Source organism: Patella vulgata, chromosome 3, assembly GCF_932274485.2.
Source record: "Patella vulgata chromosome 3, xgPatVulg1.2, whole genome shotgun sequence".
NCBI lineage: Eukaryota > Metazoa > Mollusca > Gastropoda > Patellidae > Patella > Patella vulgata.
The window spans coordinates 59,948,540-60,052,179 of NC_065881.2; the positions used below are offsets into that span (position 1 = coordinate 59,948,540).

The following is a 103,640-nucleotide window of genomic DNA, read 5'->3' on the forward strand; positions in this document are numbered from 1 at the left end:
CTTTGGGTTGCGTGCAAAGGTGGGGAGGGCCGGAGGGGTCGGAGAGAGAAATCCCGTGACCCGGTCTGACACGCAACTGGTGTGGTCGAAACCACAACATAATATTTTAATGACAGACCCAAGTGCACGCGTCAGAACAAATCACCATTCAGGTTAGGTCAGTTACCTTATTGTAGGGATAGAGTATCAAAATACTTAATGCAAGATGTCATTATTCTTAAAATGTTATGAATTAGAGTCAGATTAAGATCTTGTTCGCCCTTGGGATAGTAAGCGCCCGTGTTATAATCTAGGGCATCGTTCGCCGGACGCTCCTGGTATACGGTATCGTGTTTCTTTTGGTCGTATTACGTTTACTATACCAATATATCATATAGTATATTAAATGAACATCTTACAAGCAAGCCCCTTCGCTTCAGGCTCATAAGCAAATTTACTTAATCCGCATTGTGAACAGTAACAATGGCAATTCATTTTATTTGCGATCTTCTGGTACTTCTAGATAGCAGTTAAAGTAGATAAGTAGGGCAACTGTCTCTGTTTATAAAAACATGAGTTGATAGCTTTCATAAATGATTTCATTGTACATGACATTTCTATTACACACAGTAACAGTAATGTTACATAATATAAAACTTATGTCAGATGTAATAAGGGTTTTATTACGACATATTAGGTGTGTTTGTTTTATTATCTCTAAAAGAATACATTCGCATAGTAAATACATATATATTTTCTCAGGTGTTCTGGACAACAGCAGAAAAGGTTGTTGGTTTTCCTTTTTTTTTGTGGGACAACGTATACTTTAGTGGTTTGGGTGGGATAATAAACCGAGGTCCAATACACGTAACAGAACCCTTGGCAACAGCCCCCCCCCCCACCCTGTGAAAAAAAATAGTCGATTATAGATATACATTGTCCGTCAATTTTACAGCACCCCTGAGACCCCCCCCCCCTCGTTGCTCTGAGCTAGTTACGGCCCTGCTTGTATGGCGTGTGTTAGTCATCATTTGTCCAGTTGGGGCCGAACTGTAGGACGCTATCTCTACCTCTTTTCAGTTTCATTTCATTTCTGCACTTTTAGCTAAACAACCAAACATTCATTTTAATAATATATTTCTATGTACATGTATTGACTTAGAAAATTGGTAAAGCATGTTGTCAACTACTTTGTCATTGATAATCAAAAACATTCAATACGACAATAGAAGGATACGTGGAAAATAATTATTGTTAAATAAAATATCTACCTACATATAGCAACTTAAGTTTCTTTGGGGGAAAAAATGAATAGACGCAGAAATGGCGGTGTCGGTTGACAAGAATATGCACAAAATAATTTAATAAGCTATTATAGGAGAGTTAAAAGATAAATATCTTAAATGTGATATTTAATTGTTTTGCTTTATAAAAAAACAAAACAAACACCTGAGCTCTGCACACAAGTCATTGTATTTCTCGCAGTAGGGTAGGCCTACTCTGGTTTCATCCCACTTCTCAGAACTCAAACGCACAAGTGAATTTTTGAAAAAAAACATGTTTTAAAAATTAGTCGGTTTGTTCTGTTGTCCGTTGTCGCCGTTTCTTCAATACTTTCCGTTTATATGGCTCAAAAATAAGCTTTTTTTTATCATCGCAGTCGAACGGTAAATATAGATCTAAAATAATTAGCTTTAAATAAGCTCTATCATCTCAGACATCTGTTTTAAATCCCCTGTTTAAACATACACAGCTAGGCCTACTAGTTAATATAGATTTTTTTTTTTTTTTTGTTATAGAGATCATGGACATCTCGAACTGTGCCTGCTAGTTGTTTTGAAAACTATTTCAGCAACTATAAAATCTATTCACATGACTGAAAGCTTTGTCAAACGCATTAAAACTAATAAAACCAGCACAAGTAGCCAACGAAGTATATAATTTGCAGTAAAATAGGCACAGTTCGTCATGCCGTGTACTCACCTTTTGAGCGATCAAATGGTTCCTCTTGTTCATAATTGGTATCTAAATCTAGACTACCTTTCACCATTATTTGTGTAACTACGATAACAACCAGGGAAGAATATTTACCGGGAACACGTCAACAAGGAAAATAGTGAATACGTGTAGGTCCCTATCGCACAACAAATTACTAAGAATCGTAAGAAGAGAAGTAGCAGTGGCCTAATGACACTTATAATGTTGTGATAAACGTAATATTATAACGTCTAAAAAATATCCCATGTACTAATGTAACATGTAGGGTGAGATTCAGGAACACGCTATTGTTATTGTGAGATCAGATCCGTTATAAGCCAACCCGTTAGATAAACAGAACAAAACTCATTCAGTGGTACACACTATATGGGTCATGAATATTACATTCAGCGGAAATGATGAAATGGGACTGGGATTCGAGACTACATAGATTAGCTTTACATGCGTACATCAACATTGTACAGCTTGGCGCTCAATAGGTTGTTGTGGGCATAGATTTAATAATAATACTATGCTTTGTGTAATTGTGTACCATGTCCTAGCTTTAATTCTTCAACGATAACTGAACGGGTTATGTCCACTTCTTACAAAATCTTGTTAACACTAAAATTGCAATAAGATCATTGATAGGTGTGTTTGATAAAATGAAGGCCCATTATTATACTGTCTTTAGTTAACACTTCGGCTATTTCTTGGCACTATTGTGTTCGCTATTTTTATTAAATCATTGCAACATTTTGAAAGGATGTTCCGCTCAGTAAAAACCAGATACATGTAGCCGTAAGCTACAGATTTCAGTGGTTTCCGACAATAACTCACTTAATTATGTCCCTTGACACCAAACCTTAGGGACTACTACATAATAGATCTTTGTGAAATTTAATAAGATGGATAGATAAAAAAAAACAAAAAAAAAAAAACGTCCTATAAATTTTTGACATCTTCCAGAAATTCGCTAACTCCGGTTTGAATCTTTATAAAATGGTCTGGAATTTGATCAGCTATTAAGGAAAATTGTTAAACTTGTATTCAAAATGGTTAGAGAATTTGTTTGCCCGGACAGCAAAGCTGATGGTTGTTTCGTTGCCCCCTCCTCATCCCCAAACCTGTGGACAATTAAATATTTCAGGCAGACGGGTAAAAATAGTTAAAATGATAACCCATTTTGCCTTCTATAGTTCTATAGTTGAAACCGCATAACTTCCTGGTCCGGAACCACACCGCATTGTGCGAAAATTTGGGGCATCGATCATAATTAATGTTTTCCTTTAATTCTCAGGGGGTGGGGGTTGGGCACTTTTTACCTTTGTACACAACAGCAATAGTATAGTAGACAGATTGATTGTGGAGTTCCGATGGGCATTGACAAAGGCCGCGGAGCGATTTCCGAAGTGGGGGGGGGGGGGTCTTACAATAATATTGAGGGATGAAGTCCCGAAAACGAAGCGACGTGAGAGCGTACCGCTGGGGTTTGGGGTCCGCTTAAGGGCCCCCAAGAAAATTTTGAAACTTTGTTGTGATTTTTTGCATTTTATGTAATCCAAAACCCCCCTGCTATATCACGAAAGAAAAGCTGACCATGACTCACCACTCAATGCGAGTTATAATTTTTATAAATGTAGATTGGGACGTAGATTAGCGGGCGAAATAACGATTTTTTTAAAAAAAATTTGCAAAAAAAAGTGTGTGTGTGTTCCGCGGCCCCTGATTAAGTGAGATTGGATTGCAATAAGTCTGAGATATCTCCCTCGGTGGAAATGTATACGATAAAGGAGCTAAGTCTCTAACTCAATATTGATAAGTTTTAATCAATATTGATGCTGTTATCTTGCCATGAAACTATATCAGTAGGACGTTAAACCACATTTCATTTCATGAAACTATATGATTCATCCAATATTGAAGACACAATTAAAATTTTTAAAATCGGTACACGAGTCGTGTACCCTATGGTTTTGGGTGCCATTATGTAATGAACAAATAAAAACATATCTTACAACACAATGTGGAAGTAATTAGTAAAGGCTGATTTACAAAATAATAACTTAAAAACCGTGTAGAATTACTAATGTCATAAATAAGATTGTATTTGATGGATATTTTGTCAATGGTAAGGATTTTACCAAAATATCACTGTTTTATATATATATATGATTTACATGTAGTTATATAGAATAAAAACAGAACTCAATGACCATTGAATACCGCTCGGGTTATTCAATGGTTCAAGAGAGTGCATCCCTGCCGCATGCCAGGGTTATATATATATCACTCAAATTCATTTAAGTACGTGTGTTTTGACTCCATAGAAATTGTCAACCAAATAATTAGTTAAAGATACAATATGGTCGCAAGGACCATAGTATTACATTTTCGCAGAAATGTAATGACCGAAAAAAAGTCCCGTCGGGGTGCCAGAGTACGGGGAGTATAGGAGGGGGCTTTGGAATCGAAATCACACTCTGTGCCCACCCCCCAACTCCTGATTTTGAATGAGAGGTGGCAGAAATGGGCCTTAGATTAGTCTTCCCCATGAAGCGACCTTACCTTCCCCAAAATTTGGAATGAACTTCAAAGGACGAAACACGCGTTTTCCAACTTTTCCTGCTATATCACCCATTGACTATTGCTACTTGAGAGTAGTTCTTCATCTTTACTTAAATGGGCTAAATCGCTCATATTTGGGATCTAGAAATTAACACAAAACGGTCGCAACGCATATAATAATGTAATATGAATGTATATAAACTGATTTACATTCAATCGGTTCCGTTTATACTCTAATTTCAAATCGGTTATGTTCGACGAAATACGCCAGGCGTCTCAATTGAATGGCAATCTCTAGCGTTTGGTTATTCCAGTCTACCGATAGTATTTCTTGCGCATGCTCTCTAGATAAGAATATGTCGTCACCGTTTGTTATGGCTTGTGGAATATGCCTAACCTTGTTTTTTTGGGTCCCTTATTACAAATGGCGCTGAAACGCATTATTATGGTACACGATTCGAGTACCAATGGTATAATGTTTATTTTGTCTTAAATTTTGGATATCAGAAGCCCATCTTTTCTCGGTAGGATCACAACATCAATGTTGATTTAAATTGACAAATAATGCGTGTTTTCAATGTCGAAGATTTTGGATGATATTGAGTAAAAGACTTGGCTATTTTAAAGGGGGGTTGGATGGCCAAATGATTAGTGCGTGCGCGTTGAATCATAAGGTCTGTCATTGAGTCAACTGGCGTGGTTTCGATTCCTCGGTTGTACGTGACAAGGAGTAGAGTCGCATGTCCAGCATCGTGGGCTTCCTCCCACTGCTAAAGACCCCTGCGCAAGCGAATTATTGAAATGAAATTGAATCGTATGTTAGTCCCGAAATAACGTAGTTTGTGTCGAGTTGACGTTAACCCTACCCCAAGGTCAGTCTGACGTACAAAAATTAAGGGGGGTATAAAAGAGGGTGTTGGGCGAAATTCATCAGAGCTCACCCAGATATTCCGAGCAGCTAACATTGAAGCAAAGCAGTTTTATTAATAACGTTGTAGAAATGAACTAACCTGCAGTTTTATTTATGATCACGAAGGAAACACAACAAGGAAGCCCGGTATTACTACAAAAAGAAAAGAAATTAGAAAACCAAAATAATATACGTTGCTTTATATTCTTAAAATGTACCTCGAACACCTATAGCTATAACTAATCAACTGAATACTTTCGGTCAAATATAATTTTAACATAGAAGAGATCCTTGCAACGACTTATTCGTCGAGGGGAATGATGCAAATAAGGCAAAGAGTGGTAACAACTACACAGTATTTTTTTAAAACCCAATGATAATAGTATAGGCCTATGTCTTAATTTTAATTTGTACCTTTAAGTAGAATATTCAATCAAACTAGGTAATGCGCGGACTTATTCTATATACCGGTTTAATTGTCGACCATAAACTTTTGTTGTCATTACCCAGGCACCACTATAAGTCGGCCTTGGTGCGGTTTTCTGTGGACAAATTTCAACACTGAAATTTCGGTATTATTTTCAAGAACCCGACCCGGTAATTAAGAAAATATCTATCCACCTAGTAAATCTAGTCTACTCGGCATTCAAGGGAGGTAATTATAATCGAAAAAGAAGAAAATGGCGTAGTGTGTACAAAAATTGTTTACTTGATTTAGAAAAGCTGATCTACGAATCACCATGCAGTCATGAATAAAAGAAAACCACAGCCTCTTCAAGGGTAATGCCAACTGTGGATAAAAATAGAAACAATTATAACCGCATGGCCTAGCTATTTATACCTGGTCCGTTACTCCAGGCCTCCGTCAAAAATATCAATATTAATTATTCAATGACAATATTTATATTATATGGATATATATATATCTGGAGTATCTCATCTCCAACATCATGCTGCAACGTTAACTATAGATCGGTTTATTGGGTTCAACCTGTTCATTCAGTAAATGTGATCACCTTGATAGTAAATTACACAGATTCAATTTTCTCTATCATTAAGTCTGCAGGCCAGGACTGCACCAGCTGTACATGATAAAATTAAAATACTTCCTTATAAACTTATAGTTAATAGTATACTGTAATAAGCCTTTCCAACACTAATCTAGCAGAATTGGGGAGAAGTTATTTACCACTTGTGTGCGAATATTCTAGAACAATTCAAATAGTTATTTGCCACCAGTTCACTAGGATATTCGACACCTGAGTGTCAAATATATAACCATTTGATTTTTAGCAAAGCAAAAGGTAGAGAAACTGCCATTTTATGGAGTTCCTGCTATAACCCACACAGAAAAAGTTCTGTATTCTTGGGTTATAGTTGGGGTAGAAGCTATTGCAGTGTTAATGTTAGCAAATGACAAGAACAGGTGACAAATTACTCCTTGTCAGATGGATGGCAAATATTCTCAGGGCTCTGCCACAGAAACATAAAAAGATCAAAAGTTTTTATTCTCAAAAGTTTATTTGGAGTGGACCTATTTCATTTTGCATAGTTTGGCTTGTTTATGAACAGAGCTATTTTTGAAAAATGTGTATTCAAAACTTGTGTATTCAAAAGATTCATTTCATATTATTTTTTCCAATGAGTCAGAATGATAACCCTACCTACACTGACATTTCAGGGTCAGATATTTATAACTAATAGCAGGATTGTTGATCTGACAGTAAATACAATTATAGAAATGTTGGATATGCTTCCTTGGAATGGAAAGATAAATGATTATAAACTTCCTAGCAATACATAAATTAATTTATGCAAGGTACATTTCCTTTATCTAAATTCTTAAAAACTCCTAAGCAGGGCCTTTTATTACTTTCTGCCTATTTATCATTAAAACAGCCATTATCATAAAAATGCATTTCTAAAAAAAAAATTGATTCTAATTTCCCAATATTATTTGATTTCATTTTCAGGGTTCAGAACATAAGAAAGTTTTTAAAAGCAGTTAACCAAGAAGGTATTTTTTATAAATATGCTTTGTCAAATGTGCGTTTTAAGCATTGACTGGAGTTTGCTTCAAAATAAAATGAGTATCGGAAGAAATCAAGCCAAAATATTTATGAAAAAAAAAATCATGCAGACTAAGACCAAAATTGACAAAACATTCTTTGGGGTTTGGCAACCATACATTTGCAAAGTTATGTTACAAAGTGTGATAAAAGTAAAAGGCACATGATGCATGATACTATTTCAGCATAGGTAATAAAAGCAGTGCAGATCTGAAGTAGGGCTCCAGTTTGTTGAAATCAACACTAGGTCTACCTATGAGCATACCTCACAGTTTACTGTTGCACAACAGTAACTTGAGTAAGCAATTACTTTGGATTGTAGTGAATGGCACATTTGAAACCTGTCTATTTCGAAAGAATTCTGAGCAGCACGAGAAAGACATTTTGTAGGTCAAGTCTGGAAATAAGGCACCTGTCACAGACAATGTCAGGCAAAAATTTGCCAGGCACAATCTCTCTGGTGCCAGTCATTTTGTCCTGTATAGATTTGCCTTTTTATATGCCCACATTGATATGTGGTTGTCAATGTCAATTGTCGTTGCCCTTGTCTTTCTGTCCATTGGTCAGCTCAAGAGGCTAAATTTATTATTTGATTGTCTTTAGATATATACGCAGTGTCTATAGTCATGAGACTAAGAAGACTTGATTTCTACTGCCAGAGTTATGACCCTTCATTTTAATAAATCTTGTGGACCCTTCATTTTTATAAATCTTGTGGACGCTTAAGCGGTTAAATAAAGTTATTATTATTATCCGATTGACTTTGAATTTATACTGTACAGTGTTTATGGTCATGAGATGAGAAAGTCTAAAGAATTTCAGCGATTTCCACTTGTTACTGCAAGAGTTATGGCCCTTGATCACTTTGAAAAATCTTGTGGATCCTCTATAATCTAGAGACTAAAGTTAACATCCAAATTTCAATTGACTTGAAACTTATACAAAGTCAACACAATAGGTGTTCAGTTTCTTGAAAACGTAGCTTATCCTTATCAAATTTGGTCAACATCCAAACTTTTTCTTTCTATGGCTATATTTTTATACACCCACATTTTCAACTGATGTTATTTTAAAACCAAAGTCAAATCTAATGTGTCATTGAGTTGCTAAATGTTAACTTGGTCTAAAAATGATGATCATCATTAAGATAATTCTATGTGACATTGAATTGCTAAAGGTTAAGTTGGTCTAAAAATGATCATCATCATCATTCAGATAAATCTGATGTGTCATTGAATTGCTAAATGTTACCTTGGTCTAAAAATGATGATCATCATTAAGCTAGCTTAACTTTCAAGTTTTATTCCCACTTTGGCTTATCTTGGTTGGCTTAAAATTTCTGGGTTAAGTTATGTCAGGGCATTTTAAAATTTATTCCCAAATTTGGCGTATCTTGGTTGGCTTAAATTTTCTGGTTTCAGTTATCTCAGGGCATTTCAAACACTATAAACACCAGAATGCCTTGTTCGGCAAAAACAAGTTAAAATGTTTGCCACGATTTTGCCACGTTGTAACAGACAGCAATGGGCCGCAAATTAGGGGTAGGATGAATCCTGATTCAACCTCAGTTTTCCTGATGTACGTGACCGTATCTACCGACGTCGACATGAACCCGATCAAACACCTTTGGAATGAACTTGAACGACGGGTTCGAACTCAAGCAGTGCCACCACGAACTATTGCAGAGCTGGCACATTCACTCCAAAATCATTGGCAAACAATCCCACACCAAGTAGTGAGACATCTGTGCCAGTCCATGCCAAGGTGACTTCAGGCATGTGTAAGAGCTCAGGGTGGACATACCCGATATTGACTTCAGCTGACCCCTGCTTTGTTTCATGGTTCTCTGCATGCATTTGTAGTGAATTCTTTCATGAAATTATCCACATATGCTTGTTATCTCGATTTTGTCAATTGTTAAGTACATTTGTTAAAAGTTGTTGCAGTAAGTAAACTTTGAATTTGGCATTGCGTTTTTAATGGCTTTGAGTGTATATCAGCCATCGCGTTTTCCATAACTTCAGTGGCATATGCTAGTCAAAACTCAAAGTCGGTGTTTTATACATTTTATTATAAAATTGTAATAAATATATTTTACATGACTGAATACCAAAGACAAACAGTCTTAACCTGATGGGAAGCGATATAACCATTTATTATGACCAATATACATGTATGTAGAGTATTAAAGTACATAAATAATAAGATTACAGAAAGAATATAATCAAGTGTTAACTAACATCAGAACCAAAAAAGGGTCGATACTCGACTGCTTAGTTTATATTCATCTCTCTAAAATCTTGGGTGGGGATCCAATAAAATTGTAAGATCCGTAATGATAAAAATCTTATTTGGAGTTGATAGTTATTATTGTTAAATGTCAGGCCCAGCGGAGTGTGTGCGTGTCTTCAATTTGTCTGCAAGTTCTCTTTTTAGCGGGTTATTGCACACAAGTAATTATGCCGTTAGGTAAATGTTAGGGGACGGAACCTGAAATGCCTCAAAAAATGAATTTTTTCGGGTTACAGATACCATGTAGGACCCCCCCCCCCCCAAAGTTATTAGGAAAATTTGACGCCCGCAGATAGTGGAATATTAGATAAAGACGGTTGTATTAACATCTTCTATTTCTATGTAACACCTCACTGGTTTGCGCAAATATGTTTATGCCCCTATGTTTAAAAAGAAAATAGATATTAGAGTAACGCCCTTGTTGAATAAGTATGCCAATGATAATATATAATATAAAGAAGATGATGAGAGAAAATGTATACGTATGTATAAGATCAACGATAAATAAATTCATTATTTATACATTTGGAGCTTGACATGATTTTTTAATTTTTTTTAATATCCAGAAGCCTTTTATGAAGTGTGTTTCACGTTTCAGTGAGTGTCCTTTTATCAAGATAAAACTAGAAATATCAGATAAATCTATACATAAAATGGTCCAGTGATGCATAGGCATACAAGCTTGATGAATGTTTGAAAATTTATCTGCAGCAAATGCGTTTTCCTGCTAGACCAGCCCGTGAATACAGATACATGTACTTCAATGTGGTCCAATATAGCCTACCTTAGGTGACTTACCTAAATCCCAATTCCCAAACAACTAATCAATCGTCGCGGGGTATGGGGGCCTCACGCTCCCGGAGAAAAAGATGAAAATTTTACCACAAGAAATGCGTTTTTCTGCTATTCTAGCCCGTGATTAAGACAACTTCAGAGTTTTCAATTGGTTTTCATCCGAAATCCCACTCTATGCCCACCTGAATTCCAACCATCCAATCAGACAGTTGCAGCTGCATTCAGAAAAAATAATCGAATGTGAGGTCTTCTGCGTACCAAAGTTGAACTCGTCCAAGAACTTTTGATTCGGACTCAACCATAATTATAGTGTAACAGTGATATATTTGAACGGTTTAGAAAATAAGATAAAAATGGTGACCTCTAGAGGGTTCACAAGCTAAAAACGTGATATTTCGTAAATTAGGGGTCATGATCCAGAAAGCTACGATCCAATACGTGCCAATATTGAAACGAACCCAGGCCTTTAGGATATATCAAAATTTGATGAAAAACTCGAACTTCTGGCCCACAATCTGGGTATTACATGCTTTTAAGGGTAACAGCCATTTTGTCGGGCAGTTTCGGGCCGATTTTCACAAAAATTAAACTCAGCCGACATGGTGCAGCAGTGATATATTTGAACGGTATTTTTCTTATTCAAAGTTAGATTTAACTTCTTCCTATCAGGTTAAGACTGTTTGTCTTTGGTAATCATTCATGTAAAATATATTTATTACAATTTTATAATAAAATGTATAAAACACCGACTTTGAGTTTTGACTAACATATACCACTGAAGTTATTGAAAACGCGATGGCTGATATATGTATAGTTCATAAGCAGTATCACAATACAGACATGTGACGAGAAGCTAATATAAAAAGGGCCTATATATGTAACTTAATACCCTGTAATCAAATTGTTTACTGTCTTCATTACATGGATTCACATCACAAATCCACCCAAACTAGAAAACTACAAATCTGTCAAAGATCTTTCTTTATAAAAAAAAATCACTTTCCATTCAAGTCATCTATTTTTGGATTTGGGAAAATTAATTCTCTTTTTCTCATAAATACAGATTGCCGTATTATTTAATTATCGTTACAGTATAGTATAGCAAGCAATAACTATGAAGAAATTCATGTCCCAAATAAATAATCTAATTTTTAGATCTGCAATTTGTCACGTGATGGTCGGAACATTATTTGTGTGGCTCTATTCGCTGATAGCAAATACCACTAATAATTATCTTGAAAAAAAACACAAGGCAATTTAAAAAAACCTATTGTTTTGGAACTCCAGACAAACGAGGCATTTTTTTTACCTCGTTACAACGTGGCAAAATTGTGGCCGAACAAGGCATTCTGGGGTTTATAGTGAAAATAGGTGACTTTGCTGCTGATTCTGGTATGTAACTATTAGTGGCAATGGCAGGACTGTAAAAAAAACTGTATATGCTGGCTTTTCAATATCACATGATATTTTCTTTCGATCATCAGTTTATTAGCAGTTCAAACTAATAGTCAGATGTGGTTCATATTTTGTAAATCACACTTCATGGTTTTATAACACACATGTTCAAATATTAAAAAAACAATTAGATTTACAAGGAACAGTTGTTTGGATGTGAGGTCCCATATGTAATAGTAGAAGTATGTATTTTCGCAACTGTCCGGGCAAAATTTCCCTCATAGCATGCTGCATGACATATGCCCATTTCAATCACAGGAATATTAATTTTGTATTTTGATTACTTGTGTTCTTAGCTGATATGAATTTTTCAGGGAAAGTTATTCCATATAAAGTAAACGATAATCTACTGCTCCCTGAAACCTGTGGTAAGATTTAACATCTTGATGTCCATGTTCCCTCTGCCTGTTATAGTTATTAACCATCCACTGCTTTTTATGTTGTGTATACATGTATACAGTAGATTTTTATGTACAATTGCATGCATGCATTGTTATTGGATTAATATTTTTGAATTGAAAGAAGGAAAAGTAAGCATTCTTCTACGGTCACCACCAAACAATAAAATTTGTCCTGGATTTGACATGATTTTGTTGAACTGCTAAATGACATGTCCATATGTGGCATTGTTTGCTAATATTTTGGATATCAAAGTTAAACAAAAGTATTTGATACCAGTACTGGTAAGTATGTCTGTCTAACCAGTGCTTTTTGAAAATAATACTGTTGGCAATTTTTTCGATTGGATGATTTAAGAAAATAAATTCATTTGCAGTATATTATATCAATATTTCAAATTAACAGATATAAGATAATTACATGAATTATCCAAGGTGCTTCGTGATTAGACTCCAGGGTACTGAAATTTGGGAAATATGTTTTTCATATTTCACTTTACACACTGTAATTTGTTGATTATTATAGAAATAATAAGTCATTTTGTAGGTTTATTAGTTTGGTTAGTCCAGGTTAATTGATTACGTTAATTTCTTATATAGTGCATAAATTATTCATGAGTCTGAATGTGGGTCTCAAAAATAAGTGGAGTCACTGTAGTAGGTCTCAAAATTATGCATCAGCGACTAAATGAATTATAGATATGTTACCGCGTACAAACTGGGTGATTTTATGATGTATTTGGACTAAAAACATATTCAAACTAATTAATCAATCAAAATTTTGCTTCAAATTCTTCTCAAAACTATTTTCGCGAGGGAATACCCCTACTATATAAAAATCTATTAAAAGAAGTCATGTTTGTGTTGCGTGACTTACGTGACACACTACCTAGCAACGGGTGCAAAGCAAGAGGAGAATTCATTGCATACATAAGCAATGTTGTCTTTTATCGCTATCCATAAATCATAAATATCGCAGCATAATTATATTCTCGGATTATCCACCGCCCACATCTGTTTCCATGGTTGTTATCTCAGAAAGTGTTGTACATTTAACCCTTTATCAAGTTTATCAGCATGTACATCAAGTGCTCAATCTTCGCGCGCTACCTTTGACGTGACGCAAGCAGACATTCCTAATAGAAAGCTCGCATCTGTTAGGGGCCTGAGCATCCGTCAGTCTCATTTTTTGCTAAAAAAAACAAAGAAAATCGATATGTATGTTCCCGTCTGAACTTTGAACTCAGAATGCCCTTTCATCCATAGCTGTTGATGATGGTGGGAGATCGAAATATTTCATTGGTTTGTATTATAGGATAGTGTTCTTCTTTCCTCATAACATCATCATTAGTAAGTTCTTTAAAAACTTGTATAACTGTTAAAATTCCACTTTGCCTGTAAAAACAAAAACTAATTGAAACTAGATGCAGCTATGACAGGTTTCACCAGTTTCCTTAAAGTGATGCCACTTCTCGTGCCAACAAATTTCCAAAAAATTAGGCCACAGGTTTTTAAAAATGGATCCCAAATAACGATTAATGAAGACATTTTAACATGTGAAAATCGTAAAAAATGACTCTTGGGACATTGGATATTTCTCAGCAATGGATTATTTTGTGACGTCTGCTTGATCGTATCTGATACTATCTGAATAAAGTTGATAAATAATATTCTTAAAGGGTAACGAATAATACTTGCTTGAAAATAATGTTTTAAAGGTAAAAATTACAGTCATAACTGAGTAACTGCCGGTTATAATGATATGTTTTTATTGATTGAATATTATGACTGGGCATCAAATGGTGAAAAGTTGATTAAATCTGATAATAATTAGCTCTGTTACAGGCAAAAGAACTTGGACTCAAGTTAGAAACAATGTTTGCATTGATTTGTGCTATTTGTTGAATGAAGGCAGTGAAATAGTTTAAATTTAAACAAATAATAATTTGGAAAAAAAAGTTTGTCTGAAAGGTTAGAAATACAGTTTTGGCTGAAATGACATCACTTCAAGTTACCACGAATATTTTTAATTGGATGCCTATAAACGCAGCCAGTTGGTATCAAATGGTGCAAATTTGATAAAAAAAAAAACTAACAATATTGGCATGTATCAGACCGTAACTTCATGTATTTGGCCTATGCGATTGTACAGAAAATCACATTTTTAGCTTGTGGACACTCTAGAGGTCACAATTTTTATCTGATTTTGATGGAACATGAAATGTATGTTTATAACCCAAAGATCTTGGTTCCATTTGATTTTCACGCATATCGGACCTTAACTTCCTGGATTATGGCCCCTGATTGTAGGAAAAAGTGTGTTTTTAGCTTGTGGTCCCTCTAGAGGTCACAGTTTTTATCTGATTTAAAAAACTGTTTAATTATGTCGCCGTTACACCATAATGAGGGTTGAGTTCGAATTTCGTGAAAATCTGACCAAAATTGCAAGACAAAATGACTGCTCCTAGAACACAAATAGGGGAAAGGAAAAATATGTTATTTCAAGGTTGTGTACTGTCTAGAGGTCAGTTTTGATCCGATTTTGATGAAACTTTACATTTATGTTTATATTACAAAGATCTTGGTTCAATTCGCATATTGGAATGTAACTTCCAGGATTATGGCCCCTGATTGTTTGAAAAATCACGTTTTTAGCTTGTAGACCCTTTAAAGGTCAGAATTTTGAAACACGTTTAAATATGTCACGTTACACATCAATGAAGGTTGAATTTAAATTTCATAAAAATCTGACTGAAACTGCCGAAGAAAAATCCAACTGAAGCTGCCAAACAAAATGGCCGCTCCTTGTACGCAAATAGTCTATACCAAGGTTGTGGACCCTTTATTCGATTTTGATGAAACTTGAAATGTATGTTTATATCACAAAGATTGGTTCCTTTCATTAATCATGCATATTAGAACGTAACTTCCTGGATTATGGCTCCTGATTGTTCAAAAGATCACGTTTTTTGGGTTTTTTTTAGCTTATGGTCTCTCTAGAAGTCATAATTTGTATTTGAATTTAAAATCTGTTACAGCTCAGTGAAGGTTGAGTTCAAATTCCGTAAAAATCCGACCGAAACAGCCGGACAAAATAGGCGCTCCTTGTACTCAAGTAGTCTAAAAGTATGTACAGTAGAATCTGCATTAAGCAGCCACCCAAGGGAATTTTCACAACTGACCGCTTAACGGGAGTGGCCTCTTAATAAAATCTCATTGCTTTTTGTGCTGACATAAATATTAAATTAAATATTACGCTTGGAAGCGGTAAATTTGGCCGTCGCTGAATCTTGCGCCGAACGAAAATTCTTTACTCAAATCTCGGACATAACTTAACGGGAGTGGCCTTTTAATAAAATCTTGGTGCTTTTTGTTTTGACATAAATTAAATATTACGCTTGAATGCATTGGAAGCGGTAAATTTGACCGTCGCCGAATCTAGCGCCGAACGAAAATTCTTTACTCAAATCTCGGACATAACTTCTGTAAACTTGTCATTTTGTACCAACCTTTGATACTACTGTCTACCATTGTGATGCATTCCATAATATTTATCCATTTTTGTGAAGAAAATCGATGAATTCATTTTATTTTATCAAAAAAGCACATGGACAAAAAAAACATCGCTAATTTCATGACCTATTTACAGGGGGTGTAACTCTGTATGTAATATTATAGGAGGTGCTAAGAGAGATACTAGATGATCGTGACAAAACTCGGTACTTTTATTTTATACAATCAGTATCAAATAATGTGTCGTTACGCGTGAAAACAATGATCAGGTTAGTCGTTTAATAAAACAAAAGATTAATTAACAGATAATCCCGGGTTGATTGTTATTTTTACATTTCTTTTTACCTGATCAGTGGGGGTCCAGTTAATTAACTACTACTCACGGGATTAGCGGGGGTGTTACAAAGAACGACAAGATAAGATGATATCATTCAACAATGGCCGTTGAATGGGCTATGTTTTGTTGAATTTATTAGTAAAATAGTGACCGCTGGCCGCATTAGAGGAGTGACCGTTGAATAAAGAGATGAAACAACAGAATTTCTACGGGGGGAATTTATCGTGACCGCTTACAAGGAGATGTCGCTGAATAGGAGTGGCTGCTCATACAGATTCTACTGTAATACCAAGGTTGTGGATCCTCTAGAAGTCATAATTTTGATTTGATTTTGATGAAACTTGAAATGCATGTTTGTAACCCAAAGATTTCGGTTCCTTTCGATATTTGCCCATATCGTACTGTAAATTCCTGGATTATGTCTTCAAAATTGTACTAAAAATCACGTTATTTACCTTGTGGAACCTCTAGAGGTCATAATTTTTATCTGATCAAAAAATATTGTTTAAGTATATCCCCGTTACACACTAATGATGGTTGAGTTCAAATCTTGTGCAAATTGGACCGAAACTGCTTGACACAGTGGCTGCTACTTGTATGCAAATATGGTAAAAGTATGTAATACCAAGGTTGTGGACCCTCTAGAAGTCACAGCTTTTATCCAATCTTGATGAAACTTGAATTATATGTTTATATCCAAAAGATCTCGGTTCCTTTCAATATTCATGCATATCAGACCGTAACTTGATTATGGCTCCTGATTGTACAAAAAATCACGTTTTTGTTTAGCTTTTATCTGTCCATCTCTTGCAAAATGTGGGCGTGTCATGCCTGGCAACCGTTGGTTGAAATTCAGTATTTTGTGACATTCACAAATAGGTTGAAAAATAATTATAACACCAAAGAAAAAACTAAAACTTTCATTTAAATTACAATTTGATTTACACCATACTTAACATTGATTTATTAATACTTATTAAAGACATAATGTGATTAGTGTAAAATATTGTCGCCAAAATTGGGAAATTTGACATTTTTGGATTTGGGAAGAAGCTACCCAAAATATAACTTGGATACAACTATTTGTGGAAAGAGGGGGTGCAGGGAATATATTTGATCTCTTTTCTAGGTATTTATACTAAATAATCAAACAGTTAAGACTTTAGAGCCAAGATGAAGAGATTCGAACTGAAGGAATTTGCTTATCGGAATCAAATCCAAATCCCAGATAATCAGAGACATTCTAATTTTGTGAGTCAATATGGTAATCAACGCATGCCGAGATACAACCCACAACTAAATCCAAATTTTACTCCAATGCCTATGAACCATCAACAGAATGTTTGTTTTCAAAGGGGTTTCTATCCAAATTCACAACCATTTCCAAACAGAGAAATGGAACAAAGACCACAGTTGAATCAGAATTCAGTTTATGGAACGAGAGATAGAAGTGTCCATTTTAAGCCATACTCAGTACAAGATAGGAATCAACTACAAGCATTTCAAATTGAAAAAAGACACACCTTACAGGAACTGCAACGATTAGAGTCCCAAGTGGAAAAGCTACATGTTGTAGATCATCCTAGATCAGATTCGCAAGTGGAAAGATTACATGTTGTTGATCAACCTAGATTAGAATGGGAACATAGCTTAAGACACAGTTCACCAATACCTCACATTCCAACAAGGTTTTCTGCAAGACCATTTCTCCAAAAGTCCCCACCTAATCAACTATCACCACCACAAATTACACCACCACAAAGCCAACCAATATTTAGGCCCAGAACACAGTTTACCCCTCTAAGACGTTTTAAATGCACTAGTTATAAGTCATGGTCAACAAATACGTTTTCAGCAACAACAAGAACACACTTTAATAGCTCAAGTTCAACTCCAAAAGCAGTAGATAATAATAAATCTAATAACCTGCCTCTTTTGAATAAGAATCAAAGACCAGGTGTGGGTGAAAACCTTAAGCTTATTGCAGAACCACATAAAAGTCTGATTGAAAATTTGTGGAATAAAGACCATCCAAAATGTGTACTTGGTGATCAGTATCAGTTTGAGCCCAAGAATGCTCAGTTCAAACAATTATATGAAGACCAAGAAGAGAATAACAAAGTGTCAAATAAAAACCTAGAAGAGCATGACAAGCTATTGAAGAAAGATCAAGAAGAGCATGACAAAGAAAGAAAGAAAGACCAAGAAGAGATAGAGAAAGTATCAAAGAAAAATGAAGAAGAGCATAACACACAATCAAAGACAGATCAAGAAGAGCATGACAAACAATCAAAGATAGATCAGGAAATGAATGACAAAGAAAGAAAGAAAAACCAAAAACAGTGTGGCAGAAAATCAAAAGAAGATAATGAACATGTCAAAGAATCAAAAAATGCTACATTACATGACCATGAATCGAATGAATATCCTAAAATTTACGATGAAAAAGGAAAAGATAAAAATAAGGAAAAACATCACCCTTTGGCTTTACACACAGAAAAAGATAAGATTGAAGAGAATGGTAGTGGAAATATATTGAGCGGGATAACTTATCCAGACATGTCAGTAAATGAGCATTCAGTTATCATCAATAGCAGTTCTTTAGATACTAGTAGCAAAACAAGTGAAAGAAAGTCAACAAATACCAATCAAAACCATGCATCGATAAATGAACAGTCTAAAGTTTTGAACATATTCTCTGGAAATCCTTTACAGAACGTGAAACAAGCCCCAAGAGAAAATGTTTCTGATTCTGCCCAGCATTCTGTAATACATATTTCATCTGATGATGAAGAAGATGCAATTGTGGAAGCTTCAAAAAACACTGTAAAAACCTGTACCAATAGTTTACTCTCCCCAGAGAAGAAACTGCAGGCAAAATTACCCCAAAAAGCTCAAGCTGCAAATAAACATTCCAATCTAGTCAAACCTGTTTGCCAAAAAAATATAACCCAAAACAATACAAATCTCAATACTGTTGTCAGTACAGTCCCATTTGTTGTGCAGAAGAATAACTATAAATATGCAAATCCGTCTCATAAATATAAAGAAGCTCCCAAATCAACTATTGGACAATTGATTAATGATTTCGATGATATGGAAACACATGCAAGTTCAGATGAAGAATTTCTATTTCTCAAAGATAAGAATTCACCAACAATTGGCATGGTAATAGATTTGGAGGAAAATGATACTAGTTTAGACTCTAGTTCCCCCAAGAAGGAAGAAAAAAACAGTCCTTTCAATTCGCCCAAGCAGAATGAAAAAAAGAGTCCTTTCAAGAGTCCTTTAACACATACTACATCTCCGAAATTTAAGTTGATGGAGACTTCTAGTGGAAATACCTCCATGGACAGTACTTCGTCACCCAACAAACAGTCTATAAACATAAGCCATTGTCTTGGTCCCAACAAAATTTCCTTTCAAATAAAGGGTAGAAGTGAATCAAATAGCTCAAGAGAAAATGCTTTAGAACCAAAAATAATTCCTTCAGTTATGTCCCGACCAAATACTACAAAATCTGATAGAAGTCAGAGAAGAAATAACAGTAAGAATTGTAGTAGTTCCTCAGATGAAGAACTATGTAGAGAAACCCTCATTTCAAGGAAAGTATCAAAAAGTCATTCATCTGAAGATAAAAGATCCGAAGTGGTCTGTGATGATGCAGGTAGAAGGCTGTTTGAATCAAATGAAGATATTGATCTTTATATGAGGAAAAAATGTTCATTGGACAAGTATTATACTAGATCCAGAAAAAAACATTATTCATACTCAGGCAGGTCCTCATCATCTACAGCAAAACGATCTTATTATTCAAGTGATGAGTCTGATGCAAGAAGCCACACTTCAAGTGAAACTAGAAGTATCTCATCTGATACTGAAAAGGATATGAGTAGAAGTACATCACCAGATTATGGAAAGGATAGAATAATGAGAAGATCCTCACCTGATTATAAGGACGGAAAAATCACAAATTCCTCACTTGATCACGAAAAGGATAGAAGAAAGAGAAGTGCTCTACCTGTTTACAAATATGAAAGAAGAAAGAAAAATACTTCACCTGATCACAAGAGGGATAGAAGAAAGAGAAGAACATCATCTGATTACCAAAAGGTTAGATGCAAAAGTACCTCACATGGTTATGAAAAGGATAGGAGAAAGAGAAGTACCTCACGTAATTCTAAATATGATAGAAGTAAGAATACTACCCCACCTAATTGTGAAAAGGATAGAAGAAAGAGAAGTACTACACCTGATTGTGGAAAGGATCCAAGAAAGAGAAGTACCTCACCTCGTTATGAAAATAATAGAAATAGGGGACAAAACATATCTGATTATGAAAAGAATAAAAGTAGAAGTACCTCACATGATTATGAAAAGAATAAAAGAAGAAGTACCTCACATGATCATGAAAAGAATAAAAGAAGAAGTATCTCACATGATTATGAAAAGAATAAAAGAAGAAGTATCTCACATGATTATGAAAAGAATAAAAGAAGAAGTATCTCACATGATTATGAAAAGAATAAAAGAAGAAGTACCTCACATGATTATGAAAAGAATAAAAGAAGAAGTACCTCACATGATCACGAAAAGAATAAAAAAAGAAGTACCTCATGTGATTATGGAAGAGATAGAAGAAGGCAAAGTTCGTCACCAGATTATAAAAAGGATAGAAGACAACAAAGTAGGCCTAGCTCACCGAATTATGAAAAGGATAGAAAAGAGATAAGTAATTATAGACAAAAGTATAATTCTACAAATTATAATAAGGAAAGCAGTCCTGAAAAATCATCAAGATACAGATCTCATTTTTGTAGGGAAGATAAACATGACTACTATTGTCCTACCATTTCTTCAGGAAGAGGCCATGATTCTCAAAAAATGGACCATATAGATAAGCGTCATGTAGAGCTTGAAAAAGAAAAATCAAGGAGAAGTCCAATAGATTATCTTCTTGGCAAATGTGAGGGACAAAAGTCCCGAAAAAGTCCTATAGATTTCTTCATTGATAAAATCAATGAAAGCGAAGTTGAAAAACAGCTTTTTTGTCATATTGATCAAAGAAAAAGGAATGAAATAGATACCAAATTAAAACCAATCCCAATTAAATATAATGTTAAAAATGTCAAGGATGTAACATACAGCAGAAAACCAGCTACCAGTGATCCCAGTACCAGTGACCATAGCAACTTCGTAGCTAGTTCTTCAAAGAAAGATGATTATGGGAGAAGTCTTTCTGAAATAGACTATTATAGGAGTCCTTACAGAACTGTGAAAATTTCAAGTACTGCAACAGCTGCACCTAAGAAATATGTAAAAGTGAAGAGCATTGCAACTGCTGAAGATGACCAAAAACCTACAGAAATATCTAGGAACGTGTCTAATTTTTCTAGTAAAATAAAAGATGATAAGCAAAAATCTTGCCTAAAATCTATTATTTGTTCAAGTAAAGAAAAATTAAATGACAGGAAAAACTCAGATAATGTCAAATCTGATAGTTTAAAAAAGAATCCCGGTGGTAAAGCATTTAGATCTGTTATAATTTCCAAGATTGAAGAAAACAGAAAATCTGAAAAGAATCCTTCTCATGACATCTCATCTCATGACAATACACCAATTGTACATTCAACTTCATCTGAAAATGCTCCTGACAGTAAGAGGTTTGACGAATATAGGGATGGTGATAAAAGATCGGTCCCTAAAACCACTTTTAAAAAATTAAAAGTTCCTAAAAGAACTGTAACCGATGCCATCAGTATGAAAACCGTAACTGATGCCATCAGTATGAAATTATGTAAGGTTGCGCTTTCTGAGAATGAACTGACTCCATCTCCAATGAAGAGCATTGAAAAGAGCATTGATGTCAAAATCCTTTCAGTACCTTGTCAAAAGCCAATTCATAACTCTGGGCAAACTGAAACAAGTAATACAGGAATCAGTCCCTCTACTAAGTGTACTACTACAACCTTTCCAGCTGACCAGAAAGGGAAATTTATGAACTCATTACCAAAGAATGATAAAGGTGATACTGTAATTGAAAAAGAACAAATCGTTAATGCGCCAATCATCACTTCAACTTCATCTGAAAAGGCTCCTGAAAGTAAGGAGTTTGAAGAATATAGGGATGGTGATAAAAAATCAGTGCCTAAAACCACTTTTAAAAAATTCAAAGTTCCTAAAAGAACTGTAACCGATGCCATCAGTATGAAAACAGTAACTGATGCCATCAGTATGAAAACAGTAACTGATGCCATCAGTATGAAATTATGTAAGGTTGCGCTTTCTGAGAATGAACTGACTCCATCTCCAATGAAGAGCATTGAAAAGAGCATTGATGTCAAAATCCTTTCAGTACCTTGTCAAGAGCCAATTCATAACTCTGGACAAACTGAAACAAGTAATACAGGAATCAATCCCTCTACTAAGTGTACTACTACAACCTTTCCAGCTGACCAGAAAGAGAAATTTGTGAACTCATTACCAAAGAATGATAAAGGGGATTCTGTAATTGAAAAAAACCAAATCGTTAATGCACATATATCAGACATTGATTTGAAGAAGAGTTCAACGACAGTTCAGACCATTGTTTTGGAAGAAAGTATATTAGACAAGGAAGTCGAGTACGTCTCTGCCAATCCAATAAGCACTGATGATATTCTCAAAAAAGAAAATGAAATTTGTACTTCCAGGCGCGCATCTAGGGAAGGTATAAGAAAATATGCTACCCTATTTTGCCAAGATATGGAAACTTACAATAGCAAAAAACTTCTACCATCTACTACTCCAAATAAACTAGGTATAAATGTTGAATCCAGAGACTGTTCTTCTGAAGTTGAAAAGACAATAGCTGTTGATCCAGAATTGATTCTGCAAAGAAGTGCAAATTTTACTGTAAGAAAATATGCAGAAATTTTTTGCCAAGATATGGCAGAATATGATAGCAGAAGAGGTCTATCTAGTAATCCTTTTGCACAGATCAGTAAAGGGGATGATAATATTGATAACTCAGATACTTCAAGCAAATCATTACATAAAACAGGGTCTCCAGAAGAGGATGATTGCTCAAAAAGAAAATCATCTGAAATCACTACAGAAGAAATGATAAAACCGATACCTGAGGCAAAATGTGTGTCACCAGTTTTCAAAGTTCCTTTCATCATTCCTCTTCCATCAGAGAAAACATTTAAAGGATTTGAAAAGGATGATCAATCTATTGAAACAAATGATGATGCAGATAATGATACAAGTAATAATCTTCAAAAAGATTTCCAGAATTCAAATACTCTCTATGTACCAGATGTTCCATCAATTAAGGTATTTAACTACACTGACAGCCCCCAATCAGATGATGTATCAGGTGGACCTAATATCATTGCAGACTTAGTTTCAAAAAACATACTTGACATTGCTAAAATTTCGATTTTCAGCCATTCACCTGAAATGGAGGATTCCCAATGTGAAAGTGTTGATATAAAACATAAAAATGACAATATAACTGTTCAAAGAAGTCCTACGCATTCTTCTAATAAAGCAAACATAACTGTTCAAAGTGGTCCAATGCGTTCCCCAAATAAAGCATCAAGATGGAATCAGGTTTATAAAAGAAAGATAAGCAAAATGAATATCAAGAGTAACAGTAGCACAATTCAGAAAAATGATCTTAATATAGCGACAGATGTTAAGAAAGGTTGTCGATCAAGGAGATGGGATGAAGAAAGTAGAACAAGAAGATGTAAAGATGAAAGAGGTGGTAATAAATATGAAGATAACCGTAAGCCAGAAGCAGATAGAAATATTGGAAATGCAGCAAATATTTTCAAAGTCCATGAAAAATTGTCGGTTCATCAGGATGATATTGTGCAGAATCAATCAATGTATTCAACATGTACTGTTTCACAAGAAGATGAAAGTAGAAAACCTAGTCAGATTGCTGGAAAAAATTTAGTTTCTGTTGTTGCAAATGTGATAAAGGATTTGACATGGAAAAAAGGGGAGCAATCAGCCTTTTCAACAGTTGGACGGAGAAGGTTTAGAGAAGCAAACTCAGATTCAATAAAACAATCAAATAAATCCAGTGATCTAAACCCCCCTAAAACAGAAATATTTAACGATTCATTGGAAAAATTGCATGATTCTGCCACTAGTGAACTTTGTAACCCAGTCATTCCTGCACCAGATAATGGCAACACAATCGGTAGTGGCAAATTAGAATTAGAAGCAGATGGATCGAAGGAAACTGATCAGGCAAGGTATGATATAGTTAGTTTTATAATGAAGGATGTAAAGTCTCCATCAAGCAAGATGGTAGAATCTTCCGCTAGTGAAATATTTGAAGTCAGTGAAACAAACCTGCAAACTCAATATGAATCTGAAAAAAGCTTACATCCTATAAAAGAAGTATCTTTGTCTACAACTGGTGAGTACCTGCAGAACCACCATCATGACTCCATGGCTACATATTCTAAAATAAATGAAAATCCTATACTTTTCAAAGAACAATGTACTCCTACTGATACAGCAGCTTTAGATAAGAACCAAAAGGACAAGACAGAAACACCCAGTGCGATGGTCGAAATTGAGTCTACAGATAAAGAGAGGAAAAAATGTAAAAGGAAATTTAAGACTAAATGTAAGAGAGCTAACGCAGCATCTATTAATGATACATCTGAACATCCATCAAAAACAGATGGGAAAGAAGACAATGAATATAAAAGAACAGGATTGAAACTAAAACTTTCAACATCATTTAAGACAAAGTCCAAAAAGTTCACATTAAAAACACATAAAAACATACGGAAGATAACTTCCAAAAGTTTGACAAGTGTAACAAAGGGACTGTTGCATAGATCTCCATCGGTTTATTCATCAAACTGTACCAATGAAATGCCAGATGATAAAAGGACAGATGGTTTAGTATCACAACAAAAGACTGAAGGTTTGGTGGAAGGTGAGAGTTTGGGTACAATAACTGGAAGAGAGGACATGGATATTATACCAGATTTGACTAAAGGTGAACTTAGTGGTGAAGAACCATCTTATGATAATCCTAATGAGATGCCTGTTCTTACAAGAATAGATGATTATATCCCTTTGAAACCAAGAGGAACCAATACCACAGCACAGAATAAAAGCTTATCTTCCAGTAAGTATCAAATTAAAAAATAGTTGAAACATTAGTAAAGTATTTTGCCAGCACTTAATCATGTAAATAGTTATTACTAATTTTTTTAAAGCGACTTTTGACTCTTTGTGTTAATACTGTGTTTTCTCTTTTTAATTTCAAGTGCAATTTCTATAGAGCTTATATTTTCGGAAATCTGTAATATATAAATTGTTATATGCAAATAATGTTGGGAACAATCTTTTTGTGAGGTCCTAGAGCAATCTAGTTAAACTTCTGCTATAGAATATAATGTCATAAAAGGAATCTTATATATTTTGTTATGGTGTCATTATCGAGGAAAGGTTCACTTTCAAGATTTATTTCTTGTTAATAATGTGTAATGAATCTTTTTTGCAGACTTGTAACCCAGATATTGATTATTTTTGGTGTGTATTCGTTGAGAAAAATATGATTTTATGCACTGGGGTGATCATTTGAACTGTATTTTGAATACACTTGCACTTGAGCCTTTCAATATCTATTTCTGAGAGAATTGGAGTCAAATTTTATGATTTAATAAAGAGGATGCTATAAAATATGCAACTGTTCTTAAGTGTTCACTGACATTTGTGTTTATTTCCAACCTTGGTCAGACATAATGTTTTTTGCACACAATTCTTTGGTAATGCTAGTACCTGGGGTAATACCATAATGCATAAATATTGATCAATCAGATATGCAAGTTATTCTTTTGTGGTTTTTAAAATGTTTTGATTGCATAAAATCACCAATGCTGTTACCGGTAATTAAATTCTTTAGAAATGAATGAAATGAAATAAAATCGGGTTTAACATTCCAACTGTGCTAATTAAATTGGGCATAAATAATGCAGTGTGCTATGAAGGAAACTTAGCCTGGACACCAGTGTTTCTGCCTACCTGTTGGCGCACACATAAAAGAACCCTTGGAATGCTAAATAAGAGTAACCTGTAGTGCTGATGTAGCACACTGCAATGCATATACAGGATGGAACAGAAAAGTAGGACCTGAAACCCCATTTCATTTCATTTTCATTTCAGCTTGCAAAAATAGTATTTAGAATATTTCTTTACTTCAGTAGTTTGTAGAAGTACTACTGATATATGCATTACTAGTTCATAGGGCTGGATTTGGGAGTCCTTGAATATTATTTTTACTTATTGTAGTAGATAGAAGGATTTCTAGCTTGTATTAGTTTCTGTTGTTATACATATAGATATATATAATCTTTAGATATTGTACTAGCTGTCATATGCTTTTAATATAGCGCAAAGCATGTGTGAATAACTTTAAAATAATACTTGATTTCAAAATTTAAAACATGTTATAATTTTAGCCTTTAAACGATCATTATTACAGTTGAATCTGCATCAGTGACGTTCTCTCTCTTTTTTTTCTGCCCCCCTATTAAGGTTGAATCTACATTTGTGAAATTTCTGCATCTCTTTATTACCTTTATAACTGGTACATTTGTATCAGTGGTGTTTCTACACTTCTTTAACCCCTTATTTTCGTTGAATCCTCATCATTGATACACCTGCGCCTTTTTATCCCCTATTATAGTTATATCTACATCAGTGCAGTGTGGCGGAAGACTGTAGGTAAAATGTGTATTTATAAATTGTGCAAGTGCTTGTATAAATTGAAAAAGAATTATCATAGCAGCCAACACTCCAAATTTAATATATTTTTTATCCAAAATTCCATATATTATATCAACAATCATCTTTCTTAGTATTAATCTGCTATATTAAGATACACTCTAGTAGTTAGATCTATATTATAAAATATTATAATATAAGCATATCTTTTCATTCTTTCTCTTACTATTTATATCTTTTCAATCAATCTAAGAAGAGGGGTTTTACATAGACTAAGCCAGTTTCCCAATCCCATCAGATATACTGAATAAATGTCTAATGGTGCTCGCTCATGTTTATCAAAGTTTAGACTTGTTTGAAAATCTAGTTGATGATGGTCGGTTTGAGATACTTTCAACGTTATTATTACAATCCCATATATAACAACTGTTTTAGGTGGCATGCATTTAAATAATCAATGATGCACTGGACATAGTCATAGCTAAACCACTGATGTCAGTACCACCTACATATAAACAACATCTCTAAGAAAAAAATATATACTGCTTGAAAGAGCTATTATAAATAATTATAGTCATTAGACCAGATAAAAAAATGTTCTCGTTCTCAGAAAATCCTGCACCACTTAAACAGGACTGCATGACCTGTTTTTATCTTAGATAAAAAGTAGAAACAGTTTGATTAATTAATTACCACACGTAAATGTTTTCCCCAGGTTACAGGAAGTAACTCCATAAAAAAAAAATTGAATGCTCCGGAAATGTACCATTGGTTCAAATATCAAATACGCAACCCTGATAAATGTTATAGACAATCATAAATTATACTGGATAACCACACACATTGAACAATAAATAAATGTACATAGTGCCTTGAAACATGATGTTTATGAGAAGTCATTTAGCCTTTAGCCCAGGAGTGACCGTTTGACAAAATAAAAACACAAAAACCAAAATCTACCTCTTGCATCAGGTTTTTTGAAAAGATTGAGAACCAAAATATTTAATTTTTTATGGCCTTATTCTTTGTGTTTATCTTGTATGCTTCAGAAAATAAATATTCAAAATGATTTATTGCAAATAAAAATTGCTATATTAACCTGTCATTAATCGAAACAATAAATCAGATCAATCCAATTGATCACTTTATTTTCACAAAAATCAAAAAGCATTAGCTGCTTTAAGTCTGATTCTTGTATGCTCATGTAGCTTATCTCTTGTTTTAGGTTTGAAATCACCCCAGAAGTCAAGCGACTCGGACAATCTACCTAGGGTAACACCATTGAAATATTTAGCAGGTGGGGACTGTGTGGATATGACAAATGATAGTCAAACCAGAACCTTGAACCAGTCTGTCTCCCTAGATGTAACAGAACAATTCAAAACCCCAGAAAAACTGAGTGATAAACTAATCATAAGACATTCCAGACTCGATGATTTCAAAAGGAATTTATGCAAATCTCCCCGTCTGAAAGCGAAAGCAGACAACAGCCTTGTCAGCCCCAAAAAGATACAGCCACCTGCAGAAATATTTCTAAATTTTGAGACACCAGTTACACCAGAAAAATCTGAAGATTGGTCTAAGAAAATCTCAGAACAAATTGTACCAGGTATAAATTACGAAAAATTAGTTTTTCTCTGTTTATTTGGTATCTTTTTTAAAGAGGCATTATCACTCAGACCATGAAAATAAATGGCATATGTAACAAATGGTAACCAATATATAAATGTAACCGATATTTCTCGATTTCGGTTGACAAGTCTCATTTGCATCACAGTTCTAGTCTCAGTTTATTAAAGTTACTATATAAATTAATGACTTTCAGGCATAACATCCATTAAATTTAGATAATGACAATATATTTGACCTATTAAAGCAGTGGTTCACAAACCATTTTTTTGCCAACAGCACACCTTGGAAGACATGAAAACATAGCGGCACACCTGGCTAAACGCATATGAAAAATATTTGAATTTTGCAAAATAAAAACATGGCAAGTCATACAACCGTAGACAGAGACTAGTCATAGACACATAGACTGACACAGATATGAACGTATCAATAGACACCAGTGAATACTCAATTGGGATCATGTGGTTTCTCGCATTTTCTTAGAGTGCCGTTCAAAATTCCGCAGGACACTTAGGAAGCTCTTGCGGCACACTGGTTGAGAATCACTGTATTAATGGCATGACTCACATCCCAGTATTATTGGTAGCTGCAAAATGAACCAGTATCGACTGTTATTTATGTTGTTAGGTTTGTTGGGTTTTTTTTTTACAGCAAAATCTTCTGATGTTGATGATGGGAATGAGGATGTTAATGATGTTGTAACACCCATAGCTCAAGATGGATATTATTCTGATGGTAAGTTTTGTTAGATGTATTTTTTAAAAAAACAATGTCTCATTTTGTTTTACTTCTAAAAATCTTACTTTATGGATGGCTCAAGAAGTCATTGGAATAGATAGTTTTATCTCTATATAGGAAATCAAACAGTTGAACGAAATGTTTCAGCTTGCGGTGCTATTTATTTAGTATTTGGTGCACTATATAATGATGAAATTGACAATTAATGATTATTGCGTTATTGTACAACAGCCAGGTAATTAAGCTAGGAATACATTCGTACACCAGATATAAGTATCAAAATTGGTTTATATTGACATTTTAATTTTGTTCAGTGAATGTTTATCTGTTATATTACAGATTCCCTATGTCTAGGAATGTCACCAACAAGTAGTTTAGATCTAGATAAATCAGATGATGATGATTTAGATCAGGTTCCTGATATTGATACAACTTCTGCTATTGTGTAAGTATAACATTTTTATTCAGCAGAAATATACCTAGGCTACTTCCTGAATGTCTAGACTTAACAGAAGTATGCCGTAAAAGCCGCTGATTGTCATTTGCAATTTTTTATTTAAAAATTAATGAAGAAATCAAAATCAATTGTAGAAAATCTACCAGTTTGGTTCCAATCAAATTAAAGCAGCCCATCAAAAGATTATTGGTGTTCCTGGCTTTTAAGGATAATGCAAACATATTTTTATTTGTTTTCAGAACAGAGAAGTCTATAGAAAAGATCAGTATTAAAGAATCAATAGTTTTAGCTGAGGTATGATAAAACAACTTATTTAAAATAAAATTGAGTAAGATATATTACAGATAGATTCAAGATTCATTTATTTCAAGTCCCTTAGTATGGCCTATATCAGTTAACAAGATTGAATTGTCATCATCTTATATTTATAGAAGTATGAGTGACATATTCAAGTTTTATTGAGTATATGGGTCTGGAGAGGTTTACTGATAGTGCAGTATATATAGCTACCAAATATGACCAGTGTCTTGAATGAGGCAGTATCTGCTTATTCCTTTGAACACCTGATACCACATTTTACTAGACTCATTTGTGAAAAAAACAATGTCCTGTCACGTGGCAGATTAATGTGGTTTACTATTTTGTTAAATTTAACCTTCAAGTTAAATCATTTTTTATATCTGCATTCCAGATCATTCACATTATTTCAAAGTCCATACTTATATTTTATCGTAAGGATTATTAATAAGATTAATATATAATGAGACTTATCGGACTTGCAGGTAAAAGTGGTCTAAAAGATATAAACATGTGGCGGTGTGAAATCAATAGAAACTTAGCTTTAACATCAGTTAGAATTGTGTACCAAAATATTTTCTAATTAAACTACCTTTGATTGTATCTTGGCTTCAACTCTATATTTCTGTTCGATAGTTAGTGTTGCACTGTCTATTCAACTTGAATAATGATATTTTTGATGATGATCTTTTACAGAAACTAAGTGTTCCTATTAAAGACTGGGTATATACACCAAATAGTGAAAAAGAATATGATGTACCATCAAGTAGTCAATCTACTAGTAACAGCAAGTCCATATTTTCTCTAGATACTTTACTTGCGGAGAAAGAAATAGAAGTAAAGAATAATGATTTGTTAATAATGCAGAATGAACTCAAGGTAGGTTCATTTAATGGTACTAAACTATACTTCTACTAATTTTATTACACCTTTACAGACATCTCAACTATAAAATATTGATCAAATTAATTATATAACAATATTAAAGGGACCATTATGGGAGATTAGATAAAGACAGTCGCAGCTATAATAGTTAAAAAATAGAACATGTAAAGGGAATAATGCTGAGCCAAGAAAACCGAATTGAACAAATATTTTAGCCTCGATTGTCATACCGTTGTTACGATAATAAGCAGTCTCGATTATCCACATTATCGGTTAATCATGAACAGCCGTTGAATGGCAGATCATTTTCAAATCTGTTTAAAATTGTACCCATCAGATGGCATCTAGAGTTGATTATAGTCTAATTAATAGTTCATATAACATTTAAGTTCTAAAGAAAGACCTGCAATAGGCAGATTTAGCTCTTGCATAATGTATGTGTAACTTTTTATCATCACACCCGTCTGTCGAATCCAATTGCTTCTGAATGCTCTAAAACACTAAACTTATCCGCTTGGTTTTGAATTTACACACAGTGTTGAATTGTTTATAATCATGAGATAAAGAAGCCTTTTGATTTTCAACATTTTCCAATAATTACTACCAGAGTTATGGCCCTTGATATACAAACCTATACTTTCAGATGTAAACACAGAGGATGGGGTGGGTTTGTTTAAATTCTGCATGACATTGCTCAGAAAATGTCTACAAGTTGTCTTTTTGCAATGGTGTTACACAGAAAATGTTATCATTGCAGAGTTGCTATGCAACATCTCATATTTGTAACTTTGCCAGCTTATTTATGCCTAAAATATTGAAACATCTCAACAATTTTTGGACAGTTTTTTTACTGGGCATTTGAAATTCAAGATTAGCATTCAAAATGTTGCTAACTGTATATATTTTTACTCTTTTATTTTTAAATACAGAAAGATATTATGAGAGGTGGATTTGTTCAGGTTATAGAGGAAGAAGCTCAAGCAGGTTAGTTGGCTTTTTAACACAATCTTAAATCATCCTAGATCCTTATTCAATTTTTTGTCCACATCAAAGTTTTCCTTTCGGATAAGCTGCCGTAGAGACATAGCTGCTGTATAGGCATATTTCCATGCTTTGTATGGCTATTACATAACATCATTTACATTTTAAAGGAGCTAAATCGCTAACTTTTGGGACCTAGAAATTGACAAAAGTGGGTCGCAATGCGTATAATACTGTAATATGAATGTATATAAACTGATTTACATTCAATGGTTTCCGTTTTTACTCCAATTTCAAATCAGTTATGTTCGGCGAAATAAGCCAGTCTCAAGCGAGTGCAAATTTCTAGCGTCTGGTTATTCCAGTCTACATACGCCGTTTGATTTGGTGCAACATGTCTAGCCTCGTCCCTCGAGTCTCTTGATACAACTGGGGCTGAAGCACATTATGGTACACGATTCGTGTACCAATGGTAAAATGTTTATTTTGTCTTAAATATTGGATATCAGAAGCCCATCTTTTTCCGGTAAGATCACAACATGAATGTTGATTTAATTTGACAAATAATTCGTGGTTTCAATGTCAAAGATTTTGGATAATATTGAGTTAGAGACTTAGCTACTTTAATGTCAGATTATCCCCAGCTTAATCCATGCTGGAATGTACTCAAATTGATTATTTGAATTTAGTTGTGGGAATTCCTTGTGTGAAATCAAATAAATGAGTAGTGGTATTAAGTAATGTAAAGCGAGTAAGATTATCCTATCTTAATCTAGAGTATGCTTACATAACTCATTTTAAAATCACTCTTTTGGGCTGTGTGGTTTGATTATTCTTCTGATTTCTTGGCATAATCCATAGGGATTTTAAATTTACGTCTTCAGAAGTATAATTCTAATCGTATATGGCAAGTTGAATGATATCATTTTTACACACCTGTGTTCTTTTTTAAAGGATACAGGTATTTGAGACTACTTACTGTACAAAAATAAACTTTTATTGTCATAACAAAACTCACAGAAATATCCAACATACGAATGAATGTTTTGATTGAACTGAAAAAAAGGTTATGTTTGTTGAGGAGGCACATGAGTGGATAAACTGATGGCACATGGATGTTTATATTTAGACTACATTAATATGCCATTTATCTCTTGTATTATCATAGTAAAATGTTGTCACTTTGTTGATTTTAGAACAGTTATTGCCTGAACAAGAAAAAGAATTAGAAAGGGTGAGAATATTTTGATATTCTGTCAAGCTTTTTCTAGAAATGATATGTGGTCATTCTGGTAACTTTCCATAGTTCACTTCTTCGAAGGGCTCTTTACTGGTTCTTTAACTGTGGGAGGAACGGCGAAAAAATTTATGAGGTCAAGAAAAAAAACCCTGTTACTTGCCTCATCTAGTCAAGGAATCAAATCCAAATTGAATTTGTGATAAACCGAAGATATGCACAAAGATATGCACAAATAACTATTACCTCCCACTCCACCCATGCATCACTCTTACATGTAGATGTGTACCATGGAAACAGGGAACACAGTTATAACTAGTATCGGCAATATGTTTCAAATATTTCATTGATAAGTAATCTATTATATTTGTGTAAAAAGAACAAACTGCTACCATTACTCTTTTCAATAATAAATTGTATAATCAATAGGTTGGAGACGAATGATAGTATTTATTGTGTTGAAAATGTTATCGGGTATATCTTTCTTGGTTTTATTATCAAATATAAGTTAAAAATGAATAATGTGATATATCACCTTAATTTAGATCTTTTGGTTTGGAAAGTAAAGGTTGATACAACTAACGATGTTATTAATATCACTGGGTTTTTTTGCCAGCTTCTTAGTTACAGCATTTTTTGTAAAAAGTCTTAGATTTCTCACTAAATAAAAGAATAGAATGAGTTTATCTGTTTTGTTTGTTCATTTCAGCTTCAAGTTTCAGAGAGTGTAATATACAATGTTCATCCCGGGGAACAAGTGTTTAACTCAAGGCTATTTCTACAATTATTTACTAAATCATTAAGTCCTACACAGTGTGGATTTATTAAAGGTGATTCAATGATAGATCAACATTTAAGTAATCTACAACCAGGTAATTACCTTCTATTTGCTGTCATTATTTATTTTATTGTTCAAACAAGAAAGCTGATGTTAGTGCACGGATTCAAAGAGAAAAGTCACAGTTTTTTTGTCCAAACTTTATCCTTAATGTTATTAAACATACATTATGCTGCAAGAGCTAAATCTGTCTATTGCAGGTCTTTCTTTAGGCCTAAAACGTTTTCTAAATTATTAATTACACATTAATTAACTTATCCAGGCCATAATCAACTCATGATGGCATTGAATTTCTCCAATATTAAATATACTATTCAAAAAAAGTAGGGGATATTTGATTTTGGGAGCATAATACTAAAATATGCAAATGACTACGAAAAAGGTCACTATAGAACCTAACAGAAGAAACATTTCCAGTTACATGTGACGCCCAAACGCACCAATAGCTACCGCATGGAATGCAGGTGATGCTTGGGATCATCATGGGGGTCCAACCCAAGATTTGCACGACTCTGACTTTGAATGTTACAGTCATTGTGGCATTGAATTCCAGGGTGGAAACATCAGTTTAATTGTTTTAGTGACCAGAAAACAAATTTTGATATGCGTCGGCTTACCCAAAATGAAAGGTTACGTGCCCTTGGCATGCTACAGATTGGCACAACACAGGCGGTTGTGGCGCGGACGATGAATGTTTCTCAGTCTGTCATAAGCAGGCTATGGTCAAGATACCGTGATACACAATCTGTACAGGACAGACCACGCTCAGGTCGACCAAGGGCGACAACTCAAGCCCAGGATCGATTTATCCGTACCTTGGCCTTGAGAAATCGTGTCATCACAGCAAATCAGATCAGCGCTCGTCTTCAAACAGACACTGGTGTGAGAGTGAGTGGCCAGACGATTCGGAATCGACTGCATAGGGGTCACCTTCGCGCCCGACGTCCTCGCGTGATCCCTTGTTTGAGAGATCATCACATTCAGGCAAGACGTCGTTGGTGTAGGGATCGTCAACACTGGGATAATCGACGCTGGAGCAATGTGATGTTTTCAGATGAGTCAAGGTTCACTGTTGATTTTTTGGACAGACGTAGGAGGGTGTGGCGTCGTCGAAACGAGCGCTTCCAAGACGTTAACGTCATCAGACATGATCGATTTGGGGGTGGTTCTGTTATGGTGTGGGGAGGCATCACTGTTGCTAGAAGAACGGCTTTACATGTTGTTGCAGGGCGTGTTACAGGCCAGTACTACCGGGACAACATCTTGGCAGTCCATGTTGTGCCGTTCGCACGACGTCATGGCCACCGTTTCATCTTCCAGGATGACAACGCAAGATGTCACAGGGTCAGGATCGTTACAGGTTACCTCCAACAACAGAACATCACCACATTACCTTGGCCAGCACTGAGTCCCGACCTCTCCACCATCGAGCATTCCTGGGACATGCTTGGACAGAGGTTACGTCAACGTCAACAACGTCCTGCCAATGTCCAAGAACTTGCTGCTGCGTTGCAACAGGAATGGGACAATCTGGACCAAAATGACCTTAGACGTCTCATTAGGAGTATGCCACGTCGGATCAATGCTTGTTTGGCAAACAGAGGAGGATTTACCCGTTACTGACTTGGTTGTGATGCTGTAGTAACTTTGCTGTTTGACCCCGGGTATCATTTTACCCTTATAATGGTCAGTCTGTGCCTTACTTAGTCTAACGATCATTTGGAATAAATCGATGAATGTGAACTTCATTTCATTTTGTCATTTGTTTCTTCGTCAGTTTCATTAGGTGACTTTAATAACACTTAAAAATCAAATATCCCCTACTTTTTTTTAATAGTATATATTAGAAAAGTTCAGCCATATTTTGATTTAAGCTAAAAATGGAGGAGCGAGACTTAGCTTCGAACAACCAGTACGGTGCTTGAAATTATTGCACACGTCTTGTCAAACCTTCAAAGGCTAATATCTTCGCTCGCAGTAGAGTAATTTGAATGAAATTTTCAAATTATTAATTTTACATTATCTATTTTCGAACTATTATAGCAAGAATGGTCAACTCTTTATCTAAATCTTACATAATGTATCTTTAATATTTGATTTCAGATCTGTTGTGTGATTTCCTTACTAGTGGTATATTAACTATGTGCTTTCATAAAATATCCTGTCCTGAAGTAATATGTAAATGGCTCTTCTATATCAGTAAGTAAATAGCTTTAATATACATTTCAAGCCCAAATATTTGTCAATTTTTGCAAGATAAAACTAGGATTACTCTCTAAAAGTTGTTAAAGACAAAATGTTTGTTATGAGATAACTGGGTTTTATTTAGTACATGTTCATAATTGTTAATGGCCTACAAGTAAGAAGTAAAATTGTATAGGAATCTAGAAAAAAAATTGGAAAAAGTCCCCCATGGTTTGGAAGTTAAGTTTTACATGAAAATCTGCCTGAAAAGGATTCTCAGACTCTTAACAAATGTTCAGATCTGATTGTATTGATAGGCAGAAATGCCCCTGTCAATGTAAAATTCCCCCATAGCAGACTGCACAAACAAATGTATTGCCGACCCAATTAGGATGTAGGAACATGTCATTGAGGATGTTTCATTGTGAATTAAAACAATTGAGTTCAATGATTAACATTTCCCACTAATTCTAAACAGAACTAAGCAATTTCTTTGACCTTGATTCTATCTGATAGAGAGTGACGAAACTTAGTGTATAGTTAATAATCAGTTTGATTGCTCAATACTTTTGAAAAAGATAAACGTGCAATTAATTAATTTGTGTTTCGGAATTTCGGCTGGGGACATCAGCCTCACTGTTGACATGTTTTGACTCTAGATTGGACTTGAATAAAAAAATTTCGGCCATGTGTCAAAGTATTAATTTTCAGATTTATAATATTGGAAAAATTAGATCTTACATTGATAGTGACACGACTAAAATGCAGGTAAACACTATGGCTAAATCACGACTCGACTACTGTAATTCACTTTCGTGCAACCTACCTGAAAATAAAATTAAACAACTTCAGAAACTTCAGAATAAAGCAGCCTGGATCATAATCAAGGCTAAATCTAATGAACATATGACACCAATTCTGAAAGATCTCCATTGGCTTCCAGTCCATCAATGTATCAATTTGAAAATACTGTCTATTACGTATTCTGCTCTAAATGACGATTCTTCACCTCAATACCTTAGAGACCTTCTCAACACCAATAAACCTCGCAGAACCCTTCTATCACAACTAGATAATCTCTTAATTAAGCCTTTTTCAAAAACCAACTCCGGTGATAGATCTTTCGCCATCGGTGCTCCAAAGTTATGGAATTCAATATCAAACAAAGCCAAATTCTGTTAAAGGTTTTAAAAAGTATCTCAAAACCGAACTTTGCAAATATACAACTGATTGAATATGGTTCTAGCTGTGTTTGTGTCAGACTTTTACCATGTGTACTAAATAATGTTCTCTGTTTTTTGTTTATGTCTTTTTTATGGATTAATGTGTTGTGGTGATTGTTGTAATGTTATATTAGTCGTACTTATGTAAAGTGCCTGAGAGCAGCTCGCTGAGTTGAATTGTCGGCACTATATAAATTAATTATTATTATTATTATATTTTGGTGTAAAGAGATTTTAGAATTGAGTGGCGTGAGCTTGATTACCTATATTCATATTTATTTCAGTGTCAATTCATAAGAACAGTCTGGTTGTTCATAGCTGTCAGAGACTATTGATGGATATTATCCAGACACAAACAATACAAGATTCAGATAGTTTTTCCTGGTCACCTAAACCACTGGATATTCTGAGGATTTTCATCAATTATGGTAGATATTATTATAATATTCATCATGGGGTATACCAAATTAAGATAATTTCCTTAATCCATGGACAGTTTCTGGTTACTTGTATTAGAGCAAAAGCATCATCAGATGACGAAGCATAAGATACCCTCTCCCCCTAAACCCTACATGTTGACTCAGATGAGAGTCTCGGGTGATCTTCAACTGATTTAACCTCCCATGTTTTGCTGTTATTTGTTATTAATACTTTGACAGTCAGTTGTAATTTTGTCAATTTGTTAGTAGCTGATGGGGTTATTTTTATTAGGTAGTGGGGTTGTTCTTACTGACGCTGAAATAGGTAGAGAGTATTCAGAAATACATAAATCTATATGTTGTTTGATACAATGTTTGGGTTATTTTAGGTGCCGAAGAAACAAATTTATTACCTGATCAAAGTTTTTATTCTCCTCAGCAAATCAGGTATAGCATTTACTGAAATTTGTATTTTGAGTACCAATTCAACTTAGCGATGCTTCTATTTCACCAAAAATACTATATTGGCAGTGTTTTTTTTTAATGAACTGTTTGAACAAAACACAGAGGTTTTAGTGCCAGTTTCAAAACATTCTGTGTGGTGATAAATAGTGTCCAGAAACAAGATGCTGTTGTTAAAATGATAAATTTGTATAAAGATTTAATCAACATCATTAACTTCTCATAATTTTGTATTAAACCCCAAACAGCCAGAAATAAATGTTAGTTAAGTATAGAGTTTAAGAAAATGCAACACTGTTCGCCAATTTAAGTTCGATCAACAACAAACTTGGCAGGATTGTTCCTTTGACAATTGTATATTGATCGACAGACTTTGATTTTCAGCTTATGTCACAACTCCAAGGAGATGGTTGCAAAGCATGGTTCCTAGGCCGTACAGTACAATTGTACTTATTTTTAAAATTCTTTTACCATTCTTTTTGGGATAATAAGTATCCTATGAATTACATCTAGTATAATTTGTATATGATTTAATTTGAAGGAGTGCCTTACAACCATGTGTTAACATCAATTTAAATGAGGCAGACAACAATTCGTTATACTTGATTGGTAGAGATAATTTACTTGGTTTTTTGGATACTCTGTCGTTCGCTCTTCAAGGGAGGTAAGTATTGTGTATGTGTTGTGCTCTCAATGTATCACTATTGTCAAGTTAACAACTATTAAAAAAGAATGTGCAAATCTAATTTGATACATTTTGTGTAATTATATCTGATGGAGAATCATATCATTCTTGTGAAACTGAATGAATAGGGAAACTGCTGTGTTAATTCAGATTACCTGTACAAGCAATCTTACATATATAGAGGTCACATAAATTTCATGTTTTTAACAACAAAAAAAAATAGTGAAACACAGATTCTGAAGATCTAGTGCATACTCTGTACATATATTTAATTGCATGGGAATACAATTTCTCAAAAATGTGTTTTGTAGACCTGAACTGGTAACAGAAGAAATAACATTTTTTGTTGAGATTCTAGTCAAAGCTGCCTTAGATAAGTCATTAAATAAGTAAGTTAAACTCCATGGAAAACTTTCAAAAATATTATGACTTCAATAATGGTAGATTGGTCTCAAATGCACCCTAATGCAATTCAAAGCCAAAATTATTTTTTGTTTTACCAACTACCGATGAATCCCTATAAGACCATTTATTCTTGTGAGAAGAAAATTGAATAATTCCAAATAACATGCTAAACTTGACAAAGAGTTCTTGATCATTATAGAAATGTTTTTACTGAAACATTATTGCATTTAGATATGCTGGACCTTTGGCTTTGCAGTAAGCAATTGACGTATTAAACTAATTTTTATTTACACGTACTTCTAAAAACAAATATGCTGCGAACTTAAAATGATAAAACCAAAATTTTGTGTTGCATGGCACATTTGAAATAAATGTCCAGTGACTTATTACTCATTATGGCGAACTGGTCACATGTAATGTAAATGTTATTATATTATGTTTCAGTAATAAGTGTCATTATGAGTTTCAAGTAGCAATATCCTCAGCTTTAGAATGCTATACAAAAACAGCCTGGACTGGAGTGGTAATCTTGTTTAATATTTTTTTGTCCTGAACTAACAATATGTTGTTGAATTTTACATTAAATAAAACATCACTCACATCAAAGCAGTTATCTAGAGACGTTCTTTAGATTGTACAGCATGCTAGTTGCTGCTCTATTTATATGAATGTTTGATAGAATATCCCCCACACAAATACTAAATTGTGAATGAAAATAACATGTTTTTATTGTGTGAAATTCTATTGAAATGATGATTGAAAAATAAGGATTTATACATCAGATTCAACGGTTGTCTAATTACAGATTCCTGATTTATGTAGAAGACTGACCAATATAACAAGACATCATCATAATCGTGTTTATCTGGTACAGTTACTTCCCCCTGGTCATAGAGGACACTGTATACAACAACGGGTAGCAGCTATGTTTTTACAAGAAGAAATGACCGGAAAAGTTATGAAAGTGTGTCCAGAAAACATTAATGTAAGTTTGATAGGCACCAATGTTTTGTATAAAGATTTGTCTATCACAATTCACCAATGAGATACAAGAGTTATCAATGATTGAGACTATAGTAGACATGAGATGTCACAAAACTTGAGCATTTATATCACTGTACGAAATTTAGAGTAAATGTTGTTCTTCAAAAAAACAAAACATCAGTATTTATAACATATTTAGTTATTCTCTGAGTAAATCTGGTATTTGAGTTTAATATGTTAAATGGAACCAGTGGTTGTGTCCCTGAATTTGGGCGTCAGTAGTAGGCATGTAGAGCCAGTACTGTTGCCATTATAATTCAGGTTTAATTTAACCTCGATACTGGATCTAAACACCTATTTTAGTGTCCAGATGGGAATAGTCAAGGTAAATATTTGGTTGGTTAGTTTACTTTCAAATGGTTCATCAATCAACCAGTTGAAATAGCATGGTTGAAATTAAATGGCTGATTTTTAAAAAATATTTCCGAACAATTTGAAACTTTATAAATAAACTATACATTAATCTGTTAATTAGGATAATCCCTCTTATCAAGATTGTTGTATCCATAATTTTGATAATGATTAGATTTCAAAATTTTTTTTAAAAAAAATGATATACGTAAAGTATTTATGTTCAGATATGATTATTTGGTAAAATGGAGTTATGGCCCCTTGTTTTAATAGTTGAGCAAAAGCTATACTTCTAAAAGTAATAAGATTTGGATGAATTTTTAAGCTATTTTATTTTTTAATAAAAAACCCCAGAATAACCAGTTCTAATCAAATTTTAATAATCCATCATTTAAAATAATACAAGCTGTTCTAATTATTGCTGATGATCTTACTTTGAGGAATGGTGGCTATTTAATACAAGTTTTTTCCCTTTAGTCTCCCACTTCGGTTTTTTATACACCCACATTGAAATGTCTTGTCGTTACCCCCGCCCATCCTCCACATGAGACAAAGAACACTATTGATTGTCAACGATTGCCGATAATTACTGCCAGAAATATGGCTCTTGATCACCTTGAAAAATCTTGTGGATGCTCCATTCATAAACAGTGTTTATGGCCACAAGACAAAGAATCCTATTGATTTCCAATGATTTCCAATAATTCATTCCATAATTATGGCCCTTGATATTGATTGTTTTGTATACTATAGGGCAGAACTAGAGACCAAACCAATTCTAATTATTTCTGGTAATTATTTGATAGGTTGTTACTCGTAATCAGATTTTAGTGTTTTGTAAATGATTTCAATACTGGCACAAGAAAAAATATGTGACAACCTTTGTTGACTGCTCAGACAACTTAGCTGCTGTAGGCATGTTTTGTTGCCTGTTAACCCATCTTTGTCAAAATGAATCTGTTCTGGTGACTTTCAATTTTCCTCAATTTTTAAGGATATCTTTGACTTAGAATTTATTTAGTGATATATAATTTATAATATGTATATTATTTTTTTTTTTCAGATAAAGAGTTTATTTCAGTATATAGATTGTATGAAAGATATGATCAAGAATGTTGAATTATATAAACTAAATAGTTGTATTATGTTGATGGATTTGGTAGTTGGTTGTGAAAAACTTCCTTCAGAACAGAAGGTAAGGCCACAACTTTTTATACATCCACATTCATAAGGTGGACGCATACTGCCATCATCCCCTGTGTAGCTCTGTGTGGGTGTATCGCCTACAGGCCACAATTCTTAACTGATCGTCTTGAAACTTTAAATACTTATTCCTTATACCCTAAGGATGATCCCTATTGTTTTTGGAGCATGCCCGCCCCCCAGGGGCACAGAAACGCCCATTTCTTGTATTTGTTTGTTTGTTGTCTACAGGTCGCATTTCTTAACGTATCATCTTGAAACTTTGCATACTTATTCCTTATGTCCTAAGGAACATCCCTATTGTTTGTGGTGCATGCCCAACCCCCAGGGGCAGAGCCACACCCATTTTCTTTCTGTGTGTCGTCTGCAGACCGCAATTCTTAATTGATTGTCTTGAAAACTTTTCATACTTATTCCTTATGCTCTAAGGATGACCTCTATTATTTTGGGTGCATGCCCGACCCCCTGGAACAGAGCCATGCCCAATTTTTGTGTGTGTTTGTGTTTCGCCTACAGGCCACAATTCTTAACACATCCTTTTGAAACTTTGCATACCTATTCCTTATACCCTAAGGATGGTCCCAGTTGTATTTTGGTGAACGCCCGAACACCCCCAGGGACAGAGTCACACCCATTTTTTCTTTGTGTGTCTGTATGTTGCCTACAGGCCACAGTTCTTAATGGATCGTCTTGGAACTTGGCATATATTCCTTATAGCCTAAGGACGGTAACTATTGATTTTGGTGCATGTCCCGACCCCCAGGGGCAGAGCCACGCCCAATTTATGTGTTTAGCACCAAAAGGTCACAATTCTGAATGTATTATCTTGGGACTTGGTATACTTATTTAACTTATTCTTTATACCCTAAGGACAGCAACTATTGATTTTGGTGCATGATCCCCCCCACCCTTTTGGGCGGTGCCACACCCACTTTTTGTTAATATTCCCAAGTGAGAAATCATTTAAAGATGCATTATGTGAGAGCTAAATCTTCCAGATGCAGGTGCTTTTAATATATAAATTATAATTTTAACATTTAATAACATGATTGACAAGCCCATAATCAACTCCCCGGGTCATCGGAATGGTTCCGATTTTAATTAGATTAGAACACTGCGACCATTTAAACAGACATTATGCAAGAGCTAAATCTGTCTTTCTTTAGGTCTTAAATGTTCTATAAATTATTAATTAGACATAAATTGACTTACCAAGACCATGATCAACCATCGGATGGCTGCGATTTAAGTAGATATAAATACGTTTTGCGGTTGATGATTTAACATAAAAATGAATAATTGAAACTTTGTTTGTTATCGAGACAATGGTAAAAATGATAATCAAGGCTACCCTGTAATTGTATCATCAATAAATCGGCTCAGATTGATGTAATTTGACTGAAATTTTCAACATGTTATTATTCCCTTTTCATTATCTATTTTTAACTATTATAGCGAGAGCTGTCAGCTCTTTATCTGACCTAGTTTATCTGACCTAGTTTGTGTGGAGTGTATGTTAAACCCCATTTTTTTCTCTCTCTCTCTCACCTATTTTTGAAGTATTATAGCAAGAACTGTCAGTTCTTTATCTAATTCTTACATAATGCATCTTTAATATGTCTGTTTCTACAATGATAGGGGTATATTGTTGACTGTTTTTTTATATTGTAGAAATACTTACTAAAGCTTAGTGAATTGATTAATTTATTAAAAGGTGAATTAAGAGACAGTGTTCAAAACCTGGATAAAACTAGGGTAAGTTCAAAAGTTAGTGGTTTGAATTAAATTGCTTTCCTGAATAAGATAGTGGGATTGTGAGGAGTGATTGCTGGGTGGTTAACATTTGCTGCAGAGTAATTGGTTCATCCCTTGCTGGTATGCGACAAGAAGTAAGGTTTGCCCGCCTATCCTCATGGGTTTTCCCTCCGGTTTATTGAATTATAGAAATAAAAAATATACCATATAATAAGTGCAGGAGGACTGCACCACACATAAAACATACGAACAAGACACACGGACACTGCAAGAAACAAATAGACATATATATATCAAAGCAAATGTTAGTTCCAAAGTGAACTGGTAAGTTTTGAGTGGTAAGTTATGCCTCATTACTTGTTTTTCCTAAACAATAGAATAAACAGAATCTTTTTCTTAGCTGAACATCAAATAATATACAAACCTATTTCATATTATAGGTAAAAGATTTGATGGTGAGAATTAGTAGTAAATGGACTCTTATGATACAGACCATGGGTTCAATGCAGGTATATATATATATAATTATTAGAGAATTCTGAAATGGCTGCTATAAAACTGTGCAACATCGTGAATTCTGTACATATTGTCCTAATTATACTTTTTGTGTATTTTTATTTATTGTGCTTATCACCTCAATTAAACATACAAATATGCAAGAGCTAAATCTGCCTATTGCAGATCTTTATTTAGGTCTGAAATGGTATATAATTAAACTATTAATTACTTAGACATTTATTAACATGAAAAGACCATAATCAACTCTCGATGCCATCTTATGTGTCAGATTTTCATTGGATTTGAATCCGATCTGCTGTTCAACGCCCATTGATGATTAACCGCAAAAATCGATAATCAAGACTTTGTTAATTATTGTGACAGCTGTGACGGTGACTTTCGTGGCTACTGTGATTTTTAAAATAAGGTTTACTCGGCTTAAGAGTGAAGCAATTAATTGACATTTTCAGCATATTGCTTTTACATTATGTAGTTTTTAACTATAATAATGAGAACTACCAGCTTTTATCTAATTCTCCATAATGTATATTTAAATGAAATGATATGTACTGGGGTTTAATGTCTTAATTTTCTGTAAGTATTTAGGGTCTGTTTTATTCAGTAACTATTCACATATACACTTGGATTATTAAGATCATTTTGTGTCAGAGCTACAAGAATTAAATAAAAATTTATCAACCTGACTAGGCCAATAATATATTTCACTATAATTCATTGTTTTATTTAACAGAAAAGTTTATTTCCCTGGGCAAGACAAAAATCTCCACAGAAGATGCGAGTTGAAACACTGGAAACTCAGTCAGACCAAGAGTCTGAGGGTAGTGATAGTGAAAAACCTAGTGGTTCTATTGGTATTCAAGATAATGTACAAGTTAAAGACAATGTAGTGAGAGATGGAAGTACTAATGATGATGATGATGATGATGATGATGAAGAAGACAATGTTAATAATTCTAGTGTCGTCATGTTAAATACTAACTTGTCTCAAGATGGCAATAGTGACAAAATATTGTCGTTAAAAACAGACAGACAAAATCCCAATAACAAGGATGATTATTGGGACATGGAAATTTTAAACTCTGATGACGATAGTCTGCCAGAGTTGTGAATGTGTCCTGAAAGTGTGAATGTGCTCTTAATACTTTAAAAGTGTTATAGTGTAAGTGCTTTAGATATTTAGTAAGACACAGTTCTAAAAGAACTCAAAAGTGTGCTGAAAAATACAGTAAAATAACCATTGTTTTTGTTATATTATATATCATATCTTTATTTTAAAAAAGTGCCATGTTAGTGTTCTTAATACATAACTGGAATCGACATTGGGAATTTTATAACTGAATATAATTGGTATTGATATGTGGTTGATTTATTGACTGATTAAGATTAAGCAGCAAAACTATATATGAACTCTGCCTTGTAATTTGTTGGGTGGGTTTATAAAAAAAAAGGTTTTCAACCAGATATGATAATAATAAATATCTAATTGGGATTAAGACATTTTTTCTATGGGATATATGTAATTGGGATCATGAAATTTTACTATATCATTTTTTGTGGGTATATTATTCTATGATTAGCTTGTAATGTTCTATAATTTCCATTTTATTAATTCTTTGACTTTTTGGTCATTTTAAATTAAACTTTAAATTTGATAAGCTCAGCAATTATTCTGTGTCTCAAACTTCTCAGTTTGAATATCACAAACCATGGGTGCTTTAAATCATAATCTTAGGAATATTTTATATTCATTAAATACTGAAACTAGTGTACATTCCATCATGTTTAACTCGTCCTCGGTATCCCCAGTGTACTTATTCCGTTCTACTCCACTAACCCCTGGGTTAATCCATAGGGTTTCCATGATTTGAAATTATCTGCCCTGGCCTTGATTGTAGATAAAGTCTACGAACCAATCAAAAAACAGTTTACAAACCTGTCGTTTCGACTTCGTTTTTATAAGGGTAGATGATCATATTCATGTCCATTAATCATTTATGTAAATAATGTATATATTTCTAATTGATTTATATTTAATTGCATTATCAAAATCTGTAGTACGTTTCGCTGATTTCAAATATCTATAACATCTATATGTTTGACTTTTGCTATTATTATTACTATTCATTCTTTGCCTGAAATGTTTCATGTTTATTATTGTTGATACTTGGCAATTTGATTCTCAATTAACTCTTAAAAAATTAATATACTATATAATAATTGGAATTTGTTGTTAATAAATATGCATTCTCTCATTTAGGCTACCTTCTGGCTAATTCCTAACCTTGTCTCTTGAAGGGGGGGAGCCTTTGCATTTTGCTTACTTTACCTAATGAGAGTTTCTTCCCTTTGCCAACTTTCTTTGCAATTAACGATTTATGGGATTGGTCGATAAAAATAGCACAATCATCAAGGGCAGATAACTTGAAAACATGTCCTACCCATAGATTAACTCAGGGGTTAGTGGCGTAGAACGGAATGAGACTACTGGTGATACTGAGGATATGTTTAACTGTGCGTGTATAAATATGGCATTAATATCCAAATGTATATTTTGTGTGTTTTCTATGTCTTTCATCTTTATATCAAGTATTTTAAGACTTGTCACTTTGTTGATTCATACAATTCCATGAAAATATAACTAATAATTGGTCTTATGTAATAAATAATATTTTGGTAACAGAATGTGTTTGCTTGTAATAGTTTGTTCTCAAATTAAAATCGCTTTCTATTTGTCTGTGACACTAAAACAATGCATATAGTAAGAACAGATTAGAACTTCTTCCACAAGAATGTTTATAAGATGCATAACAATGAAGGAATACAATATCCCCTAAGTAATTTTTAGAAATTGCCAACTAATTAAAACAATGCTTTGAGTGTAGAATCTTTTCGCTTGCTCATTGCCAAATCAGTGATAACTTTCCTATCATTAACATGAAAAGACCTTAATCAACCCTCGATGCCATCTTATGTGTTGGGATTTCTCTGGATTTGCTGCTCAACACTCATTGATGATTTGATCAAAAAATGGATAATTGAGACTTATGTTTTTTTATCGTACCAACTTTAGTAATGATGATCGAGACTAAGCCTAATATCTCGATTCAGAGTGGAGCAATTTAACTGACATTTTTAGCATATTCCCTTTACATTATCTAGTTTTTAACTATTATAGTGAGAACTCCCAACTCTTTACCTAATCTTCCATAATGTATCTTTAAATAATTACAATTTTGGCGTTTAAAACGAATATCTACACAAATGGTGCTAAAATAGTAGGATAACTCAAAATCAAGGGTCTGAAATTACGACCGTCTTACTAATCACCGACAATACCGTTTTTAAGTGATCAACAAGGAAAACATGTTATAGATGCGCATAAGTGTGTGATAAATAATGCTTTTATATCGACAATATTTTCACAGGTGGGGGGGGGGGGATACATTTAAACGTTGTGACCTCTAGATGTCCACAAGCTAAAAATGTGCTTTTTCGTGCAATCAGGGGCCATAACCAAGGAAGTTAAGGTCCGATATGCGCAAATATTGAAAGGAACCAAAGATCTTTGGATTATAATCATACATTTCAAGTTTGGTCAAAATCGGATAAAAGTTATGACTTCTAGAGTATCCACAACCTTGGTATTAAATACTTTTACACTATCTGCGTACAAAGAGCGGTCATTTTGTCCGGCAGTTTGATGAAAATGAATACAAATTGTGACTTCTAGCGGTCCACAAGCTAACAATTCGATTTTTCAAACAATCAGGGGCCATAATCCAGGAAGTTACCGAAAGGAACCAAGATCTTTGTGATATAAACATAAATTAAAGTTTCATCAGATCAAATTTGTGGCTTCTAGAGGGTCCACAACCTTGATGATATACCATATATTTACACTATTTGCGTACGAGGGGCGGCTATGTTGTCTGGCAGTTTCGGTTCGATTTTCACGAAATTCGAACTTAACCGACATTAACGGTGATATATTCGAACGTTTTTTTTGTTTGTTTTTTTAAATCGGATAAAAATTGTAATCTCTAGGTGGACCACAAGCCAATATTACAACAGGATTCATAATTCAGGAAGTTACGATCCGATACATGCCAATATTGAAAGGGACCGAGTAAGAATTGTGACATGTAGAGTGTCCACAATCAAATTGTGCATGGACAGACGGACGTCCAGACGTACAGGGGCGACGACAATATACGTCCACATGAAAATGTGGGCGTATAAAAAATAAAATGTAGCCTCTATCGCGTTCACAAGATTTTCGGCAATGAGGAGATAACTCTGGAACGGAAAGCAGTAGAACGCTGAATATCGATAAGGTTCGTCCTCTCGTGGCCACTATGCTTCACACCAATTGTGAAAAGAATCCGTCGAAAAATGTGGCCTCTATCGCGTTCGGAAAAGGGGACATAATTATGTAACAAAGGGGTTCGTACTCTCACGATGCTTCACACCAAATTTGGAAAGAATCAGTCAAAAACTGTATAGTGTCTATCGCGTTCACAAGCGAATTGTTGACGGACGGATCAACTGACACGCTGACCTACGCTGAAATGTGGGCACGTACTTATGAAAAGTATACAGCCATCTTGAATCAGTCAATTTTACAACCATTTGTCATATTTTTACGAAATCCTTTAAATTTTGGATACGATCAATATTATCTCTTTCCTTGTTGGTCACTTTTTGCAATATCTTGGATGCTATTGGCACAAAATCCCACGTCTTGTCGGCGATCAGTCGACTAACCATGCTAGTATTTGATAAACCTGAATTTAAATAGAAATGTCAAAATAACTGTAAACATTTAAATATAAATTTGTCATGTTCATCTAAATAGATTATATTGCGTGAGATACAGTTTTAAAGATGCATTATACGCCCCAAGAATATAAATGTAATTAATTTTGAATAATTTTGTTTTAAAGGAGCTAAATCGCTAATATTTGGGACCTAGAAATTGACATAAATGTAATAATAATGTAATGTGAATGTATATAAACTGATTTACATTCAACCGTTTCTGTTTTTACCGTATGTTATGTTCGTCACCATTTGGCATGACTTGTGGAATATGTCTAGCCGCGTTCTTTGAGTCCCTTGTTCCAAATGGCGCTGAAACGCATTATGGTACATGATTCGTGTACCAATGGTAAAATGTTTATTTTGTCTTAAATATTGGATATCAGAAGCCCATCTTTTCCCTGTAAGATCACAAGACCAATGTTGATTTGAATTGACAAATAATTCGTGTTTTCAATGTCGAAGATTTTTGATGATAATGAGTTTGAGACTTAGCTACTTTAACCATAACCATAGACTCGCCAATATTGTTGAAATTTCGGGCAATATACTTTAAACTACCAATACATTTTACAAAGGTAAAAAAAGGTATAACTCCGCAAAAGATTGACAAATTTGTCTCAGATTTTGAGTGCAATCTAATCTGAACATATCATGTTTAACTATATAACCAAATAAAGATCCCCAAATCTGTTATACCGAAACGTGAACTGATAACATTGATAAGAGAATAGTAACTAGTGATATTTTTATATATCTAGGTGGACTTTAGAAGATCATATCGCCAGTTGAACGTTTTCGGGTATGATGCTAAATTGGTGCGACGCTTATTGAACTACTTTCGACAGAAATACGGGCAAAGATCAAAATTTGCAAGACGATATTTTGTGTAAAAAGTAGTATTGGTGGGAACAATGATTGATGGAAGGGTTGCAATTTAGACATTTACTTTATGAATAACATTTTTCTATCTATCCCTTTTCTATTATAAGTGTTTTGTCACTAACATATCCAGTGTTTTTTTTGTGATCTCTATAATAGAGATGAAATATATCAGGACGGGGAAAAAAAAAAAAAAAAAAAAAAAATAAAATAAAATAACGCAAGCAATGGACCACTCTTTACTACAATATCATTGCCAATCAGATAACACTCTTCATTTGATTGGACACATTTTACTATGACTAATATATCTAGATATACCTGCACACCTCCTATTTAGTATTTACTTATTATAAAAGCAGAGAACTTGTTTCCCCAAATGCTCTTTGTATAGCCTACACGCGTCAAAGTAGTCTTTTTTTTAAAAATTTGTCCACACAAGAAGGTTAGTATTTGACATTACCTTACTAATTACTATCGTTCCCTATTTTATTTCGGGTTTCTCTATGTCTGTTTCGGAGGCGTGGACAGGGTGTGATACTAACAAATAGATAAATGTTTGATGCCTCTCCATAAAAAAAAGAATAGTGAAGGATTTTGTTTATAGGGTTTAAGCGAAAAATATCACTCAAATGCATTCATGGAACACTGGATGTGTATATGTTACAGGAAACAAGCATAATCAGTAATTATGTATAATTACTGAAATTTTCAGGTATTATGTATAACAACTGATTCACTCAGTAATTATGTCTAATTACTGAAATTTTCAGGAATTAAGCATATTTACTGAAATGAGTCAGCAATAATTATACTTGTTTACTGAAAATATAAAATAACAGAAAGAAACGTGTACAGTTGGCACAATCTTTATTTTCATCACTCCACATTACAAAATATAAAAGGATTAGAATATGATAATACATATCAAATCAAATAATACTTTTACATGACATATCATATCATGACGAAATTATAACAAATAAAAATGAATATTTACATAATTACTGATTATGCTTGTTTCCTGTAACATAATATATTCCAAGAACTGTGAATATAAATATCTTGATATTTCGGCTTCGTACATGTATGCCAGTGTGGGGAATAGTAATTATATTGCGCACACACAAAACATGTATGGAGTGAATGTACGACATAACTTTTATTTGTTTATTTGGTGCAATGTCTATTTTCTGTCTTGTCCGCAGGTTTATCTTGTAGATTTTTGTTTTACGTGTAGTGCGGTCCTCCTGCACTTACTATTAGTAACTCTTACCTAGTAAATAAAGCCTAATGCTATTTTAAGTTTTTATTGACGAAGCATGCTTACGCCTTTACAACCAAGAAATAGACAGAATTCACAGATTTATATTTATAACCGCGTAAGGGTATCATTGGCAGTGCAAAGAAACGTCCAAAATCGATTCAAAAGCAGATGAACCTTCACTGTAACTGGCGATCTTCTCAGATTCACAAGAATACATAACATTTTTTCAAAGCACCGATTTAAGATTTTCGAAACATGATTTTGCATCCAGAGGCACACCAGTGCCTGTATAGGAACGTTAAAATATGCCCTCATGGTTTACTCTCTTTTGTAGGTCAAGCGTTTCGCAAAAAGGATTTAACCCGACAGCACACGTCCTAAGCTGACTTATAAAACCATTACACAGCGGGATATTTAAGATAGGCCCAAATAATTAGGTGAAGATGTCAATTTATTATCACACTAATCAGCTCTTTGTTCTTCATCAGATAACGACTGTCCAGATTTCAGCGTTACGGAAAAATGCTGAATAATTATGAAATCCGTTTATACATATCACTTTTACACCATAATTACAGTTCAAAATGGCTGTTTGTCTAAGGTTGTGAGCCCTCTAGAGGTCGCATTTTCTCTCCGATTTTGACGAAACTTACACGAAAGGCGGTCTTACTCCTTGACACGTATAAGCGGGGAATCGAAACCACTCCAGGCGTAAATCCCCCAAACACACACACAAACACATCCTTGGTATATGTTTCTTCTTAGGATGCTAGACTGGAACTGATGGACGAGGCTCAGTACCTTCCCTATATATACAAAAAGGTCGTAATAGCGTAGCTAAGCACGTGGCTAGGAACTTCGTTCCAGCCTGGCGGCAACGTGGGTAGAGCTGATGAGGACGTGGCTGTAAATGAAATACTTGCTAAGAATCTCGCGTAACATAGATTATGTTATCAATTGACTTCCAAGCTGAATGATGTGGAACGAGCATGTGGAATGCTGTTGCGTTGGAAACATAAAGTATGTCATCGTTTAATTGGTGATATAGTTTGTTTGCAACAGCATTTCTTTGGACAATTTCTTCTTCCACACACAGCTTTATGTCAGTTGATAATATAATCAATGCCACGAAGCTTGTCTTATAGCAAGTGTTACTATTCATTTACAGTCCTTGTTTTTTGTTTCTTTGTATACCGCTTTATATTTAATATCATGCATTTCTGTTATACTTTTTAATTTATTAAATACCATTTCAAAAGTTGTAAGTCTCACATCGTTAATTTTGTATCTATAACTGACAGACAACATAAACTGAAAGTCTCGATGGCGCGTCCAGAAAACATACTGACACAAAACACGACTACTTAATCAAAATCAGCACATCGTCCCATTTTCCCGCCACAAATGGCAGCCATACTAGAAATATGCTAAATACGTGAACATGTTATCATATTACTCAGTTGCAAACGGCGGAAATAGAATCTGCGACCCGAAAACAGATATATTGACACCAAAGATGACTACTTAATCAATATCGAAACACCGTCCCATTTTCCTGCCAGAAATGGCCACCATCTTGGAAATATGCAAAATAGATGAACATGTGATAATTTTACACAGTTGTACCTGGGAGAAATGGAATCTGTGCCCCTGAAAAGATAAATATTGACACCAAAGACGACCACTTAATCAATATCAGCGCATATTGTAACTGGCAGAAATTGAATCTGTGCCCCTGACAACATATTTATTGACACCAAACACTACTACATAATCGAAATAAGTACATCGTCCGATTTTCCCGCCAAAAATGGCCGCCATCTTGGAAAAATCTTCATGAAGTGATCCCCAAAAATCTGAAATATTGTCACGGCCCCTGCCAATATTAATACATTGCCAAATCACAGTTGATATGTCGATATCACTGTAAATAAGGTAAAAATAAAAAAAAATAAGTTGGAATATTATCGCAAAATGGCTACCCTCAAATAATGGCCTCCCATTCTATAAAGACCTACTCAGAAAAAATGTCAACATTGGTTTTTTTATCATTAACCATCAAAACCTTCAAAATAAAGCTTACTCCACGATTTCTACCCGAAAAGCCGAAGGATGAGAATTATGTAACAAACCCAATAGGGCTATATTTAGATACGTAACTGATTTCTTTCCACTCGAAAAACATACATAAGGAAAGGAACTGAGTCAAACCGCGACACCGGCGAGGGATGCGCAGATTCGAGCATTGTACAGCTCCAAAATCTATAATGCCTCTTTATAAGTTATTTCTTTCATTTATTGCGAATGTAGAACAAATATATGGGAAAATTCTATATTGTGATATTATAAAGATTATAAACATGTAACATATTACATGTTATATCTATATTACTAAAAGTCACGTCCCGATAAATCAAACCTATTCCTTAACGACAGAGGAATTGTATCTTAAAGCTACTGTCCCCAATAATTCCCAGTGTTTCATTTTACTTTACAATAACTAATGCATTCAACTCGCTATATTACAATATTAAATCAGTTTTTGATTCAAAATTAATTATAGCCCGACATTATTTCTTCAAAAGTATTTTGGAAAGTGACGACATAGCTTCGGGGATCAAGTGGTGAAACGCGTTCACTTTATATCATAAGGTCTGTCATCGATTCTATTGCCTGGTTTCGATACAATGTCTGTTGGTTTGTTTTTTTTCGGGTTCTCACATTTTCCACCAGGGCTTTAAACACTGTGCGAAAGCGAATTGTTATACCCAAAATTAACTATTTTTTGTTGAATGGAGCCCCCCACCCCTTGTCTTGTTATTTTGGCACCCCAGACAAATCTTTATCGGGTACATCCCTTTTTACAATAAGATTGCTTTGCTAGTTTTTGTCCAAACGAGTTAAAAGTGACTGTCACTTCAATGTTATATAAATATATATATACTTTTCCATATTTAGATATATGTGATAAGCAAATGCCTTTCAAGACACCGAATGATTGAAATATTGCAAACATATATTAGTTACCAAACACTGTTTGACAAAATGTTTATTAATAGTTCTGAAGATAATTGGGGATATTAATCGATGTAGGGCGCGCTGCAGTGTCATTTTTACCTTCACGTTACTAACCTACAAGTGTCGTATAGTTGTACGAGATAACAAAACTGGTAAGTGTAATAAGCATTTTACAATAAGTTTTCCGAATGCATATAAAGATCATTTAATTTGGCAACAGCGTTGAAATAAATTCATTTTCAGACTATTATTTAATTATTTTTTACGCAAAACTATTCAACCAAGGGCAATCAACCAAGCCACCAACCGGCTCGTTTTGGAGTAAATTACGATTTTCAACCTAAACTGACTGTTAATTCCTTTCCCGCGAAAATATATGGGGCAAAAAATTGTTCGCCACCGCAAAAAATAGGGGTTGGCGTGCGCCCCCCCCCCTGGATCCGCGCCTGTCAATGACAATACAACGATCCTTCAGGGGCCAATTTAGAATCCAGTACCTCTGCCACAGTATATTATTGGTGCATTATACTTAATTCAGTGAACTATATTTTAATGGATCTTATAGAATATATACTGAGCGCCATGGAAAACGCATCACTTTTTTTCCCAAATATTTTATTACTAGGTGGTTTTGTATGTATAATATTATGCAATACTATGAACTATTGTTTCACACAATGCTCCCAAACGCAAAAAAATATCGGCCCGTGTGCACAAAAAAAATTGCGCGAGATGCACATGAAAACCCCGATATTCACGTGCAGCATTGTGTATGAGCCCTTTAAAAGCATGTTTTCAACTTAATGTGTAGTACATGAACTGTGAAACGTCAATCTGTCGTAATTTGTTGTTGGACGTGTGAAGGAATCGAGCTAGAGATGCCGAGACTTACTGAAAATCAACGGAATGAAGACATGGGAATGTCCAGGGCTGGCATGTCTACACGTGCTATTGTCAGACACTTCAATTGTCATCAGTCCACTATTGTAAGGTTGGTGGAACGTGTTCGAGTTACTGGATCAACACGTGACCGTCAACGTCCTGGTCCACAACGCGTTACAACCCAGGCTCAAGACCGCTACATCCGGGTCACTCATCTGCGTGACAGATTCCGCCCAGCGACTCGAACAGGTGCAGCAGTCGTCGGAAGACAAGGACCAGTAAGTGCCAACACAGTAAGACGTCGTCTAAGAGAAGTAGGACTCCGTGCACGACGACCTTATGTTGGAGCTATCCTCAGGGATCATCACCGTCAGCGGCGTTTGATATGGGCTCAAGGACACCAGACATGGAGAAGAGTAGACTGGCAAAGTGTGCTCTTCAGTGATGAGAGTCGCTTTCATCTTTATCACGCTGATGGCCGTCAACGTGTGTGGAGACGTCTTGGGGAACGTCTTGCAGACTGCTGCGTCTTCGAAACGAATCGATGGGGTGGGGGAAGTGTAATGGTGTGGAGAGGCTTCACATTTCATCACCGGACCGCCCTACACATTTGCAGGGGTTGCGTAGCCTACCGTGTTGATATCTTGCAATCAATTGTTGTTCCGATGTTTCGAGCGCACCCACAACTTCAGCATTCCCAACAGGATAATGCAAGTCCGCATACCGCCTGTTTTAGTATGGACTACCTGGCTGCTAACAACATCAATGTCTTGGACTGGCCAGCCATGTCTCCGGACATGTCATCGATAGAACATGTCTGGGATGAGATTGGACGCCGTCTGTATCGGAGACCACAGATGCACACCATTGCTGCTTTAGAAGCTGCTCTTGTCCAAGAATGGAACAATTTGCCCCAGGCCTTCTTTCAAACATTGGTAAATTCCATGCGACGTCGCTGCACAGCGTGCGTAAGAGCCCGCGGAGGACACACGCGCTACTGACATCTGTGTCGTACTTTTGGTTTTGACCCCTCTGACTTTGTACCGTTGATTACAGATTAAACATCCATAAGTGTACAAATGTGTTGTTATTGATGTGTTCCCATTTGAATATTGTTCACAATAAGAAGCAAAATAAATAAGATATGTTTACAGGATCATATAGAAATATTAACCATCAACAAGATTCCTGTTTTCATTTATTGAACCACGATCATTCAAAAATATACACAAGAATTGTACTATGAGCAAGTAGAACGCGTAAAATGCGTTCTTATTCGAACACGAAATGATGTTTAACTGAGAAACATAGATAATCAACACCTTGAGCAGACGCTGACTACTTGTCGAAATTTACTTTATTTTAAATATTTAATATACATTTTAACAAGTGAGCAAAATAAAGACGAGAGTTGAAAATCCACACATAATATCTTAAATTATATCTTTAAAAATTCAGATAATTACGGTGGCCCATATACGACTTATAAATATTTTTTAGTTTTGGGTTTTGTTTTTTAGTTTTAGGTTTGTTTTTTTAGTTCTCACCTAGGTGAAAACGTTTTCACCTCGGTGGAAACGTTTTCACCTAGGAGATAACTTATCACCTCGGCAATAACCTTTTCACCTCAGTGGAAACGTTTTCACCTTGGTGGAAACGTTTTTATCACCTCGGTGGAAACGTTTTTACCTAGGTGAAAACCTTTTCACCTCGGTGGAAACGTTTTCACCTAGGTGATAACCTACGAGGGGTGATTGATAAGTAGTGAGCCTGATTGGAAAATGATAATGATAACCACGTTTTGCACGTGCACTATTATGTTCCTCGGGCTCTGTCACAAACTTTCATCACATTCGGTTAAACTGTTTGGTTGTGACAGGTCATAACAATCAAGTAGGGTCTGTTGTTATCAGAAAATGGACCATATCGAGGCGAGAGCTGTGATTAAGTATCTGCACAAAAAGGGTCTAACACCGAAAGCCATACATGATGATATGGTTGAGACATTGGGAGATAATACTCCTTCATATGCCACAATTAAAAGGTCGTCAGCTGATTTCAAGCGTGGCAGAGACAGCATTGAAGATTAACCACGCCCTGGTCGACCAAAAACTGTGTCAACACCTGAAATGGTACAAAAAATCCATGATCTGATAATGAATGACCGGCGAGTTACTGGACGATTCATAGCTGGGGTAGTTGGTATTATCACTGAAACTTTGGAAATGACAAAGGTTTCAGCACGATGAGTGCCAAAGCTTTTGACGCCTGATCAAAAGCGTTCAAGACACATCATGTCAGAAGAGAATCTAGCCTTATTTGAAACCTATCCTGACCGCTTCCTAAAACAAATTGTTACTATGGATGAAACTTGGGTCCACCACTTTCAGCCAGAAACAAAAGAACAGTCAAAACAGTGGAAACATGTGACGTCGCCCACCCCAAAGAAGGCAAAGACTGTTTCATCTGCAGGAAAGTGATGGCCTCAGTATTCTGGGATTCTGAGGGTGTTCTCATGGTGGATTACCTCCAAAGGGGTCAAACAATTAACGGTAGATACTATGCAGCACTTATAAGACAGTTGAGGCAAGAAATTAAAACCAAAAGACGAGGAAAGCTGACCAAAGGAATGATTTTCCACCAGGACAATGCGCCAGTGCACAAATCAGCTGTTGTCATGTCAGCAATCCATGACTGTGGTTTTCAACTTCTTCAGCATCCACCCTACTCTCCTGATTTAGCTCCCTCACACTTCTATCTATTTCCTGCTCTGAAGAAATGTCTTTCCGGTAGGTATTTCCCGTCTGACGATGACGTCATTGCCGCTGTGGATGATTTTCTACACACCCAAGACAAAGACTTCTACAGAACTGGAATAAAGGCTCTGCAACACCGATAACAGAAGTGTGTTACATTGAAGGGGGACTATGTTGAAAAATAAATGCATTTGATTTGAATTTCTTGTTTCTTTCTGTGTTAGACTCGCTACTTATCAATCACCCCTCGTATCACCTCGGCGATAACGTTTTCACCTAGGTGATGATAACTTATCACCTCGGTGGAAACGTTTTTACCTCGGACATTAAAATGTTTTATGCGCTCAATATTATTTCGCTTATATGGTAACCGGGATCGATGCCCGGAGGAAGCCCCCGACCTCACCTTACGTTGTTTCCTGGCGACCATCCCACCTAAGGCCGGTCGACAAAATTCCGGTCGACAAATTTTGGTACTTTCCCCAGTGTTGGATCTTGCGCCCTCCTAAATTAAAGGAAGGATATATCTTGGGTTGTAGCGGAGGCCCCAACTGAAGCATACTTTATTTTAGTTTATATGTTTACTTTAAATATAAAGTATGCTTCATACGAAAGACGATATCTACTTCAAATTGTTTTTGTTCCGATATTTCCACATGGAGTCATGATCGTCAAAAGGGTAGGCAACAGAACATGTAAGGGTAGGCTTATAATAGGAGTCAACAATTTCTGTTACTGTTAAAAATTCATAATTTAACATTAGCCAGGCAACAGTTTTCATTCTAAAACCCCCCCAAATCGTAGCAATATCAGAACCAATACAATGTTTCAAGGCCCTCACATGTTAGTCCAGGCGTTGTGACTTCCATCATTATGATAGTCGGTCTGTTATTAATGAATCATAACTTACTCCTTGTCTAAAAATCGCCAAAAGTGTTCCCAACCAGTTTTGGAACTAGGTGGGTATTGTCTTTTGAATGAATCACACTGAATTTAGCAACGGTAATTGTGTGACCTTAAACTAGTAAAGATCTAATGACTATGGCCGTCTTAAGGCCGTGTTGTGACTGGTTTTTGACTCATGACGTTGGAAGTTTTGTAAAGATGCGGTCCAAATTGGACCAAGTTTACATAACGTTACGTCATGACTCACGATTTTACTATGCCCAATTAACCAGTGCATAGCAGAATATTGCAGAAAAACTAATTGTCATGACAAATGAGGCTGTCAACACGGATATAATGTAAACAATACTGTTTTGAGACGAACAACACTTTCGCCGTGTTTAATACCTTAAATCACTTTCCAAAGTTTTAGGGAAGACCCCTGATTAAACGAAGGGCTGTCATGTTGCTGTGCTTGGGGGTTGATTTGATTGAACGGTAAGAATAGACACACTCCCTCAAAAGCGCAAAAATCAGAAGCTAATCCAGCAATGGCCAGAGAGGGATTTCTCAGGTCATTGCTTCATGAATATGTAAAGCAAGAAGTTTTAAAGCTTCTTGTAGTAAAGACAAGTAAAACGAAATGTTGACCAATAAAAAACGAAACGAAAAAGGTTGTGTTTTAATCAGATTAGTGTTTTGTTTTCAGGTAAGCCAACATGTGGAATTGTTTGTATTTAGCAGTATTTTTGGTAGGTATTATTAGAACAGATGCCTACAGTGACGGGGCCCCTGACGAATCGTGTGACTCAATGGATCCGTCGTCTGGTCACGTTGCACATCCACAAACCACGCCGTCACCATATGCTGTTACATTAACGGCTGATCATTATGAACCGGGAACTCCCGTTGAAGGTAATTATGTAGTTTGCTTCAAAAAGAGAGAAGAATGGTATATTTTGGATAAAATGCACAATGTTTAAAATTATATTCCATTCTTCTTAATATGATGCCTTGAGTGAATTAAAATAAACAAGAGCGGACTGAGTATAGCTCTAGGTCATCAGACCAATTGGTTTCCTAGCATGATTCTTCTTGTCCACACACTATAGACATCTTTCTCCTTATATAGATTTTGGTCATTATATTTAAGTCAATTATTTATTTTTAAAAGTTCTATTATTTCAGTAAAACTGGAGTCAAAATCAGGATTGAACATAACCGGCTTTCTTCTAGAAGCAAGAAGGGCAGATCCAAGCAAAAATACAGATGAACTTATTGGAAAGTTTGATCCAATAATCAATACCCAACAAGTCTGTAATACACATGCCGTAAGTGGTATTTATAAATAACAGCGCCGGTCAGATAAATTGGTAGTGTTTCATCTCTAAGAGAGAGAGAGAGAGGGGGGAGAGAGAGCGATAGATAGAGTGAGATTGCCATTATCAAAGTCCGACAGGACATTGAGAGAGAGAGAGAGAGAGAGATTACCATTATCAAAGTCCGACAGGACATTCCACCAATTGCGATATCTAACCATAGTTTCCTAATTATTACCACGTGTTTTAGTAATGTCCCAATTATTCGAGACTATTGTTTCAGCATCGGCAGCAATTCGTTGAAGTCGAAGAAAAATAGTTTAGGTTGAACTGATGGAGGCTAATCAAATATTGTTAATGCGACCCGTTTGTCCCCCGTCTGTCTGTTTGTCGGTCACGCGTTTTAGAACACAATAACTCTGCTTCTAATTGAGCTAGAATTTTTGAACTTGGTGTAGGTGTTTATTAGGTGAATGCCTTCGATGATGGACATGTTCTGCTAAGGCTAAGCAGAAATACGCAGTTTGATTGGTAGATGCTTTCGGGACACGATAACCTTTCTTCTAATTAAAGGAGGCAAGTCGCTAAATCAATATCATCCACAGTCTTTGACATTGCCAATGGGACCTATTGGTCAATTTAAATTAACACTGATGTTGTTATCTTACCGCGTGAAAAGATGAGCTTCTGATATCCAATATTTAAAGGAGCTAAATCGCTATTATTTCGGACCTAGAAATTGACAAAAATGGGTCGCAACGCATATAATAATGTAATATGAATGTATATAAACTGATTTACATTCAATCGTTTCTGTTTTTACTGTAATTTCTAATCAGTTATGTTCGGCGAAATACGCCAGAAGTCTCATGTGAATGGCAATCTTTAGCGTCTGGTTTTTATTGCGCATGTTCTCCAGATAAGAATATAGCGTCACCATTTGACGTGACTTGTGGAATATGTCTAGCAATGTACACCGATGGTATTTATTGCGCATGCTCTCCAGATAAGAATATAGCGTCACCATTTGACGTGACTTGTGGAATATGTCTAGCAATGTTCTTTGAGTCCCTTGTTCCAAATGACGCTGAAACGCATTATGGTACACGATTCGTGTACCAATGGTAAAATATTTATTTTGTCTTGAATATTGAATATCAGAAGCCCATCTTTTCCCTGTAAGATCACAAGACCAATGTTGATTTGAATTGACAAATAATTCGTGTTTTCAATGTCGAAGATTTTTGATGATATTGAGTTAGAGACATAGCTAGTTTAACACAAAATGATAATTTTAAAATTGGCACACGAATTGCGTACCAGGAATCTTTCGACCGCCATTTGTAAAGAAGCGACTCGGTGAACAAGGCTAAACATCCCCCACGGGAAAATAATACCGGAGTAGACTGGAATAACCAGACGCCAAAGAATGCTATTCAATTTGGACCCTTCGCGTATTTCGCCGAACATAATTGATTAGACATTACGGTAGAACCAGAAACGATTGAATGTAAATCAGTCTATATACATTCATAATATATTATGATATGCGTTGCGACCCATTTGTGTCCATTTGGCGTATATATATCAATACTTTGACGAAATTCGATAATGCACATTTCCTATAGTTTCATCGATCAGTACCTTGACTAAGTTTAATTATGAACATTTTATGCATGTGCGTGGATGTTTTGGGACATGATAACTTTGATTTCAATTGGGTGAGAGTGGTAAAACTGGGTGTATATTTTTATGACAACTCGGAGCATAGTTTCAGTACATCAATACCGTGATTAAGTTCGATGCAATTAAAAAATGTATGTCATCTAATTCCTTTTTCAGTTTGGCGGGGGACATAAGCCTCGCCGTTGGCTTGTTTATTTTAATTATGAACTATCACTTATATTCAGTTAACACATAAGAACGGCAAACTGCGGTTACCTGTAGTGCTTAAATGGAACCCACCGCCGTCACCCGCTGGGCATATCCAATTCAGGTATAATTTTAATTTTTGAGCTTAATGAATTGAATTTGGTCAACAATACTCCGTTTCTTTAATTCTCAATACTAGATAGGAGAACTTTTCTGATACAGCGACAGTATAGTTTTCAACGTCCATTCGGCAAAAACTGGGTCATTTCGGGACTAACATATGGTTCAATTTTATTTCAATAATAAGGGGTCTTTGGCAGTGGGAGGAAACGAGGATGGACAGGCGACCATACTCCTTGTTACGTACAAGTGCGGAATCGAAACAACGCCACTTGCCTCAATGACAGACCTTATGATCCAAAGCACACGCGCTACCCATTCGGTCACCCAACTCCCAAGAAAAATAGACTGATATACATGTAAACTAAATTCATTCAGCCATATTATTATTTATTTATTTATTTATTTATTTATTTATTTATTTTTGCAAAGGGCAACATTTGTATTTAAACAAAAGACCTTTTGGATTAACGTGCTGTCTGATGTTGTTATGGATAATTCGTCTAAGCCATTCACTATTGAAACTTCAACCCCTGCTGTTTCTGGTTTAACTGATTTGACTTCACAAGCTCCAGCTCCAACAACGCTGCCTGTTAAATTACCAGAGGTAGGTGGTGATCATCGGGGTCTGTATCCTCATATTATATTATAGGAGTAAACTAATTAGGATTTGAGTGAAATTGAAGTATCGTTAAAAAATAAAATGATACATGTAATCTTAATGACCTGTTTGGGTTTATAATCAATAGGTAAACAAGTTTGTTAAACCAGAAGGTTGTGGTAAAGATATCGGATGCTTTGGTAATTGTGACGCATCTGGCTGCAATTTCATGTTTACATGGAAAGATGTTGGTGATAAGATAGAGATGGCGTTGGAAATGGTTTTTGGTAATGAATTAAATAAATGGACGGCAATAGCTTTATCTGACGATATATTAATGGTATTAAACATTTTCTCTCTGTCTTTCAAAATATCCATTAATTCAACTTTTAAAACAAATATTTGTCTTTTTTAAAGAATCCGAGATTCTTTTTATAAAGAATGCTATATAAAATAAAGAAACAGATTTTGTATTAGCTACAATATCACATGAACAGTAAATGTATCATAGGCGTACGAGCCGGGGGGGGGGGGCATGGGGTCAGCTGTCCTCCTAACTTTCGGGCAATGGGACTTTTCGGGCAGACGATTAAAGTGAAAACAAAAATTATTATTTCATCTAGTTAGCAAAATAAAGTGCCCGAAATCTAATAAAACATTAATTTTCCTTTTTTTTAATTGAATACCACAAATTTGTACTGAATTGACTATGGATTGTCTGGAGCCACTCTACTTTGTGCGACATTTTTCGTGCATCGATTATGTTTTGTGAATGCAGCTCCAACAGTCTGATTGGATGGTTGGAATTGAAATCGGCATAGAGTGGGATTTCGGCTGCAATACGATTGTAAACTTTGAAGTTACTGCTATTCCCCGCGACGATTGATTGATTGTTTGGGATTCAGGTCAGTCACCTAAGGTAGACTATATTGGATCACATTGAAGTGTGTTGCTGTATTCATGGGCTGGAATAGCATGCAAACGCGTTTGCGGCATTTAAATTTTCAAAATTTTCCCACGATGGACCCCTCTTCGTGGACTGTAAATGATTGACTGGTTCATGAGAATTCGAGTCCCCCACCTAAGTTAGGCTATATTAGACCACTTTGAAGTTGCTGTATTCACTGACTGATAGCAGGAAAATGCATTTGTGGCAGTCCAATTTTTCAAATATTCGTGTGTGTGTGGGGGGGGGGGGGGGGGGCGTCAGCAACCCGAATTTTTTTTCGGGTATTTCAGTTTCTGCCCCCTCCCAACATTAATCGAGCCCGTACGCCTATGAAATTGATCAGTGATTGTTCATCTTAGTGTGGAATGACATATCATCCCGTAGGATTTGTATGCTTAAATTGATTATTATGTTTTTGTTGTTTTGGGTTGATGTTGGACTAAGCTATCCAAAAATGTTGGGGTTCAAATTTTCCGACCCTATGGCCCTTCTTTGAGGGGAATGTTTGAAATCGGGACCCCTCTGAACGAGAACATGGCTATCTCCGCCAATAATGGTTGGATTTTCTTGATCTGAAGTCCATTCTCGTGTTTTTTTCATCATGCCGACCCCATCTTTGACACACTTAAAACGATTGGAAGTAGTTTTCATTGACTACCGGTGGGGAATACCAATTTCCGGTGTAAAACTCGGACTGATTTCAGCCAATAATCTTTGGATTTTCATGACCTGAAGTTCATTCTGTTTTTTTTCATCATGCCGACCCCATCTATCATTTACTTAAAGCGAATGGGAGTAGTTTCCATTGACTTCCGGTGGGCAATACCAATTTCCGGTGTCAAACTCGGATTGATTTCAGCTGATAATCTTTCGCCAGAAACGAAACATCCTAACTGGAAATAAATACATCAGTTATTTTTTGCGGCAACTGCATTGCCCCGTGCAGTCTGTTTTACAACCACATTCTGTGAGTTCAATTACAGCACGATGGGCAGGCAGATCAAGATTCTGCACAGGAACATAAATGCTCTTGTCCAACTGTCAGGCGCTTTCGTTAAATGGCAGGAAGGTTCAGGGATCTGGTTAGGTACGACTTGTCGCGTGTCGCGATGTACTTTGTTCCTGAGATATGGGGCAACATTGCAGCACGAGTAGGTGGAAGCATCTCTCCCTCCAAGTTTTCTGAACTGAACAATTGCCAACTAAGTGCTGGTAAGTTTAATGGAACAGATGAAGAGTAGACTTGGCAGCAAATCTCTCCAATTCCTTGACCTGCGAAGGCAAGTCACCCTTCACCAGCTCAGCTGAGATGATACATTCTCCAAGCTTCTTGAAACAGATGATAACAGGGTCATCACCATCAAGCTTCATGTATGCACCAGCCCTTAATTGTTTTGTTTGTGATGCCCAAACGTTTACCTCTCCAATCAGCACGAGAGAAGTTGCGAAGTCCAATCAGACCTTGAGACTTATGACTTCCAATGACACGCACTCCCTCGATCACCTCTATCTCTCGATCTCTGTGTTTTGCGGCCTTCTCAGTTACAAACCTGAGATGACTGCGAATACCTAGACGACCTCGGGAGATAAGGTCCATGAGAATTGTGAGGGCATCGGCGTCCACGTGACCAAACACGTGCTTTCCGCCAGTAACTCTCAGCTACAGATGCAAGTTCTAAGAGTTTCTCAATGACGAGAACCTTGTGTGGTATAGCCTTTGCTGTATCAAACATGCTTGGATATGCTGTTGAAGAAGCAGAGGCTCAACTAGTGTCATATGCTAGGCTCGTTGATACACCACCCAATGTTATCATCATTTATGCTATGGCTGTACGTCAAGGTATGAAGAAATCATCAAACATGCAGAATCTCCCTGGCCTACAAGAGCCATTCACCAAGCGAATCGACTTCATGCTGGTTGAATTCCGTTGCATCTGTAGTTTATAGTGATGTCCTCACAATTCTCCTAGACTTTGTATCTCGAGGTCACTGCAGTGGCCGTAAAATACAGAGAGATACATGTGATAAAACGACTACGTATCATTTTGGAAGTACAAGTGTCAAGGTCTTATAGATTTCACAACCTTTCGGTGCTGACTAGGGAGGTAAGTTTTGTGAATGTCATAAGCTTGATGGTGACGACTCTGTAATCAACTGTTTTAAGAACTTTTCGAAGGCGTGATAATTACTGAATTGGTGAATTACACAGCTGTGCGCGTCAAGTCGCACGTGACCAGATCCGCGAACATTCCTGCCATTGAACAAAGTGGCTGGCAGCTGAACTAACAGAAAGTTGTTGTAAAACAGGCTGCACGGGGCGGTGCAGTTTCCGGAATAATGGTCGACCTTGTACATCTCTCTGCAAGGGTTTTAATAGGGAGCGTACCAATATGACCAGGAGTGTGCAAGGGGACGAGGATGATGCATCGCTGCTGTAGTGGACTGCGTATTTACTTCCAAGATAGGAATTTCGTTGTTTTCGTTTCTGGGGACTTCTGGCTTGTTATGATTTGTTTTTGTTTTTGATATCAAATTGGTATTTCCCACCGGAATTCAATGGAAACTAATTTCATTCGCTTTAAGTTTATCATAGATGGGGTCGGCATGATGGAAAAAAACAGAATGAACTTCAGATCATGAAAATCTAAAGATTATTGGCTGAAATCAGTCTGAGTTTGACACCGGATATTGGTATTCCCCATCGAAAGTCAATAAAAACTACTTCCAATCGCTTAAAGTGTATCATAGATGTGGTCGGCATGATGAAAAAACACGAGAATGGACTTCAGATCATGAAAAATCCAACCATTATTGGCGGATCGAGATAGCCATTGTTCTCCTTCAGAGGGTCCCGATTTCAAAAAGAGGTGGGAAAATTTGAACCCCATCATTTTTGGATAGCTTGGTCCCTAATCAAACCAAAACAACAAAAAAAATCAATTTTAGCATCCTACGGGAGCTGTTTTGATGACATGTCATACCACACTTTATAAACCTGTAACGGTAAATCTCTTTGATCTTTGGGGTATATTCTATGCCCGGAATAACTTGAGGTCTGAATGTCGGGGAAGGCTTTGGATATTTGGGGTTATTCTTCTGAAAGTTTTTCTTTAAACCTGTAACAGGTTATTCTACCAGGGTAGGGTTATTTTCCATAAGAAAACATGATCTAAGGTTTTTCTTATGGGAATTCTGGGATATTCTCATTTTTCGTACATCTAAACATAGACGGTTTATAAGCAAGATAAAGTCCTCAACTACCGGCCTTTGTTTTTCTTTTTCTCTGGTTATTTTCTGCAGTCTTTCTTTCCCCAGCATAACCTCAGTCTCGTGCTTTATCCTACACATATTGTTTGTATACATTGTTTTTATTCAGCAAATATCTGATATAGGTAAAAGACCACGCCTATGAGTAACTCCTCTCTCTGCATACTCTTAAAGTCATAAAGGGATCTTTCACTTTGTAACCATAGACGTACGATCCTGGCCGTAGGTTGGGTGGTGCAATTCCCAACAAGTTCAGAGTTTTAGAAAATCCCAAAATTGTGAATTTGATTCTGGGTGTCTAGTTCTCAAACTCAAACTGGATACTTGTAAACGATAATTATTAATTAGGTGTGATGATGAATAATACACTATGCGATCAGTTCAGTCAATGTAAACATTTCAGTCATATATTATCATTTTTCGGGCAAAAAGAAATGAAATGAAATGGAGTTTAACGTCCTACTGTTCTGGTCCGAACTGGGCTAATGAAGACGGGCATACGCCATACAGTGTGTTAAGAAGGAAATTTTGCCCGGACAGCGGCACTGCGGCCTACTCTTATATCAAATTCCAACTGTCAAGGGATCTTTTACGTGCACGCCAATGTGTACACGAGACCTCGGTTTTTCGTCCCATCCGAACGAATAGACAGCTTTCCTTGTCAGACCCTCCGTCCTGCATCAAAAGGGGAAACCACGCCGGAAAATCTGGATGAGCTTTCTCGGCCAATGCAGAGAAAGTTCATATGATACAGCTCAATTTTTCTCAATATTTTAGGGTGATGACAGTGTTATTGAATGCGTGTCTGTAGATGGTAATGTGAAAGCCTTTCAGTCGTTTAATGATAAAACTGCCAAACGAAACAGGCGACTTGAAAATGTAAGTTAAGTTGGATACTGTTACATGAAAAACGTAGTCGAACATCTGTGACGTTTTTCCGCTAGAAAAGTGTGGTTGAAGTAAAGTCATCCGTTCGAGTTAATTTAAATTGTTTTTAGTTAAACAGATATTACTTAAAGTGCACATAAGATTGGCTTGGGAACTTTTTGATACGGGTAGCCAATGGTTACTATATCAACTTTACGGCAAGTTCACACCAATCTGATAGAAATTAATTCAGTTATCTTCACTCAAAGTCGTAAAAATAGACCTCCCTAAAAACGACTTTGCCAATTATCGAAAACACTCTTAATCCCCTCAGACGCCAGTGACGTCACAGTGACCGAATGCACCTTAAATGTTTTATAAATTATTAATTTGACATTAATTAACATGACAAGACCATAAACAACCCCCGATGCCATCGGATGGTCCCGATTTTTAGTAGATTAGCACGGTTCAGCACGGTTAGACTCGAATGACCAGAACGGCGGTAACGATCAATGCACACATCTTGTCAAATTTACAACCATTGTTAACTTAGCTCAAAAAGTAATTTGAATGAAATTTTCTATATATTCATAATTATGTATTTTTGAAATATTATAGCGAGAACGGTCAGCTCTTTATCTAAAACTTACATAATGCCCCTTAAATAAATCTTGTTATTAATTTATGTTTTGTAGCCTAATATTGGTATGGTTCTTCAATCAGCTAGTTTTGAAGATGGTGTATTAAAGTGCAAGTTAACACGAGAGAAGAGCGTGAAGGGAAATGACAAGGTCTTTGATCTAAATGACGATTGGTATTTGTTGGCTACTTATGGAAATTCCCGTGCAGGTAAGATTCCTAGCAATATTGCTTTGTTGGGGACGATAGTGTTAGGCAAGGCGTAATCTAAAGTAACTCATCTATTATTACTTTGAAACTGACACGGTATTTTTTAAATTTAATTGCAGATTTCGGAATAAGCGACCATGTTGATTCTCTGACATGGTCAACAGATGGCCCTATTGATATTCAGAAAGTCTCTGATAATGGAATGGTTACGACTAAATATCCACTTATGAAAGCTCATGGTTTGTATTAGTTTCAATAAACTATTCCTTCATAAGAGTTTTTTTTATGCGTGTACGTTTTGTGGGGTGTGTAGGGGGTTACAGCCACAGGCACTTGAAGGGATTAAAATAAAACTTCTTACTACTGCTTGACTTAAAGAACGTTTTTCACCCGCCATGTTGTTTTTCGCGCGTTCAAGACATCTCGTCTGCTATCATCTCACAATACTCAATAGTTCTAACATTTCCCGTCATTTTTATTGCTAACGAGACTTTATTTGATCATTATACACCTTCCAATGTAATTAAATTTATCATTTTACAGCATTATTAATTACAAATCAAACTTGAAGCGTGATCACTTGGCTATTCGTATCTTCGACGGACCGGAAGTAAGACGAACTGAGTTCAGAGGAATTCCCTTTTGCTTTTGTTTGTAGCAGTCTGTATCACCCAGTCCCTTTATAAACCTATCCGTTACTCGAAATTTGCCAAGGGACTGGGTGATCCAGAATGCACCAAAACACAAACATGCGTGTTTGTCGGGTGAAAAATGTCAAGCTTTGAAGTTATAAAGTGGCACTAGACACTGGTTTTTTACACTGATTTTTAATATTCTAAATTTATTAGTCAGTTAAAAAAAAATAACGGTTTCTGAAAAATTGATGAAACAATTACATTTTTATAATGATCGATGCTTGAAAAATCTGTTATAGCAGATATCGGCCAAAACTTGATCGGAGATCTCCGGTTTATTTCTTTATTTCGGGCACTTCATTTTTGCCGACTAAAGGGCAAAATATTTTTTTCCCCAAAAATATATTAATTTTTTATCACTTTACCAGTCTACCCGAGAGATATGCCCCCACCCCGAATTTTAGTTTTAGTAACACGCCTCGACCAATCAAAAATCAGGGCTTCCCCAACATGACGTCGTTTTAAAACCTCATTTCGTCTTACTTCCGGTCCGTCGAAGATATGAATAACCAAATGATCACGCTTCAATTACATTGGAAGGTGTATAATGATCAAATAAAGTCTCGTTGGCAATAAAAACGACAGGAAATATTAGAACTAGTGAGTATTGTGCAATGATAGCAGACGAAATGTCTTGAACACGTGAAAACAACATGGCGGGTGAGAAAACTTCTATATACTGTAATATATAGTCAAGCAGTAGTAAGAAGTTTTATTTTAACCCATTCAAGTGCCTGTGGTTACAGCGCGCTATCCAATCATGGTATGGTGTATTACAAAGTACTCATCTTTTAATTTTAGTATATTCTATATAATATTCGACTTCCTTGGATACAAACTTCAGTATGACTGAATAGATTGGTCAGCTGAAATATTGCACCCAATACAAATATAATATAGTGTTTTATACCATCGACATTTTATTTTATAGAGGTCATAGAATTACTTCGTCAACGTGGTAACGTTATGTATTTGGGTAAAAGCATTGGAAACTTAACTGTCGAGTTGGCTTCAGCGTAAGTCATATCATCCTGTAATAATCTAGATAGGCCTAACTGCTCGCAGAGTAGATTATGATATTTCGGTTTACATGAGGATTGACATCCGCTTTGGCATTGAGATCCAGCAATGCGATTTAAGAATCGTTGGAATATAGCAAAACTAGATTCACTAATTTTGAATGAACTTTCTGCGATTTTGTCAGGAATTCTTATGGTCATATCCTGGATGGTTAGTGCAGCAATTGGGTTGATAACAGCTCGGTATTTGAAACCTTTCTGGCCGAACTCATCTCTTGGTGGTCAGAAGGTATGGATTCAGGTAAGCTTACAATATTATTTAATATATTTTCAAGTCGCGCGTTACAGACAGCCTCCGACTGAAAGGAATCGGTGGTATGGGATAGGTATAATAATTCTTCCCTTGTCTAAAATATATATTTAAAATGACTAAAACGTTTCGATACAGATCACAAATTTTTAATAAAATTGTTCATTTCATTGTATTGTAATGCAGTTATTGTCAGAGGTGACAATCTGTCTCCGTTGAAAGATAATAGCTGTTGTTGAGAAATACGAGTGTGTGTGTTCCGCCGTCAACACAGGAAGCCAAAAGTGAAGTTGAAATTAAATAAGGTTAATAAGGTGTCTTTTGCTTAATGGTTACAAACAAATATTTAATCTTATTTTGAACTTGTCCCATCTGTAACAACAAATTATATTCACCTAATTCCAAACTATATTCTGACCTAATCAAATAGTTTTGGATCCTTTCAACTTTGATTATATTCATGAAGTGATCTTTACCACATTGTAAACGATCGGTTTGGTTTTCATGATCAATTTGTAATGTATTTTCAGATTCATCGTTGGAGTATGGTTTTAACATTATTGATTTCGTCAATTGGTTTTATTTTGGTATTTATCGATAATAAAGGTTACAGCCAAGTGAGTTTCATTTGAAATTACTGTGTTTTGATCTTCCGAAAGCCCATTGGAATCCAATGATCGGGATTCAACAGATATGATTTATTACCCACTTGTTCAAAATAACCGTCTTCATGTAGGAGCAGAATAATAGGACGTTAAACTCCATTTCATTTCGTTGTTCAAAATAAAGATCTAAGTATTAAACAAAGATATTAGTAAACATGCCAATTTGCGTTTAATCTTTTCAATTAGAAATTTAATCGTACCGAACATTACTCATTTTTTTGTGAAAACCCACCCTCAGTACTTTAGTTTGGCCCAAATCAAAATGTTACTCTCTTCAGAGCATTCTTACACTATTCAGCATTTACGTGCTACATTGTTATTTCTTTTGCTATAGATTATTGGCGACAATTACAAGAAAGCTCATCCTATAATTGGAATAATAGTGACTATTATGGTTTACGGAAATGTAAGTAAAAATAAAATAAAACCAAGTACGAACAATCCAAACCATTAGACAAAATTCGAAGTCCTAAAAAAATGGTATAGGCAAAATGGTGTAATCAGCAAATTGTCAGTTCACCGTGTACAAAATACACGACAAACAGTGGTAACAGGTGTCCGGAAGAGTAAGCTTACCCTGCCTGGCGCCGCACCCGACATAACTGCATCCAAAGCATAAGACGAAATCTCGGTAAAATAGCGTGATTGGCCAATGGACCATCCGTATGAAAAATGCACGTGATGAACAGTGTTAACGATGTGGTAGACAAAATCAGGGAGATAGTATACGCGTCAATTAAATATATCTGGAATAATAGCCGGAAGATACATGTTATATTTACCAATCAAGTCAATATGACGGCCATAAAACTTTTTAAAGGTTTTTGTAAGTTTAGTGTGCAAGTATCCCTGTAGTTGAAGCTTAGATGACAAATGCCTCGATCTACTGAAAAAAATCAGAATAAAAGGAACAAGCTCTCGCGTAACGAATTAGCTGAGACACAAACACTCCATGAGCTGGTGATATTGGAATGTTACTACTAATGAATGGAAAGTAAATAATCGGAAAATCAAAGTCATCACGTTTATCGTACAATTTAACACTCAATTTATGGCAATTGTCAAATTCGAGACGCAGATCCAAGTAAGAAGAGTAATTGTCACTGTCAGTAGTATTTTTAATTTCGAGCTCATCAGGATATATGAATTCTACATAATCACTAAATTTGGGGTTATTATGTGATAGAATATCATCGATATATCGATCAGTGCAATTAAAATGTCTGACTGATCGTTTATTTGTTTTTACGAGTGCCTGTATATAATCGGCTTCGTAAGAATATAGAAACAAATCAGCAAGCAAAGGTGCACAGCTGGTGCCCATGGGGATACCTACCACTAATCTTGCTGATATATTTCCCCTCCAAATTCAACAAAGATATTATCAATTAAAAAATCCAACATCTGAATGATCTTGTTGGCGATGAATTTATTTTTGGAATCACTATATGGTTCTTAACAAAATATGTGGAATTGTAATAAACAACTAAATATTGATATCTAACAGTTCCTGATTTAGATGAAAAAACACTGTGAATAATGTCTTTTGACCGAGCTTTTAATTTAGTATGGGGAATTTTAGTGTACAAAGTAGAAAAGTCAAACGTTTGTATAGATAAGACTGAAGCAAGTGATCTGGATTGCAAACCATCAAATAATTGTTTGGAACTTTTTAATATCCACATTTGATTAATACCACTACGAGAGTATATTTTGTCACAGTATGTTTGAATACCCTCTTTAACTGTCGTTAGTAGGGATGTCAATACTTTTGAAAGTGGTTATGTGGAACAACGGGATGAAAAACCTGCTATAAAACGTTGCTTTTATGGATTTTTATGTAGTTTAGGTATCCAATATAACAAGGGCAGATCCACACGGAGTACCAAATAAAGTGATTACAGATCTGTGATTGGATATAATTTCATCCTTACCAAGAGTAGAGCGTTTATATGTAGCACTGTCGATTGAATCATAATTCGAAATAAAAAGTTTTCCTCTGTTAGTAATTAAATAATATCATAAATAAGATTTAAAAAGATATAATGTAATAAACAATAATGCTAACTCATTTATGAATCTTTATTCCAGGCTTTTATGTCGTACTTTAGGACTGGTCCAGGCACTCCGTACAGACCATTGTTTAACAGGGCTCATTTTGCTGTTGGCACCGGCTCTTATGTCCTAGCAGGTAAACGCGGTTATGATACTCTACCAATGACACTAGAAACTCCTGAAATCGAATTCTGACATGTACGCCCAGCAGATTGCTTCGAATTTTGTTCCGCGAACTGGCAGATCAAGTAAGATCACTGGGCAATAATTGATTTGTAATATGTCAACCAAAGATAAAGTAAACAATAACTTTTCTAGGGTAAGAACATATTTCAATAGTTAACATAGGTAATTGCTAGAACGTGCTTACTTATTTATGGTGTTTTAAAGATTATAAACGAATGAATTTTAATTTTTATATTTCAGTTATTTGCATATTTTTTGGTGTCCAGTTAAGCAAGTTGGAGCTACCAGAATCAAGTCTACATATTTTGACAGCGTATGCTGTGTGGGTATCTCTAGCCTATATACTAATGGAACTAATCCCATATATCCCAAGACATGGTAAGAGATCCCTTCAGTCATATTTTAGCCATTTGAATTTTCTTTCAAATCCTTCCCAAACATTATATTCGCAAGGGGATACCCCTGCTATAAAAATATATATTAAAAGAGGTAATATGTGTGTCACGTGACTTGGCTGACGCGGTACTTAGCAACGGGTGCGAAGCCGACGGAGTTCTTTCATTGATGTCCATTTATTATGAATATCGAAGCCTAATTAAATTCCCGGATTATCCATTGCCCACGTCTTTTTCCGTGGTTTTTATCTCATAAATCTAGTTTATCAACATATACATCAAGCGCTCACAAACGCTGAGAAATCAAACAATCTTCGCGTGCAACCGTTGACGTCACTCGAGAAGCCATGTCTAATCGTCGGATTGCCGGTTAGGGAAGCACTTACATTTTTGTCCTGTATGCGCGCCATGGGTGTTTTTCAGGGAATCCAGTGTTTTTCTAGCGAGATTGGATATCTCTACTTTCCATATATACCAAAATTACTATACTTTTGTGGGAATGTATCTTTAAGGAAATAATTTACTTTTTAAAGCTCAATTAATTTCTCACCGTATTACCTTAAATATCACTGAAATGCCGGCATTTCGTCTTCATTTACTTTAAACTTTATAGATAATATTTCTTTTTTCGTGCTTCATATTATTTTGCTTGCGATAACTTACGAATCTTAAATAATAGACTATTGTAATATCTTTACAGATAGTCAAGCTATAGACTTAGAGATGACTGCGGTCGATGCTCCGGAAAAAACAAAGACAAAGCCAAACCCTTCCCCTACCACTGTAAGTATGTACTTTAAATATCGAAAAAAAAAAGAACCCCTTAAACACTGAAGTTGAGTAAGTAAATAATTTTGATCTAACAACACCTCTAGATCTCTATAAGTATGTAATTGTCAATGCAGTTATCAACCGCTAAATCTAAGTAAATATATAATTGTCATTTCGAGCAATGAGCATAGCATCAACAAAATGTTCATACCCCGTAAAACCGAAAGAAAAGACAAACATCTGGATCTGGAAGAGTTGTTATATTACCGGCGTTTTGGTTGAAGTAAGAGATAAGCCAATGAAACGGTCTGTTACGGCGACTTCTTGGCGTGCCATGCACGGAATTGTGGGTAAACCACTAGAAACGTCAACGCTGATTAATTAATGTCTGACGTCATAGGGTCAAACGCCACTCGCACGACCCCTGACACGACCTGTGAATACAATTTGTCAGATCTTCACGTAGTGTAGGCCATCGAAAGTATAAAAAAACGAAACGAAATGTAGATCTGTATTTTAATCGGATTGCTAAAAAGTAGACAAATGCAGTCTGGAGAAAGGGGCCGTCCACAGTAAGTTGAAATGAAATGAAATGAAATGGGGTTTAACGTCCTGCTGTTTTGCTCCTAAACTGGGCTAATGAAGACGGGCATACGCCATACAGTGTGCTAACAGGGAAATGTTGCCCGGGCAGCGGCGCTACGGCCTACTCTTATATAGAATTCCAACTGCCAGGGGATCTTTTACGTGCACGCCAATTTGTACACAGGACCTCGGTTTTTCGTCCCATCCGAACGACTAGACAGCTGTCCTTGTCAGGCCCTCCGTCCTGCATCACAGACAAGGGGAAACCACGCCGGAAAATCGGGATGAACTTTCTCGGCCAATGCAGGGATCGAACACCCGACCTCCAGGCTAGCGAGCCAGCGTCTTACCCACTTAGCCACGTGACCCCCTCCCCCCAGTAAGTTGAAGAAATGGGCCTAGCCTTATAAGGAAGTATAAAGTTAACAAAACTTAATCTGATCAGATTAAAAGCATTTCGTGTTGTGATTTTAATTGGTCTGTTTTAGCCTTGCACAGTTCAAGTTTATGTTTACACGGTGCACATATTCCTGATATTAAACGTATTCCTTTTAAAATCTTTCAGAATATTGGAATAAAGAAATTCGTCCTATTCGTCCATATTATGGCTGTACTTGGGTTGTCCATTGCCCTCATATGTCTGATAGTCGTGAACTAATCTGATGTTACACTCCGTAGCTCATGCTAAGATGGCATAGTTGCTTTGGATTTAAAGCAATCAACCAGAACAGACAGCAATACCAACAAGAACACTAACACGTTTTGTACAGATTAACTTATCTTCCAAACAAAATTTTCGTACGTAAGAAGCCACTTGATATTCAACACAGTCTGTTTCTTGTGGACTGTTTAACAAATAATCGGGATTTCGAAAATTTTGCAGTGCGACCTTTACTTTACAGAAATACACATCAGTGCGGTATTATAACAACCGATTATTGTTAAATCTCAAACAAGAGTTCAGGCTTAGAGTTATTTCTAATCCACACAAAACCCTATAGTATACATTTTGTAGCAAACTTCATTGGTTCAAGTGAAATTTGGTGAAATTCACCCTCAAAAGATTTGATATTTCCAGCACCACTTTTAACTCATTATCTGTACTTGGTGTTTTAGTAGCTCATCCTTAGATGGTATAGTTACGTATTTTAAGGTAAATATGTCTGTTCACAAACTGAGCTCATACTTAGAAGGTATAGCTCATAACTTAATTAAGATCGAGATCTAGTTTAAAGCTCATACTTAGACGGTATAGCTTTTTACACATAAAAGATCTGATACGTATTGAGAGCTCATACTTAGATGGTATAGCCACTGAGATGGAATTTGTGAGTCTGTAGTAAGCTCATACTTAGACGGTATAGCTTTGCGGAAAATTGTAGCTCATACGTTAGAGACCGAATTTTTGAGTCCGTAGTAAGCTCATAATTAGGCGGTATGGCTCATACTTTAGATGGTATAGTGACAAAAGGGGTGGAATTTGTTGTAAGTTATACTTACATGTAGACGATGTAGCTTTCCGGAAAACGGAGGCTCAGATGGTATAGCGACTGGGGGAGGAGTTTGTGGGTCTAAATAGTAAGTTCATACTTAGACGGTATAGCTTTGCGCAAAACTGGAGCTAATACTGTATCTAGATGAATTTGTGAATCTGCAGTAAGCTTATAATACTTAAAAAGGTTTAGCTTGAAGCCCACACATTAGAGACGGAATTTGTGAGACTGTATTAGGCTCATTAGACGGTATAGCTTTGTGGAAAACTGAAATTCAAACTTTAGACTGTATAGCTTCAGCATCTAAAAGACCCAAACTGGGATCCAATAGTAAATGCGGGAGGACCGCACTGTATATAGCAATTAACTCGAAATATATTAGTAGATAATTACGCGAACAAATTCGGAAAAAAAGATCTCCACACAACTGGGACTCATATTACAGCGACAAGGAATACAATGTAACTTCATTTAAATGTACCAAAAAAACCCAACAATTAAATGTGTGTCGAGCTAAATTTTAATAATAAATTCTTTGAATATGCATGGATTCTATAATTTTCATCAGTAATTAATATACATGTATTGTAATCGGATCCAACATGAATGATTCAAGAGGATATTTTTTTGAAATGAAAACTTCTTTCATGAAATGTCCTTTTACCAAAAAGCTGTGACTGATCTATAGAAGAAAAATTAAAGAAGAAATTCGGCTATATTTTTTTCAAATTATGATATCTACAATTAACTAATGCTGAATCTTTTGTTTTAATATGTACCATTTATTATTATTGTATTACAGTATTAGAATTAGTGCTTAGGTATACAATATTAGTTAAGAAGCAATAAGTTGTAGTAATTACATTTTGTACAATTTTTTTAATACACAAATCTATTATTGATTGAATAAATAATTTATATAATAGGTAGTTATATTTTTCACCCTGTCCCACACCCCCTTGGTCAATTTTTTTGAAAAAAAACGGTGCTAATTTAGGCATGTTCCACTAATCAACTTGATGAACGTCAGCACATTCTTCTGTGATGCCCCTTCGTTTGGTTCTAATGAAGTTCACCAGCACTGTTGCGGACCGACACACGACAGGGATCGATTATGATAGGTTCGGCTCCTTTTGTGCGTGTTTGTCTTTCTTCTCCAAAAGAACTGATTTCAACCAAATCTGACAGTGTATGTCTGGCTTTGGGCGATTTTCTGATAAAGAGGCTCGACAGCATAAGTAAATTTAAGCCTAAACAAATAGTTGCTAGACCCCATAGCGGTGCTTACTCCACACAAATTGCGAAAGACAATGATACCGGCCGTTGAGAGAATAGGTGTTCTCCAGGTATGAAGTAGATGAATCACTGTGTGCAGTATGATTAATCAGGTGTGTTCATGGGTCTATCAAATAGGATTATATTACAGGCGAGGGGGAACGAGAAGTAAATCTATCACAAGTTATGTGGATGATTATTAGGTCAGTCATTTATGCAAGTTATAAGTTCCATCCCATGTTTATATATGTCAAGAAGGGGGGTAACCTATCCAACCTTTTCTCCAGGGTTTCTATAAACTGCAAAATGTTACAGCCCTCTTAATAATAAAGGGTCCACTATGTGGTATGCATACATGTATATGCATAACTTCAAAGAATTTAAATATAATCATTAATATATTTAATGTACATTGCATTTAATAATAAAAACATCTTTTAACAATAATTAACACTTTGATTTTCCGACAAATTTTGACAGAATTAAAGTCTCTAACTCAATATTTTCCATAATATTCGAAATTAAAAACACAAATTAGAATTGAATATTGATCCCTTTTAATCAATATTGATGTTGTTATGTTGCCGTGAAAATGTGGGATCCTAATATCCAATATTTAAGACACAATTAACATTTTAAAATATGGTACACCAGTCATGTACATATTGTTTGGGGTAAAATCAATGAACACAGAAAAACATATCCTAAATTACAATGCGACAGTAAATAGTAATGGCTGATTCACAAATGATACAATAATAATAAAAAAAAACGTTTAGGACAGTCGAAGCAGGCGTAAACGACTGTCATTCATTTTTGGACTGTTTAGTATTTCACTAATTGATTAGAACTTACAATTTTTTTTTTTAAATTGAATATTAATCACTTTATATATACACTCATATTAAATTAATATGTGCTTTTAGACCTATTTATGCTTCCAAAAAATAGAACCATATGCCCTTTAATTTACTAGGAGTTGATAATGACACAAACGACTTCACAGCTTGTTTTTATCAATGTTCATAAAGTACAACAGTTAATTGTATAATTCCATGATGCCATCAGGTGAAGTCTAGCAACCCAAATAGAAACCTGAGACAAATATTATTCACTATCACAAATTTGAATGTTTTGGTTCCTCTTCTCCATCTTAACTCAACCCAAGAATAAATTTCTTTAAATAATTATTTTCAAAATATTTAGAACTTCATTCAGTTTAACTTATGTTCTTTCATACTAAACTACAATATTGATAAATGGATGAAAATGTAATGGTAATTGGATGAAAATGTAATAGTAATTGAATGAAAATATACACTTTTTTACATGAATTTATATCTCAAACCTTCCCATTTATACAATATTCTGACTTAATGTGTTGATGAATGATATGAAATTAAGACATTGCTAGTCAAGATTTTGGTTTTGTTTCCTGGTCGCTGACGTTTCGGATGAAGATTTCATCTTCTGGTGTTTCGTCTAACTGTCCTTTCTCAAACATATAAGATGAAGCAATAGCCAGTACTGATCCATCATTACTAAAGGCCAGGGATGATATACTGGTGGGATATCTGATAAAATATAACAACATAGCATATTTATAGGTTTCTTGAAACAAACAAACCACTGAAAAATATAACTTTGTATTCATAATTCATAAATGATCAATAAAAGGATAATTATTTCTTAAACAATTAGACAACATTAAGCATTGCAGTAGACAACAATGGTTTCACTGTCTGGGACAGCAGATCCACAAAATATTGATGTACAATTCTGAACTTATGTGGCAAATTTAACCAAGGTATAGAGACATTACATGTACACTTTAATAATGCATTTCATTTGCATGTACAGCAGTGATTTGTATTGTAGCCTGTCATTGCCTCGCACCAATCCGCAGTTAAAACACAAATACTAGTTCATGAAAGCAAAGGTTGAATTAGCCATTGTATTTGGAAGGTGGATATCACGAACTGGAATTAGTAAAGAATTTTCAGAGATAGACACAAGAGAAGAATTGTAAGCTTATAAAAAACATCTTTTAACATAAGAACAGGTTGTTACACTGTATACTTACTTATGGAACTGACAAAGTCGTTTCTTGTTGAAACCATCCCAGATATTAACATAGCCATCAGAACCACCAGTAGCAAATGTATTATATTGATTGTGAAAGGCTATAGCATTAACAGGATAAATACTCTCTACACCGTTCTCCTTAATACGATGACATTTAAACGCATATTTCTTCTTCTGTACTTCTGGTGAAGGATCTAAATATTCTACAGCTACTCGTCCTATTGAAGGAAAAAATAGCAAATATAACATTAGTTGGTAAACAATTCTTTGTCCTGACCTGAAGAAGCTGTAAAAAATAATATTTCCATGAAAAATATATCTTTCTGTATAACACAAATTTTTTTTAAAGGTTTTCGAAATTTAGACAAATAAATTTTTAATTTAACTATAGTTGTAAACATTAAAGACCAATAATACTTAAATATGAAAGCAATTGTTCATGGCAAATAGTTATTGAGGGAGAAGAATCACAAATTTTGTCAGAAGATCAGAAAATGTCAAAAGTAGAAATGAAAAACATTAAAGACTCCATCCTTTCAGACAGGAACATATTTATAAATGTAAATTCTAAAATCTGATAACAAACTTTGGTTTCATCTTAAAGCAAGCTTAGATAATATTAGTCTTTTGTGAACTATAAATATGATAAAATAATTATCAAATATGAAAATTACCTTCTACAGAACTAAGAACATATCCTTGTTTATTAGGAAAACATCTGATACATCGAGTTTGATATTTCAAACTGGATTCTTTACGTTGTTGTACATAACCCATATTACGAAGATCCCACACTAAGACACGACGACCAGCAGTTCCAACTATTAATCTATCACCAGCAACAGATAGTGTATAAACCTATAATTATAATCAATTGTTTGCATGGTATCAGCAAAAAGATATCAAAATTACTAGAACGCTAGATATGGAAATTACAATGTTCTTTAAAATTTAACAACAAAAGTATCAATCTAATTAACAAAGGTATCAATCTAATTAACAAAAGTATTAAACATACATTATGCAAGAGCTAAATTTGTCTATTGCAGGTCTTTCTTTAGGCCTGAAATGTTATCTAAATTATTAATTAGACATCAATTAACCTATCCAGACCATAATCAACTCTAGATGGCATCGCTAGCCTGCGATCATTAGTGGATTATGAGCCGATTTACTGCATAACTTTCCTTAGCCATTTAACGATTAAATGAATAATCGAGATTATGCTGTTTATCGTACTGACTTTAGTAATGATGATCAAGGCTAGCCGGAAATTTCAACTGCTTAGTTCTCGGTTCATAGTGGTTCAATTTGAATGAAATTTTCAGCAAATTGCCTTTACATTATCTAGTTTTTAACTATTATAGTGAGAACTGCCAAATCGTTATCGAATCTCCCATAATCTATCTTTAAGATAATTAACAAAGGTATCAATATAATTAACAAAGATATCAATCAAATTAACAAAAGTATCAATATGATTAACAAAAGTGAGTATATACCTTGTCAGGTTGTGTAAACGATCCAGCACAACAAGGTGTTCTAGGATCCCATAATTTAACAGTTGAATCCCAACTTCCTGTTACTACTACATTAACATCCCCACCATATTCTACACATCTTATTGGCTTGTCATGTGTTCCTACTATAGTTTCTATAGAAAACAAGCCAAAATAAAACATATGTTTACATTACAGTCAAATTGATTTATTGGTTAATTTTGGACAGTATCCACAATTGGGTGAACTGTAAGGATTTATATTTTTTCTGAGATAAAAACTAAATTAACATGATGCAATATTTGCAATAACTTGTTGGTTTTCAGGTTTTCCATCTAACTTTGACTACATGAATTATTTCAGATTGTATTAGAATTGTTTTAAACTTTCCTGACAAAAGGCACCCTTTATGAATAGACATGACTTATTTTGATCATAAAAGCAAACAAATAAATGTAGTCTTTGTTTTATCTAATAATTTGTGGAGAACCTACTCCTTGTCATTTACAAATATGGGAATGAACCACTGATATTCGTAGACTACAGGGGGTCACGGTGGCTAAGTGGGTAAGACGCTGGCTCGCCAGCCTGGAGGTCGGGTGTTCGATCCCTGCATTGGCCGAGAAAGTTCAGCCACATTTTCCGGCGTGGTTCCTCCTTGTCAGTTATGCAGGACGGAGGTCCTGACAAGGACAGCGGTCTAGTCGTTCGGATGGGACCAAAAACTGAGGTGGCATGCACGTAAAAGATCCCTTGACAGTTGGAATTCGATATAAGAGTAGGCTGTAGTGCAGCTATCCGGGCAAAATTTCCCTCATAGCACACTGTATGGTGTATGCCCGTCTTCATTAGCCCAGTTCGGAGCAGAACAGTAGGACGTTAAACTCCATTTCATTTCATTTCGTAGACTACAGGTCCAATATCGACTATGTTTGGCCATGCCTGTTCTCTGGGATTGTTGTGCTTTCTAACAAGACCAATACTACCACAAAAATATGATGTGGTGAAGAAATATTTCCTTTAATAATTATACTTACCAGATTGTGTATTAAAATCATACATTTTCAATGTATTATCAACTCCACCACTAAATGAATGAACAGAATCCTAAAAGTAACAAATATACTTAAAATTTAGAATAGAGCCTTATTACAATTAATATTTGTACATAGTTTCGGTTATATATTTTTAACTTTTTAATCTTGATAACCAGATCAACAAGTAGGTTTTTCAATAGATTCATTAATTAAAAAAAATAATATTAGAAATCAAAAAGAAAAATAATCTTTATGAAAATGTTCTTAAGATAGTTTCTGGCGCTCCAGCATCTCCTGGATTATTAGTAGTATGCTAGATTCTATAGGAGACGTCCATCCATTTATAGAAGTCCATCTATTTGAATGAATATTAATTTGCTTTACGGATTGTCACATGGTTTACAATTTCCATAACTGACAAAAAGGGGAGATGACTTGATACATGGCAGAGTTGTATGTTCACATGTTTTTCTTCAGTTCAAACAACTAGAAGTTGTATTCTCCTTTTCATAAAACCAATTTAACTGTTTACTGAGGTATTACAAAGAATACAAAAGATAACATCAAATTTATTAAATAAGAAACAATAATAAATTTCAAATTCATTTACATGTAGAACAAACACCACTTTTTAACATGAACAATCTGCATGTACCTCCTACATCAGTGCACTGCAATTGAATCTTCGATTTCACTTCAAAACATTAAACTGTTTAAACTAACATACATCCAGACTATATTTCAAATTGCAACTATTGAGGTTTTATTTTATGGTGATTATTCCTCGTATCAACCTGCTGTAAAGTCATTAGAGGTTGATTACTGCAGTAATGTTAACCTCAAATAATCATGGCCACATGCTTTAAATTTCACTTGCTAAGAAATAAGCAGCGGTTGATATTTGGCGATTATCTTTATAGTGTGTGTCGATGTGTAAGTCAGATAGCAACCTATTTCCACGGTTGTTATTCGAAATAAAAACTGTAGACTCAGCACTTTATTTTTATTTCGAATAACAAGCTGGAAAGCGTCTGCTGTCTACTACATGCTCTTAATTACCTGAAAACAGCAGTCTAAAACTGGATCTGAGTGGTTATAAATCATTCTCTGATTGTTGGCAATAATATCATAAAGACGAACAGTAGTGTCCCATGAAGATACTAGTAGAAATTGACTTGATGTTGGTCCAAATTTTGTAGCAGTTATCCCATCTGATGGGGGTTCCTTAATCTTAAATTCACTTGGTGTATCAGTCATTTTAACTACAATAGAAATTATAAGTAAATAGCAGATATGCTAAGGGTCTAAGGCAAATTATTTATTGCAATGTTTTGCCGTTTCAGTTTTGTTGCTCTTCGAAGTACTTATAATGGACAGCATGGCAATATTCAAGGTGGGTCGGATAAGGGCGTACCGTAAAGAGTTGTTTCATTGATTGGACCATTCATACCAGACCAGTATGTAAGCAAGGTCTTATTTTCTCACTAAGATGTTCATTTATATTGTTCAGGCATTCACAGGGACTGACACGCGACTGTTTAACAGTAAAAGGTTGCCCAGTAAAATTGACTGGGAAGCAATTTCAGTTTCGCCAAGGATTCAATAGGACAGTCCCTGAAACGTACAGGCCGAGTGTAATGATACCTACGTTCAGAGCTGAACTAGTCTGACAGGTCATAATTGATGTAGCAAACAAACAGAATCAAATATGGACCATAATTTATGGATATGATCTGACTGATCCAATTATTTAATACCAATGTCATGCACAATACTAACGAGAACGCCAGTTGTAGCGTCGATGATTTTAGAAATTTTACACGACAAATAACGTATTTCAAGCCAGTTTGATACAGCATTAAATGTTCGGCTAAAAAAATTAATGGCATGGACTTAAATATAAACCTTTTGTAAAGCTCACCTATAATACAGAGATCATAGACAGAAATATATACGTATATGTTTACGAAATAAGTTCGATTCCCGCTTTATTGTTCTAGTTTTTCTATACCGGAAGTTTACTTTCCGTAAATCTAGAACTCGGCTTCAAGTAAAATGGGAATCAAAGTCGCCAAAGCGGATGTTGGCCTAGTTTATGTCAACTCGCCGGAAAAGACTACAAACCAAACAGTTTTGTTGTAGAAATAATAAACATTTGAATTTACCAATTTCAATATAAAAAGTATATATTCCTAGAAATATTTTCAACTAAAACAATCTTAGAATATATATATATTTTTTTTAAAATTCTGATAATGTTTGGACGAGTTGACTCGATAAATAAGATCAGCGACTTGGTCCATTCCTATAATAGCATTTTGTTACAGATTAAAATATGAAAAACTCACGTGGGTTGGTTTGTTGACAGTAAATAGTCAACAATGAACAATGTATTGTCTGTATATAACACATTGACCTTGCGCATATTATTTTTATCCATATCAACAAGGTGCTTATAAAAAAGTACAAGATAAATTTGTTCAATAAAAGTCATCAGATATTCTAGAGAATACAATTTTAAGTTGGGCCTAACCCGTCTGCTGCCTCGTGCATGACATTGACAGTGAGGTGGTGGTTGGTAGGGTGACTGACTGAATAGTTTGTGTTTGGTTTAGGTAATTAGTTGAGAGATGATTGGTAATTAAGTTTGTCATTGAGAAGTGACATGGTATCGATTCCCCGCTTGTACGTGACAATTGAGTAGGGTTGACTATCCAATTTAATTCCGTTTTTCCCTGGGTTCTCTATATATATTATATATAGTTTACTCCCACTGTTAAACTAATGACTGTGAAGGAAATTATTGAAATAAAAATTTAACAGTGTGTTAGTCTCAAAATGACCTAGTCCTGAAAGGGATATGGAGATTTTTTCGTCAATACATTGAGATTTCCTGTAGCGGCGCACATACATAGCCGATGATGACTCTATCGAGACACCATTATCAGACAACATTCATGAAATATTAGACTTTACCCCTTTAATTTTCTTGAGTACTTCCCTGTATGTTTGTTTTCTTTTTCATTTTGAGTGAAATCTGTATCACTACAGGCCCAGGAATGTGTACATGTAGTGCAGTGGACGCTTCCTGCTAGCCCCCAGAGCCATTATTTGTGTCCTGTCTGTGTACTTACTAATGTACAAGACAAGGGTTCTCTATTATTTTCCCCCACTGCTAAAAGACCCTCTGCGAGCAAGTTATTAAATGAACTACACGTAGGATATAATAATTATAGACTCATATATTAGTCTCAAGAAAACATTGAACTCCATTTCATTCATTTCCTGAATCAAAAACTTATTCTTTAATATTTTTGTCCCCCGCCTTTCGAAGAAAGCAGGGGACTATTAAAATGGGTTCGTCCGTCTGTCTGTCCGTCTGTCTGTCCGTCTGTCCGTCCGTCTGTCTGTCCGTCACACTTTTTGGGACACAATAACTCTCTTCCTAATTGAGCTAGAATGTTCAAACTTGGTGTATGTGTTTATTAGGTCAATGCCTTGATGGAGTTCGAAGATGAGCATTTTCCGCTTAGGGTAAGCAGAGATAAGCAATTTGATTGGTTGATGCTTTGGGACACGATAACTCTCTTCCTAATTGGGCTAGAATGTTCAAACTTGGTGTATGTGTTGATTAGGTCAATGCCTTGATGGAGTTCGAAGATGAGCATTTTCCGCTTAGGGTAAGCAGAGATAAGCAATTTGATTGGTTGATGCTTTGGGACACGATAACTTTTAATTGAGCTAGAATGTTCAAACTTGGTGTATGTGTTTATTAGGTCAATGCCTTGATGGAGTTCGAAGATGAGCATTTTCCGCTTAGGGTAAGCAGAGATAAGCAATTTGATTGGTTGATACTTTGGGGCACGATAACTCTCTTCCTAATTGAGCTAGAATGTTCAAACTTGGTGTATGTGTTGATTAGGTCAATGCCTTGATGGAGTTCGAAGATGAGCATTTTCCGCTTAGGGTAAGCAGAGATAAGCAATTTGATTGGTTGATGCTTTGGGACACGATAACTTTAGTTCTAATTAAGTGAGATTGATGAAACTTGGTGTATAGATTTATTATATGAATACCTTAACTAAGTTCGATAATGAACATTTTTTGCTGAGGGTAAGCAGAGTGATAAGCAATTTGATTGGTAGAAACTTTGGAACACAATAACTCTCCTTCTAATTGAGGTAGAATGTTCAAACTTGGCATAGGTGTCTATTAGGTGAATGTTTAAACTTGATGTATATGTAGATGTTCATTAGGTGAATGTCTTGACTGAGTTCAATAATTAACATTTCGAGCTGAAGCTAAGCAGAGCTAATCGATTTCATTTGTCGATGGTTTGGGACAAGATAATCTTGATTCTATCTGATAGAGAGTGATGAAACTTAGTGAAAAAAATAAATGTGCGATTAATTAATATGTGTCATCTATTTATTTTGCAATTTCGGCGGGGGACATCAGCCTCACTGTTGGCTTGTTATTTTCAGTTTAACAGATGTCTTGTTTATTATATTTATCAGTATAATATAGGGACATGGCGCAGAGTGAAAAGGAAAAAATGGATATTGATATGTATTTGGTTGTTGATTATCAAACTGGCCCTGTTACATCACTTTCCATACTGTCACACAGTACAGTTGTAGCAGGTATATAACATCTTTCATCTATCAGTAATTAAAAATATGTAAGACAGATACGGTACTCAGAATGTTATAGCTCAACCTTATATTGTTTGATCTCCTCCGACAAGATGATCGATCTTCAGTGTTTTATTCTTAGATCTTGTGGATTGGGTGGTCTAGTGCATATGGGTTAGATCATAAGGTATTTCATTGAGTCAATTGTTACGGTTTTGATCTCAGACTTGTATGGTACATAGGGGATCATGTGGCTAAGTGGGTAAGACGCTGGCTCGCTAGCCTGGAGGTTGGGTGTTTGATCCCTGCATTGGCCGAGAAAGTTCATCCAGATTTTCCAGCGTGGTTCCCCCTTGTCAGTGATGCAGGACGGAGGGCCTGACAAGGACTGCTGTCTAGTCCTTCAGATGATACGAAAAACTGAGGTCCCGTGTATACATTTGGAATTCGATATAAGAGTAGGCGATAGTGCCGCTGCCCGGGCAAAATTTCCCCTCATAGCACACTGTATGGCATATGCCCGTCTTCATTAGCCCAGGCAGTATAGGAGCAGAACAGAAGGACGTTAAACCCCATTTCATTTCATTTCATTTCATTTTGTATGGTATATATGACATGTTGTAGGGGTATCTGCCAAACCTTGTTGATTTTCTCTGGTTTCCTCTCATCACTAAAGAACCCTCCCTGCATGAAGTGAATTATTGAAATAAAGATCTGCCATATATATTTTTTTTTAAGTTGATGTTAAAACCCCTTTACACTCTCTCCCTCTCCCTCCTTCTCTATCACTATCTAATGGACAATTTATTTTAAGATTCTGAGAATAAAAAAAGTCTTGAATTTAATGAATTTTTGAGGATTTTATTAGAATACATTCAGTAAATATGTCAAATCTATTTTATAAATTATATTTGTAACAGGTATATGCGGTGATTTACATTTTTATGATGTCAACAAACAATCTCTAGTTCACACAGAACACAGTCTATTGATGAAACAAAATATTCATGGAATTAGAAAACATATATGTAAGTACACTTCAACCCCATTTTGCATATCTTATATCCCCTGTATGGTCAGTTTAACCTTCATTAAGAAAACATTGATTGTCATAATGAAATATCATACTTTCAAAAATCATATTGATTTTCTAGTGCTTAAAGGTATATTCTTTGGATGATAAACCTTTTTTAAAGACCGTAAAATAGACGTATAAAATTATTTGGAACTGAGATATTTTATTCCGTTTTAAATCTAAAAATACCACCATTAATTTCTAACGGTCTACAGACTAATTTGGGTGTAATTCAATCATTTCCTAAATGAATGGAAGAACATCAAGATGAAACATCTAAATATTTTATTGTCTATTTTGTATAATAATCGGGGTTGGGTGACCAAGTGGGTTAAAACAAGAGTCTTTGGCATTGGAATAAAGATGAGTCGTTGAGACAAGGCTTATACATGACCAGGAGTAGGGAAGCTTGCTTAACCTTGTGGGTTTTCTCTAAGTTTTCAAATTTTCTCCCCCTGCTAAAGGAGCCTACACACAAGCAAGTTACTGAAATAAAGATATACCTTATATATATTAGTAAGTGCAGGGCCACTGCACCACACACAATTATTGAATGCACATTGACACCCCATTTTTATCTCTATTTTTTTTTCAAAATTTTAGGCAATGATGTCATGTTGTGTGTATTTGGTGGAAAAGGCATCAGAGTTCTGTTTGTAGAATGTAGCGAAGGTATATTTACAAGGTAAATAAATATTACTTAATAACATCAACAACAGGTAAATGATTATTACTGTTACTTATAATATAACCTGTATCAAAAGGTAGCTTGAAGTAAGCCTACAGCTTTCATTTTATAAAACCGAAATTTCATAATCCGATCAGATCTTGTTCTGCACAGCAACAGCAACTTTGGGATGATATGGTTTCAATTTTTTTAGGATTAAGAGTTTATGTGGTTTTAAAGAACTAGAAGACTGGATATTGGAAGCATGTTGGTTGGAGAGGGTTTGTTTTCTACTTATTATATTATGTTACTGGAAATGCTGATATGATATTTTGATTTACAATAATTGTCTGATTGTACAATTTGTACCTTTTTCATTATTTAAGTCAATAAATTACCTTAAATAAGATGTAAGTTTAATTATTTCAATATCCCCTTACTGATAAAGGCTAGTAAGGGGAGGTAACTTCGTTTCATGACCTAAAACCCATATTATCTCCCCTTAGACCACAGTTGCTGCAACCTATTTATTTCATTTTCTTTTTTCAATAGGGTGAAGAAAGCACTACAGTTGCTATAGGTCTAGCACATAATGTTGTTATAAACTGGGACTGGGAAACACAAACAATAATTAGCAGAGTTGATTGTACAGAAAAATGTATATTGTATCCTTGATAAATGTTGAATATGTTAGATGTAAACAATGCACATAGGCCTACTATCATCATTTACTCTGGCCATTATAAACTCACTGAGCATTGCTACACCTACTATAGCAAAGTGGTGTTTACAGTTAATTATCTTCTCTGTGTCCATTTCAATGCGAATATCATGTTACCATTGCTCTGGAAATATGGTGAAATATTTGCTCCTGTAATATCTTGTGTTTTGTTCTTGTTGCTTATTTTTCTTAAATACATGAAGATATTCAGCCTATTTTGTTGGTAGAACATGGCAGGAATTAGTTTTAGCTGCTGGTACAGTGTTTAATCAGATAGTTTTATGGTCACCTACTGGACAAGTCAACTCTAATGGTCAAAGGGAGGTGATTCATAGACTAGATGGTCATCAGGCAAGTAATCCGTAAAAGTAAATATTTATGCTGTATTTAGAGGAAGAAAATACATATTGCATTTCAATAAAAGTACAATGAAAGATACTTAATAAATCATGTGTTTGGTGTGTAAAAAACATTTACATTTAGTAGAAACATCTTTACTTAAATGATGAATCTATCACTGGACTGTATTTTTGTATATTTTCTTATAATTTTTATTAATTTATAGGGAGTCATCTTTTCCATGCATTATTTACCCACAAAACAAATATTAGCTTCGGCATCTGATGACAGAAGTATTCGACTATGGAAGTTAAACTTAAAAAAGAATCCTTCTGCTGCCTGTGATTGGCTAGGAGTGACCTCTGAACCAATGTTGACACTTTATGGTCATTCGGCGAGGGTGTGGAGTGCACAGCTGTTGGAGAATAAAATTATTAGTATTGGAGAGGTAAAGGAGTAACACTTTCTTATTGAGATCCTGTTAACCGACATAAACATGAGCAGATCCTACAAACTTTAATTGTTCCTTGTTTCATATTTTAATAGACTAATTTGTGTATTTCAATTTAAGAAATGAATCTGCAAATTGTTCAAATGATAAGAATCTGGTGTAGCATTAAGTTTGAAACATTAACTCAAACCCATATTCTTTTTGACAATTTTTTGGTCTACAGTTTACACATTCTTGATACCAGTGCCATACATTATAATATAAGCAAATCTTTGAAAATTTGCAGTAAAATAGTTGTATACAATACTATACACACAGTGATGTATTTAATGTAGATAAAGAGATGCCCAGGCTATTCCACTTATAAGGCCCCTCCCAATCAACTTAGCTAGAGGTCCCGTAGATCTTGAGGCCCTATGCATCAGCCTACCAAGGGAGAGAGAGAGGAAGAAATGAGGTTTAAAGTCCACTCGACACAAACTAGGTCATCTCGAGACTAACATAGTTCAATTTTATTTCAATAATCCACTTGCGCATAGAAAACCCACAAGGTTGGACAGGTGACCCTACTCCTTGTCATGTTCAACTGGGGAATCGAAACCACGCCAATTGACTCAATGACAAACCTTATGATACAGCTCGCACATGCTAACCATTCAGACTTCTCCCCCCACCCCCCGTTCGCCTGGCAAGTCTATAGGTAGACTTGGTACTGTATACAGTACGTACACAGTAATGTATTGGTTATTTATTTTGCAGGATTCAACCTGTTGTGTTTGGAATTATCAAGGGGACATTTTACAAAAGTTCAAAGGTCATAAGGTAAATAAACTTCATTTTAGATCAAAAATTGTATAATTCTAGATGGTGACTACATTAATCTTACTCTACCTTTCATTAATAACCTGGATAAGAAAACTGTCAGTAGTGGAGCAATGTCTTCGTTCCCATTCTCTAAAATGATAATTCTAAGGAGGAATGGCAGTACTCCCTTAAAAAGAGTAAGATTGGCTGAACCAGCCTATAATTCTTTGCCGCTGCTGGATGAAATGATGATGCGGGCAGAGAGAGCAGTGAGAGGTAGATATTTATAAAAATCCGCGCTCAGGAGAATTGAAGTAAGTTTGAAGGTGGTTTATTCAAACGTTTTGGGTTGAGAAACCCTTTATCATTGAATCATTGATAGTAAGTATATAAAATAATACAAGAGAAAATTATTTTATTTTATGCAGGGTAAAAGTATATGGAGTTTAGATGTTAGTGAAAAAAATAGTTTTATTGTAACAGGGGGAGGAGACAATAGTATTAGATTATGGAGGATAAATTCTTTTCATTCGCCATCTGCCTCTACAGTTCTTACAGTTTTACAAATTCCCAGTAATCTGAAGGTACATGTATGTTCAGCTTATTTCATCTGTAGTTTAAGATGACTGAAATCAATATAAAAACATTTCAATTTTTCAAATTTTTATGGGTTCTAATGATAATTAAAGATATCATGGGTGTGGTTGTAAAACTTGTAATGAATGTTGTTGTCTGGGAATGTTGAGATAATTGTTTGTTAGGGGTTCACCAATGTTTTGGGGCATACATGAATGTGGGAAGAATTTATATGACAACTCAATGAATCCAAAACATGATACAGGTTACATAACAATTTATGTTGTAAATAGGTTGATACAGATGATATACCCAGGTCTGTTGTTCTCAAGAACTATAATGAAGCACTGATCATGACTAATGCAGGGTGAGTTTTTCATTTTATACATGTTAATTAAACTTGCTAATTATTCCCGCTTGTCAGTGATGCAGGACAGAGGTCCTGACAAGGACAGCTGTCTAGTCATTTGGATGGTATGAAAAACCAAGTTCCAGTATACACATTGACGTGCACGTAAAAGATCCCATGACAGTTGGAATTCGATATAAGAGTAGGTCGTAGTGCAGCTGTCCGGGCAAAATTTCCCTCATAGCACACTGTATGGTGTATGCCCGCCTTCATTAGCCCAGTTCGGAGCAGAACAGTAGGACATTAAACCCCATTTCATTTCATTTCATTTCTCTATTTGATGATGTATTATATTATTTGTTTCAAAATCCCATAAACAAAAAAAAAATACTTAAATTGATTTTATCCAATGATATATCTGAGATACTCATGGCGTTTTTCATTTTTTGTCTTAATTTTTTTCATTTCAGTTCTCTATTTCATTACAATTTGTCACAAAATATATGGCAACTATTGCACCATGACCCATCTTTTAAATCCTACTCTCTGATAGTTACTTCCCCTGATGAGCAGTTGACAGTTGTGGGTAACATAGAGGGTGATATTAGGGTGTTTAGTAAAGGTTTGTATGATATGTTCCAAAGATTAAAATTATATACAACCCTTAAAAACATAAAAACGTTTTAGATTGAAATGTTATACAAACAAAATGATTGATTGATGTTGTGCATTTTCACAGGCAACTTTATTCATGTCATTTTGTATGCCTTCAATTTTCAATATATTTAAAAATACTAATTCTCTACTACCATTAAATATTAATTGAGTTAGTCTGACCATGGTCTCCCTCCTTGCTATTGTCTGATTGCAGATTATAAAATGTTCCTGATTTTCAACAAGGCTTTATTATCGGGCTCAGTGCTTATGTGCATCAAAGCACTCATTTTTGTCGGTAAACATTCTAGACCTAAACCTTAGATCATATGCCTGAATTCAATATTACTGTCTGTTCCAAAATGTAATAAACTTGATGGGATACATTCACTAACAGTTCCAGGTGCAAACATTTGGAATGATCTTTCAAGATACATTCTGGATAATGGAACATTTACTGGTTTTAAAACAGCATCTATTTTACCAAAAATCTGTGTTACTAAGTGAGAACAAAATAAACTTTTTGTAAGGTGTTTGGTAACTATAGAATACATTCTGGAAAATGGAACATTTACTGGTTTACCCAAAACTTTGTGTTACTAAGTGGGAACAAGAGAGAGAGACAAATGGGGTTTAACGTCCACTCGACAAAAACTAGGTCATTTCGGGACTAACATATGGTTTAATTTTATTTACATAATTCGCTTGCGCGTAGGGGTCTTTAGCAGTGGGAGGAAACCGGAGGACCCAGAGAAAACCCATGAGGTTGGACAGGCGACCCTACTCCTTGACACATACAACCGGGGATTCGAAACCACGCCAGTCGACTCAATGACAGACTTTATGATACAGCGCGCGCACACTAACCATTCAGCCATCCAACCCCCCAAGTGGGAACAAACTTTGTAAAACATTCAGAAACTATAGAAGATAATCTATTATATTTTTTTGTTTAGATAATTGTATATGTGAGAGAATATTTAATGGTAAAGTTTTTAGTTTAATATGGGTAGATTTAAATGATATAGTTGCTACAGGACCTGATGGAAATGTTGTAAGTAAAGTATCATAATTTTCCTGCTTTTATACTACAGAAATCAGAATTCAGGGGTTGTTGTAAACTGTAAACAGGTGTCTGTAATCCATTATAACCAGGATTAGGATTGCTTATATTTGTGCAGGAAATGGATTGTCAAGTCACAAAATGTTTTTATCCGAGACCTCAAGTCAAATACATGTAATTTGATATCTCAAGCCTTTGAGTTTAAACTTTTAACAAACATGAACGGTGCTTAATTTCAGAAATCTAAGATAACCCCAGGAATTACATGTAAAGTAACTAATCAGTCTCCACCATCACTAGTTGTATTTAAAAGCAGACATTAGCTAAGTGTCCTGTTTATGAGAAATATTGACTTTGGAGTAATCAATTTTGCATCCTTTATGATTCATTCTATTATAAAAGTCCATTACTCAATGGATATGAATATCATATATAAATTCCATATCCTAATCTCAAAATATCATGTATTTTTCAATATCTGCATTTCAGATTCTATTGTCAGTAATCTATAATGAAGACCATCAACTTGTTTTGCACCATAAAGCAGTTTTTACTTTACCTGTATGTAAACAAAGATGGGTGTGTGCTGGTCAGATAGTTTGTAATGGTCAAGTTTTAATCTGTGGTGATAGAGGTGGTACTATACACAGTTACCAAATACAAAATACAAAAGTGAGTTTATCACTACAAACATTTCCTTTATTAAGTTGTACAACTTTTATGATACATACTGATAAGATACATTTAGAATTGGACTTTTAAGATACATACTGATGAGGTACATTAGTAGCTTATGGACTTTTATGATACATACATACATGTACTGATAAGGTACATTAGAATTGGACTTTTATGATATTTACTGATGAGGTACATTAGCATTGGATTTTTATATTTTCTGGTACTGATACATTAGTATTAAACTTTGGTTGACATTTAATAGAAAATAAAATTAGAAAGCGACCTTTGAAAATGTATTTTCTCATAAGCCACAACAAAGTTCGATAAACACTTCTCGCTGTTTGCAGTTTTGTGTAATAAATGTGATACATTATTTTCATTATACTTTGTTTGATTCTCTCTATAAAGTTGTTGTATGTTAATGTTTGTTTATAGGATCCTATACAGAGTTTTCCTAAGATACATGGTAAAGCTGGTGTGACATGTATTAGTAGTATCGGCCAGAAGATCTATTCAGCTGGTCGAGATGGCCATTACAGAATATGGACTATAGATCAGGATGGGTGTTTAGAATTGTTAAATAGTAATAAGGTAGGAGATTTCTAAATGGTTTAAACAGTTACACAACAGATTACAAGTTCTCACTGATATAATGTCTGAAATTCAATCCCAAGATTTTATATGATCATATGACAAGGAGTAAGGTTGTCTTTCCCAATTTTGTGTGTTTTCTCTAGTTCTCTCCCATTGCTAAAGGATCTTAATTGCTACCCTGCTAATTCATCAAACAAAAATATAAGGTTGGTCCAAAATTGACCCTTTCTCTTTCACTTGTAAATAAAATGACTCTGTTTGCTACTACTTGCATGAACTATGTTGCAATCAATAGAAATCGAGTTTTTAATTTTGACTATACAGGTTTTAAAAGGATTAGAATGGATAGATAGATTGGTATTTATTGATAATAAATTACAAGTATATGGTTTTCATTCTGTAAGTACACTCCTTTTCTTCTGAATGAATTTAAATATTACAGGTCAGAAAATAATATAGGTTTATAATAAATCATTTCACAAGTTTCCACTACCCAGTTAAATATGTTTTCTATGAAATAGTGTCAGTATTATTTCAAAGCATCTGTATGTAACACCTAATTTATATTATGAAATGGTCAATCAACTATCTTGTATTTTGAGGTCCCACTTAACTTCTAACAAAACCAGAATTGGCTGATTCTATAAGCGTAAAATGTTCAGTGTAGGTAAGAAAATAATTGAATGAATTACTACAGCATGGTTCATCTAAAAGGTGAATGATAAATATTTGTATTTTCAATATAATGTTTTCAGACAAGCTTTGTGATATGGAGTGAAGTAGATAACCAACTGTTAGTGGAGATAGAGTGTGGAGGAGGTCATAGGTCATGGGACTGCAAGTTGAAAGGTCAAGAAGCTAAGTTTTTGTATATAAAAAATGGAGATGTTATTTTACATAATGCATCATTACAATCAAATCAACTTATATTAAAGGTAATTATTAATGGCTCCTACTTGTCATGCAGCAAAGCAAACATTTTATAAGCCATACAACTGAGATACAATTTAAATTGGAGAAAAAAGACATAATATTTGTAGATATTTCAATGCACATTTCCTAAGCCATACAACTGAGATACAATTTAAATTGGAGAAAAAAGACATAATATTTGTAGATATTTCAATGCACATTTCCTAAGAGCAAATTGAATGTCACATCGAGTGTCTAATAAGTTTGTTATGACACACTTAACTACAGCTCTGATTATCCAGGCAGTATTTATTTAAAAATAGGCTGACTCAGTTAATGTCAGATTTATACTAATTAATTATTTTGCCACTAACATATGAGAGAGGTCATTATATATATATTGAATGGGATCAATATTGAACTATATGTACATGCAGACTATATTGAAAATAGTTGCATTGAAACATTTTATTCTTTACATTTCAGTCAGCACTACATGGTCGAGAAATATGTGATATGAGATGTATAACAAGTTTATACACAAATATATCCAAATGTAAGTAAGAGAGAAAAGTATAGAAAATTATTGAATCATTGAGTAAATAGCAGTGGGAGGCAACCAGAGAATACCTATAAGATTAGACAGCCAACTCTATACCTTGTGACCTATAAGTTGGGATCAAAACTGCACCACTTGACTTCATGACATGTCTTAAATTATGCTTGGATAATTTTGAAAGTTTGTACTTGTTTGCATCTCCCATAATCTTTGTAAGTGTGTCATTGTTTAAGTTTACTCATTATTCCATCTTTAATCAACATGTTTTATCTTAATTGACATTTTGAACATTTACCTTTTTTAGTATATTTTTTTCTGAGACACTGTCCATACTTTCTTTTCACATTTAATTACATTTTTTAGCAGTGTAAGTTGGTGCCCTTTATAACATATGTATATCTGTCCCAAACTGATGTAGTTGTATTTCATATATGTAAGCTATTAATCTATTTATTTATATATAGGTATATATCATGTTATAGTTACATCTAGTGAAGATACTACCATTAATATATCACTTCTTAAATGTATCCTTTTACTTTACACAATCTTTTTACAACACATAATGATGGAAATTTGCAAACTTTTAAAAATATAGTCTTTTACATACTTATTACATGAAAGATTTTGAAGAAAAATGGGTTTATTTATGGATGTCGGCATCGTCATATAGTAATCAACAAAAATGTAATTAAGTTGAAAGTTGCTATCTTCATAGACAGCCCATCTTTAAATTAAATTAGCTGGTTTAAATAATCTAAAGTTTTATTTTCCTATTAAAATCTCAGATAAAAATGGTTGCCATGCACTGCTACAGCCATTACACACAATGCAAGGTCATTTATCAAGTGTGCGGACATTATCCACCAGTACTGTGAAGAACAGACACGAAAATATTACTAAGTGTTTACTCTTCTCAGGTGGAGGTAGAGCTCAGATAGAAGTGTGGAAAATAAATGTCTCCGAAAGTGAAAACAATGAAATCAGTTTTAATAGTGATGCTTTCGAGATTAATTCTAACAGTGAAACATGTCCATTGAACTGTGATTATGAACATTTAACAAGCACTTTTCTAGGCCAAGTGAAAAATAAAAGAGGTCTAAAATCTTGGAAGAAAAACTCCTATAACCCTGATCCAGAAACTAGAATATTGTGTCTAACATCTTTCCCTGCTACAGAAATTGATATCACCAACCCGAATAATCTCCATTTTATTGGTGCCGCTTGTTCTGATGGATTTGTGAGGTATGTTAAAGTTGCATTATTTAAATCATTTGATCATTGGTTATTATAATTGGGGGTGTTGCTTGGTTGAGTCATTGATTCAAATGGTTTCTGTTTCTATCCTTTGTTAGTGTCTGACAAGGAGTAGGACTGCATGTGTGATGTTATTGGTTTTTCACAGAGTTCTTCTGTTTCTTCCCACTGTTGAATACCCTTGCATGCAAATGAAATTATTGCCTATAAACAAACCCACAAGACACATCATTCACATAACACACGGACATTGTAAGAGTAAACTAAAGACTCCATTGTGTTGTCGTTTATTACGTTATCAATGGTTTTGATTTGCCTCTTATCTAATTAATCATAGTTGATTATTATGTTTGCCAGGTTATTACGTTTCACTCCATAAACGATTTTATTGAATTATTACTTAACAATTATTATTTTTAAATTATAGGTTATTTGGTTTTGATGAGAAGACTAATACAATGTCACTCATAGACCAATCAGATTATCACAATAATTGTGTGCTTAAGATTCATTATTTCATCCACCAATCAGAACAAGGAACACATATATTCTTGTTGTCAGGGGCAACCGAAGGGGTGATAGCCATATGGGATATCACAACTTTATGTTTCCATTATATAAAGTGCAATAATTTCCAGAATGTCAATGAAAACAAAAGTAGTGACGACCAAAACTGTGATATAACGAACTATAGTCTACAAGATGACAACTTGGTAGAAGATGCTAGTAAAAAAGATTATTTTCCTGAAAGAACGAAAATAATTAGTGTTAAAAAGGAAAACAGTGCAGAAGTAACAGTTCAAGACTGGCAGCCATGTTTTACAATAAAATGTCATCAATCGGGAATAAACAGTATAGATATTTTATCTGTAAGCGGTTAGTAACTAGTATTTACAAGTCATACATACAACATAAGCAAACTTCTAAGCATTCGGTAAATATTAAGAATATTCTGTCTTTTAGATTGGAGCCCCATCGTCAACAATACTATATCAAGTTCGGATTCTGTTCAATTGTTATTTTTTTGACAGCAATATATGTATATGGACAATCAGAAATGAAATGAAATGGGTTTAACGTCCTTTGTTCTGCTCTGAACTGGGCTAAACAGTGTGCTATGAGTGAAATTTTACCCGGACAGCGGTGCTATGGCCTACTCTTATATCAAATTCCAACTGCCAAGGGATCTTTAGCATGCACGCCAATGTGTACACAGGACCTTGGTTTTCATTCCATCCGAACGACTAGACAACTGTCCTTGTCAGGCCCCCCGTCCTGCACCACAGACAAGGAGAAACCGTGCCGGAAAATCACGAAGAACTTTCTCACTCTGTCAACACTGGGATCGAACCCACGACCTCCAGGCTAGCGAGCCACTGTCTTACTCACTTAGCCTTAAAGGAAGTTATTCGTAGTGAACAGTCTAAAACTGCTTCAGAATCATTGACCAATCAAAGTAACTTTTACATATATAAATGTATTTGTGTACTATCATTATTTGTGATAAGGTGAAGACAGTGTTTCTAATATGATGTCTTTATATGAAACATGGTGTATTTTTTTATTACAGATAGTGAGTATTTATTAGCAAGTGGAGGAGATGATAACAGTTTAACAGTACATAAATTAATATTATTACATAAAACATCACCTATACAGTTCCAGGTAGTTAAAACAGGGTCAGAGGTCACAGCCCATGCTGCACAAATCACAGGTAACTTGCTATTAGATCACAACAGAAATAATTAGTCTTAGATTATGTCTTTCCTACTTGCTAGATGAAATCAGCATTAATTATAACCAAGTTCAGTTGTCTTAATTGTATTAATCAAAATGACACCACCATTGTACAAAACAGACATTCTAATGGAAAACAATTTATTTACAGGAGTGAAAATATTGTCTCCAGATAAATTATTAACAGTATCTGTGGATCAAAGAATGACAATATGGAGTGTTACAGAGACAAACACTGACATCAAGGTACAAAATTATTTTTTTTCAAGACGAAATGTTTTCAACTATGACAAATTTCAGATGCGGAGTGTACAGCATTCATATGGATTGTAAAATGAAGTTAGCTTGTTGAACTGGTGTTGGCAGGATAACAGTGTGGTATTATCTATACATTAGAGGGTGCTTGACTGAGCATCTGGAATATTGAACATTTCTAATCGATTCAAGATCTGATAAATATGCATAAAGAAGTCAAATTTAAAGATTTTATAAACAGGATGACCCAGCTTGATACGTGAACAGTTGTAGAAAGAATTACTCCTGGTACATTCATATGAGCTCTTGAAGGAATATACATACCTGCAATGACATTATTTGTTTTTTTCCAAACTACCGGTAAACCCATGTTTAACCTTCTGTTGTTTTTTTTTTCAGCTCAAGTATAATGACAGAGAATTTATTAATGTCTCAGATGTGGCCAATATTGATGTTTGGAAATTTAAGTAAGTTTCTTTTTAACAAAAAAACTTTGTTTCTTTACAGTATTATAAAGGAAGTAAACTTAATTACTTCTTGTAATATATACATATTAGTTTTAATTGCATGTGCTTATGAGGGAAATTCCAACTGCCAAGGGATCTTTTAGGTGCACGCCAATGTATACCCAGGGCCTTGGTTTTTCGTCTCATCCGAATGACTAGAGAGCTGTCTTTGTCGGGCCCTCTGTTCTGCACCAGTGACAAGAGGAAACCACAATGTAAAATCCCAATGAACTTTCTCAACCAATGCAGGGATCGAACACCTGACCTCCAGGCTAGCGAGCCAGCGTCTTACCCACTTAGCCACCGTGGCTCCTGTAGAAGAGTTGATAACTGTACAATTAGCATTTGAAATTTTTAATCTGAATATTCCTTCATATGCACCATTGCACATTTCCAACAAGTTTTTACACATCTCATCAAGAAGGCTGTGTTGTATCGTGTTAACAAGTAAACAGGATGTATAGTAGAAAAATTGAGAATTTTGACAGGGTTTTTGAGAATGACTCTACTTAAAATCCTTGCGTATTTGTATAAAAGAAATCTGCATTTTGACCTGTTGAGTGTTTACATTATGTGCTACAAGTTTTCTTGCTTTATAGTATTTTTCTATATGGATGGTTCTGATATAAGATATTGATCCGTATTTACATTTTTGCTTTTCAGTGATAATATATATTATGGTATATGTGGAGACGGTCTAGCATATGGTCATATAACTGAGAAAGATAAATAGAAGATATTATATATATGGATTATTATATTATTTATGTTTTTAAATAAATATCTCAGAATTCTTTTTTAAATGCTTTTTAGTTCATTAGACATGTTTTAGTAGGATAACATATTAATACACAGATGAACAAGTGGGCCCAATACAGGTACATGGTTTTTTTTAACCGAATTGTTTAGTAAGGAAATTCAGTGTTGGGTCTTTTTTGCCAAGTTATTGCCAAAATCTTGTAAAACACTCTACAGGTAATAGTTTTTGAAATTTTTAAAAAAGATTTTGCCATATTATTTGGCTAGTCAAAATGAAGAAACCTATCAAAATTCAGTCACACACCTTTTTCCCCATTATGAATTTTCAAAAAAATCATTTTTTTTATATTTTTTTTTAAAAATCTTTTTGGGATTGTTCATTTGGTCATTAAAGGACCAATTTTGAAATTTTCAGCTTTTCTCAATAACTGCTTGAATAATTTCAACCATATTTGGTAGGCGTGTTGTCTTGGTGCAAATTCACATTTGTTCAAATCATATGGGATTTAACGTCCTACTTTTCTGTCCCAACCAGATGTATTTGGGCAATACTGATGTATTGATAATCAGATGATGGTGTGACTGAACGGATAAAAAGATACCCCCGGACATATCAGTGACGAATCAAGCTGTCACTAGTTGGAAAAAGGTCCTCAATTGGCAAAAATATGAAAAACATTGCGATTTTTAGGGCCTAACAAAACAGAGAAATTTTTTATTAATGTATATTTACATTCCTAGGCACACCTCCGGACATTCTAAGACTAATGTTTATTTATTTTCTATGATTAAAATAAATGCGAATTTTACCTGCCATTTCCATGACCTACCCGGTACACTTCATCGGATTCCAAATGCCAAGGATACATTTATGGACCTCGCATTTTCATCCCACACGAAGGAATTCACACACTTTCCCTCCAGGGCTTTGGCCCTGTAGTCAATAATAACATAAATTCTAATATAGAATGGTATCATGTATTTATGTCATATTAACATGTTACGTATATGGATATAATATTTTATATTTGTAAATAAATTTATTATGAACTTTCTTTTATAATATTTTGGTGATTTTGTTGGTAAAATGTTAATAATCTGGTGGATATATGTATTATTAAGATCAGGGTTGAGAAAGGGAGGGAGTGTAAGGGCTGCTATCACTTTCCACAAGAAAATAAAGTTAATGAGGCATCCTCGTAGATTCGCCCTCAAGGCATTGAAATGAAACCAAGCTGATTCGACCATTGTTCATTAGGACCAAAAGTCAAAGCTTATTCCAACTACTTTCAAGGATGATTCCAACCACCATCAGGCTCATTCAGACGATAGGATAATAAATACCAGAAACTGAGATTTAGACATCTATCTAAGTTTAAAAGGGTTTATCTAGACTCTGTCATGACTATGTGCTTTTATTTCCGCTAATTTTATGTTAATTTCAATAAGTAGTACATATCTAAAACCAATACCAGTCCCATATATTCATCAAAATATATAAATATCAGCCAATGTAAAAAAAAAAAAGGATATGTGCTTTTTTCGTAGACAAATGGATTGATTTAAACAATATTTTTTCGTGCATGTAAGTAATTTAATAGTTTGTGTCACTTTCAGTGTCTTACCATTTCATAATACGCTTGCTTCGTATAATGATGTTTTGAAGACATCAGATGTATATTAACCGAGGAAGTAATTAGTGAGAGAGAGAGAAATGGGGTTTAACGTCCACTCAACACAAACTAGGTCATTTCGGGACTAACATAAGGTTTATTTTTTTATTTCAATAATTCGTTTGCGCGTAGGGGTCTTTAGCAGTGGGAGGAAACCCGAGGATCCGGAGAAAACCCACAAGGTTGGACAGGCGACCCTACTCCTTGTCGCGTACAACCGGGGATTCGAAACCACGCCAGTTGACTCAATGACAGGCTTTATGATATAGCACGCACGTGCTAACCATTCGGCCATACAACCCCCATAAGTAATTAGTATTTTACAATGGTTATTGATAAATGTATAAATTTGAGAACTGTATTAACCAGTGGCTGCCAGGCAGAATACGCCCACATTTTCGAGAGATGGATAGAGAACAAGCTAAAAAGAAAGTGATTTTTCCTACAATCAACGGCCATAATTCAGGAAATTACAATTCGATATGCGCGAATATGGAAAGGAACCGAGATCTTTGGGTTATAAACTTACATTTCAAGTTTCAACAAAATTGGATAAAAATTGTGACCTCTATAGGGTCCACATCCTTGATATACC

At 34.9% G+C, this 103,640-nt stretch overlaps 4 protein-coding genes, 1 long non-coding RNA gene and 1 other non-coding gene across 12 annotated transcripts in view; 4 read left to right on the forward strand and 2 right to left on the reverse strand.

Moving 5' to 3' along the window:
- LOC126815190 (sialin) overlaps nucleotides 1–2,350 on the reverse strand; it is a 24,302-nt gene extending 21,952 nt beyond the window's left edge. For both annotated transcript variants that reach the window (XM_050540748.2, XM_050540747.2), the window contains exon 1: nucleotides 1,963–2,350. In XM_050540748.2, the coding sequence (XP_050396705.1) occupies nucleotides 1,963–1,995 (33 nt within the window). In that variant the 5' untranslated portion in view covers nucleotides 1,996–2,350. The remainder of the gene's footprint in view (nucleotides 1–1,962) is intronic.
- Nucleotides 2,351–6,093: 3,743 nt separating this feature from the next.
- On the forward strand, nucleotides 6,094–47,036 carry LOC126814500 (SMC5-SMC6 complex localization factor protein 2). Of its 2 annotated transcripts, XM_050539675.2 has the most exons (23): nucleotides 6,094–6,214; nucleotides 7,408–7,451; nucleotides 12,360–12,413; nucleotides 17,423–25,438; nucleotides 28,265–28,648; nucleotides 29,323–29,406; nucleotides 29,749–29,854; nucleotides 30,106–30,160; nucleotides 30,860–31,042; nucleotides 31,978–32,032; nucleotides 33,226–33,263; nucleotides 33,976–34,138; nucleotides 36,208–36,303; nucleotides 37,796–37,939; nucleotides 38,320–38,377; nucleotides 38,934–39,056; nucleotides 39,389–39,466; nucleotides 39,927–40,005; nucleotides 40,288–40,467; nucleotides 41,941–42,072; nucleotides 43,752–43,835; nucleotides 44,276–44,344; nucleotides 45,085–47,036. In XM_050539675.2, the coding sequence occupies exons 4-23, from the start codon at nucleotides 17,467–17,469 to the stop codon at nucleotides 45,460–45,462; spliced, it is 10,461 nt and encodes a 3,486-aa protein (XP_050395632.2). In that variant the 5' UTR covers nucleotides 6,094–6,214; nucleotides 7,408–7,451; nucleotides 12,360–12,413; nucleotides 17,423–17,466; the 3' UTR covers nucleotides 45,463–47,036. The 2 variants fall into 2 exon arrangements, with proteins under 2 accessions (XP_050395632.2, XP_050395633.2); XM_050539676.2 differs by lacking the exon at nucleotides 17,423–25,438.
- Nucleotides 47,037–59,611: 12,575 nt separating this feature from the next.
- LOC126815509 (uncharacterized) lies at nucleotides 59,612–62,758 on the forward strand. Its single transcript, XR_007677952.1, has 4 exons — nucleotides 59,612–59,777; nucleotides 60,051–60,193; nucleotides 62,092–62,177; nucleotides 62,606–62,758. It is a non-coding gene; the product is annotated as an uncharacterized LOC126815509 (long non-coding RNA).
- A 222-nt stretch (nucleotides 62,759–62,980) lies between these two features.
- Nucleotides 62,981–77,407, forward strand: LOC126815506 (uncharacterized). Of its 5 annotated transcripts, XR_008787538.1 has the most exons (11): nucleotides 62,981–63,114; nucleotides 67,768–67,869; nucleotides 68,556–68,709; nucleotides 68,829–68,948; nucleotides 70,609–70,724; nucleotides 71,264–71,350; nucleotides 71,733–71,804; nucleotides 73,490–73,589; nucleotides 73,880–74,017; nucleotides 74,735–74,817; nucleotides 75,956–77,407. It is a non-coding gene; the product is annotated as an uncharacterized LOC126815506 (transcript). The 5 variants fall into 5 exon arrangements; XR_007677949.2 differs by lacking the exons at nucleotides 62,981–63,114; nucleotides 67,768–67,869; nucleotides 68,556–68,709; nucleotides 68,829–68,948 and adding exons at nucleotides 70,152–70,167; nucleotides 70,336–70,420; XR_007677947.2 differs by lacking the exons at nucleotides 62,981–63,114; nucleotides 67,768–67,869; nucleotides 68,556–68,709; nucleotides 68,829–68,948 and adding an exon at nucleotides 69,893–70,004.
- Nucleotides 77,386–84,841, reverse strand: LOC126815507 (mitotic checkpoint protein BUB3). Its single transcript, XM_050541189.2, has 7 exons — nucleotides 84,701–84,841; nucleotides 83,839–84,041; nucleotides 82,780–82,849; nucleotides 81,746–81,897; nucleotides 80,918–81,101; nucleotides 80,242–80,461; nucleotides 77,386–79,732 (listed from the first exon to the last, which is right to left on the reverse strand). Exons 2-7 carry the CDS (start codon nucleotides 84,034–84,036, stop codon nucleotides 79,573–79,575), a joined length of 984 nt encoding a protein of 327 aa, XP_050397146.1. The 5' UTR covers nucleotides 84,037–84,041; nucleotides 84,701–84,841; the 3' UTR covers nucleotides 77,386–79,572.
- Nucleotides 84,842–87,274: 2,433 nt separating this feature from the next.
- LOC126815063 (WD repeat-containing protein 6) lies at nucleotides 87,275–102,427 on the forward strand. The gene is made up of 24 exons (XM_056099555.1): nucleotides 87,275–87,422; nucleotides 88,334–88,441; nucleotides 89,092–89,173; nucleotides 89,370–89,436; nucleotides 89,708–89,820; nucleotides 90,080–90,231; nucleotides 90,446–90,663; nucleotides 91,426–91,488; nucleotides 91,899–92,054; nucleotides 92,340–92,413; nucleotides 92,866–93,017; nucleotides 94,006–94,103; nucleotides 94,602–94,784; nucleotides 95,229–95,384; nucleotides 95,712–95,786; nucleotides 96,143–96,322; nucleotides 96,786–96,855; nucleotides 97,323–97,385; nucleotides 97,647–98,103; nucleotides 98,543–98,991; nucleotides 99,686–99,829; nucleotides 100,004–100,098; nucleotides 100,507–100,574; nucleotides 101,277–102,427. The coding sequence occupies exons 1-24, from the start codon at nucleotides 87,311–87,313 to the stop codon at nucleotides 101,344–101,346; spliced, it is 3,405 nt and encodes a 1,134-aa protein (XP_055955530.1). The 5' UTR covers nucleotides 87,275–87,310; the 3' UTR covers nucleotides 101,347–102,427.
- Nucleotides 102,428–103,640: the final 1,213 nt, after the last annotated feature.

Coding starts and splice junctions, on each gene's coding strand:
- LOC126815507 (XM_050541189.2), bottom strand. CDS start 84,036: ATGACTGATACACCAAGTGAATTTAAGATTAAGGAACCCCCATCAGAT. Junction 82,850..83,838: donor TTTTAGACTGCTGTTTTCAG/GTAATTAAGAGC, acceptor TGTTACTTTTAG/GATTCTGTTCATTCATTTAG. Junction 80,462..80,917: donor TGTTCTTAGTTCTGTAGAAG/GTAATTTTCATA, acceptor TTCCTTCAATAG/GACGAGTAGCTGTAGAATAT.
- LOC126815063 (XM_056099555.1), top strand. CDS start 87,311: ATGGCGCAGAGTGAAAAGGAAAAAATGGATATTGATATGTATTTGGTT. Junction 89,437..89,707: donor AAGCATGTTGGTTGGAGAGG/GTTTGTTTTCTA, acceptor TTTTTTCAATAG/GGTGAAGAAAGCACTACAGT. Junction 92,414..92,865: donor CTGATCATGACTAATGCAGG/GTGAGTTTTTCA, acceptor TTTTCATTTCAG/TTCTCTATTTCATTACAATT.
- LOC126814500 (XM_050539675.2), top strand. CDS start 17,467: ATGAAGAGATTCGAACTGAAGGAATTTGCTTATCGGAATCAAATCCAA. Junction 29,407..29,748: donor AGATGGATATTATTCTGATG/GTAAGTTTTGTT, acceptor GTTATATTACAG/ATTCCCTATGTCTAGGAATG. Junction 29,855..30,105: donor GATACAACTTCTGCTATTGT/GTAAGTATAACA, acceptor ATTTGTTTTCAG/AACAGAGAAGTCTATAGAAA.